Consider the following 114,834-nt stretch of genomic DNA (forward strand, 5'->3'; position numbering starts at 1 on the left):
TCCCGCCAGAGAGCTCCCGTGCCTGGGCTTCACAGCAGCCAGCTCTGACAGAGCGATGTTGTCGTGCGTGACGAGCGTCGTCTTGTCCATCGTCTCCTTGCTGTGTTTGGAAAGCACTGCGTCCAGGAAGTCGTACTTGGGCGAGAGCGTGCCACTTTCGAACAGGTATTTGGCCAGATAGGAGAAGGCGGCGTTGCTCAGGAGCGACGCGAGCATGGAGACGGTCTTGTAGGGGAACCTCTGCTCCACGTAGCGCTCCACCTCCAGCGTCAGGCGGTGCTGCTTCTCCCGCGGCCGCCAGCCGGGATAGTAGATGAAGGGAGGCAGCCGGAGGTACGGCTCCCCTCCGCCGACCCGCAGCAGAAGCCCGAACACGTACCCCGCCACCGAGCCGTAGGTGTTGGTGCCCTTGACGAACAGCACGCAGAGCAGCTGAGGGAAGATGATGACGTACACCAGGTCCGAGCTCAGGTACCACAGGCCGTACACGGAGCCCGTCAGCAGGGCCATCGCCGTGGCCAGCGCTCCGAACACGAAGATGGTGATCCGCATCACCCACACGATCTCTCGGTCCGACGCCTGCGGAGACACGCACACACGAGACACGATGTCAGGCTTGACTTATTCACGACAGCACTAGCCTCGAGTACCTTATTGCTTTTTATAAAATGGTTAACCCAGAATACAAATATTAAAGCCAAAAAATGTCATCAAGTAAAATCACTAAAAGCCATCCTTCCGCTGGAAAAAATAGTCCCACCCTGACCGTGAACAGCAACAGGAGTTACTTTATTTCACCATTAGATGGCGGCAGAGACTGTCTTTATGAGTGAGTCAGTCAGTAGAGAAGACTTTTATATTGAAAGGACTCAAATTACACAGAGAAGCAAGACGCAACTGGTAAATGACTAGCGTGTCACGGGAAAAACCCTTAACTTTTAAAAGGACAAGATATGACAGTGGACATCCAAATATATTTTTTTATTACGATTATGGGACTGACCTGAAGGAAAATGCTATGTCTACTGTAAATGCAGGTACACGCGCTTACTCGATCTCTCACAATACTCTACTATATAAGCTTCAATGAACAATATTAACAGTGGTGGTAAGTAACGAAGTAAAAATACTTCGCTACTTTACTTAAGTATTTTTTCGGGGATCTGTACTTTACTTGAGTATGTTTTATTTGCATCTACTTTCACTCTTACTCCACTACAATATTAAAGACAAAGTTTACTTTTTACTCCGATACATTTTCCCATGCCCGCTCCAAGTATTTATTACACTGATTTTCCAAACCAATGAAAAAGCTTCACTCAGAGGAAGTAAAAAGCATCGCAGACACAACAATTTCACTGTTTTGCGAGTGACAAATGCTGCCATCATAATCTACAATATGATGTAGGATTTATACGCATTTGATCAGACAAACCGAATGTCACTGGCACAACATGAAGAACTGGGCGGCAGATGTAAAGACACTAGTGGTCTCGGTTCTCTCTCTCTACAGGCTTTTTCTCTCCGTTTGCTTCAGCACAGTCTGCGTCATGCATGTTTTCCTGCTTCTAAACAAGGGCTTTAAGAAACTGAAGCACACATTTCTGTAAAGCTGCCACATAATCAACTTCTGCCTTACCTCATCAACTCAAAGCCAGACAGGTAAAACACAACACACACCTTTATATAGACCCAGACAGGTAAAACACAACACACACCTTTATATAGACCCAGACAGGTAAAACACAACACACACCTTTATATAGACCCAGACAGGTAAAACACAACACACACCTTTATATAGACCCAGACAGGTAAAACACAACACACACCTTTATATAGACCCAGACTGCAAAACATTGGCACACATTTGATGTAATGTAGGGTCACTCAGCTATTCAGTTTCTAGCAATAATGCTCATATATACAAAATACATTTAGTTTTTGTTTTACATAGCTTTTACAGTAACATAAGACTGAATAAGACCCATAGGTGGACTAATGGCATTAGGAACTCACGGACTGCCGGAAAGCGAGCTGGTAAATGTTGCGAGCGAACATGGAGCTGGCGGAGAGGATGGAGGAGTCGGCGGAGGACATGACGGCGGCGGACACGGCGCCCAGACCGAAGAAGGAGACGGCGGGCGGGCAGAGGTGCTGGAGCACGATGGGCAGGATCATGTCCGACTCGTCCTTCTCCACCGGAGGAACCGGCCCGTACGACGTCTGGTTCCAGTCTGAGGACACACACACACACACACACACACACACACACAGTAGAAGCTTTTTTCATCCAAGTGGATGCTGCACACTGGTGGTTGAGGAGAGATTCCCTGATATGATTGTAAAGCGCTTTGGGTGTACAGTAGTACATGTGAAAGCACTATATGCCTCATTCAATTCTAATCTATTCTTTAAAGGAGGAGTTCACTTCAGAATTAAAGTTTCCTGATAATTTTCATCCAAGATGTCTTTCTGTCTTCAGTGGAGGACAGAAAGACATCTTTCCTGATAATTTACATCCAAGATGTCTTTCTGTCTTCAGTGGAGGATGTTCTCCATATAGTGACTTCAATGGTCCAGCAGGTCGAAGGTCCAGATGTGAGTTTCAGCTTCAGTCTCTCACGATCCAGCCGAGCTATAAGAGTCTCATCTAGACAAACCAGCCGACATTTTATTTAGAAATAAACATTTATATACTTTTAACCACAGATGCTGGTCTTGCACTGGCTGTGATGCGGCACACATTACGTCATCAGGCTAGGTTAAAAGGTGAAGCGTGACGTCGGCACAAGAACAGACCCAGTGTTTGCTAGAGATGCACCGATTGATCGTCTGGTGACCGGAATGAGCGGCGAGCTGCCGGTCAGTCTGATATATGCCGATCTCATGCCGGTCAAATGCACTCGGGCGCCGCATGATTAACAACATCAGCATCACTCCTGCACACGGAACGCACATGTAGGAAACTCGTGAATTACGCCCGTTTTCACAACGCAAACGTGAGCGGCGCATATTTTTTCCGCCGTGCATGTTAATCAATGAGTGCGTTCACACTGCGAGCAGGAGCGTCGAGCAGGAGCGTCGAGCAGGAGCGTCGAGCAGGAGCGTCGGAGCAGGAGCGTCGAGCAGGAGCGTCGAGCAGGAGCGTCGAGCAGGAGCGTCGAGCAGGAGCGTCGAGCAGGAGCGTCGAGCAGGAGCGTCGAGCAATAGCGCAGGAGCGTCGAGCAGGAGCGTCGAGCAGGAGCGTCGAGCAGGAGCGTCGAGCAGGAGCGTCGAGCAGGAGCGTCGAGCAGGAGCGTCGAGCAGGAGCGCCGAGCAGGAGCGTCGAGCAATAGCGCAGGAGCGTCGAGCAGGAGCGCAGGACCGTCGAGCAGGAGCGTCGAGCAATAGCGCAGGAGCGTCGAGCAATAGCGCAGGACCGTCGAGCAGGAGCGTCGACCAGGAGCGTCAATCAGGAGCGTCGAGCAGGAGCGTCGAGCAGGAGCGTCGAGCAGGAGCGTCGAGCAGGAGCGTCGAGCAAGAGCGCAGGAGCGTCGAGCAAGAGCGCAGGAGCGTCGAGCAAGAGCGCAGGAGCGTCGAGCAGGAGCGTCGAGCAGGAGCGTCGGAGCAGGAGCGTCGAGCAGGAGCGTCGGAGCAGGAGCGCAGGAGCGTCGAGCAGGAGCGTCGAGCAGGAGCGTCGGAGCAGGAGCGTCGAGCAGGAGCGTCGAGCAGGAGCGTCGAGCAGGAGCGTCGGAGCAGGAGCGTCAATCAGGAGCGTCGAGCAGGAGCGTCGAGCAGGAGTGTCGAGCAGGAGTGTCGAGCAGGAGTGTCGAGCAGGAGTGTCGAGCAGGAGTGTCGTGCACGAGTGTCGAGCAGGAGCGTCGAGCAGGAGCGTCGAGCAGGAGCGTCGAGCAGGAGCGTCGAGCAGGAGCGTCGAGCAGGAGTGTCGAGCAGGAGTGTCGAGCAGGAGCGTCGAGCAGGAGCGTCGAGCAGAAGCGTCGAGCAGAAGCGCAGGAGCGTCGAGCAGGAGCGTCGAGCAGGAGCGCAGGAGTGTCGAGCAGGAGCGTCGAGCAGGAGCGTCGAGCAGGAGCGTCGAGCAGGAGCGGCGAGCAGGAGCGTCGAGCAGGAGCGTCGAGCAAGAGCGCAGGAGCGTCGAGCAGGAGCGTCGAGCAGGAGCGCAGGAGCGTCGAGCAGGAGCGTCGAGCAGGAGCGTCGGAGCAGGAGCGTCGAGCAGGAGCGTCGGAGCAGGAGCGTCGAGCAGGAGCGTCGAGCAGGAGCGTCGAGCAGGAGCGTCGAGCAATAGCGCAGGAGCGTCGAGCAGGAGCGCAGGACCGTCGAGCAGGAGCGTCGAGCAGGAGCGTCGAGCAGGAGCGTCGAGCAGGAGCGTCGAGCAGGAGCGCCGAGCAGGAGTGCCGCGTGAGCAGCGGTGAAGCGCGGGTTTCGACGCCGAGGCTATTTCTGCTGCGCTGCTCACGCTCAATTAAAGTGAAAGCACACTTTAGAATGACAAAATAAATATGATTTCACACAAAAAGTGCCAGAATTTGCATGTCTATTGTATTTAACAAGAACTGGAGTAGGCTGTGTCACAAAAGAAAATGGAGAATCAAAAATATTTATAGAAAATGTACCCATTTACACTTGTTTTTATTATTCAGTTTGGGTAAAAGTATATGGTATTTTATAAAAAATATATAGAAAATAAATATTTGTGTGTGCTGTAAAGTGGTTGGAAAAAATGAAATCGGAATCGACTAAAATCGATATCGGCAGGTCAAACTCAAGGAAAAATCGGAAATCAGAATCGGCCTAGAAAATTGTAATCGCCTCGGTGCATCTCTAAAGCGGATGTAAGACTGAGTCAAACGCCATTTACAAATAAATAAATGGTAAACAATGATGTTGGACGATTTTGAAGTTGGAGGAGAAAATGTTTTCCGCTCTACTCTTCCTATTTACATTTACATTTTACATTTACATTTAGTCATTTAGCAGACGCTTTTATCCAAAGCGACTTACAACTGAGGACTACAGCAAGCGAGTCATCGTGAAGAGGCAAAAATAACGCAAGAAGAAGTGAAAGTAGGAGGGAGCTGAGCCTGTGGTCGATCTGTAAGCGAGCGTCAATGCCTTGAACTTGATGCGAGCAGCGAGTGGTAGCCAGTGCAGAGAGATGAACAGAGGAGTGACGTGGGCCCTTTTGGGCTCGTTGAAGACAAGACGGGCTGCAGCATATTTAAATGTCTGCTGGTGTGTCTAGATGAGACTCTTATTCCTCGGCTGGATCGTGACTTTGAAGCTGAAACTCACATCTGGATCTTCGACCCACTGGACCGTTGAAGTCACTATATGGAGAACATCTGGAGGATGTTCCTCACAAACCTGCATTTCTGTTCGACTGAAGACAGAAAGATGTGAACATCTTGGATGACGTGCGGGAGAGTAAACTATCAGGAAATGTTAATTTTAACTAATCCTTTAATTATATATTACTTTATGCAATATAATCTATAGTAGAAAACAAAGATTCTAAGGCCTGATTTAACTGTACAAGACGTAATGACTTTTGTGAATCCGTCTTCATTCAGTAAACATCTGCTGATTAACAGCGTTAATGAAGTCCCGGTGGATTCAGAGAAACTGAAACTCCTGACCGCAGCCTCTGGACACAGCAGCCCGTCGCTCCCTGATCTCAGAGCCGCTCGCACGGATGCCTTTCTGCCAGAGGCTGTGTAAACACTGGCGTAGAGTGTGTGACGTCACCGTATGTTTCTCAAGAGCGTTTCTGAAGCCCAAGGTGGGCGGAGCCGGCCGTCGCCATCTTCGCAGCGTGTCACTCCCGAAAAGTGGGAGTGACTATCACTAAACGGAAATGGGCAGCGAGGCAGATTAGCTGAGGTGACGTGACGCTAACGCTAGCAAGCAAACGACTAGCAGTGACAACAGCGGCAATCCACCTGTCACTCAAGTGGCCACGCCCTAATTCTGCAGAACTTTAAGGCTTATCATTTAAACGGATGAGATATAAAAATATTCACCCCCTCACAGTCGCCATGAAGAGCAAAATCAAAAGCACTTTTAGCACCAGACTGTGAACATGTGTTTTTCTGCTGTAAAGTTGGGCAGTTTAACATGCGGGTCTATTAGTCTCTTCTGCAGCCGCTCTCTAGTGGCCAGTGGAGGAACTGCAGTCTAACTCACTGTGTGTCGGATTGAAGAGAGAGAGAGAGGGTTCACCTGTGGAGGCCCCGATGGCCCCGATCAGGACGGACGGGATGGCCATGACGAGACAGCCGAAAGCGGCCAGGAACGACAGGACTTGAGCATAACTAGCCGAGGAGGCCGAGAGAACCCGCTGGAAATACACCTGCCACGGGATCCCGCCCAGCATCTGCACACACACACACGCGCGCACACACACACACACGCACACTATTGTCAGCTTACACACACACGTAAGAAGCTTGTGTCAGCGCACAGACAGACTCACGAGCAGGCAGAAGTTATCGGCCCATATCCAGCCGTCGGCCGGGTCGATCTCTCCGAGCCACGGAGGCTGGAACACTGCGGTCACGGCGGTCACTCCGATGTCCGACACGGCAGGACTGGACAGAGCGAACGGCACGCTGATCCACTGGATACACACATTCACACACGCTCAGGGACATCGCTCTCAATGATCATCAGCCTGACTAGATTAACATCAACACTGTGGCATATTAAAGATGGAGTGGCATGTAATCAGGGTGCAGATTATTTCATACTTTAATAACAAACCCATCCGCCCAGGATGGTGATCCTGATATGAATGACAAACTGGCTGATATGAATTCTCAAAGGAAGAGCCTCAAAAATTAAATCCAACCTAATTTAATTCCATTGGTAGTTTGAAGCAGAAGTGCATCTAGAATGACGATAAAAGAGAAATTATTCATAAAAACTGTTGATAACCACAGAAAATGAAAATATTTAGGAATCATCTTGAGCAAATAAGATTTATTATAAAAAATCTTTATAAAATGTAGAGCTCTATATTGCTTTTATCAAGGTTTTACAACAATCCCATAATCCAGCAACACATTAGACCACATGCACTGAATTCACTGTGCGTTTAATTCAGAAACTTCATACATTTACATTACTTTCATTGTGGGGACAAAACAAGCAAAAACGACTATATTATAAAAGAAAAAACGATATAATGGCGAGCGAACAGCATTTTAGGAAGTGTGTTCATCCTGTGATTGTTTTGACAACTGTGTTGTTTGTTTGTGCAGCATGGCCAGCGGGAGCTGAACGTGAGCAGTGTGAGCGGCTGTCATTGAGAACGCTGCGCTCCTGCGGTCGCTCTTCGAGGACGGCGGTTTGGCTCGCATTCCCGCGATCATGAGTGGCCCAGCTCAGGGTCTGTGGCGGGACCATCATCTCTCGTGGCATTTAAATTGTCTAGAAATGTTGGTGGTGTTCCAGGCTGTGAAACACTTCCTCCCAGACCTGAGGGGCCATCATGTGCTTGTTTGTTCAGACAACACATCAGTGGTCTCCTATTTAGGCCATCAGGGGGGTCTGCGATCGCGCCGCATATACAAGCTGTCTCACCAGACCCCTCTGTGTGCCCAGGGGAAGTTGCTCTCTCTAAAGGCAATCTACATCCCTGGGTATTTAAATCAGGAAGCAGACATCCTGTTGAGGCAGGGGCCGAGGCCCGGGAATGGAGACTCCACGGAGCTCCTATGGAAGAACTTCAGGAGAGCAGAAGTAGACCTGTTCGCATCCCAAGAGACGACACATTATCCGCAGTGGTTCTCTCTCAGCCAGCCAGCCCCTCTGGGCTTGGACACTAGGGTACAGATGTGGCAGAGGTCACGTCTGTTAACATTTCCCCTGATTGCTCTGCTCCTAGGAGTTCTGGAGAGAGTTTGCCGGGACGGGGTCAGTCTACTGTTGGTAGCCCCGTTCTGGCCGGCCAGAGTATGGTTCTTGGGCCTAGTGTCTCTCCTCTGGAGATTCTGATCAGGAGGGACGTACTCTCTCAGGCGAGTGGGACGATCCTTCCCCCCCGGCCAGAACTGTGGAAACTGTGGGCTTGGCCTCTGAGGGGCTCAGCTCATGAGTATCGGTCTCTCAGCTGAGGTTGTTGAGACTATCCTCCACTCCAGAGGTCCCTCCACGAGGAAACTCTACGCCTTGAAGTGGAGATTATTCACTTCCTGGTGTGGAGAACAGTAGCTGGAGCCGGTTAACGGCCCTGTGCTGTAGTTCCTGCAGGAGCGTTTCTGGGTTATCCCCCTCCACACTGAAGGTGTACGTGGTGGCCTTAGTGACTTACCACGTCCCTTTGAGTGGGGTATCTTTGGGGAGACACCCACTAATAACTTGTTTCCTTCGGGGCAATTTGAGACTGTTGTACTAGAAGGCCTCTCTCTAGCTCCATTCGAGCCCATTGAGGAAGTTGCACTCTTAAGACTATCTTTTCCTCGCTATTTCATCTCTCAAGAGGATTGGAGACAAGCACGTTCGGGATTTCCCTTGTGCCTGGAATTATCCTTATCTCACTTTTTCTGAGTCGGCCGGTCAGCCTTCACCTTTGGCTGTACGAGCTCACTCCACTAGGAGTATGGCTGCTTCTAAAGCTTTATCTTCAGGAGTTTCCCTCCAGGATGTATGTGATGCGCCAGGCTAGTCCTCAACGCACACATTCGTGAGGTTTTATGATCTCGACTTCGGCTCCACTCCAGGGGCGCAGGTGCTTTCGTCCAAATGTGCGCACTGACTTCACACGGACGGACACTTGCTCTTATGGCGGGGTGGGTATTAGCGTTCCCAGACAGCTCGAGTTCGCTTGAGAACGTCTCGGTTACATATGTAACCCTGGTTCCCTGAAGAGGGAGCGAGACGCTGCGTCGCCCTTCCATACTCCCGACATGCCCACGCTCGACTTGCTTTCAGTCTATCAGGAGCTGGCGCTGTTTGGTTCAGGTGTGCTTTATAGTTTACTGGTCGATGACGTCACCCATATTTTCTGCCGTACAAGTTTGTAGAGAAGACTCACCAAACCCAGAAAAATGCAGAAGAGCTGGACAACATCAGTGTAGGCCACAGAGTACAGTCCGCCGACCAGCGTGTAGAAGACCGCGATCAGCGCCGAGAGCACCACGGACACGTTGATGTTGATGTCCACGATCACGCTGAGCGTCGCCCCTGTGCAGAGGACGAGGGTGAGACACACTGAAGACTGATGGAGGCCGGAGCTTCACCTGTGTGTGTGTGTGTGCTCACCCAGCGCTGACAGGATGGCCGCTGACCAGAACATCTCTCCCAGTAACGCAGGGATGAAAAGCAGGCCGCCCATCCTCTTCCCGTATAGCTGCTGGAACGGGTCCAGCATGGTCACGTATCCTCGGGAGCGCATGGGCTTGGCGAAGAACAGCCCGCCTGACAGAGAGAGAGAGAGAGAGAGAGAGAGAGAGAGAGAAGATCAGCAGGACTCTGTCAGAGCTCATATGCTGGAGAGTGGCTCTGAAAACTGGCCTGACAAGATTTATTGTTTTGTGTTTTACAGAAGCTTGTATCGGAGCTCAAAGCTCACTGACACACTCCAGCGAGGTGCTGAATGGGGTGATACACTGCTTTAAATGCATGAATTATGATGGACTGATCAGTGTAAAGGCGTCTCACCCACGACCAGACTGAGCGCGTATCCGAACGGAGCCTGAGCCCAAGCCAAGCCGGAGCCGGGCAGATACACAGACTCCGCTGTCCCGTTGATGTAGCCGCCACCCACCCATGTGGCTGCAGACAGAGACACGTCATCAACACACACATGGTCATCAACACACACACACACGGTCATCAACACGCATACATCAAGCATAGCGTCAGTTCTGGCAGGTCACGTTAGTCAAGCTCGCATCAGTGACTCTCAGCTGATCCTCTGCCTATAAGGAATATCACTGTATACATATATAATCTCGTCAGTATTATCAGCAGATATTCTCAGGAGCTGATGACCTCCTCCCTCCCCAGCTCCTCCTGTCTCAAGCAGGATTTGGCATTCTGATTCCTCTTGAATCAGAATACATTTTCGAATTACGCTGTACTTTAAAATCTTGAATTAATTATATTTGCATACATTCATGTTGGTTCTGTTCTGTTTGTTTACCCTGAGGGGGGTTATCACTGCTCGGCTGCATGGAGGCGCAGGGAGTTCTCGGCCAGAACGGAACCATACCACCAATCCTAACTGTATGCTAATTGTCAATCATATTTAATGATAGTGGTCCTGAAAGAAACACGGTCATCCACACACACACAAACACACACACACACACACAGTCATCAACACACACACACACACACACACACACACACACACACACGGTCATCAACACACACACACACACACACACACACACACAGTCATCAACACACACACACACACACACACACACACACACACACACACACGGTCATCAACACACACACACACACACACACACACACACACACACACACGGTCATCAACACACACACACACACACGGTCATCAACACACACACACACACACACACGGTCATCAACACACACACACACACACGGTCATCAACACACACACACACACACACACACACACACACACACGGTCATCAACACACACACACACACACACACACACACACACACACACACACACACACACACACACACACACACACACACACACACACACACACACACATACAGAGTGAGTGTGTTCTTGAGCAGCTCTATACTCTACACACAGTATAAATATTCCTTGATTATTTCATTCATTTTTAATATCCCAATTAACCAAACAGAACAAGTTAATGACTTTCTTGAATACTTTCAGTTCTAATTAGCATATTTAAGAGAAAGAAAGAAAGAAAGAAAGAACAATTTCAGTACACTTTACTTAAAGCCTTTATATAATGCATTATAAACGTAGTTTGAATGCAGTATTTCTGCAGCTTATAATGCACTGAACATCTGTAACCAGTTATAATGCACTGAACATCTGTAACCAGTTATAATGCACTGAACATCTGTAACCAGTTATAATGCACTGAACATCTGTAACCAGTTATAATGCACTGAACATCTGTAACCAGTTATAATGCACTGAACATCTGTAACCAGTTATAATGCACTGAACATCTGTAACCAGTTATAATGCACTGAACATCTGTAACCACAGTTATAGGGCACTGAACATCTGTAACCAGTTATAATGCACTGAACATCTGTAACCAGTTATAATGCACTGAACATCTGTAACCAGTTATAATGCACTGAACATCTGTAACCAGTTATAATGCACTGAACATCTGTAACCACAGTTATAGGGCACTGAACATCTGTAACCAGTTATAATGCACTGAACATCTGTAACCAGTTATAATGCACTGAACATCTGTAACCACAGTTATAATGCACTGAACATCTGTAACCACAGTTATAATGCACTGAACATCTGTAACCAGTTATAATGCACTGAACATCTGTAACCAGTTATAATGCACTGAACATCTGTAACCAGTTATAATGCACTGAACATCTGTAACCACAGTTATAATGCACTGAACATCTGTAACCAGTTATAATGCACTGAACATCTGTAACCAGTTATAATGCACTTAACATCTGTAACCAGTTATAATGCACTGAACATCTGTAACCAGTTATAATGTACTGAACATCTGTAACCAGTTATAATGCACTGAACATCTGTAACCACAGTTATAATGCACTGAACATCTGTAACCACAGTTATAATGCACTGAACATCTGTAACCAGTTATAATGCACTGAACATCTGTAACCACAGTTATAATGCACTGAACATCTGTAACCACAGTTATAATGCACTGAACACCTGTAACCAGTTATAATGCACTGAACATCTGTAACCAGTTATAATGCACTGAACATCTGTAACCAGTTATAATGCACTGAACATCTGTAACCAGTTATAATGCACTGAACATCTGTAACCACAGTTATAATGCACTGAACATCTGTAACCAGTTATAATGCACTGAACATCTGTAACCAGTTATAATGCACTGAACATCTGTAACCACAGTTATAATGCACTGAACATCTGTAACAAGTTATAATGCACTGAACATCTGTAACCAGTTATAATGCACTGAACATCTGTAACCAGTTATAATGCACTGAACATCTGTAACCACAGTTATAATGCACTGAACATCTGTAACCAGTTATAATGCACTGAACATCTGTAACCAGTTATAATGCACTGAACATCTGTAACCAGTTATAATGCACTGAACATCTGTAACCAGTTATAATGCACTGAACATCTGTAACCAGTTATAATGCACTGAACATCTGTAACCACAGTTATAATGCACTGAACATCTGTAACCAGTTATAATGCACTGAACATCTGTAACCAGTTATAATGCACTGAACATCTGTAACCACAGTTATAATGCACTGAACATCTGTAACCACAGTTATAATGCACTGAACATCTGTAACCACAGTTATAATGCACTGAACATTTGTAACCAGTTATAATGCACTGAACATCTGTAACCAGTTATAATGCACTGAACATCTGTAACCAGTTATAATGCACTGAACATCTGTAACCAGTTATAATACACTGAACATCTGTAACCAGTTATAATGCACTGAACATCTGTAACCAGTTATAATACACTGAACATCTGTAACCAGTTATAATGCACTGAACATCTGTAACCAGTTATAATGCACTGAACATCTGTAACCAGTTATAATACACTGAACATCTGTAACCAGTTATAATGCACTGAACATCTGTAACCAGTTATAATGCACTGAACATCTGTAACCAGTTATAATGCACTGAACATCTGTAACCAGTTATAATGCACTGAACATCTGTAACCAGTTATAATGCACTGAACATCTGTAACCACAGTTATAATGCACTGAACATCTGTAACCAGTTATAATGCACTGAACATCTGTAACCACAGTTATAATGCACTGAACATCTGTAACCAGTTATAATGCACTGAACATCTGTAACCACAGTTATAATGCACTGAACATCTGTAACCAGTTATAATGCACTGAACATCTGTAACCAGTTATAATGCACTGAACATCTGTAACCACAGTTATAATGCACTGAACATCTGTAACCACAGTTATAATGCACTGAACATCTGTAACCAGTTATAATGCATTATAATACTCATCGCATTACACCTTTAGAAAATATCAGGCATTACAACACGACAAACAAACAACTTCAGAATCTACAAATATTATAATGCATTTGACCTTTGGTCAAAATGATTTATGAACAGATATAATGCATTATAGTGTACATTATGAATATGATGCATAATACATAAAGGCTTTAATTACAGTTTTACCATAATTTCTAAGAAGAAACAATTAACCCCTTAAAAAAAAGATTCAAATAAGAACCAAAATAACAAAAGGATTTACATTTTTAATGTTGTATTCCTTGTTTCAAAACAAAAAAAACTCCTTTTTATTACCAAACATTGTGCATGTTTACATTTTATTAAATAAACAGGCAACAGTTTATAATACATAATTTCCGCAGTGTTGTATCTCAGCGCTGTTTCTGTATTGTTGTGTAAAACACACCTTCATATTCGCATGAAAATTCACTGTAAAAAGTGTTCAGTTTTCTTACTTAAAAATATGTATTTAACCCGTTGCCTTAAAATGATTTTAAGTCATAAATTTCATTTCTTAAAATGATTAAGTAAAGAAACTTAATGCTTAATTGAAAAAATTAAGTTATGTGAACCTATGAGAATTTTTAAGTCACACTTAAAGACTAAGTCGCACTTTTTTTCATAGTTTTGCTGGTCCTGCGACTTATAGTCAGGTGCGACTTATAGTCAGGTGCGACTTATATATCAAATTTAATTCATACTGACTGAGATGAACCAAGAGAAAACATTACCGTCTACAGCCGCGAGAGGGCGCTCTAGTTAGCGGAGTTGTTCAGAAGCGACACCGAGGAAGAACTCAGTGGATTCAGTGTTGTGGAGTGAGATCGGGAGCTTGGTGAACTTGCTGACCGGTAACTTGCTGGACTCGCTGGCTAATGTTAGTTTAGCCTATTCAGCCTCAGGGATATGTTCTTTATAGGGTAGGGTTTCCTGCAGAAAATGTGTTAGTTAAGGTGTAACGTAACTTTGTGTTAGTCTACGTGTCGCCATACACATCAGCATAAATGCTCCTGATAAATGATTTGTTATTAAAGCATTAACATTCACAATCCACTGTCATACGAGGGAGACGTCTCCCCAGCTCGCTGAGCTGTGTTGATAATGTACGAGTGATAGAGCGAGAGAATTAGTGATTAGGACATTTATTTAGTTAGTTAGTTATTTAAGTTAGGTCGTTAGTATACGCAGGCGTATTCTGAACATATTCCAGCATTGCAATCTTGACATCGCAGCCTGTTCATTATAGCCGGAGCTTCAGAGCTAAGGCGGAGCTACAGATTAGGTGTCCCTAAATAACCCGCGTATAAGAGTAGTTCCGCATTAATTAATTTGCTCGCGAGTTTTATTTATTTTTATACCGTGTATTCTCTGTGTATATTCATGCACCGAACCGTGACGCCCGTAACGTTTCGGTTCAATACGAACACATGTTCCACCACTAAGTTATGCCTATACTGACCAGACACCTGACCAACTCTCCACTGGTTCTCTTCACACCAGATATTTATGTTTCTTCGATAGGAATTATTTACATTTCTGTTTGGCTCCTCATCTGTCTCACGCCTGGGAGGCTCAAAAGTGTATGGCTGTGGGCCATCGAGGGTTTGAGGGGGATTCTGGACCTCCTCAGACTCAAAACTCTCCATATTTGAATAGAACTTTTTTGGTGCACACTACATCCAATCTCACACACTGTTGCGTCACCATATGCAGATTTCCCCCCCATAACGCTCGTCTAAACGCAGAATATAAAGTGATAACGCAACGCCACTTTTGCGTTTTCTCTTCAGATCGTTTCCGTGTAAACACAGCCTAAATGTCTGTTCTTGGTCTTGGATTTTGTGGAATAAATGTCTAAATAAATGCGACTTATAGTCCAGTGCGATTTATATATGTTTTTTTCCTCTTCATGACGCATTTTTTGACTGATGCGTCTTATACTCCGGAGCGACTTATAGTCCGGAACATACGGTAAGCATGAAGTTTATTTACTTAATCACTTTAGGGCAACGGGTGTCCTACATTTATTAAAGTGAAGTCAGCTGAAGACTTTATACAAAACAACATAAGGTGTTTCGACTCTTCCGGGTCACTGCTCGTGCGGTCGACCGGTCGGTGCAGAAAGTAGCTTTGAATGTTTTTGTCTCTTGTAAAGTGAGTTTTTGAGTGTTTGTTTCGGGAATCGATCGTTTGTCAACTATTACCGTATAGTTCTAGCTCAGCTCTTTTGTGGTGTGTTTGTGAGGGTGTTGCCACCTCCTCACATAACGTTACTGGGATAAACAAGCCGACGCTAATTAATTCAGCTAGCTTTTTGCGCTCACTGCTCCAAAGTATGGACTGTACATGGACACTATGGACCTTTATGCTCTTACTTTTCCTTTTGGATTATCTGCCTACTGTATCATATGGATATACTCTTCCGGACACCCGACGGATTACTTATTCCAGGGATTTTTTATTACAGTTGCAATTTCACTTCCATGAAGGCACTGACAAGTTGCCAGAGGAGCTTCAACGTAAACTCCCAACCGACAGGACAGATACTCTGTACAACAACAGAAAGAAGGTAACGAGACGGGGGAGGAAGAAGAAGGGTGGAATTAAAGCAAAACTTAGGCGAGGAGGAAATAAGCACTGTGCGCTCCCCTCAGTGATTCTTGCTAATGTGCGCTCACTGCGTAACAAGACCGATGAACTGCAAGCTAACGTTTATCACATGTATGAATACCGGACTGCTTCCATTCTTGCGTTTACTGAAACGTGGCTAACTGGAAGTGACAACAGCGACAGTATGTACATAGATGGCTTCGGGTCCCCTGTAAGGTTAGACCGTGATACTGAATTGACTGGTAAGCACCATGGTGGTGGTGTCTGTCTCTACATCAATCCACGTTGGTGCAAAACAGTTGTTGTCAGAGAAGAACTGTGCAATTCTGACATCGAACTCTTGGCTGTCTCCCTGCGTCCTTTCTACCTTCCAAGGGAATTTCCACAGCTGTTTTTCATTCTGGTTTACATCCACCCCAGGGCAAATGTATCCATTGCTTCAGATTATATAAGGAATACGCTCGACAGACTTGAGCTGATATCTCCGGATGCCCCCAAATTCATCATGGGTGATTTTAATAACTGTTTTTTAGACAAATCATTTAAAGGATTTTATCAGTATGTCAACTGTACCACCCGTTTAGGGAAAACACTGGACAAATGCTATGGGTCAGTTCCAGATGCCTACAGAGCCGTCCCCCTCCCCCCCTTAGGCTCTGCTGACCACAGCAGCATATTGCTTGCTCCCGCCTACACACCTGTGGTTAAGAGAATGGAGAAAGTCATCAAGGACATCAAACAGTGGACACCGGACAGCATTGATAGGCTTCAAGGGTGCTTTGAAACCACGGACTGGAATACCCTCACATCGTGCTCCACCAACATCAGTGAGCAAGTGGATACAGTCTCAGCATACATCACTTTCTGTGTGGATAGTATTATCCCCTCCAAGAAGGTTACCATTTTTCCTAACAATAAACCTTGGGTGACTAAAGATCTAAAAAACATATTGAATAAGAAAAAGAGATTATTTTTTACCGGTTCCGAAGCTGAGAAGAAGGAGGTAAATAGAGAGGTCAAGCGAGCCATAAAAATTGCCAAGCTGAAATTCAAGAACAAAGTGGAGCAGACCTTTGAAAAAGGGAACCTTCGTGCGGCTTGGCAGGGCATCAAGAACATGGCAGCAGTGAACTCTGTCTCTTCCAGCCGCAAACCCATCCAGGTAGCTGGAAGCAGCTCCACTTCACTCCCGAATGACCTCAACTCCTTCTACACTAGATACGAAAAAGACAACAGCATCCAGCTAGAATCAATCATCTCCACTCTCAGACCGGATGACTGCGGTCTCAACATCAACACATCAGAGGTGGTGAGTGCTCTCAGAAGGACAAAAAAGAACACCGCGCCAGGGCCAGATGACATCTGTGGGAGGACCCTCTGGTGCTGAGCAGCTGGGAGGTGTGTTCCAGCATCTGTTCCAGGGCTCCTTGAACAGCAGCACAGTCCCCGCGTTGTGGAAAACCTCAACAGTGATCCCCATCCCCAAGAAGGGCACCACCAGGGTCCTGAATGATCTCAGACCAGTCGCTATCACCTCTCTGGTCATGAAGGCTATGGAGAGGATCATCAAGGAGCACATCACCAAGGCAACTAGTTCGATGATGGATCCTCTGCAGTTTGCTTATCAGGCTGGCAGGGGTGATGCAAAAATATTCATCTTAAACATTATCCACAAGCATCTGGAAATACCAAACACCTCAGCCAGACTTCTCTTTGCTGACTTTTCATCAGCATTTAATACAATGCAGCCACACATTTTGGCAGAGAAGCTCAGCACACGCTTCCACCTCAACCACCAACTCATCCTGTGGATTATAGATTTCCTCACCAACAGATCGCAGAGGGTGTTGGTGAATCACATCTTATCCGACAACCTCTTCACCTCCACAGGTTCTCCACAAGGCTGTGTCCTCTCTCCACTTCTCTTTATCCTCTACACTGATGACTGTAGATCCACCCAGGCAAATTGCCACTATGTGAAATTTGCTGATGACACAGTCCTCCTGTCTCTGCTTTCCAGTCATTCACAACATCACAGCCCTGCCCTGCAGGACTTCTTAGTTTGGTGCGAAAAGTCTTGTCTCGAGCTGAATATAGATAAAACTAAGGACATGATTGTAACCTTCTCACCCAAACAGAGACAATTAGCTGAGGCGGTCACCACTATCATCCAGCAGGAGCCAGTGGAGATAGTGGAGACATATAAATACCTGGGATCAACTTTTGACAACCTACTAAGGTTTTCCACAAATACAGAGGAGATCCTTAAAAAGTGTCATCAGAGACAATATCTACTTAGGAAGCTGAAGTCATTTGGGGTTAACAAAGTCATTCTTAACACATTTTACTATGCTTTTATTGAAAATGTAATAACCTTCTCATTCACTAGCTGGTTCCACTCCATCACCCTGCAAAGCAGAAACCGCCTGTTGAGTGTGGTTAAGGTCTGTTCAAAAATCATTGACCAGCCCGTCCGAACTCTCACTGCCTTATGTGACCAACAGACTGTAAAGGTGGCACGCAGGATTATTAATGATCCCTCTCACATTCTGTTTTCAGAGTTTGAGTGGCTACCCTCGGGATGTAGACTCCGTTGTCCGCTTTGTCGGACACAGAGGAGGAAAGCAACCTTCATCCCGAGGGCTGTCCAGCTTATGAATTCCAGATGAATTCCCGCTTTTATTTTATTTATTTTTTGCATTCTGATTTTATGTATATATGTGGTATGTAGTGTGTGGTTGTGCAGTGTGCCTGTGTAAGCTACTGTAATGTGCCCTTTTAAATTTCCCCCTGGGGACAAATAAAGTGCTTTGAATTGAATTGAATTGAATTATACAGCTCTGAAGTGATGAACTAGGGTTGGGGTTAGGGTTAGGGTTGGGGTTAGGGTTAAAGGTGAAAGGTCAGACCTGACGACCCCTCACCGGTCATGGTGAATCCTCCCACGAACAGGCCGATGTCTCTTCCTCCGACCATGATGGACTCGCTGCGGTCTGTTCCCGCTGAGATCCCGGAGTTCTTGTTCTTCCACGCCGCCCAGATCCCGACCGCCAGGATCAGCAGATAGAAGAGGATGATGGCCAGCAGACCGTCCACGTGAATGGCCATGTTCACTCCTGCACACACACACACACACACACACACACACACACACACCAGTACTAATCAGATACAGGCCATTTCTCAATATGCGTTCTTGTCTGTATACTTGTGTTCTTGTGGACTTGAAACGTCATCAGTCGCTGCCCAAGTACTGGTCCACTTCAAAGTTCACATCTAGCCAAGTCCAGTTCAGATCCCCGGATGTGTTCCTGATCCGCCCTGTTACCCAGGATGCATGTAGAGGTGACTTGTGCGGACTTGAGACAGACAGGTATCCCAGAATGCATCTCGCACCATCAGCAAGCGTCAATGGCAGAGGAGAAAACCCGCGTAATATCAAAATACTACTGTTATCGTGTCACGAAATGTAATTCTAAGAGTGTTTCAGTCGAGAATGTAGTTGTTTAAAGCTCAAATCTGAGGTTTATTTATAAAGATAGCGCCTATTTGAAAAATGTATCTGACGTTTTCGGAGTTGTGAGATCCGGGCGATCACCGGGTGTTCAGCGCTCAATAACCCCGACTGGACCAGCTTTACCTCGGCTAGTGCTTCTGATGTCTGCCGCTGGCTCTGGTGTCTCTAGTCTAGTGGTTAAACATGAGATATAACTCGCCTTGTGTATATCTAACGGGCAATCTTTGGTCTCATTAATCTATAATTTGTTCCATGGCAAATCGTTTTGGCTGAGGGCAAAGTGAAGTTTCATAATTTTATATATTTAGACTATTTAACTTGAGCTATAGGCTATTTTAAGCTGACTTATGTTTGACTAAATTGTTTGCTTTATTTATTTTTATTTACTTATACTTTTATACTGGATATTAGATCATTAAAACTGACATTTAACAAAAAGAGTCGGGGTTGTGTAATTTTATTTTAGGCTATATATTTTAAAATAGAATAGAATATTTTTTATATTTATTTTATTATGCATTCTCTTCACTGTACATGTATAATAAAATAAAATGACACAACCCCGTCTCTCTTTTTCAAATGTCAGTTTTAATGTTCAATAATGTTTCATATTTTTAAAATGAAAGCAAAAAGAAGCAGGGTTGTGTTTTATTTCGTGTTGTTATAAATATATGCAGTGAAGATAATCAATGTACACGGTGCCTGAACCGCATTTGTGTGGCCATTTAATGTGTTTAAGATGTTTTTTAAATGAAAAGAGGCAGAGTGTTGTTTTATACCATATTTCGTTTTATTGTTGCCTAAAATATACATAAAGAGATAACCGGAGTAGCCAGAGCGCGCCGAGTGACGCGATCAAGAACGCCGTTTGCAGAATAACCGGACTCTCGTCCTCGGGAGTTCGTTCTCCTCAGTCCAACTTGGCAAGTCCGAAGTTTGCGTACTTGGTATTGAGAAACGGCCACAGTCTTTATTCAGACTCCATCTCTCACATCAACAGTTTATTCACTATAGTTTATAAAATGGTGATAAAATATGAGCAGAACTCAGTTAATATTTGACAGGTTGTGTCCATCCTTCTGTTAGACTCTCTCTCTCTCTCTCTCACACACACACACACACACACACACACACACACACACACACACACACACACACACACACACACACAGGTTTTGTCCATCCTTCTGTTAGACTGTCTCACACACACACACACACACACACTTCTGTTAGACTGTCTCACACACACACACACACACACACACACACACACACACACACACACACACACACACACACACACAGGTTTTGTCCATCCTTCTGTTAGACTGTCTCACACACACACACACACACACACTTCTGTTAGACTGTCTCTCTCACACACACACACACACACACACACACACAGGTTTTGTCCATCCTTCTGTTAGACTCTCACACACACACACACACACACACACTTCTGTTAAACTCTCACACACACACACACACACACACACACACACACACACACACACACACACACACACACACACTTCTGTTAGACTGTCTCACAGACACACACACACACACACTTCTGTTAGACTGTCACACACACACACACACACACACACACACACACACACACACACACACACACACACACACACACTTCTGTTAGACTCTCTCTCACACACACACACACACACACACACACACACACACACACACTTCTGTTAGACTGTCTCACAGACACACACATACACACACACACACTTCTGTTAGACTGTCTCACACACACACACACACACACACACACTTCTGTTAGACTGTCTCACACACACACACACACACACACACACACACACACACACACACACACACACACACACACACACACTTCTGTTAGACTGTCTCACACATGCATTATGTTGAATATCTGTCAGCTGGTAAATTTAACTACACAATTAGATCAGCTCAAAGTAATCAAAACAATGACTTCATCTTTGCATCCAAACGCAACTCGCTAAACAACAGTTACAGCAACACGTGCAGCCCGTGTTCTTCCTCTCTCTCTCCAGTTCACACACAGATAATAACGGAGATGATGTGTCTGTACCTGTGGAGAAGCAGGACCTGCGCTCATCACTGCTGGACCCGCGCGTCTGGAGGAGGAGGAGAGCTCGCCGGGGACGGCTTTATACGGGGCGCGCGCGGGCGCGGGGGCGCGCGCGGAGATCAATAACAGATCATACTAGTTCATTTAGTGAACCGCGTTCCGTTCTTCTGGTTATCTACATAAACATGACCCGCTCGTGTAGTCTGTCGCCCGATCGTGGCTCCCCCTAAAGGCCAGAAGAAGAGTTTCCCTCGGGCTACTCAACTTTTTCTCAATTACATTTAGGCTAACTCACAAATATCACAATATAGTCACAGTTACAGTCATAATAAAAATATAATAGCTCAAAGGAAACACAAAATAATTAAAAAGAGAAAAGGATTCAGAAATTCTATACTTCCGTTTTGCCTTTCTGTTTCTTGCATCTTATAGGGTCTCAATATAAAGCATTGGTTCGGTTCTCTTACGAGAGTTATCTCGTACTTGCGCGCCCATTGGCTGCTCTGCGGCAAAAGCAGCCTATGCGAGGCCTCTCATGACGCTTGACCCAATGAGGGTCCCCTCTGCGTCCCGTCCCGCCAAAACATCTCGCCACTTCAGCCGCCATTCCCTGCATCGATATCCACCGTGGAATTCTATATCCTTTCTAAGTGTGTGTGTTTCCTCACGCCAAAAGAGTCGAGCGTCTTTTCAAGATGCCTCGCAACTCCTGTGGCTCGTGTAGAGCTCCACTCAGCGACGGGGACCACCATGTGATCTGTGTTTCCTGCCTGGGTGAGGACCACACGGCTCTAGCTCTCGCCGATGACGGCTGCCATCACTGTGAGACGATGCCTATGGTGACTCTGCCTGGCTTCGTTCGCTGAAGCTGCACCTCCGCCCGCTGCAGTGCCGCGCCGTAAGAAGCGCCGTGCTCAGCGGAACCCGGAACCTCCCTCCACCACGAGGAGCTCGCCGCCGCCAGCTTCTCCGCCCGCTTCGCTGGACTCTCTGACCGACGGACAACGGCTGCTGTCTGCCGCCGCGTCCGTTATGGAAGATGAGGGTGAAGCCGCGTCTGTGGAGGACGACTGCTGTTCTCTCCTCGCTTCGGGTAGCGAGGGATGGGCGAGCTCTGTGGATCTCCCCGTCCCCGCCGCTCGTGAGCGTCGAGGAGGAAAGCCCAGCATCAAAGCGGAGCTGATGCGTCTGCTCATCTTTGGCTGACGCTCTCTGAGATGGCGGAGTCAGAGCGCGCTGCGTTCCTCAACACTCCCATTTCGACTGCTGGCCTCTTCGGATCATCCGTCAAGGATTTCGCGGATCGATTCGCCGAGGTACAGAAAACGCCGCAAGCCATGAGACACTTTGTGCCCAAGCGCTCCAGCTCTGCGACAGGTCGCCCTAAACAGCCGCGGCTCGCACTCAGCAACGCTCCGCGCCCGCCACCGCGCCCCAGCAGCGACAGGCCCGAGACCCGAGACCGCGCTCTCGCTCAGCTGGACACCGTCCCCCGCCGCGCGGGCCTCGGCCAAAGATTGCAATGAAGCCAGAGGCCTCCGCGCCTTCCTAGCCTGCCTAGGAAAACACTTGACGGTGTTCAAGTCCCGCTGCGGCCGGACTTCCACTAAAGATTTTCGCTTGCACAGTTCCAACACACGCGACCATGCCAGTGTATTCAGCAGTCAACAAACCGGCATCACGGCCCGTTTGCCTGCACACAAATCACCTTTTCACGGCGACCCAGATAAATCTGAAAAAGAGTGTATTTTCTGGTGTCCCGGCCACGGCCGATGGTGTAATGTGTGTAACTGTAATGCCCACAACCCAGTGCCCATTCATACACACAAGCACAGCCCTACACAATACAGGGTCTGCACACATAAAATCGACTCATGTCGATTGTGCATCACATGTAGTGAATGTGCCCGCTATTCAGTGCCCACAATCACTACACACTGCATGTCCCACGGTTTCTGTAAAAACGAAACCAATGCACGGCCAGTCAGTTCTAAGAGACAGTACTCCCAGTGCTATTAATGTGCCCGCTATCACGCGCCCACATTTACTCCCAGACATGTCGAGCCTCTACACATCTACTTCGAGCCAAAATAGCGAAGCTATTGAGCAAAGGGGCCATAGAGCCTTTATCTCAAGCTCGGAGTGAAGGGGGTTTGTACAGCAGATATTTCCTGGTGCCAAAGAAAGGCGGGGGTCTCAGACCCATTTTAGATCTGAGGCAGCTGAACAAGTTCAGAATGCTCACGACCAGAAAAATCCTCACGCAGATTCGCCGAGGGGACTGGTTTATGGCAATAGATCTGAAAGATTCATTTTCAAATACAGATTGCGTCACGTCACAGGCGATACTTGAGATTCGCCTTCGAGGGCCAGGCGTATCAGTACACAGTCCTCCCGTTCGGCCTGTCTCTAGCACCTCGTACGTTTACAGTGTGCATGGACGCGGCGCTGGCACCCCTGAGACTCCAAGGCGTACGAATTCTGAATTACTTGGACGATTGGCTGATTCTAGCCCAATCACGATCAGAGCCTGTACAGCACAGGACCATATTACTCGATCACCTCGAGCTTTTAGGTCTCAGAGTCAACTGGGCGAAAAGTTCACTGTCTCCCAGTCGGAGGATATCTTTTCTGGGCACAGATCTGGACTCGCTGTCTATGACAGCACAGCTGTCACCACAGTGCAGGCTGGGTATTCTGCACATGATAAAACCTTCCGCAGCGGCTCCATAGTTCCGCTCAGAAAGTTTCAGAGGATGATGGGTCTCATGGCCTCAGCATCATCAGTACTATAGCTGGGTCTGCTGCGCATGCGCCCGATGCAGTTCTGGCTAAAAGCGCGAGTGCCGTGCCGCGCCTGAGCATCTCCGGTCTTTGTCGCCTCAAGGTCGATCAGGCATGCGTGTCAGCTCTGACACCATGGAGTGTGACAGACTGGTACCAGTCAGGTGTAAGCCTGGGGACTTCCTCGAGCGTGAAGGTGGTGTCCACGGACGCAGGCTGGGGAGCGTTGCTCGAGGGCAGACCGTTCTTCGGCCAGTGGTCAGAACGGGAAAGGCTCCCACACATAAACTGCCTGGAGATGTTGGCAGTGGACTACGCGCTCAGGCGCTTTTGTCCCCGGATAAAAGGACATCACGTCCTGGTCCGTTCGGACAACATGTCAGTGGTGGCCTACATAAATCGCCAGGGCGGTGTCAAATCCCGAAACCTTTACAGGCTAGCGGAACGCCTCCTGGTTTGGGCCCAGCACAATCTGCGCTCGCTGAGAGCAGCACACGTGCCAGGGCACCTGAATATCGGCCCGGACAGACTCTCACAGAACAATGTTCCTACGGGAGAGTGGTCTCTACTAGCCTGACTACGTCAGACTTCGTACTTCCACTCAATTTCATTTCGCTTCTGTACTTAGTCTGAGACATCGACATGTCTCCCAGTTTTCCTCCGGCCTGAAAACAGCCGGCCAATCAACGAACAGAGGGCGGGCTGAGAGCCGTGACGTAGACGCTAAGCGCCGAGTTTGAGATTGGGGAAATCGAAAACGACCGCGGATATGGAGACAAGGGATGCAATTCGCTCTGTTGTGGAGAATATTCAAACTGAAGGACGAACAAGAAGAGTGTTTGGTAAACATTTTGAATGGAGGTGATGTCGATATGTGATATCTGGGTCTCTTTTATCTGTCGAGCTCGAACTGGCACCCTTTTGACAGGTCAGTGTCTCCTTTTTTTTCCAGTTCGTAAATATTGCCATGTCATGCTGTAATCTTGCAGTTAAGTTGCAGCATTTCCCACAGACTCGAAATGAACAAAGAGCTGTGTTTGACAGAACTAATCCTAACTTTGACAGTTGGCTGCAAATATTTTCATGTTTCTCTTTACTGTCAAATAATAGTTTAATAATAGAGGCCCCGATTGTGCCGTGGATGCGTAGATTTACATCACATAATCTACAAAAGTCGTTGACAGCCATGTTCACTCCGGTATTTCTCTCGATGGTTTCATTTTTGCATTATTTATAATGTGTTTACAGTGGCAGTTCGATGCTGCTGAGCTGGCGCATAACCAAACGTTATGTGATTGGCTTACGGGTAACCAATGATTTTATACTTCAGACGAGCGCCCCCCAACCCCCCCCCCCCCCTCCCCCCCCTTCCCGCGATAAAGAAAACACTTTTCAATGATGCCATGCCAGACTCTGTCTATGAAGCAAAGCGAAGTAGCAGAGTTTGGAATTCCCAGGCTAGGTCTCTACACCCGCAGACGGTACAACTGCTGTGGAGGACATTCGGCAGAGCGAAAATAGACCTGTTTGCACCTCAGGAAAACGCTCATTGTCCGAAATTTTCTCCAAAGCAAGGGCGCGCTGGCCCACGTCTGGCCCCGCTGCCCGCTCTATGCTTTTCCCCCTGTCTCGCTTCTACCTCAGGTATTGGAGCGAATCAGGGAAAGTGAATGCTCCAGTACTTGTGTACTGTCCAGTACTGATGCAGCTGACGAGCACTGCTCCATGGCTGATACCGGTGAGGAGGGACCTCCTCTCTCAGGCCAGGGGCTCGATTTTGCATCCTCGCCCGGAGCTGTGGTCCCTACATGTGTGGGCCATCAACGGATACTCGCTAACCTCCCAAAGGGAGTATTAGACACGATCGAGCAGGCTAGAGCCCTGTCTACTAGACGGCTCTATTCCTCTAAATGGTCTGTGTTCTCTGGCTGGTGCTCAGCCCGGGGCGCATCACCCCTGCAGTGCGGGGAAGCGGAGGTTCTCTCCTTCATACAGGAGCTGCTGGATAAGGGTAGGACCCCATCCACACTCAAAGTTTATGTGGCGGCTATAGCAGCGTTCGTCAATCCGACGCTTGGCCGGTCACTTGGTAGGAACGACCTGGTTGTTCGTTTCCTTAAAGGAGCTAGGAGACTGTACCCTCCCAGACCTCCTTAAAGGAGAACTCCAGTGCAAAATGAACCTTTGGTCTAATTACACATTGTTACCTAGTCAACCGTTATCTGAGATTTGTTTTCATGATTATCGAATGTAAATAGTTTTATCTCTAAAAACAGTTCAGCCTATAACGCTAGTATAACGCTAGTATATGGGGCATAGAGTAATGACAAATAAAAATCGCTTGTTAATACCACTAACAAGGCTCAAAATAGCCCCACACTAACACGGTAGCATAATGAGGGTCCCTACATGCAAACCGAAGCATTGAGAACTTTGACAGTGTCCAGACAGTTTAATAAGAAGATCTTTTATACATACAGTCAACTTCACGTATACAGGCAGAAGCCATCTTAGAAAAACAGACTCGATCAGTCGATCAACGAAACGCCGATCTAAATGCGCTGGACCATATGAGATTCTACACAGTCAGCGCATTTGCTTCGGCGTTGAAAATCAGAGTGATACAGCCGTGCTCGGATATTTATAGGCCTAGGACACGCCTGTTTTGGCGGGACGAGAGAACCGAGGTCACGGTAGTAACCGAGTACGGTTTAATGATATGATGTTATGTTTATTGTTTGCCGGTTTTTGTTTGTATTTATGGTGTTTTCCATAGAAATTATTAAATTAATCACCATATTTTGCTCTACACTCTTTCTCCATCTTTACCAGATAGCCGAATCTTTAATGTTGTGTGTCTAAGTATTATATATTCAATATCAATCCAATAAAAACTGTAATACACGATCATAGAATTATTCCACCCAATCACGGCCTCCTAATAATCCCCATCCACTGCTCTATCACTCTCTCTGTGTGTGTGTGTGTGTTCCTCCTCTCCACCTGTGTGTGTGTGTGTTCCTCCTCTCCACCTGTGTGTGTGTGTGTGTTTCTCCTCTCCACCTGTGTGTGTGTGTGTGTTTCTCCTCTCCACCTGTGTGTGTGTGTGTGTTCCTCCTCTCCACTTGTGTGTGTGTGTGTGTTTCTCCTCTCCACCTGTGTGTGTGTGTGTGTGTGTTCCTCCTCTCCACCTGTGTGTGTGTGTGTGTGTGTTCCTCCTCTCCACCTGTGTGTGTGTGTGTGTGTGTGTTCCTCCTCTCCACCTGTGTGTGTGTGTGTGTGTTCCTCCTCTCCACCTGTGTGTGTGTGTGTGTTTATCCTCTCCACCTGTGTGTGTGTGTGTTCCTCCTCTCCACCTGTGTGTGTGTGTGTTCCTCCTCTCCACCTGTGTGTGTGTGTGTGTGTGTGTTCCTCCTCTCCACCTGTGTGTGTGTGTTCCTCCTCTCCACCTGTGTGTGTGTGTATGTTTCTCCTCTCCACCTGTGTGTGTGTGTATGTTTCTCCTCTCCACCTGTGTGTGTGTGTATGTTTCTCCTCTCCACCTGTGTGTGTGTGTGTGTGTGTTCCTCCTCTCCACCTGTGTGTGTGTGTGTGTGTGTGTTTATCCTCTCCACCTGTGTGTGTGTGTGTGTGTTCCTCCTCTCCACCTGTGTGTGTGTGTTCCTCCTCTCCACCTGTGTGTGTGTGTTTATCCTCTCCACCTGTGTGTGTGTGTGTTCCTCCTCTCCACCTGTGTGTGTGTGTGTGTGTGTTCCTCCTCTCCACCTGTGTGTGTGTGTTCCTCCTCTCCACCTGTGTGTGTGTGTATGTTTCTCCTCTCCACCTGTGTGTGTGTGTGTGTGTGTTCCTCCTCTCCACCTGTGTGTGTGTGTTTATCCTCTCCACCTGTGTGTGTGTGTGTTCCTCCTCTCCACCTGTGTGTGTGTGTGTGTGTGTTCCTCCTCTCCACCTGTGTGTGTGTGTTCCTCCTCTCCACCTGTGTGTGTGTGTATGTTTCTCCTCTCCACCTGTGTGTGTGTGTGTGTGTGTTCCTCCTCTCCACCTGTGTGTGTGTGTGTGTGTGTGTTTATCCTCTCCACCTGTGTGTGTGTGTGTGTGTGTGTTCCTCCTCTCCACCTGTGTGTGTGTGTTCCTCCTCTCCACCTGTGTGTGTGTGTGTGTGTATGTTTCTCCTCTCCACCTGTGTGTGTGTGTGTGTGTGTGTGTTCCTCCTCTCCACCTGTGTGTGTGTGTTCCTCCTCTCCACCTGTGTGTGTGTGTGTTCCTCCTCTCCACCTGTGTGTGTGTGTGTGTGTGTTCCTCCTCTCCACCTGTGTGTGTGTGTTCCTCCTCTCCACCTGTGTGTGTGTTCATCCTCTCCACCTGTGTGTGTGTTCATCCTCTCCACCTGTGTGTGTGTGTGTGTGTGTGTGTGTATGTTTCTCCTCTCCACCTGTAGTGTGTGTTTATCCTCTCCACCTGTGTGTATGTGTGTGTGTTCCTCCTCTCCACCTGTGTGTGTGTGTGTTCCTCCTCTCCACCTGTGTGTGTGTGTGTTTATCCTCTCCACCTGTGTGTGTGTGTGTATGTTTCTCCTCTCCACCTGTGTGTGTGTGTGTGTGTGTGTGTGTGTTCCTCCTCTCCACCTGTGTGTGTGTGTGTGTTCCTCCTCTCCACCTGTGTGTGTGTGTTCCTCCTCTCCACCTGTGTGTGTGTGTGTGTGTTCCTCCTCTCCACCTGTGTGTGTGTGTTCCTCCTCTCCACCTGTGTGTGTGTGTTCCTCCTCTCCACCTGTGTGTGTGTGTGTGTGTTCATCCTCTCCACCTGTGTGTGTGTTCATCCTCTCCACCTGTGTGTGTGTGTGTGTGTGTGTGTATGTTTCTCCTCTCCACCTGTAGTGTGTGTGTTCATCCTCTCCACCTGTGTGTGTGTGTGTGTGTGTATGTTTCTCCTCTCCACCTGTGTGTGTGTGTGTGTGTTTCTCCTCTCCACCTGTGTGTGTGTGTGTGTGTGTTTCTCCTCTCCACCTGTGTGTGTGTGTGTGTGTTTCTCCTCTCCACCTGTGTGTGTGTGTGTGTGTGTTTCTCCTCTCCACCTGTGTGTGTGTGTGTGTGTTTCTCCTCTCCACCTGTGTGTGTGTGTGTGTGTGTGTGTGTGTGTGTTCCTCCTCTCCACCTGTAGTGTGTGTGTGTGTGTTTCTCCTCTCCACCTGTGTGTGTGTGTGTGTGTGTGTGTGTGTGTTCCTCCTCTCTATATTTTATATATAAATATGTTTAGCAGGTGATGTGTCTGACAGGAGTGTGTGACTGGTCGTTCTGCTGTGTTCGAGTGAGTTGTAGAGGTTTAAAGTGCAGAAGAACACTGAACACATTTCAAACATCAACAATATATAAGACCTTAGACACTAAAACACTGCATTAATGTAAATCAGTTCAAATGTCCTTCTTCTGAGAAATATATCATTCTACCACAGAACTATAGAACTATAATAGAACAATAAAACAAAACAACCCTAAATAACCGAGCCAAAGGTCGAGTTCACAGCATCACTGAACAGGGGATGAAGTGTTCAGGTGATTACCACAATCATGCCATTTTTAAACATTTTAACATGTTTGTTAATAATATTAGAACAAAAATGTTATTGTTTGATTACATACAGTATAATCAATGTAATTCAATGCTATTATTTCAGGATGTCAGCCTTTCGTATGGTGAAGAAGATCATCTTATTGCCGGACTTCATCAGAGACGCTTCGACATCTTTAATCCACCGAGACACAGAACCGCTGGACCATGAAGACCTCTGAAGCGCTTCTCGCTGTACAGGACACACCGTGTGTGAGAACCGAACCAGCAGGGGGCGCTCTTCCCAAACACCAGCACAGGCGCTGTGAAGCTCCTAATGCTGCCGCGCGGAAGCAGAACCTTTTCATTTATATGAATGCACATAGATATATATATAAACACTAGATACCTCGTACGCGCTGTTGGCCAATGGAGGTCGACGGCCGCACACGACGGCCATCTTGCCACAGGGGGCTCGCTCACTCGTAACATTGTGTTGTATGATGCATGTACTTTTAAAATAACCATAACTTGCTCAATTATCTACCGATTTTCAAACGGGTTGGTTTGTTATAAACGTCAGAGATGTAGTTATGACACTGCGTACTTATGAATAATTATAATATTATATATTTCAACATGTTCAAGCATCCAGAATTATAGCCATGTTAATAACGTTTGTAAGAAACCAAACCGTTTGTAAATCCGTCAAGATTTCAGCGAGATAAGAGTATTTGTGTTCGTGCAGATCATTCACCTTACAGAAAGCTTCCCTGTGACAAGATGGCCGCCCTATGATGCCGGAAGTGACTCCGCCTTAAGAGTTCTAGTGTTTATATATATATCTATGTGAATGCATGTCAATAGAGGAGAGACTTGTGCTGAATAAACCTTTACTGGTGTTTGTTCATATCTGGAATGATCATATCTGGAATGATCATATCTGGAATGATCATATCTGGAATGATCATATCTGGAATGATCATATCTGGAATGATCATATCTGAAATGATCATATCTGGAATTATCATATCTGGAATTATCATATCTGGAATGATCATATCTGGAATGATCATATCTGGAATTATCATATCTGAAATGATCATATCTGGAATTATCATATCTGGAATTATCATATCTGGAATGATCATATCTGGAATTATCATATCTGGAATGATCATATCTGGAATTATCATATCTGGAATTATCATATCTGGAATTATCATATCTGGAATTATCATATCTGAAATGATCATATCTGGAATTATCATATCTGGAATTATCATATCTGGAATGATCATATCTGAAATTATCATATCTGGAATGATCATATCTGGAATGATCATATCTGGAATGATCATATCTGGAATTATCATATCTGGAATGATCATATCTGAAATGATCATATCTGAAATAATCATATCTGGAATTATCATATCTGGAATGATCATATCTGAAATTATCATATCTGGAATTATCATATCTGAAATTATCATATCTGGAATGATCATATCTGGAATTATCATATCTGGAATTATCATATCTGAAATAATCATATCTGAAATTATCATATCTGGAATGATCATATCTGAAATGATCATATCTGGAATTATCATATCTGGAATTATCATATCTGAAATGATCATATCTGGAATGATCATATCTGAAATTATCATATCTGGAATTATCATATCTGAAATTATCATATCTGGAATTATCATATCTGGAATTATCATATCTGGAATGATCATATCTGAAATGATCATATCTGGAATTATCATATCTGGAATGATCATATCTGGAATGATCATATCTGGAATTATCATATCTGGAATTATCATATCTGAAATTATCATATCTGGAATTATCATATCTGGAATTATCATATCTGGAATTATCATATCTGGAATTATCATATCTGAAATGATCATATCTGGAATTATCATATCTGGAATGATCATATCTGAAATGATCATACTTCAACATGTTTATATATAAAACTGTTTTATTAATCTCATCCCAAAATGTCTTTCAAATCCCTTCACTGATAGTTTTGTTTAGTACCTGTATATAATATTTATCTTATTTTCCACATTTATGTCTCTCTACACAATGAATGTCCTGTATTTTTTTTTTTAATAGGCCTGCTTAAATACCATATATGTTTTGTAAATACCGTAAATGCCCAAAAATCATGTAATAAAGCTTTGACTCTGTGTGTCAGGACTGTGGTTTGATCTTCAGCGTTCTGCGGTTTGTCTTGTGTTAGTCCACTCTTCCATCACAGCGGATCCCATTACTCTCATGACTCTCACTGGTTCCCATCTTCTGCACTGGTGCTCTCCACTACTTATGCTTCTCTCTGTCTTTATTATATCCTGTTCTGTTGTTTATTCGCCTAGTTCCTGTTGCCCATCTCGACTCCGCTTGCTCTCCGGTTTCTGACCTCTGCTTTCGTCCTGGACTATTGCCGTGGCTTCTTCCTTGAAACCGCTGGTCCGCTACTGGTTTTGACCCCAGCCATTGGATTTCGCCCCAGTCTCGTCCTCTTACTTGGAGGCTCAGCTACCAATTATTTTATATTTTGTTTTGTTTTCCTTCAAACTTTTGGACAATAAATTCTATTTTCAATGGATCTGCTCTTGGGTTCCTGTCTCTGCACCACGACTCCATTAGGTGTCAAGTAATGAATCAATTCAACATGTTGCACAATATTATTTATTTTTTATTTACTATATCAATCATTTCGATTCAATAATTACATTTCCACTGGCCCCACCACAAAATAAGTAATAAAGTAATAAAATAGTAGTTTTTGACCCATGTATCCTTGTACTGTAAGCAAGGTTATGACACAACATTTCAGATACCAGTGAAATTTAACCTTTCTCGATTACAATTTTGATTCCACAGCTAAAACTACGAACTAAAATACATTTCAAAGATTATTAAAGACAAGTAATCAATCAGTAATAAATAAATGCACTAGAAGGAGGTTTCGGGACATGGTTCTCTGTAAAGCCTTCGTTCTCAGGCCAGGGAAGCTCCGTCACACTGGTACTGGTTCTACTGGTGTCCTGCTGGAGGCGTGGGAAGCTCCGTCACACTGGTTCTGGTTCTACTGGTGTCCTGCTGGAGGCCAGGGAAGCTCCGTCACACTGGTTCTGGTTCTACTGGTGTCCTGCTGGAGGCCAGGGAAGCTCCGTCACACTGGTTCTGGTTCTACTGGTGTCCTGCTGGAGGCCAGGGAAGCTGTCACACTGGTACTGGTTCTACTGGTGTCCTGCTGGAGGCGTGGGAAGCTCTGTCACACTGGTACTGGTTCTACTGGTGTCCTGCTGGAGGCGTGGGAAGCTCTGTCACACTGGTACTGGTTCTACTGGTGTCCTGCTGGAGGCGTGGGAAGCTCTGTCACACTGGTACTGGTTCTACTGGTGTCCTGCTGGAGGCCAGGGAAGCTCTGTCACACTGGTACTGGTTCTACTGGTGTCCTGCTGGAGGCGTGGGAAGCTCCGTCACACTGGTACTGGTTCTACTGGTGTCCTGCTGGAGGCCAGGGAAGCTCTGTCACACTGGTACTGGTTCTACTGGTGTCCTGCTGGAGGCCAGGGAAGCTCTGTCACACTGGTACTGGTTCTACTGGTGTCCTGCTGGAGGCCAGGGAAGCTCTGTCACACTGGTACTGGTTCTACTGGTGTCCTGCTGGAGGCCAGGGAAGCTCTGTCACACTGGTACTGGTTCTACTGGTGTCCTGCTGGAGGCGTGGGAAGCTCCGTCACACTGGTACTGGTTCTACTGGTGTCCTGCTGGAGGCCAGGGAAGCTCTGTCACACTGGTACTGGTTCTACTGGTGTCCTGCTGGAGGCCAGGGAAGCTCTGTCACACTGGTACTGGTTCTACTGGTGTCCTGCTGGAGGCCAGGGAAGCTCTGTCACACTGGTACTGGTTCTACTGGTGTCCTGCTGGAGGCGTGGGAAGCTCCGTCACACTGGTACTGGTTCTACTGGTGTCCTGCTGGAGGCGTGGGAAGCTCTGTCACACTGGTACTGGTTCTACTGGTGTCCTGCTGGAGGCGTGGGAAGCTCCGTCACACTGGTACTGGTTCTACTGGTGTCCTGCTGGAGGCCAGGGAAGCTCCGTCACACTGGTACTGGTTCTACTGGTGTCCTGCTGGAGGCCAGGGAAGCTCTGTCACACTGGTACTGGTTCTACTGGTGTCCTGCTGGAGGCCAGGGAAGCTCTGTCACACTGGTACTGGTTCTACTGGTGTCCTGCTGGAGGCCAGGGAAGCTCCGTCACACTGGTACTGGTTCTACTGGTGTCCTGCCGGAGGCCAGGGAAGCTCCGTGACACTGGTACTGGTTCTACTGGTGTCCTGCTGGAGGCCAGGGAAGCTCTGTCACACTGGTACTGGTTCTACTGGTCTCCTGCTGGAGGCGTGGGAAGCTCCGTCACACTGGTACTGGTTCTACTGGTGTCCTGCTGGAGGCCAGGGAAGCTCCGTGACACTGGTACTGGTTCTACTGGTGTCCTGCTGGAGGCCAGGGAAGCTCCGTCACACTGGTACTGGTTCTACTGGTGTCCTGCTGGAGGCGTGGGAAGCTCCGTCACACTGGTACTGGTTCTACTGGTGTCCTGCCGGAGGCCAGGGAAGCTCCGTGACACTGGTACTGGTTCTACTGGTGTCCTGCTGGAGGCCAGGGAAGCTCCGTCACACTGGTACTGGTTCTACTGGTGTCCTGCTGGAGGTTCTGATTCAACATTACCAGGAACAATCCGTCCAGACATATAGACACTTTTAATAGGCTTACCTTATGGAAGAGGGATTTATGATGTACTCGCTTATTAAAATCGAAACTTCTGTCATAATTACTCAACTTAACCCGTAAGATCTTCGTTCATCTTCGGAACACAATGAAGATATTTCTGATCAGATCTGATGCTCTCGTAAACGCGCGTCGGAGACTAAAGAATAAAGTCAATATTTAGGTTTTTTTGGCACACAAAGTATTCTCGTCGCTTCATAACTTTAAGGTTAATGATGTCATTACTTACTTTTTAGGCCTACAGATTAGTCCTCCGTTGTAAGTCGCTGTGGATAAAAGCGTCTGCTAAATGTAAATGTAATGAACCGCTGTCAGTGGAGCTCGCCCTGAGCCGTCAGATTTCATCAGAACATCTTCATTTGTGTTCTGCAGATGAATGAAGGTCTACGGGTTTGGAACGACACGAGTAATTAATGACAGAGTGGATATTTTTGGGTGAACTAATCCGTTAATGAATACATTTCAGGTCAATGTCATGTAGGTCGTTCCTACGAGAGAGAAGAGGAGAGACACAGAAGTTGCGGGAACATAATTCCGCACATGGACAGCAGTTTGCCAACGGTAGAGGAGTCTACAGCTGTCCACAGTCTGAGACGCTGATGGCTTTCGTGGGTTTGCCGGCCTTACTGCCCAGCTCTGCTATTCTCTTCACCACATCCATGCCTTCTCTGACGAAGCCGAACGCCACGTGCTTGAAGTCCAGGTGTTCTGCTTTCTTGAGTGTGATGAAGAACTGCGAGCTGTTGGTGTCTCTGCCGCGGTTGGCCATGGACAGCAGTCCCGGACCCGTGTGCCTCACGTCGAAGTTCTCGTCCTCAAACTTCCCTCCGTAGATGGACCTTCCTCCCGTCCCGTCCCCGCTGGTGATGTCGCCTCCCTTAGAGACAACAGAAGACCATCACCGTTACTGGTGTTTAACACTGGTGTGTGTTAATAACAGACCAAACAATCACCGTTACTGGTGTTTAACACTGGTGTGTGTTAATAACAGACCAAACAATCACCTTTACTGGTGTGTGTGGACAACCAGACCAACAATCACCTTTACTGGTGTGTGTGGACAACCAGACCAAACAATCACCTTTACTGGTGTTTGACACTGGTGTGTGTGGACAACCAGACCAAACAATCACCTTTACTGGTGTTTAACACTGGTGTGTGTTAATAACAGACCAAACAATCACCTTTACTGGTGTTTAACACTGGTGTGTGTTAATAACAGACCAAACAATCACCTTTACTGGTGTTTAACACTGGTGTGTGTTAATAACAGACCAAACAATCACCTTTACTGGTGTTTAACACTGGTGTGTGTTAATAACAGACCAACAATCATCTTTACTGGTGTTTGACACTGGTGTGTGTTAATAACAGACCAAACAATCACCTTTACTGGTGTTTAACACTGGTGTGTGTTAATAACAGACCAACAATCATCTTTACTGGTGTTTAACACTGGTGTGTGTTAATAACAGACCAAACCATCACCTTTACTGGTGTTTAACACTGGTGTGTGTTAATAACAGACCAAACCATCACCTTTACTGGTGTTTAACACTGGTGTGTGTCAATAACAGACCAAACAATCACCTTTACTGGTGTTTAACACTGGTGTGTGTTAATAACAGACCAAACCATCACCTTTACTGGTGTTTAACACTGGTGTGTGTCAATAACAGACCAAACAATCACCTTTACTGGTGTTTAACACTGGTGTGTGTTAATAACAGACCAAACCATCACCTTTACTGGTGTTTAACACTGGTGTGTGTTAATAACAGACCAAACCATCACCTTTACTGGTGTTTAACACTGGTGTGTGTTAATAACAGACCAAACAATCACCTTTACTGGTGTTTAACACTGGTGTGTGTTAATAACAGACCAAACAATCACCTTTACTGGTGTTTAACACTGGTGTGTGTTAATAACAGACCAAACAATCACCTTTACTGGTGTTTAACACTGGTGTGTGTTAATAACAGACCAAACAATCACCTTTACTGGTGTTTAACACTGGTGTGTGTTAATAACAGACCAAACAATCACCTTTACTGGTGTTTAACACTGGTGTGTGTTAATAACAGACCAAACAATCACCTTTACTGGTGTTTAACACTGGTGTGTGTTAATAACAGACCAAACAATCATCTTTACTGGTGTTTGACACTGGTGTGTGTTAATAACAGACCAAACAATCATCTTTACTGGTGTTTAACACTGGTGTGTGTTAATAACAGACCAAACAATCACCTTTACTGGTGTTTAACACTGGTGTGTGTCAATAACAGACCAAACAATCACCTTTACTGGTGTTTAACACTGGTGTGTGTCAATAACAGACCAAACAATCAACTTTACTGGTGTTTCAACACTGGTGTGTGTTAATAACAGACCAAACAATCACCTTTACTGGTGTTTAACACTGGTGTGTGTCAATAACAGACCAAACAATCAACTTTACTGGTGTTTAACACTGGTGTGTGTTAATAACAGACCAAACAATCACCTTTACTGGTGTGTGTTAATAACAGACCAAACCATCACCTTTACTGGTGTTTAACACTGGTGTGTGTTAATAACAGACCAAACAATCACCTTTACTGGTGTGTGTGGACAACCAGACCAAACAATCACCTTTACTGGTGTGTGTGGACAACCAGACCAAACAATCACCTTTACTGGTGTGTGTGGACAACCAGACCAAACAATCACCTTTACTGGTGTGTGTGGACAACCAGACCAAACAATCACCTTTACTGGTGTGTGTGGACAACCAGACCAAACAATCACCTTTACTGGTGTGTGTGGACAACCAGACCAAACAATCACCTTTACTGGTGTGTGTGGACAACCAGACCAAACAATCACCTTTACTGGTGTGTGTGGACAACCAGACCAAACAATCACCTTTACTGGTGTGTGTGGACAACCAGACCAAACAATCATCTTTACTGGTGTTTAACACTGGTGTGTGTTAATAACAGACCAAACAATCATCTTTACTGGGGTTTAACACTGGTGTGTGTTAACAGACCAACAATCACCTTTACTGGTGTTTAACACTGGTGTGTGTGTGTTAACAGACCAAACAATCACCTTTACTGGTGTTTAACACTGGTGTGTGTGTGTTAACAGACCAACAATCACCTTTACTGGGGTTTCACACTGGTGTGTTAATAACGGACCAAACAATCACCTTTACTGGTGTTTAACACTTGTGTGTGTGTGTTAACAGACCAAACAATCACCTTTACTGGTGTTTAACACTGGTGTGTGTTAATAACAGACCAAACAATCACCTTTACTGGTGTTTAACACTGGTGTGTGTTAATAACAGACCAAAGAATCACCTTTACTGGTGTGTGTTAATAACAGACCAAACAATCACCTTTACTGGTGTTTGACACTGGTGTGTGTTAATAACAGACCAAACAATCATCTTTACTGGTGTTTAACACTGGTGTGTGTTAATAACAGACCAAACAATCACCTTTACTGGTGTTTAACACTGGTGTGTGTTAATAACAGACCAAACCATCACCTTTACTGGTGTTTAACACTGGTGTGTGTTAATAACAGACCAAACAATCACCTTTACTGGTGTTTAACACTGGTGTGTGTTAATAACAGACCAAACCATCACCTTTACTGGTGTTTAACACTGGTGTGTGTTAATAACAGACCAAACAATCAACTTTACTGGTGTTTCAACACTGGTGTGTGTTAATAACAGACCAAACAATCACCTTTACTGGTGTTTAACACTGGTGTGTGTTAATAACAGACCAAACAATCACCTTTACTGGTGTTTAACACTGGTGTGTGTTAATAACAGACCAAACAATCACCTTTACTGGTGTTTAACACTGGTGTGTGTTAATAACAGACCAAACAATCACCTTTACTGGTGTTTAACACTGGTGTGTGTCAATAACAGACCAAACAATCACCTTTACTGGTGTTTAACACTGGTGTGTGTTAATAACAGACCAAACCATCACCTTTACTGGTGTTTAACACTGGTGTGTGTTAATAACAGACCAAACAATCACCTTTACTGGTGTTTAACACTGGTGTGTGTTAATAACAGACCAAACCATCACCTTTACTGGTGTTTAACACTGGTGTGTGTTAATAACAGACCAAACAATCAACTTTACTGGTGTTTCAACACTGGTGTGTGTTAATAACAGACCAAACAATCACCTTTACTGGTGTTTAACACTGGTGTGTGTTGATAACAGACCAAACAATCACCTTTACTGGTGTTTAACACTGGTGTGTGTTAATAACAGACCAAACAATCACCTTTACTGGTGTTTAACACTGGTGTGTGTTAATAACAGACCAAACCATCACCTTTACTGGTGTTTAACACTGGTGTGTGTTAATAACAGACCAAACAATCACCTTTACTGGTGTGTGTGGACAACCAGACCAAACAATCACCTTTACTGGTGTGTGTGGACAACCAGACCAAACAATCACCTTTACTGGTGTGTGTGGACAACCAGACCAAACAATCACCTTTACTGGTGTGTGTGGACAACCAGACCAAACAATCACCTTTACTGGTGTGTGTGGACAACCAGACCAAACAATCATCTTTACTGGTGTTTAACACTGGTGTGTGTTAATAACAGACCAAACAATCATCTTTACTGGGGTTTAACACTGGTGTGTGTTAACAGACCAACAATCACCTTTACTGGTGTTTAACACTGGTGTGTGTTAATAACAGACCAAACAATCACCTTTACTGGTGTTTAACACTGGTGTGTGTGTGTTAACAGACCAAACAATCACCTTTACTGGTGTTTAACACTGGTGTGTGTGTGTTAACAGACCAACAATCACCTTTACTGGGGTTTCACACTGGTGTGTTAATAACGGACCAAACAATCACCTTTACTGGTGTTTAACACTGGTGTGTGTGTGTTAACAGACCAAACAATCACCTTTACTGGTGTTTAACACTGGTGTGTGTTAATAACAGACCAAACAATCACCTTTACTGGTGTTTAACACTGGTGTGTGTTAATAACAGACCAAAGAATCACCTTTACTGGTGTGTGTTAATAACAGACCAAACAATCACCTTTACTGGTGTTTAACACTGGTGTGTGTTAATAACAGACCAAACAATCACCTTTACGGGTGTTTAACACTGGTGTGTGTTAATAACAGACCAAACAATCACCTTTACTGGTGTTTAACACTGGTGTGTGTTAATAACAGACCAAACAATCACCTTTACTGGTGTTTAACACTGGTGTGTGTCAATAACAGACCAAACAATCACCTTTACTGGTGTTTAACACTGGTGTGTGTTAATAACAGACCAAACAATCACCTTTACTGGTGTTTAACACTGGTGTGTGTTAATAACAGACCAAAGAATCACCTTTACTGGTGTGTGTTAATAACAGACCAAACAATCACCTTTACTGGTGTTTAACACTGGTGTGTGTTAATAACAGACCAAACAATCACCTTTACGGGTGTTTAACACTGGTGTGTGTTAATAACAGACCAAACAATCACCTTTACTGGTGTTTAACACTGGTGTGTGTTAATAACAGACCAAACAATCACCTTTACTGGTGTTTAACACTGGTGTGTGTTAATAACAGACCAAACAATCACCTTTACTGGTGTTTAACACTGGTGTGTGTTAATAACAGACCAAACAATCACCTTTACTGGTGTTTAACACTGGTGTGTGTTAATAACAGACCAACAATCACCTTTACTGGGGTTTCACACTGGTGTGTGTTAATAACAGACCAAACAATCACCTTTACTGGTGTTTAACACTGGTGTGTGTTAACAGACCAAACAATCACCTTTACTGGTGTTTCAACACTGGTGTGTGTTAATAACAGACCAAACAATCACCTTTACTGGTGTTTAACACTGGTGTGTGTTAATAACAGACCAAACAATCACCTTTACTGGTGTTTAACACTGGTGTGTGTTAATAACAGACCAAACAATCACCTGTACTGGTGTTTAACACTGGTGTGTGTTAATAACAGACCAAACAATCACCTTTACTGGTGTTTAACACTGGTGTGTGTTAATAACAGACCAAACAATCACCTTTACTGGTGTTTAACACTGGTGTGTGTTAATAACAGACCAACAATCACCTTTACTGGTGTTTAACACTGGTGTGTGTTAATAACAGACCAAACAATCACATTTACTGGTGTTTGACACTGGTGTGTGTTAATAACAGACCAAACCATCACCTTTACTGGTGTTTAACACTGGTGTGTGTTAATAACAGACCAAACAATCACCTTTACTGGTGTTTAACACTGGTGTGTGTTAATAACAGACCAAACAATCACCTTTACTGGTGTTTAACACTGGTGTGTGTTAATAACAGACCAAACAATCACCTTTACTGGTGTTTGACACTGGTGTGTGTTAATAACAGACCAAACAATCACCTTTACTGGTGTTTAACACTGGTGTGTGTGGACAACCAGAGCAAACTATCACCTTTACTGGTGTTTGACACTGGTGTGTGTAAATAACAGACCAAACAATCACCTTTACTGGTGTTTAACACTGGTGTGTGTTAATAACAGACCAAACAATCACCTTTACTGGTGTTTGACACTGGTGTGTGTAAATAACAGACCAAACAATCACCTTTACTGGTGTTTAACACTGGTGTGTGTTAATAACAGACCAAACAATCACCTTTACTGGTGTTTCAACACTGGTGTGTGTTAATAACAGACCAAACAATCACCTTTACTGGTGTTTAACACTGGTGTGTGTTAATAACAGACCAAACAATCACCTTTACTGGTGTTTCAACACTGGTGTGTGTTAATAACAGACCAAACAATCACCTTTACTGGTGTTTAACACTGGTGTGTGTTAATAACAGACCAAACAATCACCTTTACTGGTGTTTAACACTGGTGTGTGTTAATAACAGACCAAACCATCACCTTTACTGGTGTTTAACACTGGTGTGTGTTAATAACAGACCAAACAATCACCTTTACTGGTGTTTAACACTGGTGTGTGTTAATAACAGACCAAACCATCACCTTTACTGGTGTTTAACACTGGTGTGTGTTAATAACAGACCAAACAATCACCTTTACTGGTGTTTAACACTGGTGTGTGTCAATAACAGACCAAACAATCACCTTTACTGGTGTTTAACACTGGTGTGTGTTAATAACAGACCAAACAATCACCTTTACTGGTGTTTCAACACTGGTGTGTGTTAATAACAGACCAAACAATCACCTTTACTGGTGTTTAACACTGGTGTGTGTTGAATACCAAACAGACATTGACTCTGTCAATGAGAGCGCGGCTGACGTCACAGCGTGCACTCTCCATCCAGCGGCTAGCAGCGTCATTCAAAGCTAGCCATTTCACTCCTCTCAAAATATTTCAGAGGATTCTAGGCCTGTCAGGTGTCAGTATGGGGACGATCTCAAAGATAAAAGTTGTCTCGACAGATTTCGAGGGCTGTCTAGAGATGAGAGCGGTCGAGCTGTCGATGGAATTTTTCCTCCCATACTTAAAGGGTCACCATGTCATAGTCTGACCGGACAACATGTCAGTGGAGTCCAACATAAACCGCCAGGGCGATCTCAGATCTTGGAACCTACACACCATGGCCAAATGCCTTCTCGTGTGGGCTTAGCACAACCTGCGCTCGCTGAGAGCAGCGCACGTGCCAGGCATCCTGAACCTGGGTCCAGACATGCTATCCAGGGGCAACGTTCCCCCGGGGGACTGGTCACTTCAACCTCGGGTGGTTCAGTTGGTATGGAGCATCTTCTGCAGGGCAGAGGTCGACCTCTTTGCCTCAGAAGACAATACTTATTGCCCAATATATTTTACGAAGAGCAGGGACGCACTGCCCCACGATTGGCCCAACCGCCCGCTTTATGCATTCCCACCGGTCTTGTTGTTACCGTCGGTTATCAAACGGATCAGGAAGTGCAAGTGTGCTGTGCTTCTAATGGCCCTGCTTTGGAGGAACCAGATTTGGTTCCCTGTGGGCTGATACAGCTACTGGACGCAGCTCCTTGGCCGATTCCAGTGAGAAGGGACCTCCTCTCACAGGCCAAAGGGATGTTCTGGCATCCTCGTCCCGACTTGAGCGCCCTTCAAGTATGGCCCCTCAACGGGTACCCGATAACCTCCCGGAGGGAGTGTTAAGCACTATCACAGAGGCTAGAGCGCCTCTCCCAGGCGGCTGTACACATTGTTCTCTAGCTGGTGTTCGGCTCAGAACCTGGACCCCCAGCGTTGCGGGGTGACAGAGGTGCTCTCTTTTCTCCAAGAGCTATTGGAAGCGGGTAGATCCCTCTCCACACTCATAGTATATGTGTCGGCCATAGCTGCGTTTCATGTCCCGGTGTCCGGTCAGTCACTAGGGAAAGACGACCTAGTCGTGCGTTTCCTCAGAGGGGCTAGGAGGTTAAACCCTCCCCGGCCTCCTTCGGTTCCCATCTGGGACCTTTCCACGGTCCTAGAGAACATGGTGGAGTCAGTGGATCTATAATACCTCTTACTTAAAACCGCTTTCCTGCTGGCCCTGGCCTCAGGTTCCACATAGACTCTCGGTGAGCGCTGTTTATCTTGAATTTGGGCCCAATGACTCCAAGGTCATCCTCAAGCCGAGACACGGGTATGTTCCCAAGGTGCTTGCCACACCGTGCAGAGCACAGGTTAATTTTGCTATCAGCTCTCCCCACATCTAACGACGAGACAGACGCACATTTCCTTTGCCCTGTCAGGGCCCTGAGAGTCTATGTGGAACACTCTGCTGTTTTCAGACAGTCAGAACTGCTCTTTGTATCCTTTGGTGGCCGCACTAAAGGACTGGTTATTACAAAGCAAAGCCTCTCGCGATGGATAGTCGACGCTATCTTGCTGGCTTATGCATCTAAAGGTCTCCGCTGCCCTCTGGGCGTCAGAGCGCACTCTACTAGAGGCACGGCCTCGTCTTGGGCTTGGTCCAGTGGGATTTCACTTCAGGATATTTGTATGGCGACAGGCTGGGCCTCTCAGTCTACATTTACCAGGTTTTATAACTTGGAAGTTCCCGCTTTACAAGCTAGAGTGTTGTCCGTGTAAAGACACCATTTCACAGCCACTGTGTTCGACTTCGTCCGGCCCAGCTGTTTCTATTGCTATATTATGCATATATTTCATTCTATATATGTTGTGCATTCAGGAGTTTGGCCCTACTTGGTCCTTCCCTGCATACTTCCTACTAGGCTCACTAACGTATTACCCTGGGGTATTTATTACTTTACTCTTCTTATAAGCCTGGGCATGTGCCCTGGGTTGCTGGTTGCGAAAGTTGTGAGCATGCACTGTGTTTTACATTGGGTTCCCGTAGCATAAGCTATCTTACGCAAGACGAGAGTACTCTCGAAAGGGAACGTCTCGGCTACTAACGTAACCTCGGTTCCCTGAGATGAGGGAACGAGTATTGCGTAACCTGCCGTGCATTGTGCTCTGATCTGGGGATCGCTTCAGTCGATGAAACCAGATAACCTATGGTGAAGCAGGACTTGTATAGCTATAAGCCACTCCCCTTTTGGCGGGCTGTGATGCGTGATGGGCACATATTCAGACTCATAGCCGGTGGGCCCTCATGCTGAAAGTCCAATACATCTAAATAAATCTCTTATATGAGATATAAAACTTTGTGATTTCATAACTGCAATTAGCCAAATCGCAAGGTTTAATTCCGGTTAATTGCGGAATTGCTGGATTAACCTCACACACACACTCACCACAAGGACACGATCGGCTCAAAGTGGATCTACTTATTCCAGGGAGATTCGTCATCACGGCCCTCCTCTTCTCCTTCGTTGTGTGCTTCCCCTCCATTTTGTGCTGGTGCACTTCCAAAGACCGTGGCTCCGGTGTTTGACCACACAAAATTTGCATCTACTGAAATAAACGTGCATGTTAAAACACAAGCATCACATTGACAGCAGCAGCCGTACAAACACTTCTGTTGCTCGCTGATCGCTCTCAGCACACATCCGTCATTTGGATTACCAAATCCTATATACAAGTACAAACATGAAATGTTACAAGATTTATGTATAACGAGTGGTTCCCTACATTGCAGGACATTTACAGGACAAGAAGTTTTCTGTGCGCAAACATCCGAAGAGCACGCTCAGACAGTGAACGAATACTGAATTTAGTTCTCTTTCATGTCTTCTCTGTTGAATGGACAAATTGATACAGAATTGTCCAAAATGCCCGTATCGGTGAGTATCTTGTGAAACAGTCGGTTATGAGAAAGACAACATGTGTACAGCATCAGTATATTGAATCCGCCAATAGGGTCTTTAATGGCAGAGAGCATCGGGAATATTAGGCTGTGGTCACTTTGTTCATTAAACAACAAAAGAAAAGAAAATTCACCCACTGCTCTTGACTTAATAAATTTAATTTATACAGTATTATTTCACATTTAATTACTTTACTCAAATCATGTACCTGGAAACGGTTAGATCTACCCGAAAAAGGTTTGGTTAAGGTTATAATCTTGGTTCTCTGAGGGAGATGAGTGACACACCTCACTATGGGAAAACCCTCTTGTGTGGTCCTCCATGAAGCCCTATACAGTCACACCTATCAGGACAGGCCCCCGAGAAGCCCCGCCTCTTCCTGTATCAACAGCAGCGCTGGTCTAAAATAACACTGTACAGATCTTCCAAGTGGATGAATAACGGCTCTCTGAGGGAGATGAGGGAGACATCTGACCAAAGTCTAACTGTGGGCATATATGCGGTTTATACAGGAAGGGGCGGAGCTTCCTGCGAGCGCTGGCCTGACAGGTGTGACTGTACAGGGCTTCATGGATGACCACATAAGAGTCGACCGAAAGAGAACCTGAAATACACCATTTATTTCATTTGTATCTTTGTTCTATTGTCTTTATTTGTAATTTGATTATTTGTCCTTATTTTATTACTGATTACATTAATTAGGCTAGTAGTTTTTTCTGTAGTATCAAATTAAAAAGAGAATTGTGATATTTCACTGGTATCTAAACATTTGAACACAAGCAGGCAAGTAGAAAATATCCTCAAATACACAAAATATCAAGTGCTATCAAATCAAAGATGGCATGATAGAGAAATAGATATGAACAGTGAAACTAACAGAAGCTCCTAAAATACATTTTAACAGGCATAATTAGATGTGAAAATAACTGAAGATATAAATATTTGCTAAATTAATTAAGCCAACTAATTTGATTCACAGTAAACAGAACTCACCTTTTTGGCCAAAGGGAAATTCTCCTGAAGTCTTTGCCAAGTCTGCAAATGAAAACGCACTCTCAGATGCAGATGCAAAAGGAAGACCTGCTGGAGAAGAGCAAAGACGTCAGACGAGACCAAAGGCAAATGCTGCTCGAGTTTGAATGAACTCTGACCCCGGGCTGGACTTCATTCCCACATGTCAGAAAAGTGGTGGTAATTATTATATTAGCCCACCTCCCCATATGAAACATGTACTGTCTGATTAGGGCTTACAGATGATGGTGTTTTATAGAGGAGAAACTGTTCAAATGCCTCACGGTTCGACTGGTATCATGGTTTCCGTGATGTTTTATCATTTATATAATGAGGAAAGAAACCAGAATCCAATTCTAATAATAAAAATGTTCCTTATTTTTGGTTTCAAACACTTAACTTGCTTTTACCTGAACCAAAGCAGTAACTGTTTTACATTGTCTTATCGACGTGTCAGTGTTTTCATTCAAGAGTTCTCCTCTCTCGTTATAATCAATGACAGTGTTATGATGAAAGCATTCGTCAGACATCACTGTGATTGGCTCTTTAATGCAACATCAGAAGTTCTAAATCTAATGCTGTAATCAACACCTTTCACAATAGATAATCTCTGTAAGAGATGTAAGAGTAGAAATGTAGTTTTCAGAAGAGCTCCACATGTAGTACTTATTTCATATGCAAGGTTGTCAGCCAATCACAGGCGTGTCTCCTTTCAGTTATCAAAGGTGTCAGCCAATCACAGGCAGTTATCGGTGTTCTGGAAATGTTTTTTCTTGTCAAAATCCTTCTTTAATACGGCAGGTAAACGGCCCTCTGCTGCTCTGCTCTTGTAGTCAGTAGACATTAATCTGGAGTGTGTCCAGGGCAGCGCTGCTGTAGAAGTGAGCGCTGACCCGAGCATCGGAGGAACACCTGTACCTGCAGTGGAGCTGGACTCGCTCTCGCTGCTCCTCTTCGTGGAGAGGTCAATGGGGTCTATGCTGCCGTCCGCAGGAGGCTCTTCCGCTGCTGCATCATGGGAAGGCTTCGGGTTCACCTGTGTGTCCAGAACAAGACAAGTCAAACCGGTGCTGCTAATCACGTCTCATGTCAATGTTCAGAAAGTCCTCTGACCTGAGCGTGCTCCAGTGTGTGTAGCTCTGCGCTGAAGTCGTCGGGTCGCTCGGAGTCGGTCTCGGTCTCGGAGTCGCTGCTGACGCCGCAGAGGAAGGTGGGCGGCAGCTTCAGGCGTCTGGCTCTCTGCTCCTCGCCTGCAGTCGGCTGCTTCTCCCACACTAGCGTGACCTCAGAGTCTGCAAACACACACTCTCCATCAGAGTCTGCAAACACACACTCTCCCTCAGAGCCTGCAAACACACAATCTCCATCAGAGTCTGCAAACACACACTCTCCATCAGAGTCTGCAAACACACACTCTCCCTCAGAGCCTGCAAACACACACTCTCCATCAGAGCCTGCAAACACACACTCTCCGTCAGAGCCTGTAAACACACACTCTCCGTCGGAGTCTGCAAACACACACTCTCCATCAGAGTCTGCAAACACACACTCTCCCTCAGAGCCTGCAAACACACACTCTCCATCAGAGCCTGCAAACACACAATCTCCATCAGAGTCTGCAAACACACACTCTCCATCAGAGCCTGCAAACACACACTCTCCCTCAGAGCCTGCAAACACACACTCTCCATCAGAGCCTGCAAACACACAATCTCCATCAGAGTCTGCAAACACACACTCTCCCTCAGAGCCTGCAAACACACAATCTCCATCAGAGTCTGCAAACACACACTCTCCATCAGAGCCTGCAAACACACACTCTCCGTCGGAGTCCGCAAACACACACTCTCCATCAGAGTCCGCAAACACACACTCTCCATCAGAGCCTGCAAACACACACTCTCCATCAGAGCCTGCAAACACACACTCTCCGTCGGAGTCCGCAAACACACACTCTCCATCAGAGTCCGCAAACACACACTCTCCATCAGAGCCTGCAAACACACACTCTCCATCAGAGCCTGCAAACACACACTCTCCGTCGGAGTCTGCAAACACACACTCTCCGTCAGAGTCTGCAAACACACACTCTCCATCAGAGCCTGCAAACACACACTCTCCATCAGAGCCTGCAAACACACACTCTCCGTCAGAGTCTGCAAACACACACTCTCCGTCAGAGTCTGCAAACACACACTCTCCATCAGAGCCTGCAAACACACACTCTCCATCAGAGTCTGCAAACACACACTCTCCGTCAGAGCCTGTAAACACACACTCTCCGTCGGAGTCTGCAAACACACACTCTCCATCAGAGTCTGCAAACACACACTCTCCGTCAGAGCCTGTAAACACACACTCTCCGTCGGAGTCTGCAAACACACACTCTCCGTCAGAGCCTGTAAACACACACTCTCCGTCGGAGTCTGCAAACACACACTCTCCATCAGAGCCTGCAAACACACACTCTCCGTCGGAGTCTGCAAACACACACTCTCCGTCTGAGTCTGCAAACACACACTCTCCGTCAGAGCCTGCAAACACACACTCTCCATCAGAGTCTGCAAACACACACTCTCCGTCAGAGCCTGTAAACACACACTCTCCGTCGGAGTCTGCAAAAAAAGGAAATGACCATATTTGGATCTGACAGCATTGTACAGGAGAGAGATGGCTTTCTCACGGTATATGTGATGAAAAGGTGCAGACAGAGATCGCGGAGCAGCGGAATGATTTATAACGCCAACTTTTGTTAAATTTAGGAGATATCTACAGACGCAAACAGATGAAGTGTAGTAAAATAAAGACCTAAATGTGTATTTTTGACTTTTTCACCACAAGTCTGAAAGACTTGAAAGACTAATATCCCAAAATCTCAAATTTGACCAGTGAAAATTTTTTTTAGCCTGCCGTGTCTCGCCTTAATTCATCTTTGTCATTAGGATACGTACCAAAAACGTTTAAGCTGGCTATAATTAAACCGCTTGTTACAAAAACAGAACTTGACCCTACAGAATTAGTCAATTACAGGCCGATCTCGAATCTGCCTTTTCTGTCAAAGATATCAGAAAAAGCAGTATCTTCACAACTATGTTCAATTTTTAGAAATAAATGATTTCTGTGAGGATTTTCAGTCCGGATTTAGACCGTACCATAGTACCGAGACAGCTCTCGTTAGAGTCACAAATGATTTGCTCTTATCATCCAATCGTGGTTGTATCTCTCTATTAGTGTTACTCGATCTTAGTGCTGCATTTGACACCATTGACCACAACATCCTTTTAAATAGACTCGAACATTATGTTGGCATTAGTGGAATTGCACTAGCATGGTTTAAATCATACTTATCTGACCGTTATCAGTTTGTAGCAGTAAATGAAGAGATGTCTTATCAATCACAAGTTCAGTATGGCGTACCACAAGGCTCAGTACTAGGACCGTTGCGGTTCACTCTGTACATGCCATTAGGAGATATCATTAGGAAACATGGCATTAGTTTTCACTGTTATGCCGCTCTATATTTCTTCACGCTCTGATGAAACTTATCAATTTACAAAATTAGGGGAATGCATAGCAGATTTAAAAAAAAACTGGATGACTAGCAATTTCCTACTACTTAATTCAGAAAAAACAGAGATTCTAATTATTTGGACAAAAAACGTCCTCACGTAATAACCTAGAATACTGTCTAAAACAGTTTTATTCATAAACTATGGGCCACAGAATATAGCTTACTTGTTGGGTTGCTGAAAGGATTCCCAATGGATGGCTGACTGGTCACTTCCTGTTCAGCAGTTTTCAGTCGTGAGGCACTCGTTTCCTCATCTTTTGGACTGGAAATTTTAACAGGAGATTTCTCTTCTGTAACAAGGTCAACCTTCTCAGGCATCTGAACAACTGGTTCAGACTGAATATCGTCATTATCCTCTGTTGTATCCTCTGAAGTGTCTGTCTTGGAGCTGGAATTAATTCCTATAAACAGCTGCTGGCCAGCCCCGGCAAAGCCTTTGAAAGTGGGATCCTTCTGGCCAAACTGAAAACTACCCTGTGAAGAATTTGCCAATTCTGCGAAACCAAAGAAGTTAGGCTGACCGGTAATGAGGGGATCATTATCGTGGCTACCAGGGTCTAAGAGCTCATCTGAGGAACTTGGGATTGCCTCTTCTTCCTTCTGTCTATGAAGTTCAGCAATATCCTTCAGGCCGAACTGAAAACTACCCTGTGAAGAATTTGCCAATTCTGCGAAACCAAAGGAGTTAGGCTGACCGGTAATGAGGGGATTATTATCGTGGCTACCAGGGTCTAAGAGCTCATCTGAGGAACTTGGGATTGCCTCTTTTTCTTTCTCTCTGTGAAGTTCAGCAATATCCTTCTGGCCGAACTGAAAACTACCCTGTGAAGAATTTGCCAATTCTGCGAAACCAAAGGAGTTAGGCTGACCGGTAATGAGGGGATTATTATCGTGGCTACCAGGGTCTAAGAGCTCATCTGAAGAACTTGGGATTGCCTCTTTTTCTTTCTCTCTGTGAAGTTCAGCAATATCCTTCTGGCCGAACTGAAAACTACCCTGTGAAGAATTTGCCAATTCTGCGAAACCAAAGGAGTTAGGCTGACCGGTAATGAGGGGATTATTATCGTGGCTACCAGGGTCTAAGAGCTCATCTGAGGAACTTGGGATTGCCTCTTCTTCCTTCTGTCTATGAAGTTTAGCAATATCCTTCTGGCCAAACTGAAAACTACCCTGTGAAGAATTTGCCAATTCTGCGAAACCAAAGAAGTTAGGCTTACTGGTAATGAGGGGATTATTATCGTGGCTACCAGTGTCTACGGGCTCATCTGAGGAATTTGGGATTGCCTCTTTTTCCTTCTCTCTGTGAAGTTCAGCAATATCCTTCTGGCCAAACTGAAAACTACCCTGTGAAGAATTTGCCAATTCTGCGAAACCAAAGGAGTTAGGCTGACCGGTAATGAGGGGATTATTATCGTGGCTACCAGTGTCTACGGGCTCATCTGAGGAACTTGGGATTGCCTCTTTTTCCTTCGCTCTGTGAAGTTCAGCAATATCCTTCTGGCCGAACTGAAAACTACCCTGTGAAGAATTTGCCAATTCTGCGAAACCAAAGGAGTTAGGCTGACCGGTAATGAGGGGATTATTATCGTGGCTACCAGGGTCTAAGAGCTCATCTGAGGAACTTGGGATTGCCTCTTCTTCCTTCTGTCTAAGAAGTTCAGCAATATCCTTATGGCCAAACTGAAAACTACCCTGTGAAGAATTTGCCAATTCTGCGAAACCAAAGGAGTTAGGCTGACCGGTAATGAGGGGATTATTATCGTGGCTACCAGTGTCTACGGGCTCATCTGAGGAACTTGGGATTGCCTCTTTTTCCTTCTCTCTGTGAAGTTCAGCAATATCCTTCTGGCCAAACTGAAAACTACCCTGTGAAGAATTTGCCAATTCTGCGAAACCAAAGGAGTTAGGCTGACCGGTAATGAGGGGATCATTATCGTGGCTACCAGTGTCTACGGGCTCATCTGAGGAACTTGGGATTGCCTCTTTTTCCTTCTCTCTCTGAAGTTCAGCAATATCCTTCTGGCCAAACTGAAAACTACCCTGTGAAGATTTTGCCAATTCTGCGAAACCAAAGGAGTTAGGCTTACCGGTAATGAGGGGATTATTATCGTGGCTACCAGTGTCTAAAGGCTCATCTGAGGAACTTGGGATTGCATCTTTTTCCTTCTCTCTGTGAAGTTCAGCAATATTTTTCAGGAGGTGAGATGCAGATCCATTTTTTGACTGTCCGTCTAGTGCGTTTGCCTCAGATTCTGCAATGCCAAAATTGAAACCACCAGCGGGCACTGGCATGGAAAACGATACATTTGAACTGCTTGATTTATCAGCCTGAGTTGTAGAGGACTCTACAAATTTGAAACCTTCTGATGATGCTTTTTCCTTACTTGTTCCAAACTGAAAAGCAGGACCTGGATTGAAATTGGCTGTAAATCCTGTTGCAGCAGGTTGCTTGCTAGACCTACCAAAACTGAATGAAAAAGAGGAACTTGATGGTGCAGTAGAGGTCTTGCCTTTTATATTTGGGTTTGCTGCCTGACATGAGACACACTGCCTAGCTGTACCTTCATTTCTTACCATGCAAGTATCACAATCCCACTGTCCCTCTTTTTTACCAAACATGGCAGCTAACTCAGTGCTGCAGGGGGCTTTGCAAGAAACACATTCAGTTGCTGAAGCATCATTCCTCACAAAGCAGGCGTCACAGTCCCATTGACCCTCTTTCTTGACAAATTGAGAGCCAAAACCAGAGCTAAAAGGGAGTACTGGAGTTGCTGACACTTTCGCATGTTGTGGTGTATCAGCCTGAATAGTTTTCTTATCAGCCTGAGCTGCAAGGTCAACAGAGGTTACTGCAGAATCATTTGATCCAAATTGAAAAGAAACTGGTATTTGAGACCCAAATGCTAAACCCTTTGAGCTGACATCAGTGTCTCCAGTAAGTCCAAAAGAAAGACATTTGGTAGTCACAGGCACAGAGCCTTTGAGTTCCTCTACAGGTTTGTTCTTTGCTGTAGACGGAGCTGCACTGTTGCAGGCAACACACACTGCAGATGTGGGAGTGTTTCTTACACAGCACTCATTGCAGTCCCATTCACCCGCCTTCTTGGAAAAGAGTGTTTTAAGATCCATTTCTTTGGATGAAACATGAGGCTTCAGAGTTTCACATTTATTTTCCATTTGTTGGCCTTGTGGGGACTCTAGAATTAATTTTTGAGCCTCCTCAAACTTGAACTTAAACAGTGCGGCCTCATCCGCCGTTTTAAAACGAATGGCCAACTGCTCAGTCTTGGGCATTTCATCTGCATAATCCATAGCATACCACACCCAGGACTTGTCAGATCCAGCATTGGGTTTGAGGACCATATCTGCAGTGATATAGTGATTAGCACAGATTTTGAGAACCTGTTCCCTCCTCATCAACAGACGAACTTTACCGGATGTTCTGTGTTTTAGAATTTTGAAACTTCCAATGCCCCTCTCTTTCCATTCCTTAGTCCCAGGGTCAAACCGGAAGAGTTTTGCTCTCTTACAGAACATCTCCTCTTCCTCCTCCTCACCAGTTTTCACATCAACCTTATCAGGAAGAGGCACAATGGGCTCAAAATGAGGTCCATCCTCTTCCTCTTCCACATGGGTGCTATCATTATCACTTTCCCCGCTTTTCTCTTCCCGAGCCTCTGGATTTCCTAATACTGGTTTGGTTCCACTTGCAAAGCTAAATCTTTGGTCAGTGTTGCCAAAAATATTAATTTTGCTCTGAGCAGCATCTGTGAATGAAAACCCTGTGGCACTTTTACTCCCAAAAGTAAAGACTCCACCCTGGCTAGGCGGATGCTCTTGGGTCTGATGATTCGGTTCCGATGGTCCTTCCGCTTTGGGAGGAATATCTGACGTCAGAAGTCCCAAGAGGCTTTCACTATTTTTCATCTGAGCAGAGGAAAAGGTGAAATCACCATCATTGGACTTAAAATTGGAGTTGAACTTGAATGAAGTTGTTGCTGATGTTGATGGGGCACCGTCAACCCCCCCAAAGTTTGGAACCTTAGGAGGTTCACCTGTGAACTGCGACCCAAGACTCATCTTGGAGTCAACAGCCTTGTTTTCACTGCTCTTGGATGGCTGCGTGGATGCATCGACACATGGCTTAGTGAAATATCCAGGCTCTGGCAATGTTGGATTGACTGTAGGTTGAGGAAAATTGTGACCATAATACTCTTCACTGTATGGAGAGAGTAAGGATGTAGCTGGAGACTCAAAGCGGATGGGAGCACCAAAGACCTGCTCTTGAGGATATATGCATGCAGGAGTTGACTGAAGAGGTGGTGTGTGTGTTGATTGTTGGTAGGCATACATATGCTGCTGTGGAGGAAGACGATTCATCCCGTATACTGGGCCCTGCAGAGGTAAACAAACAATACTTTTATATCGATTCTCTCTGCCATTTCTTGGTTACTAAAAAGGTATATTATATTGCATTTACTTAAAAAGCACTCCACTACCTTTGTTGGTGTAACATTTGCAGCAGGGCGTAGAAGATACTGTGAATTATATCCTGGAGACTGGTTGTAGTCCGCAGACGGACCTGTAGTGGCAACTGAGAAAAAAAAAGGAATGGGTTTTAATTATGTGTTAAATATTGTATACGCAAGTGGTTCTCATTTTTTTGGCGATGCTCCCATTTAGAAGCAAAAAAAAAAAACATCAACTCATGAACTGACCAGTAAGAGGCGCACCATGGAACGCCTGCGCTCCAGGAAATCCTTCCTGAAGTCCTTCTGCAGGATAACTATCTCTGTACATCCTATGTGAGGATGCTGTCGCTTCAGGGGAATTAAGGCGCATGTCATGAACATCATTCTGTGTGAGACGGAAAACAAAACATGTTTATGAGATAGGACAGTGTAGATGAAACCGTAAACAACGGGAAGGACAGAGAAGGGAACAGAATTAATCACTGTAAAGCTACTTTGAAGCAATATGTATTGTATAAAGTGCTATATAAATAAAGGTGACTTGACTTTAGTGCCCTGCAAATACACAGAACACAAGGTGGTGCTAACATACAGAAAACTGCATTCAAGACCTGTACTCCACATTTAAAGAGACGACGAAAATGACTGGTCAAGTCAGCTTTATTTCTATAGCACTTTCCGACAATATACAGCTATTATTGGAATGGTTACACATTTAGCAATGATTGATCAATAGCATACCACAACTGATGGCCATACATACTGAAAGGGTCATGAAAGCCTAAAACACATTTCTGTAACATTATTGAACATGTTTATCACACACCATTTGATGTCACAGAAGATGAGAAAATGTGTAAAACCGGAATAGTGACTGGCACGAAGAGCAGAGGCGTATGCAAACGTCCTTCATGAGAGGTACTGCAGTCATGAGATCACTCGATTCAACAACACGTGTTTATGTCTTCTCCAAATGAAACTCACTGATGCAAATAATGGCAGTGATATAGAGGTACGTTTGTAAGTGATGAAAAGAAGGATTAGTCAATAGAAGACATGACGATAAACACCAAAAACACTCCATAGTAAAGTAACTATACCTTTTAAGGCTTTAACTCGTGTTGTCAAATGTCCTGGTATATTTGTTACTAAAGTGTTCAGGAGGTGAATAAGAGATTGAGTGCAGTTAGCTTTGATTATAAAAGCTCTTGTTCAGAGTGAATGTTTGCACACTCAAACTGCATTACCCAGTCTCTACGCGCTCTTGTTCTATGAATACCTCATGCTCAAGGGTTTATTGCTGTCTGGAGTTGTTTTGGAGAAATTTGAAATGTCAATAGGCTTCCTTGACAAAACCTCAAAATAATGTTCACAGTATTGAAGATAAAGCAAAAGCAAACACTAACACTGACTGATTCTGCCACAAGCGGTGGAGGTGCGACTGACCTTCAAGGACTCGACCTGCTGGCACAGCATCTGCAGAAGGGACTTTTGGTCCTCGGCCCAGTGTGGAGTCGTTTTGGGCGAGAACTGGAGAGGGAAACAAGAGTCAGGAACCGTAACGCTCTGTAAACAGCAAGCAAAGCTTCTGATAAAGCACACGTGCCATGACATACCATGGATCTTTTAGATGGAGACGTGGCACTTTTAGATGGAGACGGAGTGTAGAACTTCCCATGTGGCTCAGTGGGCTGACCGGGGCTGGACGTCAGCGGATAGTCCACATGATCTTCATCCCGCTCGCCATCTTCTGTAAGCTGCTGGTTGACCTCGTTCAGCATATCCATCACATCCTCCATAGAAACAGGCAACTTAAAACATGAAGAGACAGAATTAACCCTCTGGGGTCGGCAATCGTGCCGGCGCGATTTGTGCGATTTTTTTCACATGCCAGCTAAATAAACTTAAAATACTCTGTCATATATGGTCATACAGACTTAATAAATATGAGAAAAGAATCTGTGAGATGTCTACTTTTGTATGTGTCCACTTACAATCAAAACAAAACGTTGTGCTTTTGTAAAATAAAGAAATTAAACAGGGTGTGCTTTCTGCCTCTCAGTCTCGTGAACTTTTTTTTTCTTGAGCACGTCTCTAAACATAAACAAAACTCAGCGAATACTTGTCACACATTTATGAGCTATATCTTTATAAACATATAAGTGTGTCGTTTTAAATGATCTGATTCAAAACGAAAACAAATATTCTCTGTTTAAGTAATTTGTATAAAACCAACAAGATATCCAGTTTCTCAAACGCTTGCTCATTATTTTTAATGTGACCACACCCACACGCGCAAAAGACATTGACATGCAAATCGTCCATGCGTCGAGCGAACGCGCTCATTACCTCAACAACAAAGCAGCGCCAAACTTTATCAGTCCTGCAGTCGTCGAGTTTGGAAGACACGCTGTGAACTTAATGAATTTACATCAGAAGAAGAAGAACGCGTTTTGAAGACAAGATAGATTTTAAGGTAAGAAATTATTCTGAATATCATTAGTTAGTGTTATTGTTGCATAAACTTCACATTGCAGTTGAACTGTTGCTCGATGCTTCAGTGAATGTTTTCTGCACGCGCTGTGAGTTTGAGTCAGTCGCGCTGTGTTTGAAATAGAGGATGGATACCTCTATTTTGGGTGGGTTCGGACAGATATTTAGAAATTATGTTCGGGTCGGGCTCGGTCACATAAGCGCGATAAGGCATTGAACATTTTAAATTTAAAACAGCTTATTATGTAGGTAGCCAATGTGCCTGATGCTTTCACTTGATGCAAACGTTTGTTTTTGTGATTAATCGCCCGATCCGCAAAACGCACCAAACATAGGCTTCATGTTTTTACTCCAATCTCATTTCATAACGTCATATCGATTGTAAACATTTGAAGTAACATATGATAATCAATATGTTTTTCTCTAGTGTAGTGTTACTGAAGTGTTCCTTTTTAACGATGCCTGCTATAGCCTACTATTGTTATTATTATTTTATTCAGCCCTGAAGGTATATGCCTACAAGGCACAACACACCTAGCATTAATTATATATATATATATATATATATATATATATATATATATATATATATATATATATATATATATATATATATATATATATATATATATATATATATAATTAATATGTGTGTGTGTATTTTGTAAATTTTCAAAAGCAATTTTAAGCTGAATACAGTGTAATAAGACTTGTCAGAACACCTCCAGGACCCAGAAAACCCCTGAGGGTTAAGGACTAGTTAATTCAAAACTCAAGCTTTCCAGCAATCATGGAGACCTTGATTAACTTCTTCAGCTGTGTTGAATGAATGAATGAATGAATGAATGAATGAATGAATGAATGAATGAATGAATGAATGAATGAATGAATGAATGAATGAATGAATGAATGAATGAATGAATGAATGAATGAATGAATGAATTAATGAATGAATGAATGAATGGTTTTTATTATTGTGTCTTGCATACTACTGTATGCCCAGCCCTAATGGGTAAGACACCAAAACCACCAACAAAAGACCAGTTATCACAACATACATAAACTTATTTGAATAAACAAGTCTGCCGCCTCATCTAGGCTTTACAAACAAAAGTAGCCAATTTAAACATTAAAATTAAACAACCATTTCATCTTGTCGCCATCACTAATCCAGAACATTTCAGGCTTTTAACAAACCATTCACCAAATAATACATTTCTAAAATCATCATTTACATTTACATTTACATTTATTCATTTAGCAGACGCTTTTATCCAAAGCGACTTACAAATGAGAAACAATAGAAGCAATTAAACTAGCAGTAGACCAACAGTATGTAAGTGCTATGACCCTTCACAGTACAATCCAACGTACAGTTTTTTTTTTTTTTTTTTTTTTTTTTTTTGTTAGAATAGAGAAGAGTGTGTTAGTATTACTGGATTAAATGCTGCCGAAAAAGATATGTCTTCAGCAATTTCTTAAAAATGGGTACGGACTCAGCGGCTCTGGCTGAGTTAGGCAGATCATTCCACCAGTAGGGAACAGTCATGGTAAAGGTCCGAGAAAGAGATTTTCTGCCTCTTTGAGATGGCACCACAAGACGGCGCTCACTTGCAGAGCGCAAGTTTCTGGATGGCACATAAGTCTGAAGTAATGAGTTCAGGTATGAGGGAGCAGTGCCAGTGGTTGTTCTGTAGGCAAACGTCAGTGACTTGAATTTGATGCGAGCGGCAATCGGCAACCAGTGCAATTTTGTTAGGAGAGGAGTGACGTGTGCTCTCTTCGGCTCGTTGAAGACCACTCTAGCTGCAGCATTCTGGATCAGTTGCAGAGGTTTGACAGTGCAAGCTGGGAGACCAGCCAGGAGAGCATTACAATAGTCCAGTCTGGATAGAACAAGCGCTTGAACAAGCAGTTGTGTAGCATGCTCTGATAGGAAGGGCCTGATCCTTCTGATGTTGTACAAGGCAAATCTGCATGACCGGGCAGTGCTAGCAATGTGATCTGTGAAATTCAATTGGTCGTCAATTACAACTCCAAGGTTCCTGGCTGATCTTGATGGAGTTATGGATGACGAGCCTAGCTGAATGGTGAAGTTGTGATGAAGTGCTGGGTTAGCCGGGATTACAAGTAGCTCTGTCTTCGCAAGGTTTAGTTGAAGGTGGTGGTCCTTCATCCAGCCAGAAATGTCTGTCAGGCAGGCTGAGATGCGAGCGGCTACCGTCGGATCATCAGGCTGGAATGAGAGGTAGAGTTGTGTGTCATCAGCGTAGCAGTGGTAGGAAAAGCCATGTTTCTGAATCACAGATCCTAGTGATGTCATGTAGATGGAGAAGAGAAGTGGTCCAAGCACTGAGCCCTGAGGCACACCAGTAGCTAGATGTTGGGTCTTAGACACCTCACCCCTCCACGACACCCTAAAGGACCTACCCGAGAGATCATACCGTGGGCAATATAACAATATAAGTTTGGGGGAACCTACCAGTTTCTAAGGCCAGGGGAAGGATGCCAGTTCGCAGTTGAGCCATCAAAGATCGTTGGTTTCTTGTCAAATTTGCCTTTACATACAACTCTGTTTCATACACATCTTTAATTTGTAAGTAAGTCCTTAGTTTAGGCTTAGCCATAATCCCAATTAGCCATTTATGTTTAAAATTTGACATCAAATTGGATCTGATGTTATTGACGCTACAGGGCAAATAATTACAGAATACATACTGGAGTTGTACATCAGCAAAAACAGTCTGAGCTCTGCAGCCCAGGGGGACTTATTCTTACTCTACAAAAAAAATGTTTTTGTTACTCTATTTTCAGACAGATTAATAAGTCGATTCCACAGTCTAACCATTTCACATTTCCTTTGAACTGATCCAGGAACCCAGCCCATATCACCCAGCGCTGCCAGCACTGGGACAAACCTGTGAACCCCCACGAAGCAGCGGATTGCACGATTTTCTACAGCGTCCAAGGCTGGACTCTGCACGGCCCCCCACACACCAGCAGCGTAGTTTAACACAGGGGACACACAGGCAGCATACAACTGGGAGAATGTACCATAACCAAGATCTTTACAGATTTTTAACTTGTTTATCACAGAACCCAGGGCTCTACTACCTGCAGCAGCTAGGATTTAAACTCCGCTGTCAAACTACATACATTCATCAAATACAAATCCTAAATACTTTTACTGAGTTGCATACTCAAGAACGGTATTACCAAAAAAATAAAAAAACCTTTCACCTTTCCTGAAGTGCATAATTTGCGTTTTAGCTTGACCTATAACAAGTCTCCATCTACAGCACCAATTTTGTAAAACATGTAAAATTGTCTGTAGATCCTCTTCATTTTCAGCCAGAAACGCTACATCATCAACACAGAGCAGAATGCCAACAATGACACTGTCTAGGCGCACCCATAAGTTTAGATGTTTAATTTTAAGAGCCAAATCATTTATAAACAGAGAGAACAGACTTGGGGACAAAATATCCCTGTTTTACACCAAAGGGAATACGAAAGCACTCAGTCTGCTCATCATTCACCTGAACACATCCCACACAGTCTGCATACAGGGACTTTAATGCCCAATAAAACTTCCCATCAACCCCTGCCTGGAGAAGCTTCAAACTTAACAAATCCCTATCCACCCAGTCAAAAGCCTTTTTAAAGTCCATAAAACAAACAAAAGTGGGTTTGTTTTCAGTTAGTCTAGTTCTAACAATTGTTGAGATGATATAAATATGATCAATACATGCCCTGTGTTTTCGGAATCCATTTTTGTTCATCTACTAGATACTCTGTTGTCTCCAAAAAAATATTGAATCTAGCATTTAACCCTCTGGGGACTAAGGTGTTTTTGGGGCCCTTGGGATGTTTTGAAATGCCCTGACATTTGTGCTTTTTTCAGTTATTTATAAACATGTTAATGGCAAAGGTGTAAATTCACTCTATATAGCACAAACGGGGCTACCATAATATGTGAGCAACATGTATGTACATGTTTGTATTTTTAAGAGAATAATGTTTATGCGTGGTTATTGAAAAAAATAAAAATGAAAGTTGCTGAAATAGACCACAAAACGCATACTAAATATGTGTTCCGGAGACTTTTGACTAATGGATGTTGTCGCTTCGAGTTCTGGCTTCAAGATGATGTGAAAAACCTCCTGCCTAATCGTTCACATAAAACAATACATTGATTTAAACTTTGTAAGACCGTTTTTTTGTAAGACCGAGGATTATGCAGGAGTGGTAATGGCCCATCAATATTAATGAGATTCAGACCCGGGGTGTGACAGACACTCCCCCAATGGCCCATCATGAGGCAAGCCTAAACAAAGAGCTTTGAATCTTTTTTGTTTTTCAATCTGTTTTATTGTAATTCCTCTATGTGGAGGAACTAAATAGATTCATCAAGAGAGCTAGTAAATTCAATTTAAGAGGAACTGAAGTCTTTCAGAAACCAGAGTTTAGAACAAAATTAAAGGAAAGATGTGTCTCAATACAAGGTGTCAGTCTGTGGAACAATCTAAATAGTGAAATTAAAACTTCAACATCGTTTTTTGTTTTTAAGAAGAGTGTAAAAGCATTACTAATAGAAAAATATAATGCATCAATTTAGCAGGAAATGTGATATTTGATTTATGTCTTTGTATATGTCTTTGTAAGCGCACCTCTTTGGAATTGTAATTTAACTTATGTTGATAAGGGGCAGATATTATAAGTTTATCTTCTTTCTGCTCCTTTTCATTTCTTTTTCAAAAGAATGAAATAAAAATATAAATGAAAATGAAAAATGAAAAAATGAACTAAATGTTCAACTGAAGACACAAGTGAACATTACATGCCTGGCATTTGGTGTGTCCTTCTTTTTACCAAGCTGTCCTTTGCAAAGCACACAAATCTTGCGACCAACTGTGCAAAAAGGAATATTTCGCAAAACTGCAATGGAAACAGTTTTTGCGCATTTACAGTCACCTGACTTAGAAGACGCGGTGTGTTTGGGATCCGTGTACGCAAATAATAATAATAATTATTATTTTATTATAACATTTATTAGGCTACATATTTAGAGACGCTTTTATCCAAAAAAGGAACAAAGCAATTCGTCAAATGTCATTCATAATACGGGTTAGACTGCATGGCACGGAGCCGCGGACGAGAACACTTGCATTTTCCTATCAACAGTGGAAACAACTTAAAATACTCTTATCATTTCTGGTCATACAGAAAATAATAATACATTATTCGCATCTACTTGTATTTGTGTAAACTCACAATAACAAGAAAGCGTTGTGCTTTTGTAAAATAAAATAAAACAATCAGGCGCGCTTTCATGATCTGGAGCGCGAGAACAGAAACTAAATACAGCCTATGTAGGCTAAAGCTTGAAATGTCCACTTTAAAACGAACAAATTCGAATCGAAAGCTAATACATTCTGATTATGAAATGTGTATGAAAGGAGCATTTCTCTCTAAAAGCGCATCTGCTTAACAGCGGAGATGGAGATGTTTTAGCCGACTTAGAAAACAATAGTTTATTAATAATATTAATGGCTCTTCTCATTCAGCACTGCGGGAAAAATATCAATTCCAGGTTCTAATTTGGCCTTAGAAAACCAGTAAAATCGACATGTTTTCCATATTAATTTGTGAAAATATCTGTAAAATATCTGTAATAATAGTGGGTAAATGTGTACTTACTCTTTCTGATTTCTGAAGCGCACTCCGAGTTGCAGGCGGAGGTAGTGATGAAGCTCCATTCATTTAAAAAAAGTTGAAGAATATTGTATCGTGCCATCTTCCCAACGCGCAGGTGACTGAATGATGAAACTTAAAGCATTTGCTTGGGGGCGTTTCCCTGTTTTGCATAGATGGCTTAACACATTATCTTGTGAATAGCGCGCTCCGTCAGTAGGCGTGAACGAATTAAAGTCAATGAGCTCGTAATGAGCTCGACTGGAATCGCTCTCTTTTCATACAGATTACAGAAACTGAGAATATTTGTTTTTTATATAAATTACTTCATTTGAAAGAAGCGATCTCAAGCTTTATGCCCGTGGGTATGTTTGCCTGTTTGACTGCAGTTTCGCGGAGTTACAGATCATTTTCGAACGCGTTTCAAATTGGAGTTCATTGACAGAGAGAGTGCAGAACTCGCATCATGTTAATTTTTCTTTATTTGGCAAAAAGCAAAACACTTTATTTTTATTGTGAGTATACAGAAAAAAATAGAAACTGAACAGGATCGATTGATGTATAACACGAAAATGAAAAATCAAAATTAACAGAGCATTTTGAGTTTATTTTTCATTGCTAAAAAAAAACACGAGCAAAACGCGCGGGCGCGTTCTTTGTCCCCAGAGGGTTAAAATACTAGAGTAGATTTTATAAACAGTACTTAGGAGACTGATTCCTCTGTAGTTAAGAGGTATACAGGGTCATCTTCCAATGATTTAGGAATAGGTTTAATGATTGATTTATACCATGTAGAAGGAACAATACAGTTGTCAAAACAGAATATAAATAAACCTATATGCCCATATGCCTAAGATGTGAGGATTTTAACATCTTATTTGGAATTTCCTCCACTCCCATAGCCTTCCTCAGCTTGGCCTTATTGAGAGCATCGCTCACTTCTTCCATGGTAATATCAAAATTCAGAAAATATTTGTTATCACCCATAATTAATTCAAGATTTTATTTTACTTGAACTGAGAGAACACTAAAAGCAGGGTCAAAATCTTCATTATTAGTCAGACCTGAATATAAATTTGAAAAATCCAGTTCCCATTTTTTAACCAGGTCCACTGCACCATTTTCCATGACAACTTCCATAGGAAATGGTCTTAATTCTATATGGACCCAACTTTTTTTTTTAGATTAATTTATTAATCTCTTTCCAGAATTGTTGTGGACTACTTTTTTGTAAATGCTCAAATTTTAATGCTTGACCCCTATTGAACCTTTTATAAAATGCTCAAATTTTAATGCTTGACCCCTATTGAACCTTCTTTTATAAAATCTTACATATTTACCAAAAAGTGACTGCTTCTGCTTATAATTTTCCCTCAGATCTTGTTTATTTGGAGGCGCTTTACACTTAAGAAACTCTCTCTCTGCTACTGTTCGCTCATTCCATAACTTTTGAAGATGGACATTCCAAAAAGGCTTTATACCCCGTTTAAAATGTTTTTTTACTGGATATGCTATTTTTACATGAGTTTATTTCCCTTCTAATAAACCTGCAAAAATCCTCATACCATTTATCAACATCCTCCTGAGTATTGTGACACAGCCCTAGCTTATTTTCTAACCCTTGCACTGCCATTTGGCAGCTAGTAGATGTTAAAAATGTCTCAGGGAATGGTCCATGTCTCCTTCTAGAGCTGAACTCTTTAGGACAGTGGCCCTCCAGGGTCAGATTTGAGGAACCCTGGAGTAAAGTGAGCAGCACAAACAGAGGTGTTTAACCCTCTGGAGTCTAAGGTGTTTTTGGGGTCCTTGAGATGTTTTGACATGACCTGATATTTGTATTTTTTTCAGTTGCTTATAAACATATTAATGGCAAAGGTGTAATTACACTCTATTTAGCACGAACATGGCTATCATAATATGTGAGCAACATGCATGTACATGTTTGTATTTTTGAGAGAATATTATTTATGCGTGGTTATTCAAAAAACTAAAACTTGAATTGTCTGATATAAGACCACAAACGACAAACTTCACATATTCCCACAATACTTTTGACTAATGGATATTGTCGGCTAAAGTGTTTACTTTAAAATGATCTGAAAATCATCCGGGCTAATCGTTCACATTAAACAATAGATTGATTTAAATTTTGTAAGACACTTTTTGTTTGGAAAGGCAATATGCAGGGGGGCGTGAATGATCCAACAAGGTCATGAATAATGTCCTCATTCACACCTGAAGACAAAGAAGACCTGCTAATGCTGCATACTAATGAGCCTTAGGTGTAACTGAGCCACAAGATGCAAAGACAACACACACACACACACACACACACACACACACACACACACACACACACACACACACACACACACACACACACACACACATATATATATATATATATATATATATATATATATATATATATATATATATATATATATATATATATACATACATACACACACACACACACACACATATATATATATACACATACACACACATAGGCCTACATATATTACTACAGAATTGGTTCAGAGTTGGAAACATCTTGAAAAAAAGTGTATTTTTCCACAAACTGTGTAGGCCTATGCTTGCAAATTGTATAATATCCAAGGTAAACATTTCTAGTAATTGTGCAGTTAATTCTCATTCATATTTTCAGAAAGTTTTGGATGTAGGCTATCCTCTCCCCAAATTTGTCACTAATAAAACACAAAAATAATTTAAAGACAAGGCTTATATTGATATTTTAAGATTTTGTTTGCACCTTGTAAATTAGGTTTTGATGTGGCAGTAAAAACTTTATAATATATCCAAAACGAAATGTTGTCTTTCATATTTAGTCTGTAACATATTGTATTTTATAGGCTAATATATATTAGGGCATACATGTTAATTTGCAGTTTAATATGTTGCTTATCCAAAGACATTTTATTTCAACGTATTCAGTCGATTTTTACTCATCTCAGTAGGCAATATAGATAGTTTCAGTCACACACAGACATGCGCGAGCTGTAGTAGCTAAACAACAACATGCGTCTGTGCCGTTCATTCATTCAAACACAGAAACGCGATTCACATTTAAACAGTCTTTTGTGGTTTACAGACACCAGTTCATATCGCGATTAGAACAAAGCACTTACTGATGATCTGCAGCTGGATCCGTTGTTAGGCTACTCCAGCACGTTTGAGGTAAAATTTCCAGGATTATCACGATATTATTATTCCTCACAGCGAGTGTGTTATCCAGCTGTTGTGGGCGTTGACTGGTTTGCATGTGTTGCTTCAGATAATCTGCGTCTGAATACCGCGCGCTCTCAATGGCCGTGTCACATTAGCGGAGTAATGAGCTTGCCAGAACCATAATGAGAACGGCTGATCTCTCGCTCTTTATATATAGATTGCATAAACAGAGAATATTTCTTTTAGTTTTAAATTAGATAATTTAAAACTACACACTTAAAGGATTATAGAGATATATAGCTCATGTCTGAGTGAATAGTATTCGCTGAGTTTTGTTTAAGTTTAGAGACGTGCTTCAGAAAAAAAGTTCACGGAGACGGAGAGGCAGAAAGCACTCCCTGTTTACTTTCTTTATTTTACAAAAGCACAATGTTTTATTTCGATTGTAAGTGGACACATAAAAAAGTAGACATTTAACAGCTTATTTTTTCATATTTCTTAAGGCTGTATGACCAAAACTGACGGAGTATTTTAGGTCTATTTTGCTGCTATGTAAAAAAAAAACGAGCAAAACGCGCCCGCGCGTTTGCCGACCTCAGGGGGTTAACATACCTTGTCCATGTCCTCTGGACTGGCCTGATAAATCTTTGTCAGGTATTTCCTGAACTGCAGGAGGAAGTTGGTGAACCTGCCCTGCATCTCCTTCATCCCGTTTCCCGCCTCCTCCGACAGCCTCTGATAGATCTGACCATCAACACACATCCACAACCTCATCAGGTCAGGGTCATTCACAGACCGATATTAACCACTTCTGAAGCTGAACCAGTGTGACTGTCGTCCAGAGAAAGCACGGTTACCTTAGCAAGATGCCAGTTAGACGAGATGCTGTTGAGCTTCTCCAGCTTTGCGATGGCGTCGTCGGTGTTGCCCTCGATGTCAAGCAGTGTGGCAGAGCTGATGGCGGCCTCTTCCTCATATACTCGCACTTGAGAAGGCTGAAGACAAAGAGACCATTAGAGACAAACCACCATATGAGACAGAAGCAGGAAGATAATACATACCTGTATGTCTCTACTGTGAAAGTGCATGAACATCGGCTCCAGAGGTTCAGGAATGCTGCGCTTGTTTCGGATTTTCTCAAGCAAGGGCAGCACAACTTTCCAGTAGTGCACACTGCGGCCTGCATAGTCCTTCTGGTCATAGTAAGAGTTCACCCGTACCCCCTGTCAAACACACGTCGACATCAGGACACAACTCAGTCTGTACTAGTACTCACACACTGACGAAGTCATCAAAACTACGAACAAAGCATGGGAATCATGTGCTGATCAAATACATGAAAATGCTAATTCATCCAGCTCTGCTCATTCCCTCGACCGACTGCGTGAGCTGCTTCCTGGTGTTTACAGACATACTATCTCAGAAACAATGTGCACTTTATTACTGAGAGAGAGCATAATAACTAATAATAATAATAATAATGTTTATTTTATATAGCACCTTTCTCAAACCCAAGGGCGCTTTACATAGTAGGAAGGCAAGGAAACACAACAACAAACAACCAAAACAATACAACAAAGACAAGTTATCTGTATGAAGCTATGATTTTGGTGTGGAGAAATAATCATTAAACAAAAAGGTCTTGAGATGTGCTTTAAAGAAGGGAAGAGAAGGACATTCAAGAAGAGGTTGTGGGAGGCGGTTCCAGAGTTTGGGGCCCAAGGCACTGAAGGACCTGCCACCCAGGGTGGAAAGTGAGCGGGGGATAGCCAGGAGATTTTGGTCAGAGGATCTGAGTGAGCGGGAAGGAGTGTAAGGGGTCAGCAGGTTGCGGATGTAGGGGGGAGCAAGGTTGTGGAGGGCTTTGAAGGTGAGTAGTAGTACTTTGTATTTGATCCGGGACGGAACTGGTAGCCAGTGGAGTTGGTGGAGAATGGGGGTGATGTGTGCTGATTGTCTGGTGTGAGTGAGGAGCCTGGCAGCCGAGTTTTGAATATATTGTAGCCTTTGAAGTGATTTAGCCGGGAGACCAAGGAAAAGTGAGTTGCAGTAGACGGGACATAATGAAGGAGTTAATCAAAGTCTGTGCATCACAAACAGAGAGGAAGGGTTGGAGGTGAGCAATGTTACGGAGGTGAAAGAAGGCAGTCTTAGTGAGTGATTTGATATGAGGATCAAAGCTAAGGGTGGAGTCAAGCAGAATGCCAAGGTTTTTAACAACAGGGGTAGATTGGACAGGTGAACCATTAATGCTGAGAGTGAGACTGGGAGATTTGGAGAGGATGCTTTTAGGGCCAATCAGCAGAATTTCGGTTTTATCTGTATTAAGTTTGAGAAAATTGTTTTGCATCCATAATTTTAAGTCAGAGAGGCAGTCAGTGAGGGAGCATGGTGGAGGGTTAGAGGGAGAGGGAGTGGTAACATAGAGTTGGATGTCATCTGCATAACAGTGGAAGTTAAGACCGTGGCTGCTTATGGCAAGCCAATAGAGAGGATGTATATAAGATAGAGGAGGGGTCCAAGTACAGAACCCTGGGGGACCAAGTACAGAACCTTGGGGGACACCACGAGTGACAGGGGACTTGGAAGACTGATGTGGACCAAGTGTTACAAACTGCTTTCTGTTGGAGAGGTATGACTGGAACCAGTTGAGGGCTGTGCCAGAAACACCAATAGCAGACAGACGGGCTATTAGAACATTGTGGTTGATGGTATCGAAAGCAGCACTAAGGTCAAGGAGGATGAGAATGTTAAGTGAACCAGAGTCAGCAGACAGGAGGAGGTCGTTAACTATGCGTAGAAGTATGTACTGTGACATGAACGGAAGCCAGATTGAAAAGGCTCATACAGGTCATGGTGATTAAGAAAGGTGTGTAGTTGTGAGGCCACCACTCTTTTCAGTACATTGGCCAGGAAGGGGAGGTTGGAGATAGGGCAGTAGTTTAGTAGTGAAGTTGGGTCGCAGTCCGTTTTTTTGAGAATGGGTGTGACTGCAGCAGTCTTGAGGGCAGCAGGCACAACACCAGAGTTGAGGCAGGTGTTTACAATCAATGCAATGGGTTCAGATAAGGATGTGATGCAGGCTTTAAGTAGAGGGGTGGGGGCAGGGTCAAGCTGACACGATGAGGAGTTAGACTTATTAATAATGTCGGTGATAGTGAGGGAGTCTATAGCGGTGAAATGGGAGAGCTGAGGGCCCAGAGAGGGGGAAGAAGAAAAGAGAGAGATAGCATTGGGGTTGAAGCAGTGGTAAATTTGGCATGGCACTGCTCAGGGGTCTTAGGACAGGCAGTGACAGGGGGTTTGAGGAGTTTGTCCAAGGTCCTGAACAGGGTTTTAGGCCTGGACTTGGAGGAGGTTATGAGTGATGAGTAATAGTTTGAGCGGGCAGCATTGAGGACATCCCTATATGTCTGAGTATGTTCGGTGTAAAGCATGAAATGAATTGTAAGGCCAGTTTTCTTATATATCCGTTCAAGACGCCGGCCAGCGGCCTTAAGTTGCCTGAGCTCAGGGGTGAACCAGGGGCATGTACGGTTTGCTGGTACAAGCCTAGTCCTGACAGGGGCTAAGCTATCAAGCAGGCTGGTCAGGGTGCCATGGGTACATAGCAACCAAGTCATCCGCGGACGAGAGCTCATCAAGGTCAAACAGTGGCGAGGCCTGTATAGAGGCAGAAAACATGCTGTGGTCTATTGACCTAATGTTACGACATGTGATAGTTGTTTTCTCTGAGGAGGGAGGAGGAGTTATCATGTGAAAATGGCATTCAATGAGCTTATGGTCAGAGACACCAGAGATGGAACCAGAGACAGAGATGTCATTTAGACCCGAAGAGCAGAGCAGATCCAAAGTGTGGCCATGAGTGTGAGTAAACTCTGAGGTGTAAGAACAATTTGTATCCACATGAATGTTAAAATCCCCTAACATAATCACAGCAGAACAAAGAGATGAAATAACAGTGAGAAGTTGATTCAATTCAGACAGAAAATTTACAGATGGTTTAGGGGGGCGGTAGATTAACTGGCCTAATCAGAGGCATATTTACACATGCAAGACGTCAGGTAAGAACAGAGGCGGGTTATGAAGTGTTCAGAGTATGACAGTGAACTCGCTTTCCTATCACAACTTTAATTACTTTTTTTCAGAGAGAATGCGTGCATATTTTAAAATAAAATATTTTTTGCAAATAGTTTCAATGGATTATTTTACAATAAATTATTTAGCCGTTTTGTTACTTTTTCTATATTCCCTGTAAGGGACACTGGGTGGAGTGTGCGTTTACTTGGTATATAGGCAACCAGAGAGCAAGATAGGCCAGGTGTAATGAATGAGGGAAGCAGACAATTTTTGACCATGTCAAGATCATGTAAGGACATGCAAACTGGTGTATTACAATGTGTTGGAGCATCAGAACTGAGACAAATAAAATAGATAAATGCAGTACTGGACTGGAAGAGTCATGTTTGGAGTCAAACGTCAGATAGCCCTACAAGCACCTCTACGCTTTTAAATCCATTATTTCCTAAATGAAAACAACAGTTATCCCCCTAAAACACTCATCAGACCGGCCCATAATTCCTGGCTCAGAATGATCATCATGAGGACAGCTGTGGGCAGACGTACCACGTCAGTGAGATGCTGAGCCCAGTGGATGAGCAGCGCCGGCTGAAGGCCGTGTTTCTCTCCAGCGCGCAGCGTGCCGAGGCCGTGCTGAACCAGCATCCGCAGTTTAGCCGACGCCCCCAACCTGTCACACACACACCAGAAAACACTCAGACACAAAGCCGTGCGTCAGCCTCACACTCACAGCAGAGCAGTCACTCACAGCGCTCTCTTGTGGATCAGGCGGTAGACGGCGTCCCACCACTCGCGCTGCTTGGCGGAGGACAGGAGCCTGATGATGTGCAGAGGCAAACACCGGGGCTGATGCGGCGAGGAGCACGAGGCCATCCGTGCCGTCTCCTGCAGCTGTGTCTGACTGCTGAACACAACGCCGCACAAGAACACCTGCAACAACACATATACACAGCTGAGGTGCTTCATCAGGTCCACTGAGATCCTGCTACTTCCAGTCCTTTATGACAGTATGACAGCCAAGACTTTAATCCCAAACGTGCTGTGCTTATGGACTACAGCCTTCAGAAATACATTTGATTTCTTAAATTTATCAATAGGCCTACATCAATCTTGTGAAAATGCCATCAGCCAAACTGTAGAGCCAAACAGCATGTTAGGAAGAGCTTTACAGCATTCTACAATCACAGGCATTAAATTACTGCATTAACTAAAACAGCATTTTAGAGGCTACATCACCTATAACAGCACCTAAAACAATCATCAGACATGAATGAATACCTGCATTATGCTAAAAAAATATATTTTTTCAGAGATTGTGCATGTGCAAATGTGGGTGAATGTTTCCCCCGTGCCTCATTGAGGATGAGAAGAGGGGTGGACGCACCTCCAGGTCGATCAGACAGATGGACTCGGGTGAGTTGGTGTCTAGTTTGGAGGTCTCGAGCGTGAGGCGAGGGAAGAGCTGCTTGAGCCAGCGCTGCAGGCTGACACTCTGCTCCATCAGCGCCCACTGCAGGCCGAGCCACGCCAGGTGCTGAAGATCGCCCGCGTGCAGCAGCACCGCACCTGTGTGAACACACGAACACACACCCCGCCGTCAGCACTAGCGCTGTAATGGATCGCAGTTCTGTACGGATTAGGTCCCACGTTTCGCCAGGCATATGACCCGTGGATTATTGCAAAGTTAAACCATCATAGAACAAAAGTTTATCATTTACGTGTGTTTGTAAATCTTGTCAATATAAACATTCAAGCGTAAGGAGACGCGAAAGAGAACTTAATTAGGCACTCGCGCGCTGTAATCTGCGCACACACCCGAGAGAGGCGCAAACACAGAATCCAGTTCTCTTTCGCATCTCCTTGCACTAGAATAGACTCGCATTCTCTCAAAATACCGCCTCGGCGAGCATCCTCAAACACAGTCGGTCTTAAGTTAAAGTTAACATAAGAGAAAGAAATTCGGATGTGTATCATTATATTGGACACGTGCATTCGGTCTTAAAAGGTTTAGTTCACCCAAAAATGAAAATTCTGTGATCAGTTACTTACCCTCCTGTCGTTCTAAACCAATACAATTTTCGTTCATTTTTGATACACAAATTAAGATGTTTTATATTAAATCTGAGAAATCCGAAGCTCAAACGTGCTGCGTAACACAAGAACGAACCTCATTGGTTCTCGCTGAAGCTCAAACGTGCTGTGTAACACTAGAATGAATCTCATTGGTTCTTGCTGAAGCTCAAACGTGCTGCGTAACACTAGAATGAATCTCATTGGTTCTTGCTGAAGCTCAAACGTGCTGCGTAACACTAGAATGAATCTCATTGGTTCTTGCTGAAGCTCAAACGTGCTGCGTAACACGAGAATGAATCTCATTGGTTCTTGCCGAAGCTCAAACGTGCTGCGTAACATGAGAATGAATCTCATTGGTTCTCGCTGAAGCTCAAACGTGCTGCGTAACATGAGAATGAATCTCATTGGTTCTTGCCGAAGCTCAAACGTGCTGCGTAACATGAGAATGAATCTCATTGGTTCTCGCTGAAGCTCAAACGTGCTGCGTAACAAGAACGAACCTCATTGGTTCTTGCCGAAGCTCAAACGTGCTGTGTAACACGAGAATTAATCTCATTGGTTCTTGCTGAAGCTCAAACGTGCTGCGTAACACGAGAATGATCCTCATTGGTTCTTGAGAAGCTCAAACGTGCTGCGTAACACGAGAATGATCCTCATTTGGAACGACATGAGGGTGAGTAAATGACGACAATTTTCATTTTTGGGTGAACTAACCCTTTAAAGTGACAGCAGCCTATAAATACCTGCTGCTGTCTTTATCTCCCCCCTTTTTTGCTGATCTGAAAAATTATCTGATCTGTGACTCAAAAACCATAAAATTATGTGCACTGAGTTTTGTGATTGGTTGAAGCACTCGACCCGACTGGATCTAGAGTGTGTCTGACACTCACCGCTGTCCCACTTGGCCAGATCGTCAGTGCTGGGCGTGTGTGCGCTGACCATGTGCATCTCGTCGTTGTAGATGAAGGAGAGCTGGTCGTGCGCCTGTGAGCCGAAGAGCATGTCGAACAGAAGACTCGGCCCGTTCCGGTTCCCGAACGCCTCCACCACCTCCTTCAGCAGCTGCTCCACTTCCCGGCTCAGGTTCAACAGCATGTGACCCGCCTGACTCTGGCGGTCCGAGGCCAGCAGCTCCAAAGGCTCATGGGACGCCTGCTCACTCTTCAAACTCTTGGCTTTGGGTCTCGGAGCCTGAGGAAAACATGGGTATAACACTGTACAGTGGCCGTTCCAAGTTAATTTTTCAAGCTGACTAACAAGTTTTTGGACAATTAATGGCTTTTCTGAGGTAAATATAACATTACATGACATCTTTCTCAAGCTGTTTTATTAACTGATTGATGGATTATATAAGACTTAGATAAGACATGATTGATAGATGAGACATGATTGATTGAAAGGGTCCGGTTCAGTTTTGCAGGTGCAACAATCCCAACCATCACTGAGAAGCCTGTCAAGAGCTTAGGCAAGGGGTTTGACAGCACCCTGAGGGACTCCGCATCAATCCAGAGCTGGACAGACGGCTCAAGTCAGTGGACCGGTCTAGATTGCCAGGGAAGTTTAAAGCTTGGCTAAACTAGCATGGCATACTTCCCAGGATCCTGTGGCCATTACTCGTCTATGAAGTGCCAATCTCGACTGTGGAAACCTTAGAGAGGAAGGTCAGCAGCCACCTCAGAAGATGGCGGGGGCTTCCGAAAAGTCTAAGCAACGAACTGCAACTGCCGCTCAAGTCCTTGGAAGAGGAGTTCAAGGTAACGAGAGCTAGGGAAGTGTTGCTACACAGAGACTCAAGTGGCAACGGCTGGGATTGAAGTGAGGACTGGTCGGAAATGGAAGGCTGAGGAAGCTGTTCGACAAGCAGAGGCAAGATTACACCACAAAAGGCTGGTGGGGGTTGTAACAAGAGGTAGGGCTGGACTGGGTTCCTTTTCAAATCCCCACATAGACACCATCAAAGGGAAGGAAGAGCGTCTAGGAGGAGGTGAGAGCAGTGGTCGAGGAGGAGAGAACCTGCAGGACAGTAGGAATGAGGCAACAGGGTACTTGGATACGATGGGAGAGTGCGATCGAGAGGAAGGTGACATGGGCGGAGCTGTGGAAGGCAGAGCCACAGCGGATCAAGTTTATCATCCAGGCGGTATACGATGTGCTTCCCAGCCCATCACAACTTGACATATAGGGCAATGTGGAGTCACCAGCATGCCCACTGTGCTCCAAGCATGGAACCCAAGAGCACATTCTGAGTTGCTGCTCAAAGGCACTGGGGGAGAGAAGATGGAGGCAGGACCAGGTGGTGAAGGCCATCGCTGAAGCCATTGCTATAGGAGTCGAGTGGGCCAAGCGCTCCCGCCCCTCCAAGCAAGCCATCACCTTCGTTAGAGCTGGAGAGAAGCTAAAACCAGCCGCAAAAACATCTGCAGGCATCCTGACCACAGCGTGGGACTGGCAGCTATTAGTGGACTTGGAGCAGCAACTCAAGTTCCCCAACCACGTTGTGACCACCACCTTAAGACCAGAAGTCGTTCTTTTATCTGATTCCACCAAACAAGTAGTTCTGTTGGAGCTTACAGTCCCTTGGGAAGACCGCCTGGAAGAGGCCTTTGAGAGGAAGCTCGCCATGTACAAGGGACTGGTCAGCGAGTGTTGACAAGCCGGATGGAGAGCAAGGTGTCTCCCAACAGAGGTAGGATGCCAGGGTCTTTGTAGCCCAATCCCTGTCCAGAGTCTTCAGTCTGATGGCATTGATGGAGTGAGGAGAAGAAGAGCCATCCGCAATACCACTGAAGCGGCAGAGAAAGCCTCAAGATGACTATGGCTCAAGAGAGGAGATCCATGGGGGCAGTGTAGCTAGATTTGCCAACTGGACACAAGCTGGGGTCTGATCAGCCACAGCTGGGTCACCTGGATGAGGGTGTATGATGTTGAAAGACCCGAAACACCCAATGATTCCAGGAACATCACTGAAGATGTGTCCAGTAGCATCAGTAGATGTATTTGCACAGCCATTTCAGTAAGTTGTTCTGTCTCTTTCAACATTCCTTATGATGTTCGTTCATGTTTATTTGCTGCTGTAACTAGTAGAAAAGAGGAAGAGATGATGGTTTCATCTGTAACCACACACTAAAGAGCGCTAAACCGGTATTTATTGTTTGAATTTCGTAATGGACAGAATTTGATAGAGGATACTTTGTTTCATATCAGAAGTAACAAAGCTTATTGCAATTTATTGGATGTGAAGTGATACAAAGCTTTGTTCATTCATCATCTGATCTGATTCTTGGTATTTATGAATCCATATCGGTTCTTCAAAATGAGAATTGGTTGAAATCAAGAAATCAATATTTTTCCCCCTGCCCTAGAGTAAGTGCACATCATACCTGATAGGCCACGAGATAACAGAGCGCGGCTAAATCCTGCACGGCCCTCCACGGCTGCGCCCCGTCCTGCGCCGTCTTCAGCAGCAGCGTCCCGGCGCACAGGTACAGCTGAGCCCTCGTCTCCGTGAACACCTCCGACAGCTCGTCCAGAGTGTTCCTGGCCGTGTTCTTCAGAGACTGCATCGCACGGTCCAAGCTGCAGCACAAACATGCCGTGAACATTTCATGAACACGTGAACCTGAAGTCTGCTGACTGAAGCACTGGCGTTATCTAGCAGGCTAACATTGAAGAAAAGACATCTATGAGTCTGGGTGAAAACTGCCACCATCATTTACCAGCCAAAGTGGCTTTATGAACTTATTACTGTCAATTAAACACCTGATTAATTAGTTGTAACTAAGAAAGAAAATTAAGGAAAATATTTTCTTTATGACATATAGAACCTGTTGAGCAAAAACCCAAAAGACTAGTAGTGATAGTGCAGGCAAGCGTCACTGTTTCTGCTACAAACTATAGTGATGTTCTGAAGTGAATCAAGTTTATTTAATGATAAATTAATCAAATTCATTTAATAATTAACACTCAGCGTTCACTACAAACATTTACATTGCCCTCAAGGCAGTTTTATATCAACTTTTAATGATATGTTAAAATATAAACATTTAAACTTGGCTGTCAGAACTGTCTGGTTACTGACATTGTTCTAAATATCTTCCTTTGTGTTCAGCAGAGGAAAGAAATTCATACAGGTTTGAAACAACATGAGGGTGAGTAAATGATGACAGAATTTTCATTTTAAAGTTTAATATAAGAAAGTCCTTTAAGTAAAAATATAATAAATATAAATTACAGCAACACCTCCTCCTTTGCGTATCAGACGAGGTTCATGTTTATAACCGTAATCTTGTGGGGTGGACTCATTTAAAGTAATGTAATCGTTTGGTTTTAGCCAGGTTTCTGTCAAACACAAATAAAAGTAATCTGTAATCATCCAAGGTGGTGTTGAGGCATTTGGAAACTCTGCTTTTTCTTGTGTGGCCGCTCGTCAGTGGAATATGTTACCCACAGAGTTGATAAAAAGCACAAGTCCTTACATGTTTACACGCCAGGCAAAGAAATGGCTTTTATTAAATCAATTTTGTCCCCACATGTGACCAGATATATGTATGTGTGTATGTAAGTGTGTGTTCTAAGGTCTGTATATGAAAGGTGTGAAAATTTCCTTTTGGACATTTTTATTTGGACATTTTATTTGTTTTTCATGTATCTTAGCTTAACATCAGCCTGCCCAGGGACTACGGGTGAAAATTAGCTCTTGAGCTAAAACCCGGTACAATGCATCTCTCCCTTTGAGGTTAATGTTTATTGTACGCTGTCCCTGTTTTTTCTAAATAAAAAAAATAAAAAAAATAAAAAAAAAATAAAAAAATAAAAAAAGGAGAGATTCCCTGATATGATTGTAAAGCGCTTTGGGTGTACAGTAGTACATGTGAAAGCACCATATAAATGCCTCAATTCATTCAACATGCAATTTTCACTGGTTTCAAAGCACACCACGCTGGATATAACCTGCCATGGTGACATACCCTCGAATAATAAACTCCTGCGATCCAACTGCCAGCACATCACACAGAACGACTTAACTTGACCAGTTAATGGTAATTTCAAATAAGCATTTCTGTTCAGAACGTTTAAAATTGATCTAGTTGTTGTTTGTTCCTGTTACAATTTCATTTGTTGTTGTTTGTTCCTGTTACAATTTCGTTAGTTTCCATTTTTTTGTTTTTGTTTCTTGAACCGGTTCGGAGCCCTGTGTAGTAGTGAATATATTTAACCCTAACTCCTCTCTAAAGTTATTTTTCGAGCAGACTATGTGTTTATGGTCATTGAATGGCTTTTCTGTTACAGTTACAGAAGTTACCAGTGTGATTACTGAAAGCATGTGAAATGTTCTTCTCATGTATTCTCTAATGTCTGTATTTGATATCTGAACGCAGTAACAGTGCTTGCTTATTTAGCTTCCAGAGATGAAATATGGACTCGGTTTGTTTGAGAAAAGTCTTCAACGTGTTAAAACATATATCTGTTCTTATAGCTCACCATGACAGCTATAGGTCACAGGGGTCATTGGAACCAATAGTTTAAGTGAACATTTCTTAGTTAAAGTCTTTACTTTACTGTGTTAGTTTAAAGTGTCCTCTCACTGAGAGAAAGAACGTGTCATATGGATGTTTTGAGAAAACTCTCCTGTTTATTGTTAAAGCCCGACCAAATCCGACCTTGAAGAAGCTGTGTGTGTGTGTGGTAGTATTCTTGGTTACAGGTTAAGGAACCACTAGCATTATTGGAGATTGACTGAGTTGTTGTTCTGGACATGCTGGCGCCGGAAGGTCACGACGTGCCTAACTTCAGGGTCCGAGTACCAGCCGCATAATCAATGGAGATATGCTTCCGTCTATCTGTATATATATGGACAATTACTATGTTTATCTATTTCTTAGCCAATCAGAATCCTTCAACCTGAAGTGATGACGTAGCGTAGACCTTGGTGAAGGGAATAACTGTTGATCTTTGTAACTGTAAATGGAGTCTACGAACTCCTGTGAGTCTTGAAGCTGAACTTCTGCTGATGAAACTGCAAACTATCTTCAGTTTAATATAATTCTGACTCTTGTCTTAAATTGACTGCACTTCTTCATTAATCATATCTGGTCCTTTGGTCTTAACTGTATTATCCCCTTACAGTGGCATTATTGTTCTCCAGCTGTTTTATTGACGCCTTTGACGTGGTTGAAACACTGATTGACTGATTACATGAGACATGATTAATTTCAGCAAGTGCTGTGTTCGTGTCAGACAGGCTGGTGTTGGCGTACCTCCAGAGAGCATCAGCGCTCTCCTCGCAGCTCTTCTCCTTCAGTGTCAGGCGGACGCGGCTGCACAGCGCCAGCAGCAGATCCTTGTGGAACATGCGCGACGCCTGCTCGTTCGACGCCACGCTCGGCCGGCAGAGATGCTCCTGAAACACAGAAGACTCTCTCGATATCACCAACTTCCCCGGATCTGCTCAAACCTTTCATGGTCACATCCAAACATACAGAACGTAGAACATCCTTCTCCGTCGCAGAAGAGCATGTGCTGACACTAGAGCTGCACGATTACAGCGTCAAAAGATTTAAAGATTTAAAATAGACTACAACACCTTTTGAAAGTAACTTGATGCTTCAAATAAAGACTTTACCAAAAAATCATTTTGTTTTAAAAGATTTAAATCTTGTGGATTTGATGAATGAAGGGAATAAAAGAGCAAATTGTCAAGCTCTGGGTAAACTCTCCCAAAAAGCAGCCGATGTAAGCGTCAGCTTGTCTAAGATAAGAGATGATAGGATCACTGACCTGAAGAGTGCTGACCAGAAGCTCGTACCACTCCAGACGGTCCCTCAGAAGCCCGGTCTTCTCCACCTCCAGACAGTGCTTCACCGCCTCCTCGTGCCGGCCGTCTGCGCCGTACAGACGCACCAGCCGGACATTGATGTAGCAGTCGTCGGGCCGCAGCTTGAGCTCAGACTGAAGCAGCTCGTACAGCTGGATGGAGCCGTTCTGTCCTCGAGTGCTCAGAAGCTTCTCCTGCATCAGAGAGAGAGGGTGAACTCAGGGGACAGATGGGATGGGGATGTGGATGTGGATGGGATGGGAATGGGGATGTGATGGGGATGTGATGGGGATGAGATGGGGAGTGATGTGATGGGGATGGGATGGGATGGGATGTGATGAGATGTGATGGGATGGGGATGTGATGGGGATGGGGATGTGGATGTGGATGGGGATGGGGATGGGGATGGGGATGGGGATGGGATGGGATGGGGTGTGATGAGATGTGATGGGATGGGGATGTGATGGGGATGGGGATGTGGATGTGGATGTGGATGTGGATGGGGATGGGGATGTGGATGTGGATGGGGATGGGGATGGGGATGGGGATGGGATGGGATGGGATGGGATGGGATGTGATGAGATGGGATGTGATTGGGATGTGAAGGGGATGGGATGGGATGGGATGGGGATGGGATGGGGATGGGGATGGGGATGGGATGTAATGGGGATGTGATGGGGATGTGATGGGGATGGGATGGGGATGTGATGGGGATGTGATGGGGATGGGATGGGGATGGGATGGGATGGGATGGGATGGGGATGGGGATGTGATGGGGATGTGATGGGGATGGGATGGGGATGTGATGGGGATGTGATGGGGATGTGATGGGGATGGGGATGGGGAGGGATGGGATGTGATGGGGATGGGGATGGGGATGTGATGGGGATGTGATGGGGATGTGATGGGGATGGGATGGGGATGTGATGGGGATGTGATGGGGATGTGATGGGGATGGGATGGGATGGGATGGGGATGGGATGGGATGGGATGGGATGTGATGGGGATGGGGATGGGATGGGGATGGGATGTGATGGGATGGGGATGTGATGGGATGGGGATGGGGATGGGATGTGATTGGGATGTGATGGGGATGGGAATGGGATGTAATGGGGATGTGATGGGGATGTGATGGGGATGTGATGGGGATATGATGGGGATGTGATGGGGATGTGATGGAGATGGGGATGTGATGGGGATGGGATGGGGATGGGGATGGGGATGGGGATGGGGAGTGATTAGGGATGTGATGGGGATGTGATGGGGATGTGATGGGGATGGGATGGGGATGTGATGGGGATGGGGATGTGATGGGATGGGATGTGATGGGGATGGGGATGGGGAGTGATTAGGGATGGGGAGTGATTAGGGATGTGATGGGGATGTGATGGGGATGGGATGGGGATGTGATGGGGATGGGGATGGGATGGGATGGGATGGGATGGGATGGGGATGGGATGGGATGGGATGGGGATGGGGATGGGGATGGGGATGGGGAGTGATTAGGGATGTGATGGGGATGTGATGGGGATGTGATGGGGATGGGATGGGATGGGATGGGATGGGATGTGATGGGGATGGGGATGGGGAGTGATTAGGGATGTGATGGGGATGGGATGGGGATGGGGATGGGATGGGGATGTGATGGGGATGGGATGGGGATGGGATGGGATGGGGATGGGATGTGATGGGGATGGGGATGGGATGTGATGGGGATGGGGATGTGATGGGGATGGGATGGGATGGGGATGGGGATGGGGATGGGATGGGATGGGGATGGGGATGTGATGGGGATGGGGATGGGGATGGGGATGGGGATGGGGATGTGATGGGGATGTGATGGGGATGTGATGGGGATGGGGATGGGGATGAGATGGGGATGGGATGTGATGGGGATGGGATGAGATGGGGATGTGATGGGGATGTGATGGGGATGGGATGGGGATGGGATGGGGATGGGATGGGAATGGGATGTGATGGGGATGGGATGGGATGGGATGTGATTGTGATTGTGATTGTGATTGGGATGGGGATGGGGATGGGGATGTGATGTGTGCACTGACCCTCAGGTTGAAGACGTTGGGATGTCCCGGCAGCAGCTTAGCAGCTTTCTCCACCCAGAACTCGGCCCGGTTGTCAGGCTCCGGTTTCCCGCACAGCAGCTCCGCCAGCTTCAGAACCAGGTCTGACTGAGCCGGATTCAGATCCACTGAGCGCTGGAGTTCAGAAACAAACATCAGCATTACATGCTTAAACTTTAAGTGCATTAGAAGTTCAACAATACAACGACCTTGGAAACAAAGGGCAAAGAGAAATCCTGCTTCACCTGGACTAACTGTGTAATAACTGAATGCGAGGAGAGAGAAACTGATAAACCAACACGGTCATGATCAACAAACTTCCATTTCTGTACAACAGGTCTCAACAGGTGTTTTGTAAGCGCTTCAAAATAGAGCTGTTTTACTCAAGACAGAGTTACCAAAGTTGAGCATAACTGATGTTTATCGTATACGCAGATTGATATCTATAAGTTGTTGTTTTTTCTTACTATTATTCACTTATTAAAAGGTAATAACAGCTTGAGCTGATGAGCCAGAGCAGGTTTGGACTGGCAGCTGATGTACAGATAGAGTTCACTGCATTCACTCGTTGTGAAGGCGCTGAAAACACCGGATCATGAGCTGATCGCGTATTAGTGAACACAGAGTGGCGCTTCACTCTGAAACATGCAGCAACACACACTATATCACTGAGTATCAACACACAGACTGCAGTGTGTCAGAGAGAGAGAGGAAACGCAGGAGTTACCCGTGTATCGACACTGCGGAAACATTTCAGATCATTTTGCATGCATGTATATTTTTCCAGCATTATTATTGTTAAACTCCAAAGCTGAAGTGTGTATTCAAAGACCACTGCCATAGAGAAACATGTCAGAGTAAAGGAAGGATCCGAACCTTGTAGCATCCCACAGCTCTGTCCGTTTCCCCGTCCCGTTCGAACAGCTGCCCGAGGAACTTGTGCGCTTTAGCATCCTTCGGCTGAACAGTCAAATACTCCGACACATGCCTATGATCCAATGGTGTGAGAGAAACATCACTTCACAGAGAAACCAGACATTACACAGAAGACAGAGCAGAGGAGTTAGCCTACCGTTTAGCAAGCTCATATTCCTTAGCCTCAAAGTACAGCTTGGCAAACAGAAACGCTTTCCCTGACTTCTGCAAGACACAAAACAGGTTATTCACAATTAAACAATATCTGTGTAATAATGTATATATGAATTGTATACCATATAATATTCAGCTTAAAACTTTAACTCTGTAAACCCCAAAGCTGAAAGTAATTAACTGTATAGAGCAGAGGAAACTATTATACTTCAATGAAATTGAAATGAATGAACCTCAATGAGTATTTAGAACAGAGTTCATGAATCTGGCACATCTGATGAATGTGTTTCTGGAAAAGCTGCTGGAACTCAAGGTTCGGTGCACTTAATGAGAAATACTGAGCGAGATCACTCATACTATTTGATTGCATTCAACACGGTCTAGGTGGGGCTCAGTTCCCATCATGCACTGCGACTCAAATGGATAATTCCGGGTTCGTACACATTTCTACCAATACTTTTCCATGACTTTTGAGGCAAATATTCATTACCTAACGTTCCATGAAACATCAGTGTATGCAAAATAATATAGATTAAATAAATAAATAAATAGATAAAAAGTAACACGAGAATGAACTTCATTGGTTCTTGCACGACAAGTGAACATGCTTGAGCTTCCGTTTAACTGATGTGTGAGTTGATCAAATTTATATGTGAATAAAAGCCTAAATTCAATCAAGTCATCATCTCCTGAGTTATGAACAGACACACACAATGGTACCAAGCAAGACACCGAAAAATGAAAATTCTGTCACCATTTACTAGGGCTGTAAACGATTAATCGCGATTAATCGAGTTCAAGATAAAAGTTTGTGTTTACATAATATATGTGTGTGTGTTGTGTATAATTATTTTGTATACTGTATATAAATACACACACATGCATGTACTGTATATATTTAAGAAAAAAATTGTTATTTATATATAAAATAGTTATATTTATACTGTATATAATATAAATCATATAAATTATATTATATAAATGCAAATATTTCTCAAATATATAGATGCATGAGTGTGTATTTATATATACAAAATAATTATACACAATACACACACATATATTATGTAAACACAAACTTTTATTTTGGATTCGATTAATCGCGATTAATCGTTTACAGCCCTACCATTTACTCTCCCTCATGTCGTTCCAAACCCATATGACTTTCGTTCATCTTCAGAACACAAAGAAACTTCAGCTACACAACTGAAACTTCAGCTACTTCAAAAAGTTCAAGAGGAGATCATAAAACTAATCCATGAAATGCATCAAAGAATAAACTTAAAACATGCAACCGGTTAAAAATATTTACACACCATTAATTTACTCTGAATGTGACAAAAATACACGCAAATCCGACCCAAATATTTAATGTCACATTTGTTAACATCTATTTGCATTAGTTTATATCCAGCTGGTCACTTATGCATTCATAAGCCGGTGAAGTTGCATAATTAGGCTAAGCTAGTGCTAGTGACGCGAGAAAGCAAATTGTTCATGCAGCCGACAGAAATATAAACAAATTAGAAACAGATTTGATTTCAGTTCTTTCCAATACATATTTAGTTAATTTGATTAAATAATCATCAAGTGTTCTAAAATGGAAGCAAATAAAGTGAGAGACTATACATGCATTATACATTCATGTAATTACTTTTTGTTTCAGTTTGAATGCATGTCTTTTATTTACTTAAATATTTATTAATATATTGATTTCATTTAGCACATTTTCATGGTTCAGTAATTTTTTATTTTTTTTACAAAATGTTAAAATTTGTATTCAAGTTCTCCAAATGTGGTTTAATGCGAATACCAAAGGATCTGATGCTTTTAGGTTTTCTCTCATACAAAGGAGTAAATTGTGGGTTGAAGACTAGAATAGACTGGATTGGTTTTATTTGCCTCTATGTGACAGCATATTGGAGTGAAAGCTTCAATCGTCTATTTTGAAGGGAAGGTTTATTGGCTTCAATCTACGAACTTTGCACTGGCGAAGTTCTAAATGCTCCCAAGGCAAGTCGTAAGCCCTGATAATGTACTGAGTCATATATTATGCTTCCAGAGTCCAGACGGGAACAAATTAGTGTTCTATAGAGTCTCAAAAGAACAATGTAATCTGCTCCCCATTTTGTTTTTGCCAACTTTCATTATATTCATAGCTTTAAGACACTTGTTTTTTAGTGATTTCTAATGAGGAATGAAAGCCATTTTGTTGTCAAATAGAAGACCCAAGTACTTGATTTCCTTAACAACATTAATCGGTTCTCTATTAATGAGGAGTTCTGGATCATGATGAAGGATCTCTGGATACAGAAGTGGGTACAGACTGTTTTTGATTTAGAGAACTTGAATCCATTTTCAACTGACCACTGATATATTTTCTGAATGCATAACTGCAGTTGCCTTTCATGTTCTTCCCTCTATAACAGACACCGAGATCATCCACATATAGGCTGCAGAATATATTATATTCTCAATGCTGTTTATTTTAATGCTGAAAAGAGTGACAGAGAGAATGCTTCCCTGAGGAACTCCAAGTTCTTGTTTGTGAATATCCGACAAGGTGTTTCCTACTTTAAAATATCTGCTAGCCAAAACATTTGAAATGAAGATGAGTAATCATCCTCTGAAACCCATGTGGTCAAGATCTTTCAAGATCCCATATCTCCATGTTGTATCATATGCTTTTTCCAAGTCAAAAAAGACAGCGGCAACTTGAACTTTTCTAATGAAACCATCTCTGATATAAGTCTCCAGTCGGATGAATTGATCAACAGTGCACTTTCCTCATCTAAAGCCACATCGATAATCACTTATTTCTTTCTTCGATTGCAGTGTCCAAACAGGTCGATTATTTACCATTCTCTCCATTACAGAGGCAACTGGTAAGAGCGATTGGTTGATAGTTATTTGATCTGTATGGTGTTTTCCTGGTTTAGGTATTGGGATTACGGTTGCTTCTTTCCAGGAGGGAGGTATTTGTCCAGAAGACCAGACAAAATTGAAGTTATCCAAAAGAAGAGATACTAGGCTATACTTTGGGGTAATGCTTTAAGAATTGATAATGAATTTTGTCTGGACCAACAGCAGTGTCATGTGAACATTTTAAAGAGTGTATTAATTCTTCCATCTTGAAAGGTTGATTATATACTTCTTTGTTGTCTGAACAGAAGTTCACGTTTTTCCTTTCCTGCTGTGATCGTATTAACTGGAATTCAGGGAGGCATTTTTCTATTGACTAATTCTTTTCAAAAGATTCTGCTTATGTATTTGCTATATCCATTTCCTTTGTCTGAAGAATATCCTGTTCTCTTACGAGAGGTTCTCTCGTACTGCGTACTGAAAGTACGCACCGGGTAAAGTCTCTTTGCTCGAGATATTGAAGCCAAAATTTATCCTTAAATTTCTATATATTGTAAACGCAGTGCAGCAGCAGTCAGACCTAGAGCGGGCAATCTAGCGCGCTCATTGGCTGCTCCACGGCAACTGCTGCAGCCTACCACTGAGCCCCTAGCGTGACGTCACGCCCAATGAGCGTGACGTCACGCCTCACGCGGCAAAGCCCGCCGAAATGGGAGTGGCTTAGCGTATATAAGGGGCAGTCAGGCTGCTAAAAACTTGATTTTCATCTCTTCAGCGACGCTCTATGCTACGCTGACCTCTGAGAGAAGCCGCCGCCGTCGAATCCAGCAACCAGCCAGCTTAGGACAGCACCTGAGGAAGCCGGCCGTCTTCGCCACCTTCAGCCGTCCGTGCCAGCTACGCTATCCGGCGACAAGAGTATCCTTTCTATATTTACCTCTCCGTGAGCTCGCCACCGCGACTCACGTCCTAAAAGAGCAGGCGTTTGTACAAAAATGCCTCGTCTTTCCTGCGGTTCGTGCCGAACCGCGCTCAGCGACGGAGACTGCCACGTGATTTGCGCTCTTTGCCTGGGCCGAGACCACGCAGCCATCGCTCTCTCGACGGGTGGCTGCATCGAGTGTGATGAGATGGCGATTTCGACCCTGCGGGCTCGACTCGCCCTCTTCGACGTCGAGGCTGTCGCTCCGCCTCTCTCCAGTGGCCCGCGAAAGAAGAAGCGCCGTGCCCAGAGACTCCCGGAGCCCGTCGCTCGCGAACGCTCGCCGGAACCTTCCCCTCGAGCTTCGCGTTCCCCTTCGCCGCCCCCCCTTCCCGACGCGCAGATGACGGCTTCGGCCCTCACTGCCGTCGACACAGGGGACGAGGCGGGGGACGACGCCATCGACAGCTGTTCTCTCCTGGCGTCGGACAGTGAAGAGTGGTCTGGATCAGCACACTCCACCTCCTCTTCGACGCAGGAACCTGGCAAGGCCCGGTCTAATGTGGACGCCGAACTTATCCGCCTCCTCACCATGGCCGTTGACCAACTGGGCCTGGACTGGTCTCCACCGGAGGCGCCCGCGCCCAACAGGCTCGATGGGTGCTTTCTACCTAGCCGCCGCCTAGCGCCTGCCTCTAGGTCAGCACCCTTCCTGCCGGAGCTCCACGCCGAGCTCTCTAAATCGTGGAACGCTCCATTCTCCGCGAGACTCCGCTCCCCTGCTTCCTCGACTCTCTCCCAAGTGGACGGAGCCGTCGAAAAAGGCTACAACCGGATTCCCCCAGTGGAAGAGGCGGTCGCAGTGCACCTTTGCCCGCCATCACCAAAATGGCGCTCAAAGTCTGCCCTCCCGCTGAAAGCCTGCAGGACCACCTCAGCCCTTGACGGCCGCGCTTTCGCCGCCGCCGGACAAGCCGCTTCCGCCCTGCATTCTATGGCTGTCCTCCAGGCTGAACTCCTCCGCCGTTTGGACGAGAAACGCCCGGTTCAGGACATCGTGACGGATCTGCGCAGCGCGACGGATCTTTCCCTCCGCGCCACGAAATCCACAGCACAGGCAATGGGACGATGCATGGCTTCACTCACGGTAACGGAGAGGCACCTTTGGCTGACGCTCGCCGAGATGAGTGAGGCTGAACGCGCCGTGTTCCTCAACGCCCCGCTCTCCCCCGCCGGCCTCTTCGGCCCTGCGGTGACCGGGATTGTGGACAGGTTTTCTGAGGTACAGAAAACATCTCAAGCCATGAAGCTGTTCCTCCTACGACGCGTTAGCTCCGCTGCAGGCCGCTCCCAGAACCAGCCTCCTGCACGAAGCTCATCGCAACAGCGCCCATCGCAGCCTCCATCAACTTCGCAGCAGCGACAGGCCGGCCGCCCTCGATCGCGCTCAAACAGCCGTCACAGACCGCCTCCCCCCCGGGGACCGCGGCAGAAGATCGTGCTGAAGCCTGAGGCCGCGAAATCCTCCTAGCAACCGCGAAGAGGAAAAGATGCGCGAGTCCCGCCGCCGCCGCCGCCAGACCGCCATCAAAGTTAACCGCTCTGTCAGTCCCCTTAAACAAGGCTACTGCAGTTGTGTATTCAGCAGCCAACGAGCCACTCACAGTACACGCTCGCCTGCACACAAACGCCGTTTTCACGGCGACCCAGATAAATCACAAAAAGAGTGTAATGTCTGTACATGCGGCTCACGCCGATTGTGTTCTATGTGTAGAAAATGTGCCCACTCCAATGTGTTCACCCCTACACACAAGCACGTCCCCCATATTTGTCACAGAGCCCACTCACATAAAGCGGGCACGTACCGCTCGAGTGTTAAATGTAGGAATTGTGCCCACGTCCCAGTGCCCACACCTACAAAATGTCCGCTCTGCTGTACAGTTATCACGGGGGGCGAAACTAATAAAGCCAATAGGCCGTGTTTCAGATATAAGCGCTGCACGTGCTCACGAGCACGCGCGCTTACTGACGAACACTGTTCCCCCCATATCGCTCACAAGCACCGCTGTTCGCGCCACAGACTATTCTCCGTCCCTAGCGACCGAGTTACTGAATGTGAAACGGCAGGCTGCTGTAGCCAGCGAGCAGCATTACTCAGCAAACGAGGGCGCGCGCGCCGCGCTGATACCTCCGTTTCAGTTTCTCGAGCCCGCGCAGTGCGGCGCTCAGGACGCGGAGACCATTCTGCCCCTAGCTATGCGTGCGAAAGCATGGGAAGCGATCCCGGGCGTGTCAGAATGGGTGCTGAATGTTGTAAGACAGGGCTATACACTGCAGTTCGCTCGCCGTCCCCCGCGCTTCCGAGCCCGTACAGTGACGAGCGTGAACCCAGAAGTAGCACACCTACTTCGCGCAGAAATAGCAAAACTGTTATGCAAGGGGGCGATAGAGCCGGTACGTCCTTCTATGAGCGAGTCAGGCTTTTACAGCCGTTATTTTCTCGTGCCCAAGAAGGACGGAGCGCTCAGACCTATATTAGATCTGAGACATTTGAACAAAGCTCTTATGAAAAGACCGTTCAAAATGATCACGACCAGACAAATCCTCGCGCAAATTCGCCCGAGGGACTGGTTCATTTCTCTCGATCTGAAAGACGCGTACTTTCAGATTCAGATCATACCCCGTCACAGGCCATTCTTGAGATTCGCCTTCGACGGACAGGTATATCAGTACACCGTCCTGCCGTTCGGCCTGTCTTTAGCACCCCGTACATTTACGAAGTGCATGGACGCGGCGCTCGCTCCCCTGAGGCGTCAGGGGATGCGAATATTGAACTATCTGGACGACTGGCTGATTTTAGCACAATCAGAGGCGGAACTCGTGTCTCACAGAGCTGTGCTACTCAGTCATCTGGAAAACCTGGGTCTCACGGTCAATTGGACCAAGAGCTCACTGCTGCCCCGTCAGTCAGCTTCCTTTCTAGGAATACAGCTCGACTCGGTGGCAATGACGGCTCGCTTGTCAACACAGCGCGCGCGCAGTGTTCAGCGTCTGGCCGCATCTTTCCAGAAAGACAAAGTGTTTCCCCTGAAAACGTTTCAGAGATTGCTGGGCTTTATGGCTTCAGCCGCAGCAGTGCTCCGGCTAGGTCTATTGCGTATGCGCCCCCTGCAACGATGGCTCAACGCTCGTGTACATCACCGAGCCTGGGCTTCCGGCGGTTACCGAATCAGAGTGACTCAGAGCTGTGTTTCAGCTCTGCAGCCCTGGCTAGTGACCGACTGGTATCAGCGGGGAGTTATGATGGGAACTGTCTCGTACCGAAAAGTTATCTCGACGGACGCTTCCAACCTAGGTTGGGGCGGGATATTCGAGGGCAGACCGGTCTTTGGCCTATGGTCAGACACGGAGAAGCTCCTCCATATAAACTGTCTGGAGATGATAGCGGTCGAGTACACTGTGAAACACTTCCTCCCTTTTCTGCGGGGCCACCACGTACTGGTTCGAACGGACAACATGTCTGTGGTGTCGTACGTGAACCGCCAGGGTGGTGTCAGATCCAGGACACTCTGCGATCTGGCGGAACGCCTCCTCGTCTGGGCTCAGCACCACGTGCGCTCGTTCAGAGCCGCGCATGTGCCAGGACGCCTGAACGACGGACCGGACAGACTGTCCAGGAACAACATTCCCCTCGGGGAATGGTCCCTGCACCCTCAGTCAGTCCAGTTATTGTGGCACCGCTCCGGCAAGGCGAAAGTCGACCTATTTGCGTCGACAGACAACGCCCATTGCCCAAGATTCTTTTCGAAGAACGAGGACGCTCTGGCCCAGACATGGCCCAGATGCCCGTTATACGCGTTCCCTCCGGTCTCATTGTTACCACAAGTAATCAAGAGAATCAGGGAAATGCGTCACTCGGTGCTCCTCATAGCCCCCCGATGGGAGAACCAGACATGGTTCTCGGAGTTGGTGCGGCTGTCAGACTCAGCCCCATGGCCGATCCCGGTGAGGAAAGACCTCCTTTCCCAAGCCGGCGGGTCGATTTGGCATCCTCATCCAGAGCTATGGTCTCTGCATGCATGGATAATCAACGGGTACCCGTTGCTTTGCCAGAAGGGGTCGTGAACACGATCACGCAATCTAGAGCCCCCTCTACCAGGCGGCTTTATGCGTCTAAATGGTCGGTGTTTACTAAATGGTGCACGGACAAGGGCCTACAGCCACAAACGTGCGGAGTTTCGTGGGTGCTTTGCTTCCTTCAAGAGATGTTGGACAGGGGCAGGTCCCCCTCCACGCTCAAAGTATATGTCGCGGCCATCGCAACGTTCGCCGAGTCGACGCGCGGCCAGGCGATAGGAAGGAACGAGCTCATCATCCGCTTCCTTAGAGGAGCCAGGAGGATGAATCCCCCACGGCCCCCCCTCGGTTCCTATCTGGGATCTTTCCCTGGTCTTAGAGGCCTTGAAAGCACATCCCTTCGAACCGCTACACTCTGTGGATTTGAAGTACCTCGCGCTCAAAACCGTGTTTCTGATCGCTCTTGCATCAGTTAAACGTGTGGGTGACTTACACGCGCTCTCTGTGAGCGCTACGTGCCTCGAGTTTGGACCTAATGACTCTAAAGTCATCCTTAAACCGAGACATGGCTATGTCCCCAAAGCGATCAGTACCCCGTTCAGAGCACAGATCATTTCACTCTCAGCTTTGCCGGCATCAGGCAACGAGGTCGACGCGAACCTCCTTTGTCCTGTCAGAGCGCTGAGAATTAACGTCACGCGCTCCGCCGCCTTCAGGCGCTCGGAGCAGCTTTTTGTTTCGTTCGGTGGGCGCACCAAGGGTCTCGCCGCCTCGAAACACAGCTTATCCAGATGGATAGTGGACGCTATTGCTGCGGCTTACGCGTCAAAAGACCTGCAATGCCCCTTGGGCGTTAGGGCTCATTCCACCAGAGGCATGGCCTCTTCGTGGGCTTGGTCCAGCGGGATTTCTATTCATGACATTTGTACGGCGGCAGGCTGGGCCTCCCCGTCTACATTTGTTAGGTTCTACAACCTAGAAGTCCCCGCCTTGCAGGCTAGACTCCTCTCAGTCTAAAAAAAAAAAAAAGTCCTAGCGACTCACTTGTGAACTGCGCTACAAGGGTAGATGTGTTCAATATAGACCGGCGGCGCCGCTCTGTATGGATATCCCCTCATAAAGTGCTTATGTACAGGTGCGAGCCCACTCTGTTGGCCACCTAAATTCTCACTTATCCATGTCCCCCGGGGCGTCCCCCCCTGGGATTCATACAGTGACTGCTTAAGCGCACACGGCGTTTACAAGGGGTTCCCGGTGCGTACTTTCAGTACGCAGTACGAGAGAACCTCTCGTAAGAGAACGTACTCGGTTACCTAACGTAACCTCGGTTCTCTCTAGAAGAGGGAGCGAGTACTGCGTTCCCTGCCGTGTCGCGCTACGAGCTCATTTCGCTTCAGCGATCAAAATCAAGTGTTTAGCAGCCTGACTGCCCCTTATATACGCTAAGCCACTCCCATTTCGGCGGGCTTTGCCGCGTGAGGGCGTGACGTCACGCTAGGGGCTCAGTGGTAGGCTGCAGCAGTTGCCGCGGAGCAGCCAATGAGCGCGCTAGATTGCCCGCTCTAGGTCTGACTGCTGCTGCACTGCGTTTACAATATATAGAAATTTAAGGATAAATTTTGGCTTCAATATCTCGAGCAAAGAGACTTTACACGGTGCGTACTTTCAGTACGCAGTACTCGTTCCCTGTTCTAGAGAGAACCGAGGTTACGTTAGGTAACCGAGTACGTTTTTTAATATGTTGTATATGAGATCCATTTCCAGTGCCCTTCATTTTGCGAATCATGTTGATGGGAAATGACTTGCTGACGACACAGCTTAATGCTGATTGGTTTAAACAACCGTGATGTATTGTTCTCTTTTAAAATATTTGAATTTAAAACTCTGATTTCGTGTTTTTATGTGTATAAATTATGTGTGAGTATTCTCTCTGACACTGTGATCTGTATATGGGTTATTCATATTTTTTTTAATAGAAAGTGTCTTGTTCATTATATTTATTTTCTTATAAAAGCAACAGAACTTAAATTACATCCAGTTTATTAGCAGCACCGTGCACGAGCGTGAATCCCGCGATATCTCTGATCCACCGCGAGAGGAGAGAACTTGCCTGCACTCACTCCTCTCCTCACTCACTCACTCACAGCCCTCTTATATACTGTCTATGCTCACAGCTCAGGCGATCTCAACACTCAACACTCCTCTCCTCACTACAGCTCAGGCGAGACTAGGCGCATCTCAACAAGCCTGACCTGTCTCACCTCTGGCAGTCCGACACGTGTGTGTGTGTGTGTGTGTGTTAGGTATCGCTTTCATCCGAAATCCCGCGAATGAAAGTGAAAGTCGCCGCAGATGTTCAATAGACAATCATCATCATTAAAAGTAAAGAAACTAAATGATGTTATCAGTGCTGTTGTCCTCTCTCCTATTGAGGTCTTTGATTTTTAAATTAGCTATTGATCAATAAATTCCAGCTCATATTTGCATGTTTCGGTGACGTGAACTCCGTTAAATCTGCATAGCCTGTAGCGCAGGAACTGAAGGTCGGATTATCAGTTTTGCGGAGACAGAGACACATTATGTCACCATGTGTAAATAACATAGTTTTGATAAACCCGATATATCTGATCAGTAACGCATGAAGTGAACGGGTGTAACAGACCCAAAGACAACAGCTCTGAACTTCACTGAGGCGTTTCTGTCAAGAGAAGAGCGACGCCGACTGACTTTCAAACAATAAACTACTTAAGGAAAGTTAATTTAAATCACAATGAAGACATCGTCTTCTTATTCCTGACATCATCATCACTTACCTCTTTCTGAGAGGGAGACGAACTCTGAACTTTAGAAATATACCGCTCGACCTCCGCTTTATTCCTCCTCATGTCTGCGGTCACACACTCTCCGTCTCCGAGTCTGTGTCAGTCTCAGTCTGTGGTGATCAATGTCTGCGGTCACACACTCTCCGTCTCCGAGTCTGTGATGATCAGTGGCTGCTCGACACACGATCGCGATCACATAACTCAGGTAAACTTCAGGCGGAAGTGATCATCCCTATGCCCTTGAGGTGAGCACTTTGCAGGGAGCAGGGCACTCATTTCCTCATTATCTTCACCTGGAGTGTTCCGATGAAAACGCAGCACGGTGTCCATCAGCTGTTCTTACGACAGACATTTCTCTGCTGTTAACATAACTGTTGCAAATGAATATAGATTTTATATAAAAAAGTTTTTAAAATATGCAATATTATATAGGGGAGAGCGGGGCACAGCGTAGCGCTTTTTGACTTTCTCAGCTTGTGTAAATCCAGTTAGTGTTCCGAGTATTTATTTTTCCCCACATTAATTTCACACATGTCTAGTACAATTCTGTGGTTTTGTTTTATTAATACAGTGTATACTTGTTTTCTTGATATACTCCAAAAGAATGGAAGTGAAATGTGACAACATGCCCCATAGGGTTCATTGTGATATGACAGATTAAAATGTTATCTGATCTAAATCCAAGATGTTTAATTTCTAATGTATTTTTTAATCCTCCTGACTGTAGGGATCTCATGTGTGAATGTGTTTGTTGAAAGCCTCTACTGTAAAGAGGCCTGGGAGTTGAGCTCACGTGGGACAAGTAAATTCTCCCAATAATTTACAGGGTGGCGGTGTATAATTCGACCCGATTAAATCTATATGTGTACCGAGTTTCATATTATTACATGCAAACGTGTTTGATATATGGACCAAGTTTTCCGACCACGTTCAAGGGGGCGCTGTTGAGCTCCCCTGCCACGCCCGGGTACCAGCTTCAGGCCGGCCCTGATGGCCGCAGGTTCTGACCTGTGTGCAAAGTTTCAAGAGTTTTCGAGCACGTTAAGGGCCCCAAAAGTGCCCGAGAAGTTACACTAAAGGCCCGGTGCCTTTAGTTACACTAAAGGCACCGGGCTGGCGCTGCCACCGGCTTGGGCCCGTAATCGCTGCTTGCAGCTATATTTATTATTAGGGCCCAAGCCTAATATATATATAAAGCCGCCACCCCGTTGCCTTTCGGGTTCCTGTGCACGACGGGCAATAACGTAACCCCGCTTTGACTGTCGAGAAGAAGTCTGCTTTAGAGCTTGTTTCAGTGTGAGTCTTTCTGCTCCCCTCCAAACACACACAGAAAAGGGGGGGCTGTCTGTGTGTGTGCCCTCCCTCCCTCCCTCCCCCCACACACACACAGAGAGAGAATGGCAGGGGGAACTCTGTCAGAGAGAGACAAAACCACATTCAAACCAAAATATCTGACTTCCTGTTGGTCGGAGCTAATGACTGTAAATGAGAAAGTTGTCCGGATCGATAAGCACAATATACAGACCGAGTTTTGTGACTGTAGGTAAAAATAACCCCCCCACTTTAGTCAAAAGTATCTTGAAAGTAACACACTTCCTGCTGCCAGTTGGTGGCGCTATAACTTTGACTCACAATAGTCACATCCATGTGATCGCCATATTACAACAAACACACTGCTGAAGTTTCATCAAGATCAATAAATGTATGAAGACGTTATCACACATTGTGTATTTCTTTTCTCGCCATAAATTCGTTTCCTCGCCACGGCCAAACCATTCAAGATATCAAAAATTATTTTTCTAGGAGGAGTATATAAAATTCCAGGGGCATGCATTTTCATACAGCCCATAATAGCCGACTTCCTGTTGGACTGGCGTAAAACTTAGAGCACGAAAGTTGTTCGGACCGATGATATCTAAATGTGTACCGAGTTTCATACTTATTCATGCAAGCGTGTTTGATATATGGACAAGTGTTCGAATCCCATTCCAGGGGGCGCTGTCGAGCCCCCATGCCACGCCCAGGTACCAGCTTCAGCCCGGCCCTGATGGCCGCGGGTTCTGACCTGTGTGCAAAGTTTGAAGAGTTTTTGAGCACGTCAAGGGCCCCATAAGTGCCCGAGAAGTCGCACACAGCAGAGAAAGGGTTAAAATAAAGCCCCCCTCCTCTCACACACACAGACACTGAGAGAGACTGGCAAAATTCCCATCAAATCACATTCAAACCAAAATATCTGACTTCCTGTTGGTCGGAGCTAATGACTGTAAATTAGAAAGTTGTCCGGCTCGGGGAGATAAATATAAATACCGATTTTTGTTACTGTAGGTAAAACTAATACCCCATTTTTGACTAAAGGTGGCGCTACTGAGCCCCTTACCACGCCCGTTTCTGAAACTTTGCACAAGTGTACTAGGCAATAAATGTAAAGTGTCTGTCGAGTTTCATGCAATTTCAAGCATGCTAAGAGTCTCAAAAACTTTAAAAAAGAATATTAAAGTTTGCTGCGTTGCCATGGCAACAGTATTTAAGATATCAATAATCCTTTCACAGGTCTACATCTGCCGTGTGTTTACATTATACACATAAAGTTTGAAGCAAATCGGGTAAAAATAAGAGGGTGATTTTAAAGCATTTTGAAAGTGACACACTTCCTGCTGCCAGTTGGTGGCGCTATAACTTTGACTCACAATAGTCACATCCATGTGATCGGCCTCTTACGGCGAACACACTGCTGAAGTTTCATCAAGATCAGTTAATGTATGAGGATGTTATAACACACTTCCTGTTTTCAATATTCGCCATAAATTCGTTTCCTCGCCACGGCCAAACCGTTCGAGATATCAAAAATCCCCTGGCAATTTTTCATCCTCCATGTCTTGACTTCATGCACACCGAGTTTCGTGGTGATTGGTTGAATTTTCTAGGAGGAGTATTTTAAATTCCATTGCATGTGTTTTTTAAACTACGCCAAATAGCCGACTTCCTGTTGGGCTGGGGTAAAAAGTCAGAGCACGAAGGATATATGAACCGATGAGATCTATAAGTGTACCGAGTTTCATATTATTTCACGCAAGCGTGTTTGATTTATGGACCAAGTTTTCGGACCGCGTTCCAGGGGGCGCTGTCGAGCCCCCCTGCCACGCCCGGGTACCAGCTTCAGTCCGGCTCTAATGGCCGCGGGTTCTGACATTTGTGCAAAGTTTCAAGAGTTTTTGAGCACGTTAAGAGACCCAAAAGTGCCCGAATAGTCGTAAGAAAAATAATAATAAATATAGCTGCAAGCAGCGATTACGGGCCCAAGCCGGTGGCACCGCCACCCTGGTGCCTTTAGTTACACTAAAGGCACCGGGCTGGCGCTGCCACCGGCTTGGGCCCTCCATCGCTGCTTGCAGCTATATTTATTTATATATATATATATATATATATATATATATATAAAAAAAGCCGCCACCCCGTTGCCTTTCGGGTTCCTGTGCACGACGGGCAATAACGTAACCCCGCTTTGACTGTCGAGAAGAAGTCTGCTTTAGAGCTTGTATCAGTGTGAGTCTTTCTGCTCCCCTACAAACACACACAGAAAACGGGGGGGGGCTGTCTGTGTGTGTGCCCTCCCTCCCCCCCCCCCCCCCTCCCCCTCCTCCTCCAGTATCTCACTGGACTAACACACACACACACACACACACACAGAGAGAGAATGGCAGGGGGAACTCTGTCAGAGAGAGACAAAACCACATTCAAACCAAAATATCTGACTTCCTGTTGGTCGGAGCTAATGACTGTAAATGAGAAAGATGTCCGGATCGATAAGCACAATATACAGACCGAGTTTTGTGACTGTAGGTAAAAATAACCCCCCCACTTTAGTCAAAAGTATCTTGAAAGTAACACACTTCCTGCTGCCAGTTGGTGGCGCTATAACTTTGACTCACAATAGCCACATCCATGTGATCGCCCTCTTACAACAAACACACTGCTGAAGTTTCATCAAGATCAATAAATGTATGAAGACGTTATAACACATTGTGTTTTTCTTTTCTCGCCATAACTTTGTTTCCTCGCCACGGCCAAACCGTTCGAGATATCAAAAATCCGTCCGCAATTTAGCGTCCTCAATGTCTTTACTTCATGCTGACTGAGTTTGGTGGCGATAGGATAATTTTTCTTGGAGGAGTATATCAAATTCCAGGGGCATGCGTTTTCATACAACCCATAATAGCCGACTTCCTGTTGGACTGGCGTAAAACTTAGAGCACGAAAGTTGTTCGGCCTGATGATATCTAAATGTGTACCGAGTTTCATATTATTACATGCAAACGTGTTTGATATATGGACCAAGTTTTTCGGACCACGTTCAAGGGGGCGCTGTTGAGCTCCCCTGCCACGCCCGGGTACCAGCTTCAGTCCGGCTCTAATGGCCGCAGGTTCTGACCTGTGTGCAAAGTTTCAAGAGTTTTCGAGCACGTTAAGGGCCCCAAAAGTGCCCGAGAAGTCCCACACAGCAGAGAAAGGGTTAAAATAAAGCCCCCCTCCTCTCTCACACACACAGACACAGAGAGAGACTGGCAAAATTCCTATCAAATCACATTCAAACCAAAATATCTGACTTCCTGTTGGTCGGAGCTAATGACTGTAAATTAGAAAGTTGTCCGTCTCGGGGAGATAAATATAAATACCGATTTTTGTTACTGTAGGTAAAACTAATACCCCATTTTTGACTAAAGGTGGCGCTACTGAGCCCTTCCACCGCGCCCGTTTCTGAAACTTCACACATGCCTAGTACCTAATAAATCTGATATGCATGTTGAGTTTCATGCAATTTGAAGCATGTTAAGAGCCTCAAATGCACCCAAAAAGAATATTAAAGTTTGATGCGTTGCCATGGCAACAGTATTTAAGATATCAATAATCCTTTCACAGGTCTACATCTGCCGTGTGTTTACATTATACAGATGAAGTTTGAAGCAAATCGGGTAAAAATAAGAGGGTGATTTCAAAGCATTTTGAAAGTGACACACTTCCTGCTGCCAGTTGGTGGCGCTATAACTTTGACTCACAATAGTCACATCCATGTGATCGGCCTCTTACAACAAACACACTGCTGAAGTTTCATCAAGATCAGTTAATGTATGAGGATGTTATAACACACTTCCTGTTTCCAATATTCGCCATAAATTCGTTTCCTCGCCACGGCCAAACCGTTCGAGATATCAAAAATCCCCTCGCAATTTAGCATCCTCCATGTCTTGACTTCATGCACACCGAGTTTCGTGGTCATCCGATGAATTCTCTAGGACAAGTGTTTCAAATGCCAGAACATGCGTTTCCATCCAGCCCATAATAACCGACTTCCTGTTGGACTGGCGTAAAACTTAGAGCACGAAAGTTGTTCGGCCCGATGAGATCTATATGTGTACCGAGTTTCATATTATTACATGCAAGCGTGTTTGAGATATGGACATGTTTTTGAATCCCATTCCAGGGGGCGCTGGCGAGCCCCCCTGCCACGCCCGGGTCCCAGCTTCAGTCGGGCCCTGATGGCCGCAGGTTCTGACATTTGTGCAAAGTTTCAAGAGTTTTTGAGCACGTTAAGGCCCCCAAAAGTGCCCAAAAGGTAGTAAAATAATAATAATAATAATAATAATAAATAATAATCCGAAGAAAAACAATAGGGCCTTCGCCTTTTCAAGGCTTGGGCCCTAATAAATAATAATCCGAAGAAAAACAATAGGGCCTTCGCCTTTTCAAGGCTTGGGCCCTAATAATAATAAATAATAAAGAAGAATAATCCGAAGGAAAACAATAGGGCCTTCGCCTTTTCAAGGCTTGGGCCCTAATAATCCGGAGGAAAACAATAGGGCCTTCGCCTTTTCAAGGCTTGGGCCCTAAATATATATATATATATATATATATATATATATATATATATATATATATATATATATATATATATATATAAAAACGCCACCCCGGTGCCTTTAGGGTTCCTGTGCACGACGGGCAATAACGTAACTCCGCTTTGACTGTCGAGAAGAAGTCTGCTTTAGAGCTTGCATCAGTGTGGGTTCTGCAAAAGTGCGCATCGAGGGCACATATCAACCACAAAGTATGCGTGAGCACCCTTCTGAAACCTAAAATGAAAAATTAGACACCCTACAGTCTCATGGACTTAACGGTAACGGACACATGAAATCAGCAGCCATTGTAAGTACTCAAGACCAAAAATTCATATGAAGTGTGGTATATATATTCATTGAAATTACCATGATTTCAATGATTTACCATGATATACCACATTCTAGAATGATTTACCAGGATTCTAGCATGATTTACCTTGATTTACCACATTCTAGAATGATTTACCAGGATTCTAGCATGATTTACCTTATTTACTATGATTTTCCATGTTTCTAGCTTTAATAACCATGATTTACCACGTTGCTAGTAATTATGTGAAGCATCAGAACAAATGAAGTGATAAACTGACAAAATATGATTGTGTTATAATAGTAATTGTTATATAAGGGATTTTTTTAGTGTCTAAATCAGCCTTTCTCAAAGTGGGTGCCGCGGCACACTGGGGTGCCCCCTGACTGTGTCAGGGGTGCCGCCAAAAAATTACGTAGGCTAAAAAAAAAAATTTGACATTTCATATATAAATATATTTTAATTTACATAAATACATTCTTCATCTTTTTAAACATATAAACGGATTAATAAAATTGTAAATTCATTTTAGATAAATATATAAAATTAACCAAAAAAATCCGTCTCACATCAGTAACTGTCATGACGTCCCCACCGGGGTCGCTCTAGCCCCCTAGAGATACGCGAATGGGCTATTATTTCATCCGCAAAGTTTTGCATCACAAAACTCATCTGTCCGCCATCCATCCGCAAAAGCGTTTTTGAAAAATTTTCAAAACCGCACCGCCCGCCATCCGCTGATTGGGCGATGGAAGGAGACTAGAAAGCTCTTACCTAACAATATCAGTAGTGAACTCCGTCTCCGATCGGCGCACAGGGACAAAAATAAACAAATAGCATAAATTAAACGCACTTCGGCAAACCTGACCTTATCTGATGCTACTGTACAATATTTTCATTGTAGCCTAATAGAAAACGCATTTTGGCACATCATTTCAACATGCTGCTATTTAGCCTACTACTAATGAATGCCTATTTCACTTTATTTTTTAGCAAATAGATAGAAAGCTCGAATAAAATAACAAGTCATTTACATTATAGGCAAATTCTACGCACTGTTATGTCAGGGTGACAACTAACATTATAGGACAGCGCCACCGCTCCCACTAAATGCAGACATCCCAAGTCTCCCGGGAGTCTCCCGCATAGTGATAGCGGCTCACTGATGCCCGCGAATTAGTTAAAATCTCCGGAATCTAGAGCGAGCGCGCCCGCGAGACATAGACTGTGCTCCAAACCACGTAGCGCGTGCACGGCAGAGAGGGAGAGAGAGCAAGAGACCGCCTCATGAAGCGGATGTAATATCATTCCCCTATTTGCTTTTTTTGGATGTAGGTATAGTCAGATATACCTATAATAATTAATTAATAATTAATACTATTAATATCCCTGATAATAGGGATAATACCCCCGGCTTGTGCATGCGCGCATGTAGATCTTTCTCCCTCTCTCGTTGCGGATTGTTGTTTGTGTGTGTGGGTGTATGTGTATGTGGGTGTGTGTGCATGCGCATATGGCACGGATGAAAACAAGTACTATATGGAAAAACATTCCTGCTTATCTCTGGTGCATTTTTTAACATGCATCTTTTTCTTATCGTATTGTATCTGATTTTATTTATTTTTGTCATGTCTGCCCCTTTTTATTTTATTTTAACTGCATCCTGCACTTCATTTTCTCCTGTTCTCCTGGTCTGGATATGTTGTTGGGTTCTTGTATTGGGCGGTCCACCTCTTACGGTTTTATGGCATTTGTGTCTCTGATTAATTATTTTGTGACTTACTTTGCAAACCTGTGTTTTTAAAGGTGCTATAAAGTTGTTGTTATTTTTATTATTGTTATTTACAGTTCGTATTATGCTCTGTTCATTACTGTCCTGTCTAAATAAACAGGACTTTTGCATTTATATTTGGGTTATGCAGTGTTTTAAATTATATTTTACACTGGGGTGCCTTGAGATTTTATGCACTTTTGAAAGGTGCCCTGACTGAAAAAAGTTTGAGAAAGGCTGGTCTAAATAAATGAATGCAAAAGCACATGTGAAAAGACTATTAATAAGTAGAATGTCCAGCAGAGGGCAGTAGAAGACCACTTATTGGCTCACTTTTATTTTACAACTCTTGATTTTTACCAGTATTTTGCAACAAAGCAAACCAGTTTTTGCATGTTAACTCCATTATGCATGCTTACACACATTACACGTCCATCATAATAACAAATATATAGCTTTAAGCATTTGTTTGTTAGCCAATGCTGAAAGCTGATAAAAAAGATTACAAATATAATCCTGCTGCTCTCTCTAGTGGACAACAGTGGTACAGCCTCCATCTTACAGTTGAAGTGAATGAATGAATGGAAATTTGGTTTCTCACATATATTTTGGGAACGAGAGAGCGAAAAAATCTGAAACTCGAAGCTTAGATAGTGCTCGAGGTGCCCTGTGTAATGAGACCATCCCAGTGTTGGTGGGCGATTGGGGCCGGGAGTTATTCCCGTTCAAATGCAAACATTTTTTGGCTTATATCTCGGGAATGCCCAGGCCAAATCGCACCAAAATCGAATCGAAGCTAGGTGAGGACGGGCCCTTTCCAACAAGCTATTCCACAAGGATCGGGGTGGTCTGGTTCGGGAGTTACAGCCGGTCAAAGGTCGGAGGTCTCGTGATTTTGCGATCGCCGGGGGGGCGTTCCCGAGCTCCGCGACAATAGATTTAGATCAAGAGCCTGGAGAGGACCTTACCATCAAAATTTGAGCGCGCAACGACTTTCCGTTTTCGAGTTATGAGTGAATTTGTACTTGGTGGGGGCGTGGCCACCGTTATACTTTCGCTTTCAGGCTTCCCATTTCTCAGTGTGACACAATTGTCAATAGTAATACTACAATAGATGAATTTTGATCAAATGTCATTGTAAATGTTAAAATACTGATTTTATAAAGTCTAAATATGAATTATATAACAATATTAGGGATTAGTATGATGAAGAGACAGCAGGGGGCAGTATAATACCACTTATTGGCTCTATCATTTTAACAAATCCCTCACACCCCACACACACTAACAGAGACAGAGAGAGAGAGGGAGGGGGGGAGAAAATCCTCCACAAGTCCACATTCAAACAAAAATATCTGACTTCCTGTTGGTCGGAGCTAATGAGTGTAAATTAGAAAGTTGTCCGGCTCGAGGAGAAGAATATCCATACTGATTTTTGTTACTGTAGGTAAAACTAATACCCCATTTTTGACTAAAGGTGGCGCTACTGAGCCTCTTACCACGCCCGTTTCTGAAACGTTGCACAAGTGTACTAGGCAATAAATGTAAAGTGTCTGTCGAGTTTCATGCAATTTCAAGCATGCTAAGAGTCTCAAAAGCATCAAAAAAGAATATTAAAGTTTGATGCGTTGCCATGGCAACAGTATTTAAGATATCAATAATCCTTTCACAGGTCTAGATCTGTCGTGTGTTTACATTATACAAATAAAGTTTGAAGCAAAACGGGTAAAAATAAGAGGGTGAATTCAAAGCATTTTGAAAGTGACACACTTCCTGCTGCCAGTTGGTGGCGCTATAACTTTGACTCACAATACTCACATCCATGTGATTGGCTTCTTACAGCGAACACACTGCTGAAGTTTCATCAAGATCAATTAATGTATGAGGATGTTATAACACACTTCCTGTTTCCAATATTCGCCATAAATTTGTTTCCTCGCCACGGCCAAACCGTTCGAGATATCAAAAATCCCCTGGCAATTTTTCATCCTCAATATCTTGACTTCATGCACACCGAGTTTCGTGACGATTGGTTGAATCGTCTAGGAGGAGTATTTTAAATTCCATTGCATGTGTTTTTTAAACTACGCCAAATAGCCGACTTCCTGTTGGGCTGGGGTAAAAAGTCAGAGCACGAAGGATATATGAACCGGTGAGATCTATAAGTGTACCGAGTTTCATATTATTTCATGCAAGCGTGTTTGATTTATGGACCAAGTTTTCGGACCGCGTTCCAGGGGGCGCTGTCGAGCCCCCCTGCCACGCCCGGGTACCAGCTTCAGTCCGGCTCTAATGGCCGCGGGTTCTGACCCGTGTGCAAAGTTTCAAGAGTGTTCGAGCACGTTAAGAGACCCAAAAGTGCCCGAATAGTCGTAAGAAAAATAATAATAATTAAAGCTGCAAGCAGCGATGAAAGGGCCCTCGCACCCGTGCCACCGCCACCCGGTGGATTTAGGAAGACCGAGCACGGTGGGCATTGTGCATTTAAGTAGGTAAATATAGGAGTATGTCAAAGTCAGTTACAAAAATGTCCTTTATTATGGGGATAATAGCATGCGTTATCACTCAGATAAGTGTTGCTAGCATGTTTTAGCATGTTTAGAACTCAATGGCATATTAAATATGTCGCTAGCAATGCATCACAGTTTAAAACGTGTCACTTCCTGTCGACAGTAGGTGGCGCTATTACTTTAACTTAACATTTGTCATGTAGATGTGTTCAGGGCAGGACTCTTATCAAACGTGTGAAGTTTGGGGCAGATTGGACATTGCCTTCTTCAGTAACAACAACTTCCCGTTTCATTGCATTAGCATGCTTTAGCACTTAGCTAAGAATTGCTAGCATGTTTTAACATGTTTCTAACATGTATATAACTCAATGGCATATTTAATATGTTGCTAGTACTGCATCACAGTGATAAACATGTCACTTCCTGTTGACAGTAGGTGGCGCTATTACTATAACTTAAAATTGTCATGTAGATGTGTTCAGGGCAGGACTCTTATCAAACGTGTAAAGTTTGGGAAAGATTGGACATTGCCTACTTGAGTAACAACAACTTCCTGTTTCATTGCATTAGCATGCTTTAGCACTTAGCTAAGAATTGCTAGCATGTTTTAACAGGTTTCTAACATGTTTATAACTCAATGGCATATTTAATATGTTGCTAGTACAGCATCACAGTGTTAAACATGTCACTTCCTGTTGCCAGTAGGTGGCGCTATTACTATAACTGAATATTCTCATGTAAATGTGTTCAGGACAGAACGCTTATCAAATGTGTGAAGTTTGGGGCAGATTGAACATCCAATGCCTGAGTTACAGCAAATTCCTATTTAATTGCAGTAATAGCATGCTTTAGCACTTAGCTAATGTTTGCTAGCATGTTTTAGCATGTTTCTAGTATGTTGTTAACATGTTTAGCACTTGCTGGCAATTTTTTATATGTTATAATGAGTCCAAAACAGTGTTAAACATGTCACTTCCTGTTGCCAGCAGGTGGCGCTATGACTGTAACTGAATTTGAGCATGGTCATGTGTTCAGGACAGAACGCTTATCAAACGTGTGAAGTTTGGGGCAGATTGGACATTGTTTGCCTGAGTTACAGCAACTTCCTGTTTCATGGCGAAACATCAAAATTTGTCAGGCCGCCGAGGACACGCCCTTCGACGAAAACTCAAGATCTTCGCAATTTAACGTCGCAAAGGCCTTAAGATTACACTCACCAAATTTGAAGATGATCAGATTAAAACTGTAGGAGGAGTTCGTTAAAGTACGAGGCCTGAAAATGGCAAAAACTGCACAAAAATCAGAGAGGAAGTTCAAAATGGCTGACTTCCTGTTGTGTTTAAGGCTATGCTTCAAGAGACTTTTTTGTAGGTATTGGGTCATTACATGTATGTACCGAATTTCGTACACATACGTGAAACGTAGCGGGAGGCGCACTCCGTTGAACATTTATAGGTGGCGCTATCGAGCCATTTTGCCCCGCCAGATTCTGAAACGCATATCAGATGTCAATTTTCGCCGGTTCTGACGCGTGTGCAAATTTTCGTGAGTTTTCGTGCATGTTTAGGCCCTCAAAAATGCGATTAAATGCGGAGAAGAATAATAATAATAATAATAATAATAATAATAATAAACAGAGCAATTCCAAGAGGGTCCTCACACCATCGGTGCTCGGGCCCTAATAATAATCCGGAGAAAAACAATAGGGCCTTCGCCTTTTCAAGGCTTGGGCCCTAAATATATATATATATATATATATATATATATATATATATAAATAAATATAGCTGCAAGCAGCGATTACGGGCCCAAGCCGGTGGCACCGCCACCCTGGTGCCTTTAGTTACACTAAAGGCACCGGGCTGGCGCTGCCACCGGCTTGGGCCCTCCATCGCTGCTTGCAGCTATATTTATTTTTATATATATATATATATATATATATATATATATATATATATATATATATATATATATATATATATATATAAAGCCGCCACCCCGTTGCCTTTCGGGTTCCTGTGCACGACGGGCAATAACGTAACCCCGCTTTGACTGTCGAGAAGAAGTCTGCTTTAGAGCTTGCATCAGTGTGGGTTTTGCAAAAGTGCGCATCGAGGGCACATATAAGAAAAAAAAAAAAAATATATATATATATATATATATATTAGTGTTGTCAAAAGACCCGGTACTTCGGTACCATTTCGGTACTAAAAAAATTAAATGGTAACGGTACCAGCTTTTCTCAAGTACCATTGTAAATTCATAATTTCATAAATTAGTTTCCTCGCCACGGCCAAACCGTTCGAGATATCAAAAATCCGTCCGCAATTTAGCATCCTATTCTAGCATGATTTACCTTGATTTACTATGTTATAGGATGATTTACCATGATATACCACATTCTAGAATGATTTACCAGGATTCTAGCATGATTTACCTTATTTACTATGATTTTCCATGTTTCTAGCTTTAATAACCATGATTTACCACGTTGCTAGTAATTATGTGAAGCATCAGAACAAATGAAGTGATAAACTGACAAAATATGATTGTGTTATAATAGTAATTGTTATATAAGGGATTTTTTTAGTGTCTAAATAAATGAATGCAAAAGCACATGTGAAAAGACTATTAATAAGTAGAATGTCCAGCAGAGGGCAGTAGAAGACCACTTATTGGCTCACTTTCATTTTACAAGTCTTGATTTTTACCAGTATTTTGCACCAAAGCAAACCAGTTTTTGCATGTTAACTCCATTATGCATGCTTACACACATTACACGTCCATCATAATAACAAATATATATATAGCTTTAAGCATTTGTTTGTTAGCCAATGCTGAAAGCTGATAAAAAGATTACAAATATAATCCTGCTGCTCTCTCTAGTGGACGACAGTGTTATTACAGCCTCCATCTTACAGTTGAAGTGAATGAATGAATGGAAATTTGGTTTCTCACATATATTTTGGGAACGAGAGAGCGAAAAAATCTGAAACTCGGAGCTTAGATAGTGCTCGAGGTGCCCTGTGTAATGAGACCATCCCAGTGTTGGTGGGCGATTGGGGCCTGGAGTTATTCCTGTTCAAATGCAAACATTTTTTGGCTTATATCTCGGGAATGCCCAGGCCAAATCGCACCATAATCGAATCGAAGCTAGGTAAGGACGGGTCCTTTCCAACAAGCTATTCCACAAGGATCGGGGTGGTCTGGTTCGGGAGTTACAGCCGAGCAAAGGTCGGAGGGGTCTCGTGATTTTGCGATCGCCGGGGGGGCGTTCCCGAGCTCCGCGACAATAGATTTCGATCAAGAGCCTGGAGAGGACCTTACCATCAAAATTTGAGCGCGCAACGACTTTCCGTTTTCGAGTTATGAGTGAATTTGTACTTGGGGGGGGGGGCGTGGCCACCGTTATACTTTCGCTTTCAGGCTTCCCATTTCTCAGTGTGACACAATTGTCAATAGTAATACTACAATAGATGAATTTTGATCAAATGTCATTGTAAATGTTAAAATACTGATTTTATAAAGTCTAAATATGAATTATATAACAATATTAGGGAGTAGTATGATGAAGAGACAGCAGGGGGCAGTATAATACCACTTATTGGCTCTATCATTTTAACAAATCCCTCACACCCCACACACACTAACAGAGACAGAGAGAGAGAGGGAGGGGTGAGAAAATCCTCCACAAGTCCACATTCAAACAAAAATATCTGACTTCCTGTTGGTCGGAGCTAATGAGTGTAAATTAGAAAGTTGTCCGGCTCGAAGAGAAGAATATACGTACCGAGTTTGGTTACTGTAGGTAAAACTAATACCCCATTTTTGACTAAAGGTGGCGCTACTGAGCCCCTTACCACGCCCGTTTCTGAAACTTCGCACAAGTGTACTAGGCAATAAATGTGATATGCATGTTGAGTTTCATGCAATTTGAAGCATGTTAAGAGCCTCAAATGCATCCAAAAAGAATATAAAAGTTTAATGCATTGCCATGGCAACAGTATTTAAGATATCAATAATCCTTTCACAGGTCTACATCTGCCGTGTGTTTATATTATACACATAAAGTTTGAAGCAAATCGGGTAAAAATAAGAGGGTGAATTCAAAGCATTTTGAAAGTGACACACTTCCTGCTGCCAGTTGGTGGCGCTATAACTTTGACTCACAATAGTCACATCCATGTGATCGGCCTCTTACAGCGAACACACTGCTGAAGTTTCATCAAGATCAGTTAATGTATGAGGATGTTATAACACACTTCCTGTTTCCAATATTCGCCATAAATTCGTTTCCTCGCCACAGCCAAACCGTTCGAGATATCAAAAATCCCCTGGCAATTTTTCATCCTCAATATCTTGACTTCATGCACACCGAGTTTCGTGACGATTGGTTGAATTGTCTAGAAGGAGTATTTTAAATTCCATTGCATGTGTTATTTAAACTACGCCAAATAGCCGACTTCCTGTTGAGCTGGGGTAAAAAGTCAGAGCATGAAGGATATATGAACCGATGAGATCTATAAGTGTACCGAGTTTCATATTATTCCATGCAAGCGTGTTTGATTTATGGACCAAGTTTTCGGACCCCGTTCCAGGGGGCGCTGTCGAGCCCCCCTGCCACGCCCGGGTACCAGCTTCAGTCCGGCTCTAATGGCCGCGGGTTCTGACCCATGTGCAAAGTTTCAAGAGTTTTCGAGCACGTTAAGGGACCCAAAAGTGCCCAAATAGTCGTAAGAAAAATAATAATAATAATAATCCGAAGAAAAACAATAGGGCCTTCGCCTTTTCAAGGCTTGGGCCCTAATAATAATAATAATAATCCGAAGGAAAACAATAGGGCCTTCGCCTTTTCAAGGCTTGGGCCCTAAATATATATATATATATATATATATATATATATATATAAAAAGCCGCCACCCCGTTGCCTTTCGGGTTCCTGTGCACGACGGGCAATAACGTAACCCCGCTTTGACTGTCGAGAAGAAGTCTGCTTTAGAGCTTGTATCAGTGTGAGTCTTTCTGCTCCCCTCCAAACACACACAGAAAAGGGGGGGCTGTCTGTGTGTGTGTATTTATCAATAAATGTATGAAGACGTTATAACACATTGTGTTTTTCTTTTCTCGCCATAACTTCGTTTCCTCGCCACGGCCAAACCGTTCGAGATATCAAAAATCCGTCCGCAATTTAGCGTCCTCAATGTCTTTACTTCATGCTGACCGAGTTTGGTGGCGATAGGATAATTTTTCTTGGAGGAGTATATAAAATTCCAGGGGGATTCGTTTTTAAACAACCCATAATAGCCGACTTCCTGTTGGACTGGCGTAAAACTTAGAGCACGAAAGTTGTTCGACCCGATTAAATCTATATGTGTACCGAGTTTCATATTATTACATGCAAACGTGTTTGATATATGGACCAAGTTTTCCGACCACGTTCAAGGGGGCGCTGTTGAGCTCCCCTGCCACGCCCGGGTACCAGCTTCAGGCCGGCCCTGATGGCCGCAGGTTCTGACCTGTGTGCAAAGTTTCAAGAGTTTTCGAGCACGTTAAGGGCCCCAAAAGTGCCCGAGAAGTTACACTAAAGGCCCGGTGCCTTTAGTTACACTAAAGGCACCGGGCTGGCGCTGCCACCGGCTTGGGCCCGTAATCGCTGCTTGCAGCTATATTTATTATTAGGGCCCAAGCCTAATATATATATAAAGCCGCCACCCCGTTGCCTTTCGGGTTCCTGTGCACGACGGGCAATAACGTAACCCCGCTTTGACTGTCGAGAAGAAGTCTGCTTTAGAGCTTGTATCAGTGTGAGTCTTTCTGCTCCCCTCCAAACACACACAGAAAAGGGGGGGGGGGGCTGTCTGTGTGTGTGCACACACACACACACACACACACACACACACACACACACACACAGAGAGAATGGCAGGGGGAACTCTGTCAGAGAGAGACAAAACCACATTCAAACCAAAATATCTGACTTCCTGTTGGTCGGAGCTTATGACTGTAAAAGAGAAAGTTGTCCGGATCGATAAGCATAATATACAGACCGAGTTTTGTGACTGTAGGTAAAAATAACCCCCCCACTTTAGTCAAAAGTATCTTGAAAGTAACACACTTCCTGCTGCCAGTTGGTGGCGCTATAACTTTGACTCACAATAGTCACATCCATGTGATCGCCATATTACAACAAACACACTGCTGAAGTTTCATCAAGATCAATAAATGTATGAAGACGTTATAACACATTGTGTTTTTCTTTTCTCGCCATAACTTCGTTTCCTCGCCACGGCCAAACCATTCGAGATATCAAAAATCCGTCCGCAATTTAGCGTCCTCAATGTCTTGACTTCATGCTGACCGAGTTTGGTGAAGATCAAATTAAATTTCTTGGAGGAGTATATAAAATTCCAGGGGCGTGCGTTTTCATACAACCCATAATAGCCGACTTCCTGTTGGACTGGCGTAAAACTTAGAGCACGAAAGTTGTTCGGCCCGATGAGATCTATATGTGTACCGAGTTTCATATTATTACATGCAATATTCAGTTTGATATATGGACCAAGTTTTCGGACCCCGTTAAAGGGGGCGCTGTTGAGCCCCCCTGCCACGCCCAGGTACCAGCTTCAGCCCGGCCCTGATGGCCGCAGGTTCTGACCTGTGTGCAAAGTTTCAAGAGTTTTCGAGCACGTTAAGGGCCCCAAAAGTGCCCGAGAAGTCCCACACAGCAGAGAAAGGGTTAAAATAAAGCCCCCCCTCCTCTCTCACACACACAGACACTGAGAGAGACTGGCAAAATTCCTATCAAATCACATTCAAACCAAAATATCTGACTTCCTGTTGGTCGGAGCTAATGACTGTAAATTAGAAAGTTGTCCGGCTCGGGGAGCTAAATATAAATACCGATTTTTGTTACTGTAGGTAAAACTAATACCCCATTTTTGACTAAAGGTGGCGCTACTGAGCCCCTTACCACGCCCGTTTCTGAAACTTTGCACAAGTGTACTAGGCAATAAATGTAAAGTGTCTGTCGAGTTTCATGCTATTTCAAGTATGCTAAGAGTCTCAAAAACTTTAAAAAAGAATATTAAAGTTTGATGCGTTGCCATGGCAACAGTATTTAAGATATCAATAATCCTTTCACAGGTCCACATCTGCCGTGTGTTTACATTATACAGATGAAGTTTGAAGCAAATCGGTAAAAATAAGAGGGTGATTTCAAAGCATTTTGAAAGTGACACACTTCCTGCTGCCAGTTGGTGGCGCTATAACTTTGACTCACAATAGTCACATCCATGTGATCGGCCTCTTACAGCGAACACACTGCTGAAGTTTCATCCAGATCAATTAATGTATGAGGATGTTATAACACACTTCCTGTTTCCAATATTCGCCATAAATGCGTTTCCTCGCCACGGCCAAACCGTTCGAGATATCAAAAATTCCCTCGCAATTTATCATCCTCCATGTCTTGACTTCATGCTGACCGAGTTTCGTGGTCATCCGATGAATTCTCTGGGAGAAGTGTTTCAAATGCCAGAACATGCGTTTCCATACAACCCATAATAACCGACTTCCTGTTGGACTGGCGTAAAACTTAGAGCACGAAAGTTGTTCGGCCCGATGAGATCTATATGTGTACCGAGTTTCATATTATTACATGCAAGCGTGTTTGAGATATGGACATGTTTTTGAATCCCATTCCAGGGGGCGCTGGCGAGCCCCCCTGCCACGCCCGGGTCCCAGCTTCAGTCGGGCCCTAATGGCCGCGGGTTCTGACATTTGTGCAAAGTTTCAAGAGTTTTTGAGCACGTTAAGGCCCCCAAAAGTGCCCAAAAGGTAGTAAAATAATAATAATAATAATAATAAATAATAATCCCAAGAAAAACAATAGGGCCTTCGCCTTTTCAAGGCTTGGGCCCTAATAATAAATATATATATATATATATATATATATATATATATATATATATATAATAAATATAGCTGAAAGCAGCGATTACGGGCCCAAGCCGGTGGCACCGCCACCCCGGTGCCTTTAGTTGCACTAAAGGCACCGAGGTGGCGGTGCCACCGGCTTGGGCCCTCCATCGCTGCTTTCAGCTATATTTATTATATATATATATATATATATATATATATATATATATATATATATATATATATATATATAAAACCCGCCACCCCGGTGCCTTTAGGGTTCCTGTGCACGACGGGCAATATCGTAACTCCGCTTTGACTGTCGAGAAGAAGTCTGCTTTAGAGCTTGCATCAGTGTGGGTTCTGCAAAAGTGCACATCGAGGGCACATATCAACCACAAAGTATGCGTGAGCACCCTTCTGAAACCTAAAATGAAAAATTAGACACCCTACAGTCTCATGGACTTAACGGACACATGAAATCAGCAGCCATTGTAAGTACACAACACCGAAAATTCCTATGAAGTGTGGTATATATATTCATTAAAATTACTGTACTTTAAAACACTTGTTTAAAAGAAAAAAACACATATACATAGTATAAAACACTAGATGGCACAATATACCTATTTTTAATAGAGTCTTTCTGCCCCCCTCCCCACACACACAGACAGGGGGGGCTGTCTGTGTGTGTGCCCTCCCTCCCCTCCCCACACAGACACACACAATGGGGGGGGGGGGCTGTCTGTGTGTGTGCCCTCCCCTCTCCACACACACACACACACTCACTCACACACACAGAATGGCAGGGGGAACTCTGGCAGAGAGAGGCAGAGAGAGACAAAACCACATTCAAACCAAAATATCTGACTTCCTGTTGGTCAGAGCTAATGACTGTAAATTAGAAAGTTGTCCGGCTCGATGTGCACAATATACATACCAAGTTTCGTTACTGTAGGTAAAACTAACCCCCCACTTTTGTCAAAAGCATCTTGAAAGTAACACGCTTCTTGCTGCCAGTTGGTGGCGCTATAACTTTGACTCACATTAGTTACATCCATGTGATGGGCCTCTTACAGCGAGCACAATGCTGAAGTTTCATCAAGATCAATTAATGTATGAAGACGTTATAACACATCGTGTTTCTCTTTTCTCGCCATAAATTTGTTTCCTCGCCACGGCCAAACCGTTCGAGATATCAAAAAGCCATCCGCAATTTAGCATCCTCAATGTCTTTACTTCATGCTGACCGAGTTTGGTGAAGATCAAATTAAATTTCTTGGAGTATATAAAATTCCAGGGGCGTGCGTTTTCATACAACCCATAATAGCCGACTTCCTGTTGGGCTGGCGTAAAACTTAGAGCACGAAAGTTGTTCGGCCCGATGAGATCTATATGTGTACCGAGTTTCATACTAATTCATGCAATATTCAGTTTGATATATGGACCAAGTTTTCGGACCCCGTTAAAGGGGGCGCTGTTGAGCCCCCCTGCCACGCCCGGGTACCAGCTTCAGCCCGGCCCTGATGGCCGCAGGTTCTGACCTGTGTGCAAAGTTTCAAGAGTTTTCGACCACGTTAAGGGCCCCAAAAGTGCCCGAGATTTTGCACACAGCAGAGAAAGGGTTAAAATAAAGCCCCCCCTCCTCTCTCACACACACAGACACTGAGAGAGACTGGCAAAATTCCCATCAAATCACATTCAAACCAAAATATCTGACTTCCTGTTGGTCGGAGCTAATGACTGTAAATTAGAAAGTTGTCCGGCTCGGGGAGATAAATATAAATACCGATTTTTGTTACTGTAGGTAAAACTAATACCCCATTTTTGACTAAAGGTGGCGCTACTGAGCCCCTTACCACGCCCGTTTCTGAAACTTTAAACAAGTGTACTAGGCAATAAATGTCAAATGCATTTTGAGTTTCATGCAATTTGAAGCATGTTAAGAGCCTCAAATGCATCCAAAAAGAATATTAAAGTTTGATGCGTTGCCATGGCAACAGTATTTAAGATATCAATAATCCTTTCACAGGTCTACATCTGCCGTGTGTTTACATTATACAGATGAAGTTTGCAGCAAATCGGGTAAAAATAAGAGGGTGATTTTAAAGCATTTTGAAAGTGACACACTTCCTGCTGCCAGTTGGTGGCGCTATAACTTTGACTCACAATAGTCACATCCCTGTGATCGGCCTCTTACAGCGAACACACTGCTGAAGTTTCATCAAGATCAATTAATGTATGCAGAAGTTATAACACACTTCCTGTTTCCAATATTCGCCATAAATTTGTTTCCTCGCCACGGCCAAACCGTTCGAGATATCAAAAATCCCCTCGCAATTTATCATCCTCCATGTCTTGACTTCATGCACACCGAGTTTCGCGGTCATCCGATGAATTCTCTAGGACAAGTGTTTCAAATGCCAGAACATGCGTTTCCATACAACCCATAATAACCGACTTCCTTTTGGACTGGCGTAAAACTTAGAGCACGAAAGTTGTTCGGCCCGATGAGATCTATACGTGTACCGAGTTTCATATTATTACATGCAAGCGTGTTTGAGATATGGACATGTTTTTGAATCCCATTCCAGGGGGCGCTGGCGAGCCCCCCTGCCATGCCCGGGTCCCAGCTTCAGTCGGGCCCTAATGGCCGCGGGTTCTGACATTTGTGCAAAGTTTCAAGAGTTTTTGAGCACGTTAAGGCCCCCAAAAGTGCCCAAAAGGTAGTAAAATAATAATAATAAAGAATAATAATAATAAATTAAAGCTGCAAGCAGCGATGAAAGGGCCCTCGCACCCGTGCCAACCGCCACCCGGTGGATTTAGGAAGACAGAGCACGGTGGGCATTGTGCATTGAAGTAGGTAAATATAGGAGTATGTCAAAGTCAGTTACAAAAATGTCCTTTATTATGGGGATAATAGCATGCGTTATCACTCAGATAAGTGTTGCTAGCATGTTTTAGCATGTTTCTAGCATGTTTAGAACTCAATGGCATATTAAATATGTCGCTAGCAATGCATCACAGTTTAAAACGTGTCACTTCCTGTCGACAGTAGGTGGCGCAATTACTTTAACTTAAAATTGTCATGTAGATGTGTTCAGGGCAGGACTCTTATCAAACGTGTGAAGTTTGGGGCAGATTTGACATTGCCTTCTTCAGTAACAACAACTTCCCGTTTCATTGCATTAGCGTGCTTTAGCACTTAGCTAAGAATTGCTAGCATGTTTTAACATGTTTCTAACATGTATATAACTCAATGGCATATTTAATATGTTGCTAGTAATGCATCGCAGTGTTAAACATGTCACTTCCTGTTGCCAGTAGGTGGCGCTATTACTATAACTGAAAAGTGTCATGTAGATGTGTTCAGGGCAGGACTCTTATCAAACGTGTGAAGTTTGGGGCAGATTGGACATTGCCTTCTTGAGTAACAACAACTTCCTCTTTCATTGCATTAGCATGCTTTAGCACTTAGCTAAGAATTGCTAGCATGTTTTAACATGTTTCTAACATGTTTATTGCTCAATGGCATATTTAATATGTTGCTAGTACTGCATCACAGTGTTAACCATGTCACTTCCTGTTGCCAGTAGGTGGCGCTATTACTATAACTGAAAAGTGTCATGTAGATGTGTTCAGGGCAGGACTCTTATCAAACGTGTGAAGTTTGGGGCCGATTGGACATTGCCTTCTTGAGTAACAACAACTTCCTGTTTCATTGCATTAGCATGCTTTAGCACTTAGCTAAGAATTGCTAGCATGTTTTAACATGTTTCTAACATGTTTATAACTCAATGGTTTATTTAATATGTTGCTAGTACAACATCACAGTGTTGAACATGTCACTTCCTGTTGCCAGTAGGTGGCGCTATTACTATAACTGAAAAGTGTCATGTAAATGTGTTCAGGGCAGGACTCTTATCAAACGTGTGAAGTTTGGGGCAGATTGGACATTGCCTTCTTGAGTAACAACAACTTCCTGTTTCATTGCATTTGCATGCTTTAGCACTTAGCTAAGAATTGCTAGCATGTTTTAACAGGTTTCTAACATGTTTATAACTCAATGGTTTATTTAATATGTTGCTAGTACAACATCACAGTGTTGAACATGTCACTTCCTGTTGCCAGTAGGTGGCGCTATTACTATAACTGAATACTCTCATGTAAATGTGTTCAGACCAGAACTCTTATCAAACGTGTGAAATTGGGGCAAATTGAACATTCAATGCCTGAGTTACAGCAAATT

General features: G+C 44.4%; 3 protein-coding genes across 8 annotated transcripts in view; all 3 read right to left on the bottom strand.

The window, feature by feature from the left end:
• LOC307001477 (high-affinity choline transporter 1) overlaps positions 1-21,561 on the bottom strand; it is a 43,452-nt gene extending 21,891 nt beyond the window's left edge. For both annotated transcript variants that reach the window (XM_079617998.1, XM_079617997.1), the window contains exons 1-9: positions 21,461-21,561; positions 18,770-18,961; positions 9,661-9,774; positions 9,262-9,417; positions 9,035-9,183; positions 6,473-6,616; positions 6,220-6,373; positions 2,020-2,237; positions 1-579 (exon numbers count right to left, since the gene is read on the bottom strand). The exon at positions 1-579 is cut by the window's left edge. In XM_079617998.1, coding sequence (XP_079474124.1) covers positions 1-579; positions 2,020-2,237; positions 6,220-6,373; positions 6,473-6,616; positions 9,035-9,183; positions 9,262-9,417; positions 9,661-9,774; positions 18,770-18,953 — 1,698 coding nt within the window. In that variant the 5' untranslated portion in view covers positions 18,954-18,961; positions 21,461-21,561. The remainder of the gene's footprint in view (positions 580-2,019; positions 2,238-6,219; positions 6,374-6,472; positions 6,617-9,034; positions 9,184-9,261; positions 9,418-9,660; positions 9,775-18,769; positions 18,962-21,460) is intronic.
• Positions 21,562-35,188: 13,627 nt separating this feature from the next.
• On the bottom strand, positions 35,189-35,490 carry LOC307001478 (uncharacterized protein; the record flags this gene model as incomplete). Its single annotated transcript, XM_079617999.1, has 1 exon — positions 35,189-35,490. The coding sequence occupies exon 1, from the start codon at positions 35,384-35,386 to the stop codon at positions 35,189-35,191; it is 198 nt and encodes a 65-aa protein (XP_079474125.1). The 5' UTR covers positions 35,387-35,490.
• LOC307001475 (E3 SUMO-protein ligase RanBP2-like) lies at positions 35,357-92,456 on the bottom strand. 5 transcript variants are annotated; one of them, XM_079617993.1, is made up of 24 exons: positions 92,172-92,456; positions 81,481-81,548; positions 81,285-81,396; positions 80,391-80,543; positions 78,291-78,521; positions 77,771-77,913; positions 74,894-75,089; positions 72,404-72,704; positions 70,825-71,006; positions 70,189-70,370; positions 69,987-70,110; positions 66,422-66,583; positions 66,218-66,355; positions 65,973-66,104; positions 55,598-55,792; positions 55,428-55,511; positions 54,228-54,366; positions 54,009-54,103; positions 49,674-53,904; positions 47,052-47,230; positions 46,857-46,974; positions 45,921-46,007; positions 44,415-44,571; positions 35,357-35,494 (listed from the first exon to the last, which is right to left on the bottom strand). In XM_079617993.1, the coding sequence occupies exons 1-23, from the start codon at positions 92,241-92,243 to the stop codon at positions 44,444-44,446; spliced, it is 7,452 nt and encodes a 2,483-aa protein (XP_079474119.1). In that variant the 5' UTR covers positions 92,244-92,456; the 3' UTR covers positions 35,357-35,494; positions 44,415-44,443. The 5 variants fall into 5 exon arrangements, with proteins under 5 accessions (XP_079474119.1, XP_079474117.1, XP_079474118.1 ...); XM_079617991.1 differs by having other exon boundaries at positions 44,415-44,574; XM_079617992.1 differs by having other exon boundaries at positions 45,921-46,010.
• Between the last annotated feature and the right edge of the window lie 22,378 nt (positions 92,457-114,834).

This window comes from Phoxinus phoxinus (assembly GCF_949152265.1).
Source record: "Phoxinus phoxinus genome assembly, chromosome: 7".
In the NCBI taxonomy this organism is placed as follows: Eukaryota; Metazoa; Chordata; class Actinopteri; order Cypriniformes; family Leuciscidae; genus Phoxinus; species Phoxinus phoxinus.

Excerpts from the sequence above, each read along its gene's own strand:
- LOC307001475 (XM_079617990.1), bottom strand. The coding sequence starts at position 92,243 with ATGAGGAGGAATAAAGCGGAGGTCGAGCGGTATATTTCTAAAGTTCAG. Across the intron at positions 81,549-92,171 it reads CGTCTCCCTCTCAGAAAGAG|AAGTCAGGGAAAGCGTTTCT; the intron begins GTAAGTGATGAT and ends TGTGTCTTGCAG. Across the intron at positions 71,007-72,403 it reads TCTGGCCAAGTGGGACAGCG|GTGCGGTGCTGCTGCACGCG; the intron begins GTGAGTGTCAGA and ends GTGTTCACACAG.